General features: G+C 45.9%; 3 protein-coding genes and 1 non-coding gene across 13 annotated transcripts; 2 read left to right on the top strand and 2 right to left on the bottom strand.

The window, feature by feature from the left end:
- The first annotated feature begins 11986 nt into the window (after positions 1–11986).
- Positions 11987–33626, top strand: CIDEA (cell death inducing DFFA like effector a). Of its 6 annotated transcripts, none has more exons than XM_002757026.7 (5): positions 11987–12047; positions 20352–20496; positions 21830–21976; positions 30665–30846; positions 33154–33626. In XM_002757026.7, the coding sequence occupies exons 1-5, from the start codon at positions 12010–12012 to the stop codon at positions 33299–33301; spliced, it is 660 nt and encodes a 219-aa protein (XP_002757072.2). In that variant the 5' UTR covers positions 11987–12009; the 3' UTR covers positions 33302–33626. The 6 variants fall into 6 exon arrangements, with proteins under 6 accessions (XP_002757072.2, XP_035126419.2, XP_035126417.2 ...); XM_035270528.3 differs by having other exon boundaries at positions 11987–12270; XM_035270526.3 differs by having other exon boundaries at positions 11987–12601.
- A 33976-nt stretch (positions 33627–67602) lies between these two features.
- LOC118147031 (U6 spliceosomal RNA) lies at positions 67603–67709 on the bottom strand. The gene has a single exon (XR_004733211.1). It is a non-coding gene; the product is annotated as a U6 spliceosomal RNA (small nuclear RNA).
- Positions 67710–72021: 4312 nt separating this feature from the next.
- TUBB6 (tubulin beta 6 class V) lies at positions 72022–89061 on the top strand. 2 transcript variants are annotated; one of them, XM_002757027.6, is made up of 4 exons: positions 72022–72130; positions 72466–72574; positions 74806–74916; positions 87547–89061. In XM_002757027.6, the coding sequence occupies exons 1-4, from the start codon at positions 72074–72076 to the stop codon at positions 88608–88610; spliced, it is 1341 nt and encodes a 446-aa protein (XP_002757073.1). In that variant the 5' UTR covers positions 72022–72073; the 3' UTR covers positions 88611–89061. The 2 variants fall into 2 exon arrangements, with proteins under 2 accessions (XP_002757073.1, XP_035126413.1); XM_035270522.3 differs by lacking the exon at positions 74806–74916.
- A 2647-nt stretch (positions 89062–91708) lies between these two features.
- On the bottom strand, positions 91709–140230 carry AFG3L2 (AFG3 like matrix AAA peptidase subunit 2). Of its 4 annotated transcripts, XR_013525698.1 has the most exons (18): positions 139972–140230; positions 133459–133558; positions 132730–132807; positions 128578–128687; positions 128286–128438; positions 124676–124750; positions 120563–120687; positions 119650–119923; positions 117325–117462; positions 114303–114456; positions 112655–112762; positions 112434–112559; positions 109062–109172; positions 105416–105531; positions 103998–104076; positions 101835–102035; positions 99356–99550; positions 91709–92530 (listed from the first exon to the last, which is right to left on the bottom strand). XR_013525698.1 is itself a non-coding variant. In XM_002757031.7 (17 exons), exons 1-17 carry the CDS (start codon positions 140083–140085, stop codon positions 92312–92314), a joined length of 2397 nt encoding a protein of 798 aa, XP_002757077.1. In that variant the 5' UTR covers positions 140086–140230; the 3' UTR covers positions 91709–92311. The 4 variants fall into 4 exon arrangements, 3 of the variants coding, with proteins under 3 accessions (XP_002757077.1, XP_008977688.1, XP_017819324.1); XM_002757031.7 differs by lacking the exon at positions 103998–104076; XM_008979440.5 differs by lacking the exons at positions 103998–104076; positions 117325–117462.
- Positions 140231–143734: the final 3504 nt, after the last annotated feature.

The raw sequence follows: 143734 nt of genomic DNA, 5'->3' as shown, positions 1-143734 counted from the left end.
GTGTGATAAAACACGACTAAGAAAATTAATGTTGTTTAGTTTATTCTCAAGGTTATTCAACTGTTATCACTATCTAATCCAAAACATTTTCTTTTTTTTTTTTTTGAGATTGAGTATTTTTGAGTGCAGATCTTCTCACTGTACACCAGTCGCCCAGGCTCACTGCAACCTCTCCCTTCTAGGTTCAAGCAATTCTCCTGCATCAGCCTCCTTAGTAGCTGAAATTAGAGGCATGCGCCATCGTGCCTGGCTAAATTTTGTATTTTCAGTAGAGACGGGGTTTCACCATGTTGGCCAGGCTGGTTGCAAACTTCTGACCTCAAGTAATTCACCCTCCTCGGCCTCCCAAAATGCTAGGATATTACAGGTTTGAGCCATTGCGCCCAGCCTCTAATCCAAAACATTTTCATCACTCTGAAAAGAAATCCCAGAGCCACTAGCAGTCACTCCCCATCTCCCCCTCCTCCCAGCCCCTGGCAACCACAGACCTATTTCTATCTCTATGCATTTGCCTAGTCTGAACGTGTTTGGCTCCTTCCACCAAGCCTGGTGTTTTCAAGCTTGAGTCCTCTTGCAGCACGTATCAGCGGTTCACTCCTTTTTCTGGCTGAATACTATGCCATTGTATGGATATGTTACATTTTGTTTATCTATTCATCAATTGATGGACATTGGGTTATTTTCACTCTTGGCTGTCATGAATTATGCTGTTGAGAGTATTCCTGTAGAGATTTTTGTGTGAAGACATGTTTTCAGTCCTTTTGAGTAGATACTGAGGAGTGGAATTGCTGGGTCATATGGCAACTCTATGTTTAACTTTTTGAGGAGCTGCCAAACTGGTTTTCACAGCAGCTGCACCATTTTACATTCCTGCCAGCACCAGCAGTGTGTGAGGGCTCCAATTTCTCCACATCTGCACCAGTGCTTGCTTTTTTCCATTGTGTTTTTTCAATATATACATACACAACAAGCTGATCGTACAGTTTTTCTTTAGTCTGCTGATGTGGTGAATTATCTTGATGGAATTTTAATGTTGAACCTGTCTTGACCAGCAGTGACCATGAACATGAGTACCTTTCATGTGTTTACTGGTCATTCGTGTATCTTCTTTTGTGAAGTGGCTGTTCAAGTCTCTTATCCACTTCTTATTTGGGTTGTTCATCTTTTTATTGCTAATTTTCAGGAGTTCTCTAAATAGGCCTCTTCAGATATATTTTCTGTAAATATTCCCCCAATGTGTAGCTTAACTATTCAATTTTGTTGGATTGTTATTTGGTAAGCAGAACATTTCAAAATTTGATGAAGTCCAATTTATCAATTGTTCGTTTTACCCATAGTGGTTTTTGGGGTTTTGTTTTTGACAGACTACACTCTGTCTCCCAGGCTTGAGTGCAGTGGCACAATCCCTGCTCACTGCAACCTTAACCTCCCGGGCTCAAGTGATCCTCCTACCTCGGGCTGCCAAGTAGCTAGGATTATTGGCATGCACCACTGCATCCAGCTACCTTTTTATTTTTTGTAGAAACGAGGTCTGTCTCTGTTGCCTAGGCTAGTCTCAAACTTCTGGCTCAAGCAATCTTCCCAGCTCCATCTCCTAGAGTGCTGGGATTACAGGTGTGAGCCACCATGTCCAGCCAGTGTTTTTGCACCACGTCCAAGAAATCTGTGTCCACCCTAGTTGCAAAGACAGTTTCTTCTTTTCTCTAGAAGGCTTCTGGTTCTGGTTCTTCTGTGGGAGCCTATTACGCATCTTGAATTCCTTTTGCATGTGGTGTGAGAGGAGGTTGAGGCCCGTGTTTTTCTACATGAATATCTAGGTGTTCCAGCCCCATGTGTTAAAACCGCTGTCCTTTCTTCATTGGGTCAATGTAGACTCAGTTAGTAGTACTTTTTAAAAAAGAATCCTTCTCAATTATGTCTATATAATTACACAGAAGGAACTGAAGAGCATTCTGAGCTGATATTGAAAGATCACTAATCAATTAATATCCTATATTGGTAATACATGCATGTGGTTTTAATTAAACTTAAAAAGTACAAAATTCAAAAGGTAACAAAAGATCATAGGAAAAATTTCAATTTCCTTTCCATCTCTGTTTCATATCCCCAGTGCCATCCACTAAGGCAAATGCTGTGAGCAGTCTTCTGAGCAACTTCAAAAGCTGGGCTCCATGTAACCCAATATTGAGATTCTGGTTGAGGCCTGAGAATGTAGGGGTGTGTGTGTGTGTGTGTGCGCGCGCACGCGCGCGTGCATGCACGCATGTGCACGCATATTAAAGGTGCAAAGTATGAGGTGGGTATTGCAAACAACTCTGGCTCATTCTTGAGGACTCACCTGAGACATTATAAGCAGTGCCTATGAATTTTTATAAAGCCTTATTGAATTCTCTCTTTCCATCTTATGTAGGTAAAGAGAAACATTATATGACTGAGTTTTAAGTTCACACATACGATGAAGTGATAAGCTTGTTTCTTTTGTTTTTCTTCTTTCTATTTTGTCAATATTTATAGACCAACCCATCAGATTCCATGTCCTGCGGGAGTGTCAGAGGTTGCAAATTTAAGAGGAAAAAGCAGAGGAGTTCAGGAAGACATTTCCTATTTATTTATTTATTTTTGAGACGGAGTTTCGCTCTTGTTACCCAGGCTGGAGTGCAATGGCGGGATCTCGGCTCACCGCAACCTCCGCCTCCTGGATTCAGGCCATTCTCCTGCCTCAGCCTCCTGAGTAGCTGGGATTACAGGCACACGCCACCATGCCCAGCTATTTTTTTTTTTATATTTTTAGTAGAGACGGGGTTTCACCATGTTGACCAGGATGGTCTCGATCTCTTGACCTCGTGATCCACCAGCCTTGGCCTCCCAAAGTAAAAATTATTGTACTAGAACATCAATAGTGAACACAATCAGTGAGTTTTAAAATTTTTTCGCTCCTTTAAACAAGTTTCATCTATGCACGTGATCACTGGGTTTGTATTTTTTTTTTTTACTTAAGCACTTATTATATTTTTTTTTTGAAAGCAAAAAAGAGAAAGAGAAAGGGGGAGAGAGAACAGGAGTCTTGCTCTGTTGCCCAGGCTGGAATGCAATCTAAAAATAGGTATTAAAAACCTCTTTTATACCGATAATTGTACTTATCCATGGAGACAGGAAGGAATACGGGAAGAAAACAACAAAGAAACAGTCAACCAATATTTCATTTAAGTCTGTGAAATGCTATGCAAATGCTGAAGAGTGATTTACTTCCAATTATGTGGTCACTTTCAAAATAGGTGTAATGTGATACTAAAAAAAAATGTATGTTCTGTGGACCTGGGGTAAAGAATTTTATAGATATTCACTGAATTTACTTGTTGCAGGTCTGAGATCAAATCATAGATGTCCCTGTTAATTTTCTATCTCATTGATCCGTTGAATATTAACAATGTGGTGTCAAAGTCTCCCACTATTACTGTGTGGGAGTCCAAGTCACTTTATAAGTCATTAAGAACTAGTCTTATGTATCTGGGTGCTCCTATATTGGGTGCATATATATTTATGATCATTGACTCCTGTTGTTGCATTGATCCTTTTACCATTATGTAATGTCCTTCTTTGTTTCTTTTAGTCTTTGTTACTATTAAAGTCTATTTTGTCAGAGACGAAAGTTACAACTCCTGTTTTTTTTTTTTTTCTCTCCATTTGATTGGTAAGTCTTCCACCAAAGCTTTGTTTTTGTTTTGAGTCTTTGTGTGTCCTTGCTCATGAGATGGATCTGGATACAGTGTACTGATGGGTTTTGACTTTTTATTCAATTTTCCTTTCTGTGTCTTTGATTGGGGCATTTAATCCATTTAAATTTAGGATTAATATTGATATTTGTGAGTTTAATATTGTCATTTAATGCCATCTGGCTATTTTGCCCATTAGTTGATATAGACTTCATTATGGAGATACTCTTTACCTTTTGGTAAGTTTTTGGGATGACTGATACTGGTTGTTCCTTTCTGTGTGTAGCACTTCTTTCAGAGGCTCTTGTAAAGCAGGTCTGGTGGTGATGAACTCTCTGAGTGCTTGCTTGTTCACGAAAAATTTTATTTTTCCTTCCTTTATAAAGCTCAGTTTGGCTGGATATGAGATTCTGGGTTAAAAATTCTTTTCTTTGAGGATATTGAATATTGACCCCCACTCTCTTCTAGTTGATAGGGTTTCTGCTGAGAGATCTGCTGTGAGTCTGATAGGCTTCCCTTTATGGGTAACCTGACCTTTCTCTCTAGCTGCCCTTAGAATTTTCCCCTTTATTTCAACCTTGAATCTAATGATTATGTGTCTTGGGGTTGCTCTACTTGAGGAATATCTTTGTGGTGTTCTCTGTATTACCTGGAGTTGAATATTGTCCTGCCTTACTAGGTTAAGAAAGTTTTCCTGAATAATATCCTGAAGAATATTTTCCAGCTTGGATTTATTCTCTTCATGACATTCAGGTACACCTATCAAATGTAAATTAGGTCTTTTCACATAGTCCCATATTTCTTGGAGACTTAGCTCATTCCTTTTTACTCTTTCTTCTCTAATCTTGTCTTCTCATTTCATTTCATTAAGTTGGTCTTCAACCTCTGATATCCTTTCTTTTGCTTGATCAATTCGACTGTTAAAACCTGTGCATACTTCACGGAGTTCTCGTATTGTATTCTTCAGTTCCATTAATTCACTTATATTCCTCTCTAAATTGTCTATTCTCCTTAGGATTTCGCCAAACCTTTTTTCAAAGTTCTTAGCTTCTTTACATTGGGCTAGAACATGTTCTTTTAACTCACAGAAGTTTCTTATTATCCACCTTCTGAAGCTTAATTCTGTTAAATGGAATGCACTCATTCTCCATCAGGCCTTGTTCCCTTGTTGATGATGAACTGTGATCCCCTGTAGAGGGAGAGGCATTCTGATTTTGGGTATTCTCAGCCTTTTTAGGCTGGTTTCTTCCCATCCTTATAAATTTATCCATCTTTTGTCTTTGTAATTACTGACTTTCTAATTAGGTCTCTAAGTGGACATCCAACTTGTTGATTCCCAGTGCCGGAATTTGAGCAACCCACTGCATTGGCTAAAACAGCGGCATTAAGATTGATGGTGCTTTTCTGCCTGGGAATCTCTGGTCTGGCTTCCTTCTTGAGTCCCTCCTTCAATCAGCTGAATAGGTAACTCTGCCTTCCTGGAGTTCCTAACGTCAACCAAAAGGGGACCCAGTCCCATTTACTCCGCACCAAGAACTGCCACGCTGGCCACAAGAGTCACGCTGGTGACCCATGGGGCTCCTCCGCTGGGAATCTCCCGGTCCATGAGCAACAAAAATTCATCTGAGAGTGTGGTGTCCTCTCGTTCTCTGTGCTTTCACTGGGAGCTACAATCCCAAGCTGCTAGTGATCGACCATCTTGGATCTCTGATCCCTGGGGTTTTGTCATTTCGGGTTGTCTTTAATTATGAGGTGAAAGGTAGTAAATGCCTGTCTCTCAGCCAATTCCAAGTGTCATATAATAATAAGGGAGAGAAGATTCAGGCTACATTAAAATGATTTTTACCAAAGCTTCCCTTTCTCTGAATTTTGGCTATTGAATTCAGGTATGTCACTTAATGAATATGCTGCTAATTCAGAAAGTATCATCACTTGAAACACGTGCTCTAACATAAATCCCCTGAAATGCCAAAATTTCACCCTTTCCAAACAAGTCATTTTTATTCTGGTCCCAGCACGGCAGTCAGAACTCGGCCTGCCCTGCCTAAGACGGCAGGGTCAGCTGGGCACAGTGGCTCATGCCTGTAATCCCAGCACTTTGGGAGGCCAAGGCAGGTGAATCATGAGGTCAGGAGTTCAAGACCAGCCTGGCTAAGATGGCAAAATTCTGTCTACTAAAACTACAAAAATTAGCCAGGCACGGTGGCAGGCACCTGTAATCTCAGCTACTCAGGAGGCTGAGGCAGGAGAATTGCTTGAACCTGGGCAGCAGAGGTTGCAGTGAGCCGAGACTGCACCATTACATTCTAGCCTGGGTGACAGAGTGAGACTCTGTCTCAAAAAAAGAAGGCTGGGCACAGTGGCTCAAGCCTGTAATCCCAGCACTTTGGGAGGCCGAGGCGGGTGGATCACGAGGTCAAGAGATTGAGACCATCCTGGTCAACATGGTGAAACCTCGTCTCTACTAAAAATACAAAAAATTAGCTGGGCATGGTGGTGCACGCCTGTAATCCCAGCTACTCAGGAGGCTGAGGCAGGAGAATTGTTTGAACCCAGGAGGCGGAGATTGCGGTGAGCCGAGATCGCACCATTGCACTCCAGCCTGGGTAACAAGAGCAAAACTCCGTCTGGGGGAGAAAAAAAAAAAAGGGAAGGCAGGGCTGGCCCTACGAGCCACTCCCCATCCTGTGCGCTGAAGTGGGGCCCTGGTGCCAGGTCACTGGACTCTATTGGGGCCTCTCAGACCCTGGTCATGCCAGGGAGGAGGCAGGGCTGAGCAGCCACCGGGTGTTTCTGGTCAGGGTCACCCACCATAGGGTCAAAAGAGAACCATTTCCATGAGCGAAAGGGAGACCCAGAGAGAGCAGAAACTGGAGCTCCAGACTGGAGGGGAAGACAGCAAGTCTCACTCACGAGGAGCGACATGCAAAGCCAGCCAGGTGCAGAGCCACAGTGACCACACAGCTGCCACCAACCTCCTTCCCACTCATTCCGCACAAAAACTGTGGACTGAGAGGACCAAATACACACCAGGGGGTTCCTCAAGGACGTTGCTCACCAGCCATTTCCATTTATTTTCTATTTTTCTGTTCTTTGAAAAGGTAAGTTTCTGAATATATTTTGAAGGAAGGCATAAATGGCAGTTATTACATTACCATTAGTGGGATGCTGATGACATAAAGAGACTGTCCAGCCCCGCTTCACAGTCAGCACGGCGGTGGTTCCACAGAAAAAGGGGCTGCATACATGGGAGGATAAGGAGCAAGGCAGGATCTATTGGGATTTTAAAATACGCAGCTTTGCAGATGCTGCTGCCTCCCAGAGCCCCCTGCCATCTGCCATGGTCAACCCCACCATGTTCTTTGACATTGCCATTGGTGGTGAGTCCTTGGGCTGGTCTCCTTCCAGCTGTTTGCAGACAAGGTTCCAAAGACAGCAGAAAACTTCCGTGCTCTGAACACTGAAGAGACAGAATTTGGGTATGAGGGTTCCTGCTTCCACAGAGCTATTCCAGGGCTTGTTGCCAGGGTGGCGACTTCACATGCCATAATGACACTGGCTGCAAGTCCGTCTGCGGGGAGACATTTGATGACAAGGACTTCATCCTGAATCACCCGGGTCCTGGCGTCTTGTCCATGGCAAATTCTGGACCCAACACAAATGGGTCCCAGTATTTCAGCCAAGACTGAGTGGGTGGCAAGCACATGATCTTTGGCTAGGTGTATGGACAGGGTGGAAGCCACAGAGCCCCTGGGCCCAGGAACAACAAGACCAGCAGCAGATCACCACTGCCGACTGTGGACAGCGCTAAGATTTGACTTGTATTTTCTCTTAACCAGGAGCCTACTCCTTCCTTAGCTCAGGAGTGCTTCCCTCCACTCCGTAGCTCTCAGTGTCCTACCATCTTTGTGCTCTCGCTGCAGTTCTTTGGCTTCTTCCATAGTTCCCTTGTTCCCCTCCACATTTGGCTGGACTGCAGAGTTTATGGCTATGAAATAAAAATGAAATAACTAAACAACTAACTAAATAAATAAAATATACATACCCTAAAATCCAGCAATTCCACTTCTTAGTATTATGCCCAGCGAGGCACCCACAGAGACAGGATGTGCTCGCACATGCTCAGGACGGCTTTGTGGATGCCAAGGACCAACTGGAAACAGTGCGAGGGCAGCAGGAGAGAGATGTTCGCTGTGATGCGCTGTACACGTGCCGGGAACTCCACGCACTGACATCAGCGGGGCAGCCCCGGTGCCCTGGGACGGGAAGAGCTACACACTGTTGGGTGAGAAAGCAAGCTATGAGCATTCCATGGAATATGATAGCACTGTGCAAACCAGCCGCAGTGCAGAACCCCACTTGTGACGTGTGGTTCTCACCCACAAGACAAGGCACGGGAGGATTCAGAGCGAGCTGAGGAGGGGGTGGGAAAGGGGCAGGATGCAGGTGGTTGGTGGTCCAAGCAGATTTTTGCCTTAGCCATAATATTTACATAAAAATCATTAATAATAACACTGTATTTACCGATTACTTATAGAGTTAAAATGTTATTAAAACCTTTCTGGAAGATCAGGACAGTTTTTTGCATGAAGAGCCTGGGGCTGGTGTCTTGGATGTGCTGCTGTTGACACTGGCACACCCCTCACACAAAGCGGAGTCTGCTCTGCCCTCTTGCCCAGTTAGGAAAAGCCTGGAATTAGTGCCAAACACAGGCTTCTTTGGCCACTTTCTTTGGACAGAAAAACAGATGAAAGTCAGGGAAAAGAACATCACCTTTGTTCCTATATTTGGAAGGAAAATAAACATCCAAGCTCGGCAACAGCCACAACCAAAACACATGTCGGGAGTGCCCAGCTTATTAATAGCAGGAAGCTCGGAGGGGTCAGCTGCTGCCTGCAGGGACCACACCTCCCCTCAGAGCAGGCTTCCCAGCCTGGGGCACCTGGGACCCACAGAGTGTGAGCACAATGTCGTGGGTTTTACAAGCCTTTTTGGAGAGAAGGGCCATCACCCTCAGACATTTCAGGGATGTTGAGCAACAAAAGGTTAAGAATCAATGTATGGGGGCCCCAGTAAATATCGTAGGCATGAAATAATACAACAGTGAGTTTTGTTAATTTTTATTTTATTTTTATTTTAGATCCAGAGTCTCAATCTGTTGCCCAGGCTGGAGTGCAGTGATACAATCATAGCACAGTGCAGCCTTAAACACCTGGTCCCAAGTGATCTGCGTGCATGACAGAGATGCAGAGAGATCGATTTCACATTTACGGTTATTCTGTGTGTGGAACTAAGGCTTGGCATTGGAATACCAAGGAGGGATGGTGCCCTGACTTCCTGCATAATCCTTCCCACACCATGGGACTCACCAGCCCTGGGTCGCCACGTGTGAACCCACTAACACCCCATCAGCTGCCCGGATCCTTCTGCCTACAAACACATTCACTTTCCTAATGGCCATACCTGACCTCATTAGTTAACAATGTGAAGAAAGACATCTTAGTTGACTGCAAGGATGCTCCTCGATTTTGTTAAAATTCACCTTAATTTTTTGCTGTAACCCAGCTCATGACCAAGGCATAGTTGCGTAGGTTTGAGACACTAGAACCTGAACCTGAACTGCTAGAAATACAGATGCCCAGGCAGACCTCCTGGTCAGGCCTCAAATCTCACCTTCCACACCTGTTCCTGGGAGATGAAGTTTCTACCCAGGGTCATCTGTCCCTGGGACCACTGCATTCAGATGTGTCCATGTCCCCATTGTCCCTCCATCCAAGAGAAAGCAACACACATGTGCACAAGGAAACGTACAAAAGTGCTCTTGCAGCCTTGTGGATTCTCACTGGGCAAATAGCCGTGGACTGTGGAGTGGATGCATAAATGTCACACAATGGAGTTCTCCTTGGCAGCAAAAATGAGCAAACAAATAGCCTATGTAATAAAATAAATAATTTCACAGGCGCAATGAGGAGCAAACAAAACCAGGCACAAAAGAGAACATCCTGTGTGATTCAGTGTATACAGAGTTCAAGAATATGCAAAATGAACCTGTGGTAACAGAAGGCAAAACAGTAGGATCTCCAGTGCGGCGGTACTGCCTAGAAGGGGCAAGGGGAGCCTAATAGACATTGCAAATATTCTGTCTTGGTCTGAGCAGTTTATAAACATAAAATTCACACAAACATCTGTGCACTTTAGCATATGCACACTCTTCTGCAATACAATTCTTAATTTTTTAAAGCCCATCCTGAACCAATTGGTAGCCCAAGGGCAAGGTGCAGCTCTTGAGCACGGGGCTGGACAGAGAAGGGCAGGAAATGGACCTCATGAAAAATAACCAGGAAGATGCTCAGAAAATGTTTGCTGAGTGAGACAGCAATCATTTACACCTTAGTATAAATAATTATAGAAATTTTTTTCAAACAGGGAGGCTGGAAGCTATATGGAAATAGGAAGACACTTGGCTTTGGCAAATTGCAGAACAAACTGAAAGAAATTACTCGCCTTACTGACCATTCTGCTGCAGATGCCCTGGCTATGTGTTTAATGGTATTTGGATTAGTCGTTTCCCAGGGCTTGATTCCCTTATCAATATCATAATAAGACCTAATATGTATTAGTGCTTGAGGGTTCACAGTGTATTTCAGAAGCATTACTTCACTTGACTCATTGCACCCCACTGAGACTTGATAAGGAGTGCATATCATCAGGGACCACTGGGAATAAAGAAATCGAAGCTCAAAAAAGAAAAGCTACACACAGTGACAGAATTTGGAAGTAACAATGCCAAAGTTGAGGGATGATTGTTTCCTCCCCACCCCTCAAAAAATGCAGAAATTGGATTAGAAATGAGGGTTTCTTTGAGCCCTAAGCACCTATGTTTATAATGCATTCTGGTAGGTGATAATCAGTTTCTGTTTCAGGCACTTGCTCCTGTCTAGGAGTGGGGGTGGAGCCCCTCATTGCCATGAACATCTGTCCTGCTCACACTGCTGGGGCTGATCAGGACAGCCCTTCCCTCACTGGGTTTGAGTCTCACACACCCGGTGAGAGAGAGGGGCCGATGCCCTGTGACAGATTAAGTTCTGAGGCTTGGAGCAGTTATGTGACTTGCCCAAGGCCACCAAGCTAGAGGAGGTAAAGTCAGGTTAGGAACCCAGGTCTCTGCATTCCAGAGAATGGGCTGTGCCGAGCACATGCTGAGGCTCGGGGAGTGGGGAGGCATCCATGCTTCAGAGAAGGAAGTCACCCCACAGATACTGTGGGGAACTGAGGGAAGGCAATGCTGAGGCCCTTCCCTGAGGGTGTGGGTGTCAGGCGGAGGCCACTGGTTCACAGCTGCACAGGCTCTCGTGAGAGAATGTCCTAGCAAGTCTCATTCGCAGAAAGCTAGTTACACCTCTACTGCCAGCGTGAGGAGTCCCACCCCTCCACACAGCCAGAGGCCACCTCTTCAGTCCTGAAATGAGGGGCTCTAGGAACCCCTTGTGACCGCCTGCCTTCCTTGGAGGTCTCAGAAGCCCTAATTGCATCTTCTGATGGCAACAACCGTGAGAGCAGGGTGTGGACGCAAATCCCACAGACCCAGGGGGGTTGGCTCTTTCCTTCCTCACTCTGAGAAGGTCCCTTACTACAGCGAAAAGGCTACTCATGCAGTCCAAAGGTTCCCTTCCCGTCCCGTTCTGTATGCCCTTTTCACTGTCCCCCAATGCTTATGACACGGCCTTGAGAGCAACGCAGCTGGAGGAAGCCCAGGCGCCTCCGAGAACCTGAAGGTCCCGGTGTCCGCGGCAGCTTCCTCATCCCTGCAGGGAACCAGCGGCTCGCCGAGCCTGGCGCTGGCCTCTGGGGGGACTCCAGCGCTGGGGGCAAGTGGCGCTCACACCCGGCTGCTCGCTCGCCCCACCGGTGGCCTGGGTTTAAAATCCACATGCCCGTCTTTCCGTGGCCAAAGCGATGCTGCCGGGATCGGTAATGACCCCAACTGCCCCGACCCCTAGAAGTACAAAACAAACATAGGCTGACAATGACCAAAAGAGACCCGTGGAGTATTTGGGCTTCCAAGGTCCTCGGTACCGCCCAAGACAGCAAAGGACGCGCGGCTACGGGCGGCAAGAGTCAGGGACGACCGCAGGTTCCCAGAGCGCGAAGCCGCTACCCTCGGCGGTGGCGAGCACATGCCAGCGTTCTCCCCTACGCGGGTCAGGCCTTCGCCGGGTTGTCGGGGGCGGGGCTCCGGCGCTTTAAGAGGCGGCGCAGGCAGAGAGGCCTCCAGGCCTGCGAGGGGACCCGCGTCATGGAGGCCGCCCGGGACTACGCAGGAGCCCTCATCAGGCGAGTGCCCCTGCGTCCGCCTGAGCCCCGCGTTCCCCTAAACACAGCATTCCCGTGCGCTTCCAGTTGGCTTGCGCTCCGCGCCCTCAGGTCCCCTGTGCGCCTCTCCTACTGTACCCGGATCCCCTCGTTCCCCTGCTGCCCGCGTTCTCTTGCGCTCCACCACCCCGCGAACACACTCATCCGCCCCACTGGTGCCGGAGCCGTCCAGCCGCGCCCGCAGGTAGAGCCAAAGCCCGTCCCGCGCCTCCTCCCCTTCTTGCAGCTAGGCGCAAATGCCGGGCGTGGCTCTCCGAGGTGCGCGGGCGTCCGCGGAGCAGGTGACAGCGGCGAGTGGCTGCATCTCTGGCCGCTGTTGCAGTCGCGGGCGCAGAAGAGGGTACGGTCCCAGGAACCCCGAGCAACGCCTCCACGGTGGTCGGGGATCCGGCTTCTGGGGATCCTGGAAATCGCAACGGGAGCCGGGCGCGGAGGGGCCCAGGTTTGGTCCCTCCTGGGAGCGTGGGCTCTGGTCTCCGAGGGGAGGCTTGGACCGGGCCGGCGGAGCCCGCCAGGTTGGTGGTGCTGGGAGAAGCGTTTCTCCGGCCGCCGGCTTCCGAGGGCGGAGGCGCTGCCCGAGGGGCTGGAGGGAAGGTAGGGGGACAAGGGGCGACTGGACCCCGCGGAGGCTTCCCTGCGCTGTGGTGGCCTTGCCACCCGTTGGTGACTGAAAGGGCGACCACGGATGTTTTCCTGCTTGGGTTAATCTTCATATCTCAACAGACTCAAGCTAATTTGTTGGTAAACTCCTAAGACGTTGCGTGGCAGCTACTTTAAGGTATAGGTCTAAGATATGTTTCTCTGAACATCAAGTACCTCGAAAAGGATAGAGAAGCCCTTGCGGACTTGAAGGTGCGGGTCCCATTGTGTATGTGATGTGTGGCAGGCAGAGGGACTGCGTGGGTAAAAGGAAGGGGATTCCGGCTACAAAAGGCGATCTGTGAGCTTCTGATCCCTGGTTCTTAAAGGGGAGCTGTTGTATATACTGCAGGTTAGAAGCATCTTTCTCTTTAAAAACAAGCCCACAGTACAAGTCAGGGCAGTGGCACGGAGATACTAAGAAACACCTGCATCGTATATGGTCATTAACACACTCAGGCCTAAAGGTCAGGGCCTTGCTTCTTTCGCGTTCTTCCAACACCATCCATCCCCAGTCCCACTCCCAGGGGGTGAGGACTGTTAGCAGTTTGGAATGAGTCCTTCCAACCACTATTCCAGTGAGTTCACAACACACCCACTGTTCCTCCGGAGCATGGGGGAAGGAGGTATGGGCTGACTCGGCACTAACCAATCCTGGTTGGCCTCTGAGCAGGATTCAGGCTGAGCCTGTCCCTGCCTCTGACTATTACAACAGCTCACCAAAATCCAAAATGCATCTGTGTGAGGTCTCCATGAGGTCAAGTGTGCAGTGAAAGTGACTTGCTTATGAGCTGTTGACAAATGAAACACTGGGAAACCTTGAGTCTCCTAGGACACATTCCTTCTAGCTCAGCTGGTCCCAGGAGTGAATGACGACTTGTTAGGGACAAACTGTTACTGCAGTTCTTTGAAATCTACCCGCTTCCAGGCTGAGCTACTGCCATTGAAGCAATCTGTAATTCTCATCGAAGGGAAAACACTTTTTCTTCTCTGACCTTCTCTAAAACCCTGTCCAGGCGAAAGAGCCAGAGGCCGGGTCCTAACACGTTTGCTAACTGTGCTCTTGTGGGACTTCTGCCTCCTCTCAGGGTTCCTTAATTTAAACCAGATCCAGGATGTCATAAGTGTCTTTATTAGTAAGTAACTACATTGTGCCAAGGAAGGAACTTAATCAATGTGCACAATTTTTAAAAAGCAGGTACTTGTAGGCGATGGTATAACCTTAACCCAGCCTTTGTTAGTCAGCTGGAATCATAAGGGGCCTCAATCTTGAGGAAAGCAGCCTGAGGTCTCAGAGCAAAACTCCAGACATCAAGAAGTGAACAATGCATGTTGACTGTCATAGCCAAATCTGCTCTGCTCATGTGTCCTGCCGGTGATAACATTCCTGCCAAAGGCTGAGGTTATGAAGAAGCTGATAAATGTTATAAACATCGTGTGAAATGGCTGCTTTCACAGCTATCTAGCACATCTTCCCTTTCCTTGAACAAAGAACTCCAGGCTTTGTGCTGCTATTTCAGTACACATTTTACCACCGTCTTCTTAGTGACATTAGTAAGGAATTAAGTATTCTATGAGTGACTCTCTCAGCTTTCTGCTTCTTGAATCTAAACTCTTATTTTAATGGAGTGGCAAAGTGGTCAAAGACCTCATGGTCATGTATGGAATACTTGATAATGTCAAGCCTTTAGATAGCTTGGGAAAAACTGAGCCATGAGCCCGGCAGTCCTTGTCAGGGCGAGTTCATCTAGGGGACAGGTGTGCTCCCACCTGTGTATGTCACATCCAAGGGAGCCCTAGGGGAGCCAGGCAGCAAGAAGCCTTGTCGAGGCAGCACTCACTTCTCTGCCTCCTGCCATGGACCCCACAACCCTCTGACGCTGTCCCTACAGCTCAGGGACTCTTCTCCAGGCCTGCAGAGCACTTTCAGAGCCCTCCCTTCCTTCTTAGCATGGCCGTGCTTGACCTCACCACTTCCCTCCTTGGCGTTCCCTGCTGCTCTTGGCTTAGTGACAGTGCTCAGTTGACTTCTGTCCTACTCCTGTATACTGCTTCTTCCTCCCATGTGGGTGCCTTCTTTTCTTCCTAATGATGAGATGTGGGGTTCCCTCACCCATCACTGCTCCGTGAATATTCCCAGGCACTATCTCACAGAATGTGTACTGCGGCCCCTCACCCACAACACCAAAATATTTCGCTTTGAGGAAGACCTTAATCCTGGGCCCTTTTCCTCTATAAGTGGCACACAAAGAAAGCTTTTTAATTATCTGTAGGGCTCAGTTTGTTTTACTGGAGAAGAGTTCAGGTCTACCGGCGGTCAGTGGCTTCTTGGTGTATTTCACACACTTTCAGAAGTTGGTGGCACTCTACCTCCCTCGAGGAGAAATACAAAGCCTTCCCTTCCCGCTTATTCCTGGGAGGCAACCCTTTCACGGCATTCTATGAAGCCTAACTTTCCCTCTCTGGATTTCTCTGAAACCGCCTATTTCCTTAAACAACCTGTTTCCTCATATTTTCCCCGTGAGTGGGTTATTTCCCTTTCTGTTTCATACGGTTGTCTGTCCCCAGTTTCAAAGGAATTAGGGGCACCTGTTCTCATGTGGGACGTGTTTAAATGCAGGATCCTAAGTGGCCCTGCTTTTAGGCACAGTGCTGATGGCCAGTGATAGAGATGACTGTACTCAGTGGGCTGGAGGGGAGCTGGGCAGAGACAGTGTCTTGTTCATGCAGCTGAAACAGAGGGCGTACTCCTTGGCACCTGTAGAGTCCTGGTCTACATAGGCCTGGCGTGCAGAACATCTCATTTAACCCCTTTCTGTGTTAAATATGAACCGGTCTTCATTTTACATAATTTGACCCAGAAATCACTCACTCTCCTTGACAAGAAGGTAGGGGATACATTTACTGTCCTCAGTGCCCCCAACAGCCTTTCCTCCATTCGTGACCCAGCTCTTGGTTGGGAAATGCTACAGGTGAGAACAATAGGTTTTTTTTCACTGACGATAGCTATCTTGAGGGCAGGTGAAGACAGGGAGAACCAGAAATGGTTGCCAGCCCTTATCTTGTCGGACAGGAAAAGACGGTAGGAACCAGTCACTGGAGCACAGGTGCTTAGGAAGGCGTGAGCATGTTCATCCAATGAGGAGATGCAGTCCCCGGGGCTAACTAGGTCAAAGCTGAGCCTTTGACTACTGGGGCTGGACCTCGCATTAGAAGACATTGACTATGTTCTCCCATTTCTCTGATTTTGGCTTAGCATCTTTAACTCAGTAAATAGACAGCATACTGACAGGCACTGTGTGACAGTAGGAAATAGACCACCAGACCCCATGAGACAGTTCTAGAAGCCTGGTGTACAACTGCCAGGACTTCCTGGTTTTGGATCAAAGAGAGGCTCTTTCTTGCTGCTAAGGCTGGGCCCTTGCCTCCTATAGGAGCCGTGTCTTCTGGCCAGTTGCCACACTGCTGGGTGGAAGCTGGAGCTGGGCTCAGACCCTGGTCTAGCACTTGCTGCCCTGACGATTTGCCTCCTGCTTTCCCCAGGCCTAGGTTTCACTGTCTGTAAGGCAGATCCCAAGGAGCGGTTAGGCAAGGTGCTAGCTCACACATACAAGGGTTTGGCATCCAGGGGCGCACAGACCTTTTTCTCTCCCTCTTTGTGAGGACTTCAGCTAGTTTAAGTTTCAGCTGCTGTGATGAGGTGGAGGCGACGCCATGGTTCTGAATGTGAAATGTAACACAGCCTGTTCTTGCCACCTTCTCCCCCAGCTCACCAGGGCTGAGAGTGTGTGCGAATTCCCTGTGGGATCAGTGCAGGAGTGTTGTTCATAGCATTGTGTAACTGAGAACCCTGCTGTCACTCTTTTAATTGAGGTGACAGTTCAGAAGCTGTGTGCCAGTCCTCGGGCTGTGTTGGTGCACAGCCTGGCTAGGCGAGGCTCTGAATTACTTGGTGGCTCCCTGGCGAAGGAGGGCAGGTCACTCTGACAGGCCCAGAATCCCCACCCAGCACATTTCCCTTGGTCTCGCCACATTAAAACAAATTGTGTAGCAACTTTGTCTAACCAAGAGGGAAAGGCGTTGAGGGCATGAACTCAAAGCACCGCTGTGCTTTCAGCCATAGAGCAGCTCTTCTGCACAGCACTCTGGATAGATGTATGTTTGAAGTTCAGAGAATGGATAACAAAACAATGTACTCCTCCAGCCAAAAAAAAAAAAAGTCTTGGCTTTGGACAGACCTGGGATCAGGTTCCATCTTTTTCCCTTATTAGCTGGGCGACTTTGAGGAGCCACTCTGAGTCTCAGTTTTCTCATCTTTGATGTGGAGCAGTGCTTTCCTTGCAAGGTTGTGAGGGTAATTTGTTAATATTAGTTAATATTGAACTGATGGGCATGGTGATTCACGCCTATAGTCCCAGAACTTTGGGAGGCTGAGGAGGGCAAATCACTTGAAGTCAGGAGTTCAAAACAAACATGGCCAACATGGTGAAAACCTTTTCTCTAAAAAATACAAAAATTAGCCAGGCATGGAAGTGGGTAACTGTAATCCCAGCTACTCGGGAGGCTGAGGCAGTAGAATTGCTTGAACCTAGGAAGCAGAGGCTGTAGTGAGCCAAGATCATGTCACTGCACTCCAGCCTGGGCAACAGAGTGAAATTCTGTCTCCAAAAGCAAAGCAAAAAAAATTGAGTTAATATTAATAAGAGCTGAAATTGCTGACACACTGCCATGGCAAGTGCTCAGATGCGAGCAGTTATGAGACCCTGATGTCAGCCTGGCCAACGATACTCCAGACCACATTCTTGCCAATGACCTCGGTCTGGTTCTAGAACGCCACTTGGTTGGTAAGACGCCTGGAGAAAGCACAAACGCTCTCTCTTATGGAGAGCCTGAAACTGGGATCAAGCTGGCGGCATGAACTCAACCCGGTGATTTTTGAGAGGCAGCTTGTTACTCCACTCTCAGGTTTTTTGTTTTTGTGTTTATGTGTTTTAGAGACAGAGTGTCACTCTTTTGCCCAGGCTGGAGTGCAGTGATGTAATCACAGCTCACTGTGGCCTTGATCTAGGGCTCAAGCAATCCCCTTGCCTCAGCCTCTCAAGTAGCTAGGACTACAGGCATGCCCCACCATGCCTAGCTAATTTTTTAAATTTCTTTTTTGTAGAGATGAGGGTCTCACTATGTTGCCCAGATTGGTATCTAATTCCTGGGCTCAAGTAGTCTTTCCACCTCAGCCTTCCAAAGTGCTGGGATTACAGGTGTGAGCCACTGCATTCAGCCAACTATCAGTTTTTTATATAACAATTTGGTAAGTCATTGAATTTTCACTTGGATTCATTTGTAGAGCTTCAAGTTAGACAATACACTATTTTAAATGTATGTGCCTAGAACTAAGATAGGTATTACAGGAAATATAACAAAGAAGCCTTTATTCACAAGGAAAATAAAGCAGGGATAGATGGCTGTGTGTCAAAGGTGCTAAATTACAGGTGACAGGCATTGGCAAGCCATGCACGTGTTCCCTAGGATTTTGGTGTTCAGTGAGTTAATCCAGAAAAACTGCTCTAAGAGTCTAAAAGCAGTGATGTGTTTACTTTGTGTATTCTTCAAGGTTGTCCTGAAAATACACCCTTGGTTTCATTCTCCTGAATGTCCTTGTACAAGCATTTGTTCAAATAGCCACTATCTGAGCATCTGTAGTTGGTGGGTGCTCTCCCGGTGAGGGGACACTGCAGTGTCCAGTCCTGCTCTGTGGGGAATGGGGATTGAATGAGGTCACACAGACGGCACTATCATGGTGCCTGGCTCTAGGTGAGACCTCGCCCTTGCTGATTTCTGATTACCTTGTTTGCAATCATTTCATTATGAATCTATTTCTAAATGTAAAAAGTTGGCCAGGTGCATGCAGTGGCTCATGCCTGTAATCCTAGCACTTTGGGAGGCCGAGGCTAGTGGATCACTTGAGATCAGGAGTTTGAAACCAGCTTGGCCATCATGGTGAAATGCCATCTCTACTAAAAATACAAAAAATTAGTTGGGCATGGTGATACATGCCTGTAATCCCAGCTACTCAGGAGGCTGAGGCAGGAGAATCGCTTGAACCTGGGAGGCCGAGGTTGCAGTGGACTAAGATCGTGCCACCGCACTCCAACCTGGGTGGCAGAGCAAAACTCCATCTCAAAAAAAGAGCAAACAAAAACAGTCTGCAGTCCTGGGTGAAAACTCTACATGTTGCTCTACTGGCCCACCTTCTGGTGGTAGCAGCAGGGCACCTGTGTCTCCCCCAGGAGTTATTTTTAAATAGCTTCATGCCTTCGTGCTTTTTGGTTTAAAAGCATGCAATCGTGTGTTGAAGGCAGTTTTGCTTTTTTTTTTTTTTTTTCTGTTGGAGTCTCACTCTGTCACCCAGGCTGGAGTACAGTGATGTGACCTTGGCTCACCGCAGCCTTGACTTCTGGGTTCATCTGGGCTCAAGCAATTATCTCACCTCAGCCTCCTGAGTAGATGAGAGTATAGGCACATCACCACACCCAGCTAATTTTTTATTTTTATTTTATTTTTTGTAAAGACAGGGTCTCATATGTTTCCCAGGCTGGTCTCAAACTCCTGGGTTCAAGCTATTTTCCTGCCTCGGCCTTCCAAAGTACTGGAATTATAGTCATGAGCCACCATGTCCAGCACATTTTGCATTTTTTAAATTGCTATCAAAAGCTTCATCTGGGAGGCTGAGGCAAAAGAGAGGACTGCTTGAGCCCAGAAGTTCAAGACCAGCCTGGGCAACAAAGTGAGACCTTGTCTCTACAAAAATACAAACTCAGCCAATCGTGGTGGCTTGCACCTATAGTTCCAGCTACTCAGGAGGCTGAGGCAGGAGGATCATTTGAGCCCAGGAAGTCAAGGCTGCAGTGAGTTGAGATCACACCACTGCACTGGCCTGGGCAACAGAGCAAGACGCTGTACCTAAAAGGGAAAAAAAAAAGTAAATATTTGAATGAATTATTTGATAAATGTGGACTTACTCCAAAGTGTCCCGTGATGTAAGCCCTGAGGGTCTTTTCCTTTTGTGATTCTAGCCACAGTTCTAAGAGTGGTTCTGCTATTATTGGTTCATCCTAAGTTGATTTCAGAAATTTCATTGATTGCTGTAGTGACCAATATCACACTTTTGAATTGATTTCTGGCTTACCCTTATTGTATAAATGTATAGCTATGTGCATGTGTCTGGGTGCACTGAATTTATAACTCTGCGTAACTACTTCATGGCCACTAGAAATCATTCTTTTGGATTTTTAAAATCTTTAAAACCCATCCATATTTGCAGAATATAACTCTTATTTCTTGTTTGACTTGAATTCCCTATCCATTCCTTCTCAAAGAGTTTTGGAAAGGACTTTGGATGTCTTAGTAAAATAGAAATAAAAATGGCTGTGTTTTCTGGCTTGATGTGTTACTTGTTTCTTCTTAATCATATGTGTACACATGTGTATATATAATTTTTAATAATCCCAACCACTGATTTTGTTTCTTTTAGATGCAAATATTAAAAATCCATTATTTCTGTGTACTTTCAAACTTCTTCTGAGAGATTCTTTTAAAAAAGTTTTAACTTTTCACCTCCATTTTCAGGCCCCTGACATTTATGGGTTTGCAGACTAAGCGAGCCCTGCTCACCCCGCTCATGCATCCAGCTCGCCCTTTCCGGGTCTCCAACCATGACAGGAGCAGCCGGCGTGGGGTGATGGCGAGCAGCCTGCAGGAACTCATCAGCAAGGTGCCCGGCAGCCCACACGTCTCCCCCAGTCCACAGGGGCGCCCTGCACTCACACAGGGCCGTGGTCTTGGGCTGTAAGCCAGGGTCAGGACAAAGGTCAAGAGAAGCAGCACCTCACTGGGAGGGAGTGGGGAGAGAAATTGGAAGTGACTGCTGGTGGTTATGGAGTTTCTTTTTTTTTTTCCGTTTTTGAGACAGGATCTTACCATGTTGCCCAGGCTGGCCTCAAACTCCTGGGCTTAAGTGATCCTCCCACTTCAGCCTCCCAACTGCCTGCCAGTTTCTTTCTTGGGTGATGAAAGTGCTGTAAAATTGAGTGTGGTGACAGTGGTCCAACTCTGTGAGCATACCAAAACCCACTGCACTGGACACTTTAAATGAGTGGACCATATGATACGTGATTATATATCAATAAAGCTGTTATGGAAAGAGGAGGAAAAGAATGAAGGATAAACAACAAGTTAAACTCATCAGACCCTCTCTTGGCCTCAGAGATTCTGAGGACAAAGCTTAGGTAAAAATAATCAAGGGGAACATTACATCTCTGTACCATAAAGAATTTAGGTACAGAGACAAAAAACAATAAATAGTCACCAATGGAGAATGTCGCTTTGTTTCTTTGACAAGGAAGGATGCAGGGAAGCAGTTGACTTTGGAAGTCTGGTTTTGGTTATAAAGGCCAAAATCTAGAACAATGTCCTAGACCACCAAATAAGGAAGAATCCCAGCCTCTCAGAGGGGCATAACTCAGACTCAGGCACCCATGGAAGCAAGAAACAAGCATCCAACACGCGATGTCTGAAGCAAGAGAGACGCTCAGCTCTGCACACGGGGCTGCAGCTCTTACAGTAGCATACATGCAGGAGTTTTCTTTTTATTCATCTAAATAAGTAGGTAATCTTAGAAATTATAATTATTTAATGTAACCATTATCTCATGTATCTTAAGAAGACAGATCCATTAAAAATCTTAACCTCCTGATGGCATACAGTGGCAGCATGTACCTGTAGTCCCAGCTACTCAGGAGGCTGTGGCAGGAAGATTGCTTAAGCCCAGGAGTTTGAGGCTGTGATGCACTGTGATTGTGTCTGTGAGTAGCCACTGCACTCCAGCCTGGACCACAGAGTGGGTCCCCATCTTAAAAAGAGAATTCTTAACTTCCCTGTTTCCGAGCAAAGACTGAGTCATAGACACCAATCAAGGTTACCTTTACCATTAAAATTTTATCAAAATCAGCCAACATTTTTGAAAATTAGAGCTTAATAAATGTCATTGGATGGTCACATGGAAATATCTGGCTTCACTCCATTTCTCTGATGCGTTGCACACCTAGACTCTGGATGCCCTACTCATCACCACCGGACTGGTCACTCTGGTGCTGGAGGAAGATGGCACCGTGGTGGACACAGAAGAGTTCTTTCAGACCTTGGGAGACAACACACATTTCATGATCTTGGAAAAAGGACAGAAGTGGATGCCGGTAAGTGAAAACATCATCACCGAAACAGCTATTGGGTAGATTTTTTACTTACAAAAGTACACACCCTACTTGGGTGTAACTTGTCCACTTTTTAAATATGCACTTTGTATTCTCCTAACAACAGGAACCACTGCCCTCAAAGGTATTCTTATAAGAGTTTCTAGGAAACTTAGTCTCTCTTTGAACTTAGGCTATTTGATATAAAGGGAATAATTCCAAGGAACAAGCTTTGGCCAGTGAGTCGCTACAGATCCCAAAAAATGCATGGAATCAACCTGGCAACTCTTCACCAGTTTGGAAGGCTGGAGGAGTAAACACCGTCAAGGAAGGTAGGGAGAGTGTGTGCATGCATGCGCATGTGTGAATACGGAGATTTAGAAAAGTCAAGAGACAGGGTGAAGCCTTCTGTCTGGGAAAACTTAAAAAACTTTCCCATTAGAAAACACCTAAAAATGTAAAGCACGATATTAAAACATCTTTTCACATAATAAACTGATATCCAAGAAAGATAAATCCTCAGTGGTTAAAATTTTGTGAGGCCAGCATCCAAAGAGCAATGCAAACACTGAAGCTGGCAGATCCACAGGCATCTCCTCTGGGGACCCTCAACCTGTGAGTACCCATTCACCTCAGGGACAGATGCTAAGAGGTGAGGAGACAGCCTCCAGCTGACAGAAAGTCGGGGGTGAGATTTGAAGATCTGCCTAAAGCAGGGAATCTTAGAGCTCTCTCCTGGGAATCTGGCCCACAAGCTGCCCTTATGAAGATTTAGGCTCTGCTGACTTCCAAACCCTAAGCTGAGAGTTCGGTTTTCAGAGATCTGGGGGAGTAGCATCAATGGAGGGGTTTGCTTATTGTATTATCTTTGCTCCAGCCCTGTTTCCAGGGTTGATAATGCCCCAGGTAACTAGCAGGAGCAGAGGCAGATCACCTTGGAGTGAATGTCCATCCTGGTCTCAAAGAGTTTTCATTCCTAATGTTTTCACAATGCAAGTTCACAGTCAAAACACAGAAGTAAGGACTCAGGCACCACATTCATGAGAGTAAGCAGAAGCAATAAAATCAGTCATGCCAGGACTGCAGATGTTGGAATCATCAGATGCAGAGTATATAATTAGTGTACTTAAGATGTACATAACTAATATATGATAACAAATGCAAAATTATTATAATGTGGTATATCTTGTGCATACAAAGGTTGGAACAAGCAGACTCTGGCAGCAGATCTCCAGAGACCCAAGTTTGGATTCTCATAGTGTATGTAAAGTAGTTATATTCTCGGCTTAAATAGTTCAGTGTCTGTTTAAAAAAAATATTTTTTAAGAAAAATAAATAAAAGAAAAAGAAAGGCTCACACGTGGCTAAATTTGACTGGCCAAATAAATGAATAAAATGCTCAAAGAAACATTGAAAATAACCAAAAGTAAGAATAGTCAGGAATTCAAGACCAGTCTAGGCAACATAGCAAAACCCCAATTTCTACTAAAAAAAAAATGTTTTAAAGGATTAGCTGGGCATGATGGTACACACTTGAAGTCCTAGCTACTCAGGAGGCTGAGGCAGGAGGATCACTTGAGCCTGGGAGTTGAAGGCTGCAATGAACTATGATCGCACCACTGCACTCCAGCCTGAATGAGAGAGCACTATCCTATCTCCAAAACAATAAAAAATAAGAAAACACCAGCCTGGGCAACATGGCAAATCCCATCTCTATCAAAAAGTACAAAAATTAGCCTGGCATAGTGGTACATGCTTGTAGTCCCAGCTACTTGGGAGGCTGAGATGGGAGAATCCTTGAGCCTGGGAGGTTAAGGCGGAGAGTGATGATTGCACCATTGCACTCCAGCCTCGGTGACAGAGGGAGACCCTGTATCAAAAAGCAAAAATAAATTTAAAAAGAACAAGAGACAATAAGAACTGACTAAGCAGATTTGAAATAAATAGAATTTTTGGAAATGAAAATTGTAACAACTAAAATTAAGTAAATGGAGACTCAGGTTAGACAGAACTGAAGGTAATGATAGAAGATCTGAAAGATGTTTCCTCTGATGTAACACATAGCAACAGGGGTGGGGAACACAGAGGATGTGAGAGAACAGACTGAAATCTAGTATCTCTCTTTTTGGCATTCTCAGGTAGGGAAGGACTTTTTTAAAACAAGACACAATGCACAAGTCATTTTTTAAAAAAGATAGAAATCAATTCATTTAAGAATGTTGTTCATCAAAAGACACTATAAAGGAAGTAAAACAATAAGCCACGAAATGGGGAGAAAGTATTTTCAACATCACCTGATAAAAGATTAGTATTCAGTAAATGTAAATAACTCATATAAATCAATTATGAAAACAACAAATAATCCAATTTTAAAATGAGCTAAAAGAGGTCACACGTGCGGTGGCTCACGCCTGTAATCCCAGGACTTTGGGATGCCGAGGCAGGTGGATCACAAGGTCAAGAGATCGAGAGCATCCTGGTCAACATGGTGAAACCCCGTCTCTACTAAAAATACAAAAAGTTAGCTGGGCATGGTGGCGCGTGCCTGTAATCCCAGCTACTCAGGAGGCTGAGGCAGGAGAATTGCCTGAACCCAGGAGGTGGAGGTTGCAGTGAGCCGAGATCATGCCATTGCACTCCAGCCTGGGTAAAAGAGCGAAACTCCGTCTCAAAAAAAAAAAAGAGGTCACACATGGTGGCTCACATCTGCAATCCCAACTTTGTGGGGCCAAGGTGGGAGGATTGCTTGAGCCCAGGAGTTCAAGACCAGCCTAGGCAACAAAGCAAGACTTTGTCTCTACTAAAAATAAAAAAATTAGCCAGGCATGGTGGTGCACACCTGTAGTCCCAGATACTTGGGAGCTGAAGCAAGAGGACTGCTTGAGCCCAGGAGTTTGAGGTTGCAGTGAGCTATGATCACACCACTGCATTCCAGCCTGGGTGACAGAGCAAGCTTCAAGGAAGAAAAAGGAGGATACAAGAGACAGAGGCAGGCATCTCCAGAATAAACAATGATACCATTTTTACACCATTAGATTTAGTATTGCTAGACTTCTTGATTTTTTTTTTTTTTTTAAAGATATAGGGAGCCAGGCACAGTGGCTCACGCCTATAATCCTAGCATTTTGGAAGGCCGAGGCAGGCTGATCACCTGAAGTCAGGATTTCAAGACCATCCTGGCCAACATGGTGAAACCCTATCTATACTAAAGATAAAAAAATTAGCTGGGCGTGGTGGCATGCGCCTGTGATCCCAGCTACTCAGGAGGCTGAGGCAGGTGAATCACTTGAATCCTGGAGGCAGAGGTTACAGTGAGCCGAGATCATGCCACTGCACTCCAGCCTGGAGACAGAATGAAACTTCATCTCAAAAAAAAAAAAAAATTAATTAATGAGGACCCCAACAGCTTTGTTTGTGTGGGTTATATCAATAGATACGTTTCAGGTTGTGGTTTGTTTTTTTTTTGAGACAGAGTCTCTCTATGTCACCTAGTCTGGAGTGCAGTGGTGTGATCTTGGTTCAAGCAATTCTTGTGCTTTAGCCTCCCAAGTAGCTGGGATCACAGGCGCACACCACCATACCTGGCTAATTTTTGTATTTTTAGTAGAGACAGGGTTTCATCATGTTGGCCAGGCTCGAACACCTGACCTCCAATGATCCACCTGCCCTGGCCTCCCAAAGTGCTGGGATTCTGTAGACATCTGACAGTCAGGAGTTCTCAACTGCAGAGACTTTGTCCCCTGGGGGACACTTATTAACATCTGAAGACATGTTAGGCTGTTATATCTAGTGGGTATAGACCAGAGATACTACCAACACCCTACAATTCACAGGACAACCTGACAGCAAAGATTTATCCAGCCTCAAATGTAAGAAGTGTCGAGGCTGGGAAACTGTAAGCTATAGATAGGTATAGATATTCCCAATAGTCAAAATTGGTTGTTTTTGGTTTTTGGTTTTTGGTTTTTTGAGACTGAATGTCACTCTGTCGCCCAGGCTGGAGTGCAATGGCACAATCTTGGCTCACCGAATCCTCTGCCTCCTGGGTTCAAGTATTCTCCTGACTCAGCTTCCCAAGTAGCTAGAATTACAAGTGCCTGCCACCATGCCTGGCTTTTTTTTTTTTTTTTTTTTTTTTTTGCGTTTTTAGTAGAGACGGGTTTTCACCATGTTGCCCAGGCTGGTCTCGAACTCCTGACCTCAGGTTATCTACATGCCTCGGCCTCCCAAAGTGCTGGGATTATAGGCAGGAGCCACCGTGCCCTGCATTTTTTGTTTTTTGTTGTTATTGTTGTTTGTTTGCTTTTTGTTTTGAGACAGTCTTGCACTGTCACTTAGGCTGGAGTGCAGTGGCATAATCTCAGCTACCTCTACCTCCTGGACTCAAGCAATCCTCCCACCTCAGTCTCCCAAGTAGCTGGGACTATAAGCACATGCCCCACACCTGGCTGATTTTTGTATCTTTTTGTAGAGACAAGGTTTTGCCATGTTGGCCAGGCTGGTTTCAAACTCCTTGTTTCAAGCTCCTGAGCTCTAGCAATCCACCACCTCTGCCTCCCAGAGTGCTGGGATTACAGGCGTGAGCCACCATGCCCAGCCAATATTAAAAATTTAAACTGTTTGGAAGTTACTGAGTATATATTTTTTAAAGAAACTAAAATTCAGAAATTTTAAAATACGTATTAATTCATTAAAAGTAATGACCCAATACAGGTTAACTTGACTCACAGTGACTATTTCCAAAAAAAAAGATTGAGGAAGGACATTTTTTACATTTTTGTAAATTTCTTTAATGTACAGTGGAAACAGCACTTCTTGTGATGATTATTACCTCTCTCTCTCTCTGCTTTTTTTTTTAAGACAGGGTCTTGCTCTGTCACTCAGGCTGGAGGGCAGTGGCATTATCTTGGTTCACTGCTGCCTTGACCTCCTGGGCTCAAGGGATCCTGCCACCTCATCCTCCTGAGTAATTGGGACTACTGGTGCATGCCACCACATCCAGCCAAATTTTTGTATTTTTTTGTGGAGATGGAGTTTCTCCATGTTGCCCAGGCTAATCTTGAACTCCTGGGCTCATGTGATCCACCTGCCTCAGCCTCCCAAAGTGTAGGGATTACAGGAACGAGCCACCGTGCCTGGCCTCATTTTGACCTCCCAGCCCCTTGATAGGGCCTCAGGATTCCTGGGTGTCTCCAGATTACACTTTGGTAACCTCTCCATTACATCATTTATAGATAATTCAAAAATATACAAAATTAACAATATAATGTTTGAGTTACACATGTTCTGAAAATACGGAAAAGTAAGGGGAAAATGCATGGCATAAAAACCTCTTGAGAGGAGGGGAGAGAGCTGTGACTTGGAGGTGCATGGGATTTCTAAGGGATGGCAGTGTGTGGGTTTTCTTTTATGTCCTGTTTGTTACTTCTATGTATATTACATACACACACACACACACACACACACACACACACACACACATAAAACCTCACAATTTTCCTGACTGGAAAAGAAACCACAGACCAATTTAAAAAGCATAATATTTAGAATAAAATGTAATCTTAAAAGCAGGTGGGGACCAGGTGTGTGTAGTGACTCACGCCTGTAATCCCAGTACTTTGGGAGGCCGAGGCTGGTAAATCACAAGGTCAGGAGTTCAAGACCAGCCTGGCCAAGATCGTGAAACCCCGTCTCTACTAAAAATACAAAATTTAGCTGGGCATGGTGGCGCACGCCTGTAATCCTAGCTACTCCAGAGGCTGAGGCAGAGAATTGCTTGAACCCAGGAGGCAGAGGTTGCAGTGAGCCGAGATCATGCCACTGCACTCCAGCCTGGGACAGGAGACTCTGTCTCAAAAACAAAAACAAAAAACGGAGGTGGGGAGATTGTCTGTAGATGAGACAATTAATTGGAGGTGAATTAGATAAATTTTTTAAAGCAAATATTGGGCTACATGGCTTTTTGCTCAAGGAAAGTATAGCAGCAAGAATAATGCCCCACAGACACCCCTGTCTTAAATCTCAGCAGTGGCATATAGGATTAAGTGAAGGCTGTTGGGGTGGGTTGGGGGGTTGTCCTGGATTATCTGAGGGAGGCACAAGTCCTCACAAGGGACCTTATGAGAGGGAGGCAGGAGGTGACAGTGAGGGCCAGAGGCAGAGGAGGAGGAGGGATGTGGGGTACCTACCAAGGCAGGCGCGGAGAAGCTGGGAAAAGGGAGGGCCTGGCCCTGTCCTGCAGCCCCACAGCAGTCCTGCGCCCTGGCTTGATCTCAGACCTGGCATGTGAGAGCATTAGTGTGTGGTTTTGAAACCACTGAGTTTCTGGTCATTTGTTACAGCCGCAGTAGGAGATGGGAAAGGCGACTTTTGTTTTTCTAAAGGAGACACTCGGCTAACAGGAAGGAGTTGGTGGTGGGCGCTGGGAACCCGGCTGCAGGGCAGGGCGGTGGGGGCGGTGCGACGTCACAGGTGTAGATGCCACCGCGGGACACGCGCTCCAGGGGGCTCGCGGCCTCTTCGGCTGCCCAACTATCTTCCCTGGATCTCAGCCACCTGTAGGCCTTTCTGGGCAAAGCCAGTGTAGACTGAGACCAGACAGCCAGAGCAGGAAGCCGCCAGCAGGTGTCTCGCTCCTCGGTGGCAGCGCCCTCAGGAAGAGCGCGGCCCCGCAGCCCCCGCCCGGCGAGGCCACCGGAGGGCATCGTAATTTTAAGACCAAGACCGAAGACTTTAAGGGAGACTAAAATGAAAACTTTCAAAAGTCTGAAAGGGATATGAGGCCAGGAAAAAGTGGCGCGAGATGGAAGGAGAAGCCCTCTCTGATGCCAGGACCCGAGCTTTCCAAACACGTTTCCCAGCTGAGGGCTCGCTAGCGTCCCCAAGAGGCCGCTGAGAGAAAACAGCCTCAGCTTTGATTTTTTTTTTTTTTTTTTTTTTTAACGATTTTTTGGTGGTGGTGGTGGGTTTCTTTGTTTTTGCTTGTTTGTTCTTTTGAGATGGAGCCTCACTCTGTCGCCCAGGCTGGAGTGTAATGGCGCAATCTCGGCTCACTGCAGCCTCCGCCTCCCGGGTTCAAGTGATTCTCCTGACTCAGCCTTCCAAGTAGCTGGGATTACAGGCATGCACCACTATGCCCGGGTAATTTTTGCATTTTGAGTAGAGACGGGGTTTCGCCATGTTGGCCAGGCTGGTCTCAAACTCCTGACCTCAGGTCATCCTCCAGCCTTGGCCTCCCAAAGTGTTGGCATTACAGGCGTGAGCCACCATGCCCAGCCTCTGCTTTGATTTTTAAAGTCAGAAGAGACAGCTACAACTGCTTAGAAAAGGATAATGAAATCAACCTCACCCGAGATTCCACCTCACAAAATCTTTTCTTCTTTTTTCCTTTTTTTTTTTTGAAGGGGATGGAGAGGGTCTCACTCTGTCTTTCAGTCTGGAGGGCAGTGACGCAATCACAGCTCACTGCAGCCTCAACCTCCTGGGGTTCAGGAGGTCCTCCTGCCCCACCCCCCACCCCCCACCGTGCTGAGACTACAGTCACGAGCCACTGCACCTGGCCACAAAAATCTTTCTTGAAAGACAAATTCACGTCAAAGATAAATGCCTTTCATTTGTACCTTGAGGCAGCTTTGCTGTCATATTTTTAAAGTGTCACAGGAGAGAGAGCTTTTAGAAGACAGATTCCCAATCCATACATATCCCACATCTATTCAAAAAAATTCTGTATGATCAGAATTAGAGTCTACAGCTGGAACCTCAAGTGGGTTTGTCTGTATGGTGGGAACAGGGGAATAAAGAAGGCTGGCCACAGCAAGGAGAGTTTGGATAATTTTAGAGGTATTTACGTTTTAGATTCCCATTCATGAGGTCACTGTCATTAGTGGATTTACCATTCACAGCCTCAGCTACTCCCAACCCTGAAGGCTCACAAGACCTAGGAACCCTGTCAATTGTCTAGACCCAAATCCTGAGTGCTGCAAGATTTTTATGTGGCACAAGCCACTCAGGAAGAACAGCTCCTGGCCTTGCATTTGTACTGTGCGGCGACTTTGCTCTCATATTTTTAAAGCATCTTGTAGGGAAAATTCTGTTCCGTTGCTATTTATAAACCTGGGGGTGTGTAAAGGTCTCTGACTTCCTTCTCCAACCCAGGGGGTCTGCTGCATGGCTTTGGGCTTTCCCATGGAGTCAGCTCTTATCCTGGGAGATTCTTAAAACAGGAGTGCTCCAGGAAGGTACCACTGTACCCCTCACATCAGCCATATGATTCTGGTACTTTCTGCCCAGTAGCTGCCCATAGAGTTGAACAAGTGCTGCCTGCTTCTCCATAACCCTAACTGTGTTAGTCATGAGACGAGAGTCTCATGTCACCAGGTTCCCACCACTTGTCAGGGATAACTATCCACTGAGCAAAGGGGTCCTGAAATCTAGGCCCTGACACCACACCAGACTCATCCTGAGTCTGGAACTGAAAGAAAATTAGGGAGAGACGCCTCGTGGCTACTTGGACACAGTCATAGTATGCACAGATGGGTCCTGCTGAAAGCATCTCTTGATAGATTAGCCACAGAGCAGCTCACAGATCTTAAATGGACATATAAGAGAATCTGAAGCTGGCATAAGAGTAGAGTGATGATGTGGGAGGGTTACGAAGCTTCCTGAAGTGTGTCCCTCCTCTCATTGTCTCAGGGTAGCCAGCACATTCCCACTTGCTCACCACCAAAGAGGTCGGGAATAGCGAGAGTCACCTTTGACTTATATAAGCTGAAACCCAAGGACTTCATTGGCTGCCTCAACGTGAAGGCCACGATGTACGAGATGTACTCCGTGTCCTACGACATCCGGTGCACAGGACTCAAGGCCCTGCTGAGGTAACACACTCTGGGGGTCACCTCCAGGGGTCTGGAGACTACAGGAGGTGTGGCATAGGTTGAGGATTCCCACCCTGTTCCTCTGGGCTCCCAGGCCGGCTGCTACTGTTAGGCCACTTGGAGCTATGTTGTCTGAAGCAGGTCAACTCTTAAGTCACAGGCTCATCTCACACAACAGAAAGTCTCCAGCCAAAACAGAATTATTTCTTCCAAAGATGATTAACTATTCATTAGAACAAAAGCTAAATAATAAACATAAAGAGGAACCACATTTATTTTAAGAAATTGAGCACTTAATTCTAGGTGAGGATAACTAAAACCAGAGCCGTGGAAGTCGTGGCTGCGTTTGTATAGAGTGGCCACCTAGACCCGGGCAAATCACATGCTTTTGTGTGTATCTGCTATAGTCCTGATACACAGGTAACTTCAGCCTCACTGGTAAGGTGGCACGGGCATGCGTCTTCTCCACATAATGCCAGGGCACTGTCATCCCAAAGATGAGGGCCGGACTGGTTGCAGAGCATCCCAGGAGAGAACTTTTAGAAGACAGATTCCCAATCCAACCACGCCCCAGACCTATTCAAACAAATTCCATGTGACCAAAAGGAGACTTCCCGGGTGTTCCTGCCCCATAACCAGGTGGCACCCCTGCCACTGAGCCTGGAACTAAGAGACACAGCAGTCCCTGCTCTAAGGAATCAGTTGTGTGACCTTTCACAGATTCCTTAACTTCTCTGAGCCTTGCTTTTACCATCTGTAATGAGAAGGTTGGGCCAGGTGTTGTGGCTCCTGCCTATGATCCCAGCACTTTGGGAGGCCGAGGCAAGCAGATCACTTGAGCCCAGAAGTCCAAGACCACCTTGGCCAACATGGTGAAACCCTATCTCTATTAAATATACATAAATTAGCCAGGCATGGTGGCAGGCACCTGTAGTCCCAGCTACTGGGGAGGCTGAGGCAGGAGAATTGCTTAACCCTGAGAGGCAGAGGTTGCAGTGAGCCAAGATCCACCACCATGAGCCGAGACTGTGCCACTGCACTCCAGCCTGGGCGACAGAGCAAGACTCAGTCTCAAAAATAAATAAATAAATAAATATACAAAAAAATAAATTAAGAAAGTTGCTTCCAAGCACTTTACAACTGCCAGGGCTCTAAATACTGCTCCCAAACTGCTGGGATTACAGGAGTGAGCCATTGCGCCTGGCCTACACTTGGATTTTTAAAGTGAGACAGGAGCGTTGCAACAACCGAAAAAGGTATAATGAAGAAAGCTAACCTCACCCAAAATTCTACCTCAGCAAAATCTTTTTTCTTCTTCTTTTCATCTTTTTTTTTTTTTTTTTTTTTGAGAGACAGTCTCACTCTCTTGCCCAGGCTGGAGTGCAGTGGTGCGATTTTGGCTCACTGCAACCTCTGCCTCCCAAGTTCAAGCAATTCTCGTGCCTCAGCCTCCCAAGTAGCTGGAACGACAGGCATGCACCACCACCACCCCGGCTAATTTTTGTATTTTTTTCTAGAGAAGGGATTTCACCATGTTGCCCAGGATGGTCTTGATCCCTTAACCTCATGATATGGCTGCCTTGGCCTCCCAAAGTGCTAGGATTACAGGCGTGAGCCACCGTGCCTGGCCAGAAAGCGATTTTAAAACTGGAATGAAATCCTTTAGCTTTGGACTAGGTAGAGAACGAGAATGAGAACTTGAGACAAAGTGTTATAAGTCCAATGTAACACTAATGCAGACTCAGCCTGAGGACTGAGAGGCCAGGACAGGGCAAGCTTTTCCCTGCCAAAACGTCGGGAACGAGTTGGAATATCTGGCTGCCCTCAGCCACCTGGGTCACAGGATCATGATGCCAGTTTTTGCTAGAACTTTCCTTCAGCCTAACCTGTCCTTTCACCGGGCCTGACTGATTTCAGTAGCAGGGCCCCTAGAACAGCCTAGCAGCCCAAAGCCCAGGACACAGCATAGCTGTGCTCCACACAGAGCTTGCCAGCCACTCAACAAGCTGGCCACGCTTCAGGTGGCTCATGGGAGCTGTGCTTCTTGGGGTGGTCTTGGGCCAGCAGCTGGAGGTCCCCAGGGAGCTCACAGAAACTTGCTCCCAGCCAGACCCTCTGCTGCAGCAGCTGCATCTGTGCCAACCCCGGGACATGGGTACCCTGAGAGTGCTCAGACAGCCATGCTCTAAATGTGAGCCTGGCCTTCTCGGAATTCCTTTTGGTGGGGGAAGTGAAGTATCCGCATCCTGTCTGTTTCTCGCTGGCCCAAAATCCCAAGCTAACGCGTTCCATCTCCCTCTGTCACAGGAGCCTGCTACGGTTCCTGTCCTACTCCGCCCAGGTAACAGGACAGTTTCTCATCTATGTGGGCACATCCCTGCTCCGGGTGCTGGATGACACAGAAGAGCGGCCATCCCTCAAGTCACACGCCAGGGGCCGGCTCACCTGTGGATAGGGATGCAGGCTGCTGCAAGCTCTTGAGCCAAACTGTGCTTCATTTGGCTTAGTGACAAATGTTGAAGATGCTTTTATGTTCTGAGCCACGTGCACTTGTAGGTCACTGGTCACCCTGCTGAGGAGTGGTGCCCAGGATAGGAAAGGGCTTGGTGGTACATGAAGTGTGGACAGTAAGCCAGGGTGCCCTGGGAGGGAGGCGTGGAGGGCCCCAGGGGCCATGGGAAGTGACCAAGCAGCAGGTGTGCCCAGGAGCAGTGTGCATGTGTCAGAGCCATTTGGTCTGTCATCTCCAGCAATAAATCCATCGCAAGACTGACCTTCAAGATGTGATACTTCCTGTGCCTCCTTTGTCTCTAAGAACAGGAAAAAAAAAAAAAAAAAAAGAACTTTATATAAAAGCAAAACTCAGCCAGGAATGTTCTGCTAGCAGACATAACGGCTCATAAGTCTTTATTAGTGCCACAAAAATAACAAGCTGTGAAATGTTACTGTGTTTTCTTGAAAACCCCCAAAGGGGGCCCTCACACTGAAGTACTCAATTTTGGAGGTCTTCAACGACTTTTTCACTTGTGAAAGTGAGAGGACTTCACTTTTTCAGGTTTTTCTTTTTTTTTTTTTTTTTGAGGCAGGGTCTAGCTGTGTCCCCCAGGCTGGAGTGCAGTGGTGTGATCTTGGCTCACTGCTGCCTCAACCCCCTGAACTCAAGCCATTCTCCCACCTAAGCCTCCGAGTAACTGAGATTACAGGTGCACACCACCATGCCTAGTTTTTTATTTTTGTAGAGATGGGGTCTTGCTATGTTGCTCAGGCTGATCTCAAACTCCTGGACTCAAGCAACCCTCCTGCCTGGACCTCTCAAAGTTCTGAGATTACAGACTGAAGCCACCACACCAGGCCCAGTCTTTTTCTTAAAAAAAAAAAACAAAAAAAAACTGCACCCTCAGCTGCAGATGCTGCCTGCAGCCAGGCAGGTTGCCAAAGTGGAGCTGTGCCTCATGCTGGCTTAGCTGCAAGGACTGTCCTTTTGTCCTTCTGTCCCTCCTGTCTGTGGCTGGGGTCTCTAGCTGTAGGCATAGCTGGCTGAAGGCAATCAGATTACATTGTAAGAATCTGGGATAGGCACAGTGGCTCACACCTGTAATCCTAGCACTTTGGGAGGCCAAGGCGGGTGGATCACCAGAGGTCAGGAGTTCAAGACCATCCTGGCCAACATGGTGAAACCCCGTCTATACTAAAAATACAAAAATTAGCTGGGCATAATGGTGCATGCCTGCAATCCCAGCTACTCAGGAGGCTGAGGCAGGAGAATCACGGCTGAAGCAGGAGAATCACTTGAGGGAGACTCTGTCTCAAAAAAAAAAAAAAAAAATCTGTCTCCCACACACTTGGATCTGCTTTCCTCCAGTAAGGTCCTCAGGCTCCAAAGCAGGAAGCTCTGGGCTGCACCTTGTCCCCTCATCGGATGGCCTGGGTTACACCTCATACTGCGGACACAGCAGCCAGGTGGCTCTGCCAGTGTGGGCCACACGCCCAGTCCTGGAGCCACCCAAAAGGGAAATGGGTACTATTCCTAGAATCAGGGGGAACAGATGCTAGAAGAAAAATGTTTCTTAATTAAGAAATGATGCCTTGGAGGCCTTTTCCTTCCCTAACCACACTCTGGATACAGAAAGACACCACAGGGTGCCCTGGAACCCTAGAGGAAGAAAACCTCTCCCCACCCTCTTCCCGTGCTCCCAGCTGCTGCTTAGCCATTCTGGTCCTGGTGGGTCTTCCCTTCACAGAGTTTGCAGTCCCCTTTGGGAGCCCCTGTGACAAGCGTCTGCCTGAGTTCGGGGCTCTCGCTGTGTCTGAGCCACTTTTAGAGAAGCTGGGCCAGGCCCCACAGCAGGACAGAAAACCGGAAAGGAGTGGAGGTGGCACTCCTAAAGCACAGGCTCTTCATTCACACTGCGAAAAAACAGGCACTTCAGTGTTACCTCTTCTTGCCTTCCAGAATGAGCTGCTGCTGCTGGTACAGCGAGGGTTACAAAGATTGTTCCCTATTGTTCCCATAGGCTGTCTGCTGCTCGATTTCAAAACATTTCCTATATAAGGAGCTCCTGAGGGCTCTGCCCACCTCTGGCCAGCACAAGAGGAGGAGAGGAGGAGGCCTGCAGCCCGGCTTGCAGCCGGGCTGAGGGGCTCACTGCTGCCTCTAGCTGACTCTGAGCTTGCATCACTTCCCAAGGATTCCACCAGCCTGGGCAGTGACTGCCTGGCTTCCAAAAAAGGAATTTTCACTCCGTTGCCTAATCCCGTTGACTCAGCCACTGCCCTCGCTCACTGGGAGGCCCGAGGCCTGCATCCAGATGGTGGGGAACTGAGGGGCCCAACCTGTGTGAAGGAGGAATTGAGGAAGGGGCAGGCCTGGCCTTCTCCCCATGGGAAGGAGGAGGAAATTCAGAAGGACCTCTTGGCATTTGGGAACTTCTGAATAAGCTGCGGCCCGCCTCCTCCCTGTCTCCCGTGCCATGATTGACGGGGTGGCCTGGGACAGAGCAGCCTCTTCGCGGAACCCCCAGGGAGGCTCCGGGCCACGGGGAGGAGGCAGCAAAGGCTGGTTTTATTGAGGCTTCAGGGGGCCCCTGGCCAGGAAACTGGCAGAATTGAACCCCACTGCCTTATAGGAAGAGTCCCAGCAGGCATGGCTCTCTCTTGTCTCTGGTCGGATTAGGCAGCAGGCACTCCAAACGTGACTCTCTCTAAGATGAGAACAAGAAAGTGTTCTAAATCTGGATTTAGCCCGCTAGCTCAGACCAGGATGTGCCCCCATGTGGGAAGGGGTGAGTGGGGGGAGCCACAGCGCTCCAGTGGGTTCTGGGGTCTGGACTCTGGGTTCTGGACACTGTCACTACCTAACCCTTCAGCTGAATCCCCTGGGGTGTCGTGTGTGTCCTGTTCAGGGGCTGAACGTTCATCTGTGTTCATAGCTGAAGAGCTTGAATTTGAAATTATTCACTTCGAGAATCACAATTCAGAAAAAAGGAAATGGTTCCCATGAGCCTAGGTTCCACACTCCTGCAGCCACTGCATGGACCTGGACGTCACTCTCCTATATCCCCTTTTCCAGGCACACCAACACGGGTAGCTCTGCACCTGCCCTGAGCATCCCACACACACGTGTCCTGGCGCATCTCCGCCACATGATCCCTAGTCTAGATTCAAGGAGCACTGTCTGCCAGGAGCAGGGAACAGGGTGCAGGCCCGGGATGAACTGAGGACCTCAGAATGAAATGCTCTAACAGCCAGGACCTCATGACCAGAGACAGACTCTGGTTAAAATCATCCACAGTGACCAGACTTCTCAGCCCAAGCCACTATCCTCCCCCATAAAAATCACAGTCCAATCGACTTGGTCCAGGAACTCCATTCCCAGACAGATTTTCTTGGCCCAGATTTTAAAAATGTAAACATGGCCCCTCTTCTCCAGCTGGCACTTTCAGCACTTGCTCTTCTCCTGCACCCTGAGGGAGGTATCACTGTCCTCCAGGCCATGGGCCCAGCTCAGTGCCATGGTGAAGGCCTCTTCAGGACCAGGATTCAAAAACTGGGACCATTTCCCCAAAGGGAAGTTCTCCTTTCTCCTCAAGTGATGAGGTGGGGCCTGCTCATCAAGCTGTAGGTGGTGGTTGACCTCCACCTAGGAAGGCACTGTCCCCAGACAGTCTCCTGGCTCCCACTCCCTCCAGTGTTATAAATAAATTGTAGGGAAAGAAAACTGTGGGCAGTACCTTCCCTACTGCCACCTCCATGGCGACAGCTGTTCCCTGCTACACTTACCTTTGTTTTTTCAAAGGTGGTTCTGCCTTTGGAACCGCTCTCAGTGAATGATTGTCCACATCTGGCTCACCTTAGTGGGCTCTTACTTCTCTCATGCCCCCGAGGAGGCACAGCCCAGGGATTCCTCTTTGCAGTCCCTCATGACCCAGCCAGGTGGATGCAGGCCCAGGCCCTCTCCAGCCACTGTGGCTGTGGGGCTACCTGCCTGCCCTCCAGCTCTGACAGCTAGCTCCCAAGACCCAGTGGGCTGGGAGGACAGCTCTTTCTTCCCCAAGATTTTATTGTATTGTGGCAAAATCAACATAACATTTTTTTTAATGTAGCTTTCACCTCAGCCTCCTGAGTAATTGACACTACAGGTACACACCACCACACCCAGCTCATCTTTTTTGTTTTTTAGAATTTTTTTTTGTAGGAATAGGGTCTTACTATGTTGCTCCAACTCCTGGGCTCAAGTGCTCCTCCCACCTCAGCCTCCCAAAGGACTGGGATTATGGGCATGAGCTATCACTTTTAAAATCTGATGGTCAGTGCAGAACCTTTTACTCTGAGCCTCTGCCTGGTCCTGCCAGCCTGATTCCTTTTTCCTAATTAGGACTCTGCAGTAGTGTTCATGGTTTTCCTTTTTGTTTTTTAAAAAAGAGCTAGAGTCTCACTCTCTCACACAGGCTAGAGTACAGTGGTGCGATCATAACTCACTGCAGCTTCAACCTCCTGGGCTCAAGTGATCCTCCTGCCTCAGCCTCCCAAAGTGCGGGGGTTACAGGTGTGAGTCACTGTGCTTTTGTACGTTTGAGGTCTAACAACATACCAGTGAAGCAGATGTTGGTATATGGCTCGAAAGTGACCACTCCACTGAGTGGTCTCCCCAACTTCATGCTCCAGGGGCTCATGTGCCGAGGCACTGGGGGACATACTCTGACTACGGGGAGTTGTGTCCCACCTAGGCCCTCCTGAGATGCCCTCTGTTGGAGGCCAGTCTGTGAAGGTCACCGCAGCAACTCCCCCAGCCCAACTGCAAGATGTCTTCAGGCCACCACTGCTGGGAGCCAGGTCCTCCTGGCCACTCCAAGGCCAGGCCAGGGCACCAGGACTTTTGTGATATTGTGATATAATAAAAATATATATATTTGGCCTCTGCCCCTGTTTCTAACATGGATCTCCTAAAATCTTTGTAATCTCCTGAGTGATAGGAATGGCTGACACACAGCTCCTAAATCCTTTGGAATTTCCTGGGTTATAGGAGCATTTTTTTAAAGACAGCATATCGCTCTGTCACCCAGGCTGGAGTGCAGTGGTGTGATTATAGCTCACACTGCAGGTTCCTGGGCTCAAGTGATCCTCCCACCTCAGCCTCCTGAGTAGCTGGGACTGCAGGTGCACATCATCATGCCCAGCCAATCATTATTATTTTTTTTGTAGAGATGAGGTCTCCTTATGTTGTCCAGGCTGATCTCAAATTCCCGGACTCAAGCAATCCACCTGGCCTCTCAAAGGACTGGGATGACAGGCATGAGCCACCACACCTGGCCAGGAGCATCTTTTAGGGAGACACTTGGTGGGCCACTGCATGGCCTCAGGATGGTTCCCCTGACAACCAGCCCTGTGATTACAGGGTCAGGACTTTCAGCCGCGTCCTCCAATCTCTAGGGAGAGGAGAGGGGCTGAAGGTTGAGTCACCAGTGGCCAATGAGGTAATCAATTGTGCCTACATAATGAAGCCTCAAGAAAAATCCCCAAGCTACAGGGCTCAGGGAGCTTCCAGAGAGTGAACACATGGAGGCGCCGAGATCATGGTGCCCAGGGAGGCCATGGAAGCTCCACGCCCAGCCCCACATGCCTTCCCCATGAGTGTTTTCATCTGTATCCATAATAAAAAGGGAAACATACATAAAGTGTTTCCCTGAGTTCTGTGAGTTACCCTAGCAAATTCATCACATCCAAGGTAGGGGTCATGGGAACTGAGATTTGTCACAACTTGGGGCTTGCAATGGGCATGAAAAGTGAGGGCAGCCTTGAGGACTGAGCCCCTCAGCCCATGGTGTTCAATGCTATCTCCAAGTGGACAGAGTCAGAGTTGAATTAAATGAGAGGATACCCAGCTGGTGTCTGTAGAGAGCCAGAGTAGCCCACCCATTTACAGGGCATCTGGTCTCATAACAATCTCTCTCTTGACATCTCACGTTTGAAGCAAGAAATTTCGGCCATTGACCTTTCTCGGTCACAATTACCTGATGATGATTTTATTGCTCACAGTTTTGTTGATGCCATGTCCTCTTGGATAAATCAATTTCATCTCCCTTCCTTTTCATCTCTGTTTGCCATTGCTGTCTGTGTTCTTATATTGCTAATGTGCCTGCCATGTGTCTTCCGTCTTGTGTTCTCCACCCTCCGAGAGATGCAACTGAAGCTGTTTACACTTCATTTGCAAAGTAAAAAAACGGGAGATGTGGTGTTTGCGCCAAGGGCTCGAGATAGCTAGTTGACTTGCCCCAGTTTGGCTGCTGGACCTGTACTGCATTTCCTCACCTCGAGGGCTGTCGAGTGAGACAGGGCCGTGAGCTGACTCACTAAAAGCAACAACAGAATGCAAAGCAAAGGCCTGCAGTTTATGAGGACATTGTGCTGTCTGCTTCCATGTCCCCCTTCAGTCTCTGTGTAAGCAATAAACTTGCTGCAATTGAGATGCCTAAGAGGAGCAGAGACCTCTGCCCATATTTTCCCTGGAGCCAAGCCTTTGTTTTAGCTCCTGGTGAAAAACAGGTTTAACCAGCCACCTTAAGGGCGCCATTGTATCTTTGGAATGTAAAATCTTTGAAATGTAAACTACTACCACTAGCCCCCTTAAACTGCCTTCTGAGCAGGATATCACAAGCCCCTGATAACTATTTTATGGAGTTTCTGTTTCCTTTCTGTCTACCCCTTTTTTTCTTTCTGCTGAGATAAAGTAAATGTAAACAAGAAAAAAGGTATAAAAGCTGTAACCCACAAGAATAAATTTGCTGCGTTTTGGCCATAATCTTCACGCAGCCCTCCAGACTCTACTTTTCTATATTCTTTCTTTTCCGCGCACTCTCTCTCTCAGGTTGAACGAGACATCTACGTTGGCGGTCTCGGGGACTCCCGCAGGTCGGTAGTCCCCCGGCAGACGTGCCGGACCCCGACAGGTGTCTGCTAGAGAACAGCTTGTCTGTGGAGAGAAATCTCCACACAGTTCTGTGATTGGAGTGAAATATTCTGTATTGAGAGTGAGAGTAGAGAGAAAAAGCAGTGTTTTTTCCACTCCCCCCCCACCCCATTCAGCCACTGTGATGTTACTGCTCATGATGGTTAACTTTATGTGTCCACTTAGCCAGGCCGTGGTACCCAGTTTCCGGTGAAACACCAATCCTAATGTTGCTGCAAAACATATTTGTTAAGATGAGACTAACATTTAAATCCATGGACTTTAAGTAAAGCACATTCCCTCCAGGTTGCTCATGTGGGAGTGGCCGCATCCTGTCGATTGAAGGCCTTAAGAGAAGACTGACATCCCCCTAGAGAAATAATTCTACCAGCACGTGGCCTTGCAGGTGGCACTGCGACATCAGCTCTTCCAGGGCTCCAGCCTGCTGGCCGCCCTGCATATTTCAGACTTCTCAGCCCCCACAGTTGTACATAGGTAGACACAGCTCATGTGAATGAGATGTGGGAAGCCAACCAAGGCAGGATCACTTTCAAGCCACACACCAACATCTGCTTCACTGGTATGTAGTTAGACCTCAAACGTACAAAGGCACAGTGACTCACACCTGTAATCCCAGTATTTTGGGAGGCTGAGGCAGGAGGATCACTTGAGCCCAGGAGGTTGAAGCTGCAGTGAGTTGTGACCGCACCACTGTACTCCAGCCTGTGTGAGAGAGTGAGACTCTAGCTCTTTTTTAAAAAACAAAAAGGAAAACCATGAACACTGCAGAGTCCTAATTAGGAAAATGAAGTCAGGCTGGCAGGACCAGGCAAAATTAAAGAGAGAAAGCAGATAAGCTATGGGTCTGCTTTCCTCCATGGTCCAGGTCAGACAAACAAAGAGAGGAAGCAGACACACTGTGGGTCTTTTCTTCAAAATGGCCCAAGACTTGTGGTCCGCCTGAACAGATAATGTACAGAACTCACAAACTTCCTGCTTATCAACAAACACCTCAATTTATCAAACAGCTAGGCTGATAGGAAAATGGAAGTTTGTTATCAACCAGCCCAAGTTCCATTCTACAAACTCCCCAGCCAGCCTTGGTCTCAGGCAAGCAGCTACTCTTCTGCTGGTTCTGCCCTCTGCAACCTTGCAATGCATTTTCCTACTTTCTCTAATACATCTGTCTTTCTTTACCTACAACTGTTTGGTAAATTCGTTTACCCCCTCACCATCAGCCCAGTGAGTCACCGCTCACCCAGCACACAAACAAAATAAAAGCCTAAAAACGTTAACTTACTCCTTTACTTAACAGAAGACTTAGAAATAATGCTTTGACTTATTCCTTTACCTAAATCAAGACTTACTCCAAATGGTATTTTACTTTAGAAAATAATCATCTCTCTCCCCAAAGGCTAAAATGTGCCACGATTGGAGCTGAGTCTCAGCTGTTATGAATGTGCACAGAAGCCCTCCTCCCCAAGCCTTGCCCCCCACCCCATGCTGTTCACTGTCCTTGGCTTGAACACTTAGATGTGGAAGTCCCTGCAACAGGAGCTCATTCAACTTGTGCAGTTTTGTTTGTCTTAGGGTGTATTTTTTTTTTTAAGGCAAAGTCTTGCTTTGTTGCCCAGGTTGGAGTACAGTTGCATGATCACAGCTCACTGCAATCTTGACCTCCCAGGCTCAAGAGATCCTCCCACCTCAGCCTCCCAAAAAGCTGGGACTGGCTCCACTAGGCCCAGCTGGTGGAGGTTCACCAGGCCCGGCTAATTTGTGTGTGTGGGGAGGCGTGTTAGCCAAATATCTGGGTCCCTAAAACTTCTACCCATAGATTATAGTTCTGTCTTGAGTTATTAAAAAAAAAAAAAAATTCCTCGTGTCCAGCTTCCCTACCACAGGGCAGTGCCTTTTGTGCTTGATTCAACATCTTCCCAGAAGGGCCCCACCCCGGAAGGGCCCCACCCCATTTCCTCCATGGGTCAACAGGTAGAGACCTCTCAAGTCCACAAACTGGGCTCTCCAATGCTCTGCCCTGAACCCACCCTAAACCTGCAGGGTATATTTCGTTCATTAGCTTCTTTTATTTCCCAGCAGTCTCTGCCAGTGTGAAGCAGAAATGTTAAATAACTATACGAGCTATCAACAAGACCATGACAAAGGAAAGGAACCCCCTTCAGAGTGGCCACTCCAGGGGGGTTCAGGGAGGCAGCCTGGGTGCAGCTGTTGAACTGGGAATGTTGTGGGCGCCACCTGGGGAGGCTCCCAGGGAGGCAGGGCTGCCCTTGAAGCAACCCCGATGGTCCCCTTGTGACCAGCCTTGGGATCTCTTTGAAAGCCACCTCTAAAACCCTAGGGGGCAGAGAAAAAGACAAACCCACCCAGTCATCCTCCCCCCCAGGACTGGGAGAGACCATACCCACAGGTGCTTCCTCAGGTGTGCTGGGGACTTCAGCCAGGCCTCTGCAGTGCCACTATCTACTTCATCTTGTTCAATTACCACTGGAAAGCCTGAAGTCCCAGCTACTCAGGAGGCTGAGATGGGAGGATCACTTGAGGCCAGGAGTTCAAGACCAGCCTGGGCAACATAGAGACACCCTTGTCTCTAAAATAAATAAATAAAAAGTGTTGTATAATGTAACAAAATATATAAACCTGAAATCACATTAGATTTTTTTACTCTATAAACTTTTTATTTGCTCCCAGATATCTCCTAAGTGGCATGAAGAATTAACTGACGTGCTTGGCAAGCTGGGAGCTGGAGTAAGACTAGCTGGGTCTCAATAGGCAGGCTGCGGAGCCAGAGCTGAAAAGGCAAATTGGCTATTTTCTTTTTTCTTTTCTTTTCTTTTCTTTTGGAGATAGAGTCTCTGTCACCCAGGCTGGAGTGCAGTGGTGCAATCTTGGCTCACTGCAACCTCCACCTCCCAGGTTCAAGTAGCTGGGACTATAGGCATGTGCCACCACACCCACTTAATTGTTTTGGGTTTTTTTTGTATTTTTAGTAGAGACAGGGTTTCACTGTGTTGGCCAGTCTGTTCTTGAACTTCTGACCTCAGGTGATCCATCCGCCTCAGCCTCCCAAAGTGCTGGGATTAGAGATGTGAGCCACCGAATTGTCTATTTTCAAGCTTTGCATATTCACTCTACTTTTTAAAATGGGCCCGGATATGGTGGCATGCACGTGTAGTCTCAGCTACTCGGGAAGCTAAAGTGAGAGGATCACTGGACCCCAGGAGGTGGAGGCCAGCTTGGGCAACATAGCAAAACCCCATCTCTAAATAAAAAGAAAAATAAATGGATGGGGCTGGCATATACAGCAAGCAGAGATGCCTGGGAGGTATACCCTTTAATTTTTCACACTTAGGAGAAAGAGAAGGGTAAGAGTAGTTCAATATAGTATCTGCAAAATATTTGACCCATTTATTTGCCCATTTCTTCCTGAAAAGAGTGAATGAAAACATTTACTATAAATCAGACACTACACACCCTTTTTTCTTTAAGAAACAGGCACAGTTAAGATCTGTTTCAGAAGAAGTTAGGTGATGGATACACGGGCTTTCATTATTCTAGTCTCTGATTTGGGTATGTTTTTAATGTTCCGTAATGAAAAGCGTTATTTATTTATTTATTTATTTTATTTTTGTGCAGAGTCTCACACTATCCCCAGGCTGGAGTGCAGTGACATGATCTTGGCTCACCGCAACCTCCACCTCCCAGGTTCAAGCGATTCTTATTTGTCAGCTCTGCCTCAGCCTTCTGAGTAGCTGGGATTACAGGTGCCTGCTTCCATACCTGGCTAATTTTTGTATTTTTAGTAGAGATGGGGTTTCACCACGATGGCAAGGCTGGTCTCAAACTCCTTACTTCAGGTGATCCGCCCACCTTGGCCTCCCAAAGTGCTGGGATTGCAGGCATTAGCCACCACACCTGGCCTATTAATTAATTTTTAAAAACCCTTCCTCCCTCCCAGGGAACTGTGAACGAAGCCCTTCTTTATATATATATATATATATATATATATATATATATATATATATATATATACACACACAAACACACATACATATATATACATACACACACACACACACACACACATATTAGAGATGGGGGGTCTCACTATGATGTCCAAGGTTGGTCTCAAACTCCTGGCCTCAAATGATCCTCCTAACTCAGCCTCCCAAAGCACTGGATGATAGGCATGAGCCAGGCTGAAGCCCTTCCTTTAACCACAACTCTGGAGACTGCACTGCCACTTGGGCAAACAGGGCTGCCAGGGGTTCCGGAGGGAATGGCCTCCTGACTACGTCCGGCTTCCTCAAGGTGAGCTCAAGACTCCCAGGGCTTCCCTGTTGCAAGCCGTGGAGGCTCTCTTCGGATGCAGGTGGCCACAGAGCGCTCTCGCAGAGTCGATATTGGTAGCGGGTTGAGCTGCACCGACTCAGCCCGAAAAAGCAGCGTCGGGCCACGCACTGTGCTCCCGCCTGCCCTGCGCCCAAACGTTGGCCTGCCCTGGAGGTGGAGAGGGACGCGAGCTCCCCACGCTGCCCCAAGCGATGGTGCTGAGGCGTCCTCCCTCTCCGTGTCCCCACGCCGCATTCCGGCGTCCTCGGAACAGCCGGCACCGGCAGGGCGGGCGTCAGCTGTCCGGGCCGCACCCCTCGCAGGGGAATTCCTCGGCCTGCCGCTGCCTGCCAGGCTGACCCAGGCCCAGGAGCTCAGGTGAAGACAGTGGCTAGCCAGAGCGCGCCGCGCCAGCCGCTCCTCCGAGGCAGGGAGGGGTCGCAGGATGCGGGGGCGCCCGGGGAGAAATACCTCATCCGACTAGGAAAGCGTGGTGACCCCCTGCCTCCCTGGTCAGAACTCCCCTCCCAGGAATGAGCATGGGACAATGTGGTTTCTCCTGTTGAATCGCGATGTGACCGAGTCTGCTGCAGCTGGAGGCTGGTGCGCCCGGCCGGGCAGATCCCCCGCGGAGCTCCGGGGCCACGTTTCTAGTGTACGCAGCTGGGGGCCAAATGTGCGGCGGGGCAGGTCTCTTGGCCTCTCCCAGACTCGGCTCCCTCATCTGTAAGAACGTGAACCGTGTCCGCCCTGGACAGGTCGCGAGAGATGCATGCGTGGGCCAGGCGAGGGACATAGTGCGGATCTGCTGGTTTCTCCCTTGATTCCATGCGTGGTCGTGAAGCGTATTCTTGGGAGTTAGGCACAAGTGTGACTTAGTAAGGAAGGGCGAACGTTGCTGGGATGGGTGGGGAAAAATGTTTTCTGCGTCACGAGGCCAGCTGGAGCGGGGAGTGGCCGCCATAGGATTCCTGCGCGCAGCTGCGACAGCTGGGGCGGGGCGGCTCCGCTCACACTGAGTTCAACTCTCCAAATAGCCGTCGCGCCACTGTCCAGAACAGAGAATAAGAATTTCACGGGACTTTTGTCTGGAAGTTTGCGGTTCACAAGGCGTTTTTACCTACATGATCACGGTAGCTTTCCCAGCAAGGCTGTTAGCTAGAGAGGCTGTCCACCCCGCCCTGGGGCCTGAGAGAGGCCGAGTTCCAAGTTTGTCCAAGGGAAAGACCGGACGGACCCTGCCACCCACCTCCTTGCCACCCACCACCCTTCCTTCCAAGGAGCACTTAGGACTGAGCCTAGGTCTCGCTACAAAGCTCAGTTCCTAACTAGACCGGCAGGGACTGACTAGGAATGGAATCCAGGCAAACACCTGGCCCATCACAATCAAGTGCCCACCATTCTGACTCTATTTTTTAATGCAGTCCTAACTTACAATATGTTAAACTCTGAGAAAGGCCTAGAGAGAGAGCCACTTTGCTAAGGCAGTCATTATTCAATTTTTCCTTATTCCTATCATAATATTCTGGGTCCTCCTCTCAGAAACGGGAAGTCCTGCACAGCAAGTTTCCTGCCATCCTAGTCTCTCCATTCACAATGGTTGGCCAAGGGCATTGGCATAGGAAGTAACATGCTGAGTCTTATGCACAGCATGCAGGAAGTGTCCTCTTTAACCTTCAGGAATGTACATTCTAGTGCCAGAGGTTAGACTTCTGAATGTGGAAGGTGGGATCCTCTGCTGGGGCAGGGCTGGGTGAGTGCAGAGGCTGTGGTGGGTACAGACACGGGGCTTAGCTCTCACAGAGCTGCGTGGTGATGTCTTACCCATTTGGAATCTGGGACCTGAAAAAGAGCACATGGACTCATCCTAGTCTGGAGGTGCCAGCGGTGTAGATTAAGTTGATTTAATTCAATCCACAGGGGTAAAAATAGCTTAACAAAAGAATGAACATTCCATTTGTGCTTTTAACTGAGAAAGTGAAGCACTGCTTTAGATACCTTTGCAGACAGCTGTTCACTATGCAACAGTTCAGCTGGTAGCAGAAAAGGCGTGAAGAAAGATGAGCAGATCCAAAAGATCCAGAGATGGGGAAGGGGCCGGGAGGTCGAGGGTCTTTTCAGAGGTGAAGGGAGTGAAGGGCCGAAGTCCCAGGGATGGATGGACACAAGAGCAGGGTCCAAGCAGGGGACAAAGGTGGACGTCTGGGACCAAGGGTGGAGGTAGCATCTGTGAAGAGAGCAGGAAACAAGAGGTGGGAGCTGCAGGGAGAGATTCCAGTTCCTGGGAGGGCTTGTCTTGAGAACCCAGGCAGGGTCTGAAGCCCAGGAGAACCAAGCTCTGTGACTGGAGCCAAAGGTCAATGTTCTAGGCAGGGTCCACTGCAATTATGGCTTTTCCGTGAATGCTGTCACAAAGCAAAGAGGAAGATAACTAATCAAGAGATGCAAGTTCTGACTTATAAAATCTGTGTCACACAAAGCTGTGTGTGGCCTTCATGCACACATCTGCTGGATTCGCAAGTATGACCCTGGAAACCACTGGCCTGTGAAGCAAGAGAAGACAGAGGTCACCAGGGTGCCCCTAGGAAATCCCGTTTTCCGGAACCTGTGCCAGTTCAGCTGTGCTGCACGAAGTCTGTCCCCTGTCCCCTGCAGGGTCGCATCAGGGCCCCGCTGCCAAGCAGACTGGAACTGCAAGGATGCCCTCACTGTTGACTGTTGAGCCTCCCAGCCCGAGGCAGAAGGTAGGCTGCCATTCCTTCCCAGGTACCTTCCACACTCTGCCCTCTTGCACTCACCAGTCACTTCCCACGTCCATTCCCAGAACTTCCTTCCTCGATATGGACAGGAAGAAAATGTGCCAAACCATGTAATAGTAAGAATGATGGCAGTCACTATTTGTTCCTGGAATAATTTTATAAATTATTATAATAATATTGCTGGGCACAGTGACTCCCAGCTGTAATCCCAGCAATTTGGCTGAGGTAGGAGGATCACTTGAACCCAGGAGTCTGAGATCAATCTGGGCAACAGTGAGACCCTGCCTTTTATTATATTTAAAAATTAAATACAAAAAAGAAAAACAGGCTGGGCACTGTGCCTCACACCTGTAATCTTCGCACTTTACGAGGCCAAGGCAGGTGGATCATCTAAAGTCAAGAATTCAAGACCAGCCTGGCCAACATGACAAAGGCTGGTCTCTACCAAAAATACAAAAATTAGCCGGGTGTGGTGGCCGGTGCCTATAATCCCAGCTTTTCAGGAAGCTGAGGCAAGAGAATCACTTGAACCTGCGAGACAGAGGTTGCAGTGAGCCAAGGTTGTGCCACTGCACTCCAGCCTGGGTGACAAAAGCAAGACTCCATTTCCAAAAAAAATAAAATATACATATATATATTTATATTTATAAGATCACATTATAGATTATATGTTACAATAATTATTATAATTATTTTTGTCTGTCTCAGATGTTACTAAAAATTCATAAGGACTACAATCAGCACCTAGCACAGTGCCTGGGACATAGCAAGTGCTCAATATTTATGGAATAAAAGAGTGAATAAGTCAAGAAATCATCATTAAACACGTAAAATTGTGTCGAACAGAACCAAACAGTGCCATGCCCATGTGATCCTGACCTGCAGCCTCTGGCCGAGAAGGCCCTTGAACTGCCAGGCCCTCCCTGGGAGCAGGTCAGGCAGGGCAGAGCGCACAGGGTGGAGTCACAGGGAAAGATGAGCAAGGTGCTACCCACAGGAAGATGTCTACCCCATCCCCCCTTGGTGTCTGCTAAGCGATACCTGTGGGGATCGCTCCCGTGTGAGGTCCCTAGGAAATGGGCCTCACCATACAGTGAGCTTGAGCCCGGACACAGATCGCTGGTTGGGGGAGTCGAGCTGAGGGAAAGCAGAAACCGAGAGAGGGACTATGTTATTCTAAATAATTAACAGACGTTACTTTATAGATATGAGGACTTGGGAGGCAATGTGTCTACTTTTGGCTCCTTATGGTTTATTGCTTGATTGTGTTCATTTTGGACCCTTGTTACCTTCATTGTAAAATATTAACTTAAGTATTTACACTTGGTAACTTACTTACCGTAACTTACTGGGTGTAACTGTAACTTACCATAGCTTACAGGGCGTAACTGTAACTTACCATAGCTTACAGGGCTTGACTGTAACTTACTTACCTTGACCTACTGGGCGTAACCTACTTACTGGAAGTAACTTACTTACTGGTCGTAATTTAGTGGGCGTAACTTGCTTACTGTAACTTAAGTATGTTGATCTGGTGTAAACAACTTTAACTTCGGAAAAGTATATAATGAAACACATTGCAAAAATAAAATTGCTGCATGAGCATAGCGCATGTAGCCCTCCAGACCTTGCCTTTTCTATCTCCTTTTTTCCAGCACACGCTCTCTTCCAGGTTTGGGACCCTCTCGCTGGACGAGATTCCCGGGCTCGCGTTCAGTTCACAACAGTCTGCCCCCTGTGAACACGGTGGCCTGTCTTCTCCGGGCCTCTTCCGTTTTCTCTGCCTCTGCCTTCTCTTTTCTCCTCCCTAATACAGAATGGAACATTTATTTTGTTTGTTATATAAACTTGGTAAATACTTGTTTGATTGTAAATAAACGGTGATTGAGTATATCTTTATCACAAAAACACCCACACAAAATGACCTTCCAAATCAAATAATCACTTAGATCAATATTTTCCTTAAAGTGACCTTAATATTTAATCACCCAGTGGGCCTCAACAAAGCAGTTTCAGAACTGTCTCCTACAGCTTCAGGACTATCAGTGCAGGTACGTGGTGTGCACGCTGTCAAACATGTGACATGTCTGCTGCATGCAGGACAACAACAGACGAGAGTAACACAAAGCACGCAGCCGTCCAACAGCCCCATGCGGCTGCGGTTACATCCCCCAGGTTCCCGTGTGGCAGAGTCAAAGTTAAGCCACAGCGCTGCAGGATGCACTCATCCAGCCACCCTCTATTAGCAGGAGGGTTCCGTGCTCTGATACCCGCAAGGGCTAGACACTACAGAGTCACAGTGAAGGGGACAGAGAACACTGCAAATGAAACGTCAGGACAGTCCCCATAGGAAGGGTGTGAGCAACATAGCCTGCAGAGCATAGAGCTATATCTGTGTTATCTCTGGTTACTCTTCAGTGTTCTCCAATGTTTGTGAAGCTTGTCTATTACTCTCCTTCCCCCTTTAAAAATTGTGGTTAAAAAAAAAAAAAACAAAATTTGCCATCTTAATCATTTTTACATGTACAGGTCAGTAACATTAAGTATATTCACATTATTGTGCAACAGATCTCCAGAATTTTTTCATCTTACAAGACTCTATTATCATCTATTACTTTTTTTTTTTTTCTGAGACAGTCTTGCTCTGTCACCCAGGCTGGAGTGCAGTGGTACCATCTCAGCTCACTAAAACCTCCTCCCAGGTTCTCGTGCCTCAGCCTCCCAAGAACCTGGGATTACAGGCTCCTGCCACCACGCCTGTCCAATTTTTGTATTTTTAGAAGAGGCAGGGTTTCACTATGTTGGCCAGGCTGGTCTCAAACTCCTGACCCCAGGTGATCTGCCTACCTCAGCCTCCCAAAGTGCTGGGACTACAGGCATGAGCTACCGCACCCAACCTCATCTATTTCTTTATAATGTAAAGGTAATAACAGAGTATTTTCAAACATGTAACCCCCAAGAGTATTTTCAAACAAGTGAACCCCAAAGGTAACAAAAGAGTGTTTTCAAACGTGAGGCCAAGTAAGAGAGTTGTCCTGCTTCTGCTGCTTTCAAAATCCCAGAGCAAGAGTGCCTTTCCTTACCTCCTCTGCCCCACCCTAAATCCCCGGTTGGGAGATTCCAGAGCTGGTTCTTACCTGGCTCCCATTGCCCATCCTGGAGCTTCTCTCCCCTCCTCCTGACTCCTGCTTCAGCCCCCAGCCCCTCCCAGCATGTGTTCAAAACCAGGGGCCAGTCTCGGGGAGTGGAGGTGGAAGGTCCATGAGTGTGTTTGTGTGTGTGGCAAGGGAGCTGTGAAGAAGCCCAGGGGTTTGGGCTCCTCACATGTGGTTTGATTCAACCCCCCAGAGTTGCAGAGGAAGATGATGCTCAGAGGTCACACAGCCAGTTAGGGGTTCATCAGGGACTAACCCGAGGGTTCCATCACCTCACTCAGAGAACTTCCCACTAAAATGCGCTGAAGACAGAAGGGTCGCGCTCCACAGGGAAGAGCACTTGATGACAGCTATGTGTGGGATATGCCCCTTATATTCTGAGTTGCTGTACAACAAGACAACCATCCATCCCCATAGCATGAGACAGCTGTCAGATCACATGTGTTACAAACCAGACTTGCTACTCTCAACTCTCTATGCAAATATTTATTCTTCATCATGTACTTCATGGATACATGCTCACTACCATCTTAGAAGAGATGAAATGGGCCTGTGAGATGCTCGTCAAAGGAGACACAATTTCAGTTATAGGAGGAACAAGTCGGAGAGACCTATTACAACATGGTAACTGTGCTTAGTAACAACATATTGTGTTCCTGAAAACTGCTCAGAGAATAGAGTCTAAGTGTTCTCACCACACACAAAAAAAATAACTACGTGAGGTAATGCATGTGTTAACAGCTCAATGCTGCCCTTCCACAATGCATACCTCTTTCCAAACACGTACACAATAAACGTACACAATTTTTGTCCATTAAAAACAAATAAATGGGACCAACTCAAGATGGCGCTGTGAGAACAACCCAGGATTGAAGCTCTCGGTAAACGCGTGGAGGGTAGGTCAGGGCTGCATTTCCAGACGAATCTTTGTTGCCCACAGAACGAGGAAATTCCCAGGTATAAAAGAGACGTGGGACGCCAGCAAAGCGGTTTTGGCTGGTGCAGCCTGAGGCCGGTGCAGCCGGTGGCTGGCGCTGCAGTGCAGCGGTGCTCCACAGTGCTCCGCACAAAGCGCACTGGTCCGGGTGCCCTGTTGAACCAGCAATCTGAGACTTGAGAGGGCAGATTGGCATATCCATCTGATTGAATGGGACTTGGACAGTGAGCCAGGCCAGGAGATTCCAGGGAAATGGCGTTTGGGCCAGGGCAGTGGGACAAATAAAACGGCAATTCCAAACGCTCCGGGTGGAGAGTTTCACTGCGGGCACAGCTGAACCCAGGACGGTGCAGCTCAGAGGGGGAGGGGTGTTTGCCATTACCGAGGCAAACCACCCCTACTGAGGTACACTCCCATTGCTGATGCAGCCTGCCATTGCCGAGGCAACCTGCCACAATGGAGAGACTCCACCGCAGGGTGTAGCCCGTGGTAGCAGGGCGGAGACCGCAGCAGCAGGGCAGAGCCTGCAGCAACAGGGCAGACCTCACACCAGCAGGGTGGAGCCTCGGCAGGCAAATAGTTACTAGACTGCCTCCTAGCTGGGCAGGACAGCGCAACAGACACATAAAGAAAACCCCAACCCCCTGAGACAGAGCATCTGAGAAAAAAAGGGGTTTTTAAATGAGTTCTGCTACAGCAGAATTAAATGTAGCAGCCTAACAGCCCTGAATGAAAGAGCTCACAGATCAGCACTTGAGCTCCTATAAAGTACAGACTGTCTCCTCAAGCAGCTCCCTGACCCCTCTATATCCAGAAGACTGACATTTGGCAGGCATCATTCTGGGACAAAGATAGCAGAAAAAGAAACTGGTAGCATCCCTCACTGTTCCGCAGCCACTATTGGTGCACCCCAGACAAGCAGGGCCTGGAGTGGACCTCAGCAGTCATACAGTGGAGGGACTAGACTGGTAGAAGGAAAACCAAGTAACAGAAATACTTCATCCTCAACAATCTGGGCGTCCACTCAGAGACCCAATTGAAAAGTCAGAAACTATTCAGACAACAGGTGGATAAATCCACAAAGATGGGAAGAAACCAGTGCAAAAAGGAGGAAAACACCCAAAACCAGAACACCGCGACTCCTACAAAGGACCAAAACTCCTCACCAGCAAGGGAACAAAGCTGGATGGAGAATGACTGTGACAAAATGACGGAATTAGACTTCAGAAGGTGGATAATGAGAAACTTTTGTGAGCTAAAAGAACATGTTTTAAATCAATGCAAAGAAACTAAGAACCTTGAAAAAAGATTTGAGGAAATGATAACAAGAATGGATAACTTAGAGAGGAATATGAATGAATCGAAGGAGCTGAAAAACACAATACGAGAACTTCGCGAAGCATGCACAAGTCTCAACAGCCGAATTGACCAAGCAGAAGAAAGAATATCAGAAGTCAAAGATCAACTCAATGAAATAAAACGAGAAACCAAGATCAGAGAAAAAAGTGCAAAAAGGAATGAACAAAGTCTCCAAGAAATGTGGGACTATGTGAAGAGACCTAACCTATGTTTGATAGGTGTACCAGAATGTGACGAAGAGAATGAATCCAAGCTGGAAAATACTCTTCAGGATATTATCCAGGAAAATTTCCCCTACCTAGCAAGGCAGGCCAACACTCAAATGCAGGAAATACAGAGAACACCACAAAGATATTCCACAAGAAGAGCAACCCCAAGGCACATAATGGTCAGACTCACCAGGGTTGAAATAAAGAAGAAAATACTAAGGGCAGCCAGAGAGAAAGGTCAGGTCACCCACAAAGGGAAGCCCATCAGACTCACAGCAGATCTCTCGGCAGAAACTCTACAAGCCAGAAGAGAGTGGGGGCCAATATTCAACATCCTTAAAGAAAAGAACTTACAACCCAGAATTTCATATCCAGCCAAACTGAGCTTCATAAGTGAAGGAAAAATAAAATCCTTTGCAAACAAGCAAGTACTCAGAGATTTTTGTCACCACCAGGCCTGCTTTACAAGAGCTCCTGGAAGAGGCACTACACATACAAAGGAACAATCAGTACCAGCCATTCCAAAAACATACCAAATGCTAAAGAGCATCAACAAAATGAATAGTCTGCATCAACTAACGGGCAAAACAGCCAGCTAGCATCAAAATGGCAGGATCAAATTCACACATAACAATATTAACCCTAAATTTAAATGGGCTAAATGCACCAATCAAAAGACACAGACTGGCAAACTGGATAACAAACCAAAACCCATCGGTGTGCTGTATCCAGGAAACCCATCTCACATGCAAGGATACACAAAGGCTCAAAATAAAGGAATGGAGGAAGATTTACCAAGCAAATGGAGAGCAAAAAAAAGCTGGAGTTGCAATTCTCATCTCTGATAAAATAGACTTTAAAGCAACAAAGATCAAAAGAGACAAAGAAGGCCATTACATAATGGTAAAAGTATCAATACAACAAGAACAGCTAACGATCCTAAATATATATGGACCCAATACAGGAACACCCAGATACACAAGGCAAGTGCTTAATGACTTACAAAGAGACTTAGACTCCCACACAATAATAGTGGGAGACTTTAACACTCCACTGTCAATAGTAGACAGATCAACCAGACAGAAAATCAACAAGGATATCCAGGGCTTGAACTCAGACCTGGAACAAGCAAACCTGATAGACATTTACAGAACTCTCCACCCCAAATCCACAGAATATACATTCTTCTCAGCACCACATCACACCTACTCTAAAATTGACCACATAATTGGAAGTAAAGCACTCCTCAACAAATGCAAAACAACTGAAATCATAACAAACAGTCTCTCAGACCATAGTGCAATCAAGTTAGAACTCAGAATTCAGAAACCAACCCAGAACCACACAGCTTCATGGAAACTGAACAACTCGCTCTTGAATGTTGACTGGATAAACAATGAAATGAAGGCAGAAATAAAGAAGTTTTTCGAAACCACTGAGAACGAAGACACAACATGCCAGAACCTCTGGGACACATTTAAAGCAGTCTCTAGAGGAAAATATATAGCAATAAGTGCCCATATGAGGAGAATGGAGAGATCCAAAATTAACACCCTATCATCAAAATTGAAAGAGCTAGAGGAGCAAGATCAAAAAAACTCAAAACCTAGCAGAAGACAAGAAATAACTAAGATGAGAGCTGAACTGAAGGAGATAGAGACACGAAAAACCCTTCAAAAAATCAATAAATCCACGAGCTGGTTTTTTTAAAAGATCAACAAAATAGACAGACCACTAGCCAGATTGATAAAAAAGAAAAGAGAGAACAACCAAATAGATGCAATAAAAAATGATAAAGGGGAAATCACCACAGATTCCACAGAAATTCAAACCATCATCCGAGAATATTACAAACAACTCAACGCACATAAACTAGTAAACCTGGAAGAAATGGATAAATTCCTGAACTCCTGTGTCCTCCCAAGCCTAAACCAGGAGGAAGCTGAAACTATGAATAGACCAATAACAAGGTCAGAAGTCGAGGCAGCAATTAAGAGCCTACCACACAAAAAAAGCCCAGGTCCAGACAGGTTCACAGCCGAATTCTACCAGACACACAAGGAGGAGCTGGTACCATTCCTTCTAAAACTATTTCAAACAATCCAAAAAGAGGGAATCCTTCCCAAATCATTTTATGAGACCAACATCATCCTGATACCAAAACCCGGCAGAGACCCAACAAGAAAAGAAAACTTCAGGCCAATATCCATGATGAACATAGATGCAAAAATCTTCAATGAAATATTGGGAAGCCGAATGCAACAGCAAATCAAAAAACTTATTCACCATGATCAAGTAGGATTCATCCCGGGGATGCAAGGCTGGTTCAACATACGCAAGTCTATTAACGTAATTCACCACATAAACAGAACCAAAAACAAAAACCACATGATTATCTCAATTGACGCAGAGAAGGCATTTGACAAAATTCAACAGCCCTTTATGCTAAAAACCCTCAATAAACTCGTTATCTATGGAACGTATCTCAAAGTAATAAAAGCTATTTACAACAAAAACCAACAGCCAATATCATACTGAATGGGCAAAAACTGGAAGCATTCCCTTTGAAATCTGGCACTAGACAAGGATGCCCTCTTTCACCACTCCTATTCAATATAGGACTGGAAGTTCTAGCCAGAGCAATCAGGCAAGAAAAAGAAATAAAGGGTATTCAAATAGGAAAAGTGGAAGCCAAATTGTCTCTATTTGCAGATGACATGATAGTATACCTAGAAGACCCCATCGCCTCAGCCCAAAAACTCCTGAAACTGATAAGCAACTTCAGCAAAGTCTCAGGATATAAAATCAATGTGCAAAAATCACAAGCATTCCTCTACACCAATAACAGACTTAAAGAAAGCCAAATCAAGAACAAACTGCCATTCACAATTGCTACAAAAAGAATAAAATACCTAGGAATACAACTCACAAGGAACGTAAGGGACCTCTTCAAGGAAAACTACAAACCACTGCTCAATGAAATAAGAGAGGACACAAACAGATGGAGAAACATTCCATTGTTCATGGTTAGGAAGAATTAATATTGTGAAAATGGCTATACTGCCCAAAGTAATTTACAGAATCAACGCTATCCCCATCAAGTTACCATTGACTTTCTTCACAGAACTGGAAAAAATCACCATGAACTTCATATGGAACCAAAAGAAAGCCCGCATAGCCAAGTCAATTCTAAGCAAAAAGAACACAGCGGAGGGTATCACACTACCAGATTTCAAACTATACTACAGGGCTACAGTAATCAAAACAGCATGGTACTGGTACCAAAACAGAGATATAGACCGATGGAACAGAACAGAGGCCTCGGAGGCAACACAACATATCTACAACCATACGATCTTTGATAAACCTAACAAAAACAAGCAATGGGGAAAGGATTCCCTGTTTAATAAATGATGTTGGGAAAACTGGCTAGCCATGTGCAGAAAGCAGAAACTGGACCCCTTCCTGACACCTTACACTAAAATTAACTCCAGATGGATTAAAGACTTAAACATAAGACCTGGCACCATAAAAACCCTAGAAGAAAATCTAGGCAAAACCATCCAGGACATAGGAGTAGGCAAGGACTTCATGATCAAAACACCAAAAGCATTGGCAACAAAAGCCAAAATAGACAAATGGGACCTAATGAAACTCCACAGCTTCTGCACAGCAAAAGAAACAGTCACTAGAGTGAATTGGCAACCAACAGAATGGGAAAAAATTTTTGCAGTTTACCCATCTGACAAAGGGCTGATATCCAGAATTTACAAAGAACTCAAACAGATTTACAGGAAAAAAACAAACAAGCCCATTCAAAATTGGGCTAAGGATATGAACAGACACTTTACAAAAGAAGATATATATGAGGCCAACAATCATATGAAAAAATGCTCATCATCACTGGTCATCAGAGAGATGCAAATCAAAACCACATTGAGATACCATCTCACGCCAGTTAGAATGGCGATCATTAAAAAGCTGGTGACAACAGATGCTGGAGAGGATGTGGAGAAAAAGGAACACTTTTACACTGTTGGTGGGAGTGTAAATTAGTTCAACCATTGTGGAAGACAGTGTGGCGATTCCTCAAGGCCTTAGAAATAGAAATTCCATTTGACCCAGCAATCCCATTACTGGGTATATATCCAAAGGACTATAAATCATTCTACATGCACACGAATGTTCATTGCAGCACTGTTTACAGTAGCAAAGACCTGGAACCAACCCAAATGCCCATCAATGATAGACTGGACTGGGAAAATGTAGCACATATACACCATGGAATATTATGCAGCTATCAGAAATGATGAGTTCGTGTTGTTTGTAGGGACATGGATGAATCTGGAGAACATCATTCTCAGCAAACTGACACAAGAACAGAAAATAAAATACCGCATATTCTCACTCATAGGTGGGTGATGAAAAATGAGAACACATGGACACAGGGAGGGGAGTACTAAATACTGGGGTCTATTGGGGGGAAAAGGGGAGGGCCAGCGGGGGGGAAGCTGGGGAGGGATAGCCTGGGGAAAAATGCCAAATGTGGGTGAAGGGGAGAAAGGAAGCAAAACACACTGCCATGTGTGTACCTATGCAACTGTCTTGCATGTTCTGCACATGTACCCCAAAACCTAAAATGCAATAAAAAAATTTTTTTAATAAATAAATAAATGTTTTGTAAAGGAGGAAGTCAAATACATTCCTTGATATCAAGACTTTTAAAAATAGAATTAGTGAGTAAAATATAAATTAATAGAGTAGATAAAATAGACAAAATGCGGCAAGCAGGCTGTAACCTTGTAGATGGGAGTTGTATCAACTGTTTTTTTTTTTTTTTGGTTTTGTTTTTTTGAGACAGAGTCTAGCTCCATCACACCTGGCTAACTAGCTAAATATATTTTTAGTAGAGATGGGGTTTCACCGTGTTGACCAGGCTGGTTTCAAACTCCTGCCTGGGTCTCCCCAAGTGCTGGGATTAAGGCAACTGGTTTTGTTTAAGTTAGCACGGGTATGATTAGTCACAGGATGTGAGAGCTGGAGGGAATTTAAAGATCATCCGGTCTTACTCACTGGCCAATGAGGAAACTGGTTTTGTCTAAACTGAGAACTTTCAGGATGCAGAGAAAGAGGCGCTGTGAGCTTTATAATTCATCTTCTACATGGAACGAAACCCTTCAAATGGGACTTCCTCTATCGCTCTAGGGATTTAGCAGTTCCATAAAAACATACTTATTTTCTAATCAGACATCCCAAACCTGTCTAGACTTGCTCTCTTGTCTAGAAAAAGTATATAAACATGTTCTTTATTTTGTTTCCAACCCTACACAAAACCAGCCTGAGAGAGAGGTGCAGAGGAATGCCCCATCCCCAGACCACCACCACCATCCAAATGCACCCAAACACGGAACCCCGGGTGGATTTCAGTACTCGTCCTCCCTAGAGACTTCCATAGACTGGTCACCCCCACAGTAGTCAGCCGTCCACTGCCTCCCTACCTAGCACAGGAGACTCTTGGTCATGCTGGTGAGGTGGAATCAGACCCGTAGGGGCTAATTGTCTGATCAGCATACAATTATGGGGGCACCTCAGAGGCCTAGAAATACAGAGATTCGGGTCTCCCCTCCCCTTCATATTTTGGTGATGACAGAGCAAAGAGACTGCCAGTGATTGAAGACGCCCCACCCATGGAAGCCCTTCCCAGACACCATCCTTCCTTCCGGCCACTAGGTCCCTCCACTGCCTGGTACCATGTACTTGTCTGTCCCTTCTCTGTCCACGGTGAAGGGAGAAAGCCCAGCACTGCCCTCTTGGTGGCAGCTTGTTATCTGCAGAACTTGGAGACTTGGTACCAGGATGACTCTGTCCACCACTGGTTGGGCTGAATCATTCACTCTTCATCCCTCTGCCTCCGATATTTTATTTTAAAAGTTCTCAAACATATAGGAAAATTGAAAAAAGAATACAATAATAAAACAAACACCTGAACCGTTCTCCTGAATTCACCTATAATTAATTTTTCTCCACATGTGCTTTCTCTCTGTCAGTGTGAACACATGTGCACACACACCCTGTTGTGAAGCATTTAAAAGTGAATTGCATGATCATGGCACTTCAGTGTGGCGCTCCTACCTAATCTCAATGTCATCATCACACTTAAAAAATAACAGCAAACGGCCATGTACGGTGGCTCATGCCTCTGATCCCAGCACTTTGGGAGGCCGAGGCAGGCAGAGCACCTGAGATCAGGAGGTCGAGACCAGTCTGACCAACATGGAGAAATTTCGTCTCTACTGAAAATACAAAATTAGCAGAGTGTGGTGGCACATGCCTGTGATCCCAGTTACTCAGGAGGCTGAGGCAGGAGAATTGCTTGAACCTGGGAGGCGGAGGAGGTTGCGGTGAGCCGAGATTTCCATTGCACTCCAGCTTGGGCAACAAGATCGAAACTCCATCTCAAAAAAAATATTAATAACAATTATCACTAACGTAATTATTATTAATTATATTATGTAATTATTATATAATTATTATTATTGTTATTGTTAGTAACATCAATTATCCACAATTGTCCTCAAAATGCCTGTTGGAGATTTAGAAAAACAAAAACAACAAAAGGAATCAATCAGCATTTTCTAGCACAAAAAGTGGCTGAGAAGCCATAATGTCCATGCTGGGGTCAGGCCACTGACCTTGAGGGTTTGGTTGAGAGCTGCCTGTGTGTGATCACTGATAAGGCAGAACTCATGCCCCAAACCCATCTACAGGCCCCAGCCACCTCTTACTCATCATCACAAGAAAGAGGCCCTTGGAGACAACTCCTCTGAAGCCATCCTGTAATTCAGCCCGGGCAGGTCTTTGTTCACCTCAGGTCTTTGTGAAATTGAGGCTCCTGCTTCTGAAAGCAAAACCACAGGTGATTGCTATCCTTTGAAATTCTGAGCCTGGAAGGACTTAACTCATTTTTAAAATAGGAATAACTGAAAATCGAATGAGCCTGCACGCCTATAAGGACATGGTCCTGGGTGGTCCCTGCCATACGAGGCACTGTTGCCCCAGATCATACCCCCTAAGGCAGTGGCCAAGCTTCACAGACAGATGCTTCCTGCCCTGGCTGGGAGTGCCCAGGGCAGCTGGGAGGGAGTGGTTCCTGGGGACCTGGAAGGCACGGAAGTGGCCAGGGCTAGCACAGGCGAGGCCCTCTAGGTGAAACATACCTTCCTTTCCTCTCCCTCAAAATCCACACTCATTGACCAATCACCCTTTTCTGAATTCTTCAAACTGCTGGTCACCTGTCAGTTGATCTTAAATCAATGTAAGAGGCAACCTGTCTTCAAAAAAGTTCATGGAAAATGTGTATTATGAAAAAGCCTGCATGGATTTCAAATTGTTTTTGCACCAAAATAAACTCACATGAACTTGTTATAACATGTCTGAATAAGATTGAGTTCGAGGCACTAAGAAAGATAAGACATCAGCTTGACAGGCATTTCTATCAGAGCAACATGAATTTTGCAAAAATTGAAACAAGAACAAATACCAAATTTACAGCAAAGCTTGAGTGGAAGAATGGTGAGATCTCTGTTGCATTATGAAAAGTTTATGGGGGCCAGGCGCAGTGGTCATGCCTGTAATCCCAGCACTTTGGGAGGCCAAAGTGAGCAGATTACTTGAGGCCAGGAGTTCGAGATCAGCCTGGCCAACATGGTGAAACCCCATCTCTACTAAAAATACAAAAATTAGCTGGATGTGGTGGCACAAACCTGTAATACACCTGTAATGAAAGCTACTTGGGAGGCTGAGGCATGAGAATCACTTATTTGAACCCAGGAGGCGGAGGCTGGAGTGAGCCGAGATTGCACCATTGCACTCCAGCCTGGGTGAGAGAGCAGGTCTCTACCAAAAGAAAAAAAGTTACAGGGACTATGCCCCAAAGAAATCAGCAGCTTATAAATGGATAACTTAGCTGGGTGCAGTGGCTTACACTTGTAATCCCAGCGTTTTGGGAGGCCAAGGTGGGAGGATCACTTGAGGACAGGAGTTTGAGACGAGCCTGGACAACACAGTGAGATCCTATCTCTATCAAAAATTAACAAAAAAAAAATTATCCAGGCATGGTGACGTGCACCTATAGTCTCAGTTGCTCAGAAGATGACAAGAAAATCTCTGAGCCCAGCAGTTTGAGGTCGAAGTGAGCTGTGATCACACCACTGTATTCCAGCCCGAGTGACAGAGCAAGAACGTATCTGAAAAAAAAAAAAAAGAAGAAACAGAAAACCAAATAAATAATTTGTTTCAAGAATGAACAAGATGATGCTGAAAATGAAGCTTTCAGTGGCAGATCACCCACATCTTTTTTTTTTTTTTTTTTTAGACAGTGTCTTGCTCTGTCACCCAGGCTGGAGTGTAGTGGCATGATCTCAGCTCACTGCAACCTCTGCCTCCCAGGTTCAAGCAATTCTCATGTCTAGCCTCCGGAGTAGCTGGGATTACATGTGCATGCCACCATGCCCGGCTAATTTTTGTATTTTTAGTAGAGATAGGGTTTCATTCACCGTGTTGGCCAAGCTGGTCTCAAACTCCTGACCTCGTGATTTGCCTGCCTCAGCCTCGCAAAGTGCTGGGACTACAGGCATGAGGCACTGCATCCCGCCATCCACATCCATTTTGAGGAAAAAAAAATTCATCCCAGCATGTTGAGAGGCCGAAGCAGGAGATCACATGAGGTCAGGAGCTCGAGACCAGCCTGGCCAACATGGTGAAACCCCATCTCTATTAAACATAGAAAAATTAGTGGGTGTGGTGATGCATGCCTGTAGTTCCAGCTACTTGGAAGCTGAGGCAGAAGAACCACTTTAACCCGGGAGCTGGAGGTTGCCATTAGCCGAGATTGCACCATTGTACTCCAGTCTGGGCAACAAAAGCAAAACTCCATCTCAAAAAAAAGGAAGGAAGGAAGGAAGGAAGGAAGGAAGGAAGGAAGGAAGGAAGGAAGGAAGGAAGGAAAATTAGCCAAACTGTTGGCAGAAAAATGCCCAGGAAGCTTCACCAGAGAGTCCTGCGTTACTACAATATCCCTGCTCATTCTTCTCATCAAAGAAGGGCAATTTTGTGAGAGTTTCAATACAAAATCATGAGACATCCACATATCAGTTCTGGTTGGCTCCTTCTAACACCTTTCTGTTTCCTTATCTTAGAAAAAAATCTGCAAAGGGCACCCATTTTTTTTAGTTAATAATGTAAAATTACTGCATTGGCATGGTTACGTACTCAGGACCCCGGGCGCTTCACAGATGGACTGCATGGCATAGCGTCATTGACAAAAATGTCTTGAACTTGATGTCATTTATATTGAGAAATAAAGCTTATATTTTCTTTTTATCTTTTAATTCCATTTTCCATGAACTTTTAAAATTCCTCTCATATACTAGAAATGGATGAGGTTTTTGGTATGTAGATGACCCGTGAGTAAAGCTGTTGGAAGTCAGTTTGGGAAATTGTAACAGCATTTAAAAACTAAGGCTAGAAAAAAACTATCAGAGTACATAGCACATACTAACTGTAAATTTATTTTGTGAGGCTTGTTGTATTCCGGTGTGTGTAATGTGTACATGTGTACGGAATCACAAATATATTTGAAATTACAGGTCAAGTAAAAAAAAGTAAAAGGCACTAATTTAGGCTGGGTTTCTTAGCAGAGGCTGTCTTTTGTTTTAGATTCTGTTCTCCTCTTTTCCCCAAATCTTCCAAGTCCTCCCATACAGGCCAGCTTTCCTGGGTCTTCCAACCCCAGCCCCATTGAGTTGGAGAAACCTTTTACCTCATTGTCAGAGCAAGCTGAACCTAAATATGTTATCAGAGAAAAGGACACCCTTCTCCAACAGTGCCCTTAGCCCAGAGAAATCTGTCATTAATGACAGAGGTCAACATGCCATTGTTCTCAGGGACAGGAAGATCATTTAGAGCCAGGAACTCATCCAGAGGTATCCAAGGGCTAGCAAGCATCCCTGTGCCCACAGGTGAGGCTGGCCCTGCCCAGAGCCCCATGCTCAGCCCTGTGCTAGAAGGTTTTGTGTGCCTTAGGTATGTCCCATCCAGACAGACTGGAGAGATGCCAGACTGGGGGAGCTCATTGGAGGTTTGTAATAGATGTTAAAATATATTTCTGTCACTTGTGCCTCACTTCTCAACTTCCCTACTAACAGTCATAATCAACATGACTGCAACTCAGAGTCGTTATCCCAACCCTCCCCAAATGAGAAGGCTCTGTCATGGCCTTCCCTGTCATTCCCCACTCTTGCAGCACAGCTAGCCCTCTGTACCTGTGGGTTCCACATCTGTGGATTCAACTGACCATGGATCAGAAATACCTAGAAAAGAAATTACATCACTACCGAACACATATGGACTTCTTTTCTTGTCATTATTCCCCAAACAATACAGCATAACTATTTACATAGGATTTACATTGTGTTAGGTATTATAAATAATCTGGAGATTATTTAAAGTATATAGCAGGTTATAAGCAAATGCTAAGCCCTTTTATATAAGGGACTTGAGCATTCTTGGATTTTGACGTCCAAGGAAGATCCTGGAACCAATCCCCCAAGGATACCGAGGGCCAACTGTATTGTCCTAACACCTCTGTGCTCTCCATCTTCCACGTGGTGCCATCATCCTCTTCCCAAAATCTCTTCTTCCATGTATTTTATAGTTTCTATCTTGGCTGCAATTCCCCATCTGTTCACATATGGTGTCCATCTTTTCCACTAGATCTCAATGTTTGTCGTAGCTGTTTAAAGTTCTGTTGGATAGTTCCAACATCTGGGCCATGCCTGGGGTTGGTTCTGCTGATTGCTCTGTCTCCTAACAATACGCTGGGTTTTCTCTCGCCTTTTCCTATAACTTTTGTAGAGAAAAACAGTAGAGACTGGGATGAATGATATTGAGGCCTGGAAATGGCGTGCCTCTTGTCTTGTACAGACATCACATCGGTGTGAGAGTTGGAGTTCGTCTGGCCAGTGGTGAGCTGGGCTTGGGTTTTAGGGTGGTGGTTGTTCCCCTTAGGGGCAAAGACCCCTCCAGAGGTGACCACTGTGACCCTGTGCTTTATTTATGTTGATCTGGGTAGTTGGATGGTTGCTTTTCTTTAAAAGTTTTATTGAGCTCACCTACCATACAACTGACCCATTTAAAGCAGGCAATGATTTTTTTTTTTTTTAGTTGGAATCTTGTTCTGTCGCCAGCTGGAGTGCAGTAGCACCGTCTCAGCTCACTGCAACCTCTGCCTCCTGGGTTCAAGCAATTCCCCTGCCTCCCGAGTAGCTGGGACTACAGGTGCACTCCACCACGTCCAGCTAATTTTTTGTATTTTAGTAGAGATGGGTTTCACTATGTTGGCTAGGATGGTCTTGATCTCCTGACCTTGTGATCCACCTGCCTTGGCCTCCCAAAGTGCTGGGAATATAGGCATGAGCCACCGTGCCCAGCCGCATTCAGTGGTTTTTAATATAGTCATAGATTTGTACACCCATCACCAAAATCAATTTGAAAATATTTTCATCACCAAGAAACCTCACCTGCCACTCTCCCGACCCTACCCAGGCCCTGACAGCCCCTCCTCTACTTCCTCCTTGCTTTCTGTCCTGCTCCTTCGTAGAAATGGACTCATTCATACAGCATGCGGCCCCCTGCGCCTGGCATCCTTCACTCAGCACTCTGCTGCCCAGCCTCATCCTGTCTAGCACGTGTCAGTGCTTCGTTCCTCCTTATCACAGCACAGCACTGGGTGTCTGTGGGATGTGGGGGTTCTCCCTGCTCCTGCTCCATCCTCAGCATTCCTGTCCCTGTTTGGCTGGCCCCAGAGGAGACCTCCCTCCAAACTCTGGCTTGGTATTTGGTGTTTACCTTCTGGTGGGGGCTGGGGAGATGCCAGATTCTCCTGGTCCAGTCCCACTCTGGGTCAGGCCCGCTGAGCCTGGGCCTGAGGCTTTCTCAGTGCCCCGGGGTCCCCCTCTAGGCCATCACACGCCACCTAGCAGAGTGCTGGGGAAGGCAGCCTGTGGTTCCCAGTGGCAAGCCAGGCAAGCAGGGGAGTGGCCCAGCCCTGCACCGCTGGGGAGCTCAGAGGGAGGAGCACAGTGGCACTTGCACACCTGCACCAGGAGGGTGCACTCTGATTCTCACTCCACCCCAATTTCTCACCAAAGCCCAATGGAAGCCCCATGTTTCTGGGGCTTCCAGGACCTCTGAACTGTGGGGTGAGCACACGAACGTTGCTCGTGGAGCCTGTTAGCCTTTGGGCCACTATCCTTCCCACTTTAGGAGCCAGCTCACCCCTGCTGTGCTTTGCCAGAAGTGGAACAGGTCACATCTCCTCTCTCCTGGAAAGTCCCTGTCCCTCCTCGGAAGTTGGTTGGAACTCTCTACCCACCAGGCCTGTGCCCACTGCTGTCACCCTATCTGTGGCACTCAGGGACAGCTATTTGGGGCAGGGTCTAGCTGTTTGTGTCTCTAGAGCCAAGAACAATGCATGGTATGCAATTGACACTTAATATATGTGTACTGCATGAAAGAGAACTGATAAATTTGTGATTCTTAAACAGGATTGCATATCAAGATTTCTGGGGAGTGAACCCCCAGCACATCATTTCCATCCCCTACATCTCCACCCCATCTCACTTGGAAGTACTGTCAGTCTTTGATTCAAGCCAGGGGTCCCTGGTTCAGGCTCCCTCAGCACAGGTACCCCACAGAGTGAACCGCCTGCAAGGCCAAGGAGATTTCTCTCTGTGTTGTAAGCCCCCCTCTGAGCTAGCGAACCTGCAGAGAGTAAATTGTGACAACACTTCACTGAAGGCACCAGATAGCAGGAGAGTTTAACCCCAGCCTAACTCAGAATTGATGCCTGCTCGCCTGGCTTGCCACTGAGAGCCACAGGCTGTTCTCCCCCACGAGGCAGTGGGGAGTAGCAAGTGTGTTCTAGTCCTTGAAGTCCACATGGCAATCCCTGGGCCCAGAGACAGGGCAACACCAGGGCTCCCCAACCTTCCCAGCCTCCCCAGCACCCTCTGGGCTCCACCCTGGAGCTCTCTGGGCCCTGGGCCTAGCCTGCACCCACTGCAGGGGACGTGGGCCCCACTGGCCTCCCTGCAGCAGGCCTCACCCCCAGCATGTGTGCCCCGGGCAGCTCAGGGAGGGTAACCAGTTGGACATATACAGCCAGGTTCAAACAGGGCCCCATGGTGCAAACGGGAGTTGCTAAAGATAAGAGGATCAGGTTGAGGGCTCTCCAATGTGGTCCAAATCAGCAGAGAATTCTGAGTGACCCATCAGGAAGTTTTCAGTTCAAACCTGGCCTACCAGAGTGACATAAAAGTACATGTTTGTCAAAGGATGAAAATAAAACATATAGTAATATTCCATAACTCTAAATGCAGTCATGTGCCACATAGGCCCCCATCTGCACATTCACCCTGGGCCCTACAGATGTAGGGAGGGCCCGCGGTCCACAGCTGGCCTCCAGCAAGGACCAGCTTGCCTGATTCAGGCACCACCCTCAGCATTGGGTGCTCTGAGATCCCAAGATACAGATGAGGGTCTCGAGGTGCACCAAGCCAGTCATATGGACCACTGGCTGGTCAGTGAGCACATGACTCTAGAGTGAGGCCCACTCTGGCAGTCTGATCTGAGAGCCTGAGAGGGCAACTCCAGGGCACCCCAGGCTTCCCAGCCTCCCCGTGGCACCCTCCCACTTTGCAGCTTCTTAGAGCCCCTTGTACTATACTGGGTTATCCCTGTCCCAGGCACTCCCTGGAACTCTCTGGAATATGAGGTTCCTCTCATATCCATTTGGCGTATGACCATGGTTCTCTGGCTGACCAGTTTTTAAAAAATACTCTGTGAAATATTATTTTTCCTTTTTAAAAAAAAAATTTAGGCCAGACACAGTGGCTCACGCCTGGAATCCCAGCACTCTGGGAGGCTGAGACAGGCGGGTAACCTAAGGTCAGGGGTTCAAGACCAGCCTGGCCAACATGGTGAAACCCTGCCTCTACTAAAAATACAAAAATTGTGGGCCGGGCATGGTGGCTCAAGCCTGTAATCCCAGCACTTTGGGAGGCCAAGGCGGGTGGATCACGTGGTCAAGAGATCGAGACCATCCTGGTCAACATGATGAAACCCCGTCTCTACTAAAAATACAAAAAATCAGCTGGGCATGGTGGCGCGTGCCTGTAATCCCAGTTACTCAGGAGGCTGAGGCAGGAGAATTGCCTGAACCCAGGAGGCGGAGGTTGTGGTGAGCCGAGATCGCGCCATTGCACTCCAGCCTGGGTAACAAGAGCAAATCTCCGTCTCAAACAACAACAAAAATACAAAAATTAGCCAGGCATGGTGGTGTACCTGCCTGTAATCCCAGCTATTCGGGAGGCTGAGGCAAGAGAATTGCTTGAACCCAGGAGGTGAAGGTTTCAGTGAGCCAAGATTGCACCATTGCACTCCAGTCTGAGCAACAGAGTGAAAATGTGTCTCAAAAGAAAATTTTTTTTATATGAAATGCTTCATGAATTCGCATGTCACCCTCCCCGCAGGGCCATGCTAATCTTCTCCGTATCATTCCAATTCTAGTATACATGCTGCCAAAGCAAGCATGAAATATTATTTTTCGAAAGAATTAGAACCCAAGAAAATACATTTAACTCGACTGCACTAACACATTCTGGTGTTTGGCAGGTCCGCAGGCCACCCTTTATAAACACTGACTCCCCCATTTGTAACCAAGACCGCTCAGACCACCATGGGTCAGGGAAGGTTACATTCATCCACCCATCTACACTGGCCCCAGTCTCCACTCGCCAGATCAAGAGCACTGTGGCTGCCCTTTCCAGGAGAACCTGCAGAGAGTAAATTGTGACAACACTTCACTGAAGGCACCAGATAGCAGGAGAGTTTAACTCCAGCCTAACTCAGAATTGATGCCTGCTCGCCTGGCTTGCCACTGAGAGCCACAGGCTGCTCTCCCCTGCGAAGCAGTGGGGAGTAGCAAGTGTGTTCTAGTCCTTGAAGTCCATATGGCAATCCCTGGGCCCAGAGACAGGGCAACACCAGGGCTCCCCAGCCTTCCCAGCCTCCCCAGCACCCTCCCACTCTCCACTTCCTGTCCCGGCCTCTGCCTCTCCCTGCATAGTTGGCAGGTGGAATGTCCGCTTCTTTCTGAAGAAACTCCATCCTCTATCCACCAAAAGGAACATCACATAAAAATACCAAGATCTGATGTCATTCATTTTTCCAAATTTAGGGGTTTAGTTGAAAGTAACACCACCCTAGTTAAAGGCATCAGCCTAGTTCAAGAGCCCGATCGGCTCCCTGGGTCCCCTTCCCCAGAGACTTCTCAGCATTTGGAGAGGATGAGACCCTCCTGTCTTCTTCCTCGGTGCAGCCCAGAAAAGGGCGGGAGAGGAAACACCCATCACCCATCTCCCGTGTTCCAAGTGTGTGTAAGCACCAGCACTCAAACCTGGGCAGTGAGCCTAGAATCCTCACTACACAAGCATGAAACAGAAGCAGGTGTTCTGAGAAGCAGCACTGTGATCAAAGGCACAGATGAGACAGCAAGTCGAAGAGGAAAGTGGGCCGACAGGAGTGCCTGGGTAACTCGGCTCGCTCTGAGCACCAAGGTAATGAACGCCATCACTGCCTTCGACCCAGAGGAGGGACCCTGTCCTTGGCCTACCCCCTGCCTACCCCTGTAGAGAGTACGGGGGCCACTGGCATGTGCCCACAGCTCCTAGATGGCACTCAGCCCTCAGACCCCAGGAATCCCTGTCCAGACCTCCCCAAACCTCTTTCTAGGGCCCCTTCCTCCCGCAGGATGGCGTGGGATGGCTGTGGGTGGAGGAGGACTGATGTCCCCACAGGCATGTACAGGAGACCCGTCCCTGTGTGGGACAGAATGGGAGGTGGGCCGAAAGGCAGCTGTTGAAAGTGAGGACTGCAGACTGAGACCAGCCCCTACTGCCATGCCCTGATGCCAATCAACGAGGAGTCCAAGAATTCTACCAATTTCTTTTTCTTTTTCTTTTTAAGACAGGGTCTCACTCTGTCACCCCAGCTGGAGTGCAGTGGCAACGATCATAGCTCACCGCAACCTCCGCCTCCCTGGATCAAGCAATCAATCCTCCCACCTCAGCCTCTGGAGGAGTTGGGATTACAGGCATGTACCGCCACGCCTGGCTAATTGTTTAATTTTTTGTAGAGACAGGGAGCTCATTATACTGCCCAGGCTGGTCTCCAAGTACTGGGCTCAAGCAATCCTCCGTCAGCTTCTCAAAGTGTTGGGATTATAGACATGAACCACTGTGCCCAGCCTAGCCCGAGGATGTTAAACTGGAACCTGGCTTTCCAGATACCACAGGACATTTTTTAAGAGAATGTGTCCTCTACACCTTTTTAAAGTTTGGTTTGTGGCTTGTGTGCATTTGGACACACCACATCACAAACAGCCTCACCCAAGGGGAGTGAGGGCCACGGAATGGGAGGACAGGAGGCCCAGGAATGCCCCAGGCAAGGCTGACAGGGTCAGGGCTTCAGCTGCTGGCTCCCAGCAGGGGGTGACCACACACACCAGGGAAGTCAGGGCTGGGGTTCAAAGAGAGGCCAAGGCTGCTGAGAGACTAGGAACCATTTTGGGAAAGAAACATGAAGTCAGGTTTTGCACAACAGAACTGTCCCCACCAGCCAGGGAGGTCTTGGTTCATTCTTCAGGGAATCTCTTGTGTCCTGCGGGGCCCGCCTCTGATGGGAAGGAAGGGAGACAAGCTTTGCAGGGGAAGGTTTCCTCCCAGTCTCCTCACTCCTCCAACACAGCGTTTCTCCAGACAAAGTCCATTCCACTGGCACCAATCCCCACAGACAGCGCAGAGCAAGCAGGAGCCCAGAAATCAGCAGGTCAGCTTCTCCCTTGTCAAATCCAAGTGACAACGGACTTCCTGAAGCCACGCTGACACCTGCTTGCTGGCTCAATCAGACCCTCGGACTTAAATTCCAGACCAAAGACTAGCACTGAAAGGGTGGCTATTTCAGCAAGGACCAAAACTTCTAAACTAGACACTTTCTTTTAAACCACTTGATAGCTGCATTTATTTTTTTTTCTTTTTCTTCTCGCCATCCCCCTACCCCCAGATGGAGTCTCAATCTGTCACCCAGGCTGGAGTGCAGTGGCGCCATCTCGGCGCACTGCAACCTCCACCTCCCGGATTCAAGCAATTCTCCTGCCTCAGCCTCCTGAGTAGCTGGGATTACAGGCACCCGCCAGCACACCTGGCTAATTTGTGTATTTTTAGTAGAGATGGAGTTTCACCATGTTGGACAGGCTGGTCTCGAACTCCTGACCTCGTGATCCGCCTGCCTCAGCCTCCCAAAGTGCTGGGATTACAGGCGTGAGCCACAGCGCGCCGCCGATGGCTGATTTCTTACAGAGACCAAAGCTGGAGAAAGGGCTCTTTCAGGGACGCACAGGCCCTCCGCTCTCGGGCTCCCCACACTAGATGGGTTAAGCTAGCATTCGTTGGAGTCAGTAATTAAGCAATGGAGGCAAACAGCCTAAATAGAGGTGTTTGAGGACTCAGGAGAAGGTGGCTGGGTAATTTCAGGCTCAAAGTTTGAAAGGGGATCTCGGGGGCTGGGCTGTGGCCCTCTCATCATAGCCACACGCCTGTGTAGAGAGGTGTGGGGACCCACAAGGAGGCAGAGGAGCAGCACTGGGGTGAAGAGAGCAGTGGGAAGGCGGGGACCCAAGGGTTAAAAAAAAAAAAAATCCTACATTTGGAAACATTTGCAAAACTCCAGAAGAAAAACTTTTAAAAGTTCTCCAGTCCCAAACACAAACATGCACACACACAATTAGGATTTTCCCACAGTTTTCATCTATCTGAAAAGAAACTGCCAGTGCCAATTACAGAACATCGTCTCTTCCTCCCGTGGGGCGTTTCCACGGGCCTGGGAGGGGACGCAGAGGCTACCCCGAAGGTCCCAGCCTGAAGCGTTCACGCGAGGAAACTCCCGTAAAAGCCCTGATGCACGCACATTGTGACTGCACAGGCCACAAAATCCCGCACTTTGGAGTCTGAAAGGCTGTCGGTGGTCCCCTAGGACAACTTCTTCCGTTAACAGAAGAGTCCGCTGAAGCGCAGAGCTAACAGAAAACAGCCGGAATTAAAATCCAAGTCACCCGGCCCGGCATCGGCGGTCATTCCCTTCCACCACACAAAACTGGCCAGGAAGAGGGACTTTTGCGCGCCCTCCCAGACCGAAGCGCATTTCTTCGCTAATGCGCGAGAGGGAGGCTGCGTAGACCCGGCGCAGGGGGTGTTCATTTTCGGATCCAGCCCTGTACGTAGTCACTTCAGCTAAGCCCCGTTTCAAAGAGGTGGGGGTAGTCAGAGCGGAAGGGCCCCTGTCTCTCCGGAGACGGAAACAGCAGGATCGGGAGGCCCTAAGTATTTGTGCCCAGGGTGCGGCTGGAGGACAGAGGTCAGAGACCCCGAAAAGTTCCACCGCCGCGCCCCACGGCCGTCTCCCCACTGGGCTGGACACAGCACGCGCGGCTACAGGGCTCCCGGGAGCCGCGCTGAGACCCCGCGGGCCACGTCGGCTCCGCCGCCCGGACGCCCTGGCCCGACTCGCGTCTCCCTGGGGCAGGGCACCGCGAGGGGCAGCAAAACGGTGGTGGGGGCAGGCTTCGGGGTCCTTTCCCTCCTCCCCGTCCGCCTGGGGCTCGTCCTTTTCCGCCCGGTTCCAGGCAAGGGTCTCCCGACTGGCGCGCCCGCGAGTCCTCACTCGGCTGCTGCTGGCCGGGCAGCGGCGTCGAGCGGGGGCGGTGGGGCGGGGCTCGCGGCCATTGGCGGGCGGCGGGACGGGGGCGGGGGCGTGGAGGGTTGGTCCCGGGGCGCCGGGGGCCGGCCGCAGTCGTTGCCTTCATCCACAGAGCCAGTGTTCAGCGCAGAGCCGCGCTAGCGATGAGGGAGATCGTGCACATCCAGGCGGGCCAGTGCGGGAACCAGATCGGCACCAAGGTGGGCCGGGCGCGGCGCTGGGTTTCCCCGCGGTTGGGCGGCTGGCGGGCCCCGGGTCTCCTGGTGAGACCCCCTGGCGGGGCGCGCACCCGCTCCGCCGACCCGGGTCCTCCGAGCCGGATGCGGACCCGCGCGGGCCGCAGTCAGGGAGCGCCCAGGGCGTGGCTGGCCAGGGACCCTGTACCCCTCGCTTCCCACCCCCACCCCAGCTGGGAGCGGCCGCCGGCTAAGGCGCGCCTGGAATTCGGCCGCCCGGGAGCCCGGGGTGGGCGCGGGTGGGGACACCCCGGGCTCTGAGTTCTGAGCGTCTGTTTCCCCGCCTTGCCCTGCCCAAGTTTTGGGAAGTGATCAGTGATGAGCACGGCATCGACCCTGCCGGAGGCTACGTGGGAGACTCGGCGCTGCAACTGGAGAGAATCAACGTCTACTACAATGAGTCATCGTGTGAGTAGCGCTGCCGCCGCGCCCTGCCCGGCCCGGATCCGCGTGGACGCTCGGGCGCCGCTTCAGGAAAAGTAATCCCGGGATGTAGCAGGATGCCCGGCCACTCCCTTCGCTCCTCCGGGGCGGGAAATCCGCTGTCAGTTTATTCAAACAGCTGGATTCGGCCTATCCCGAGATCTGAGCGCTTGAAAGGGACCACCCGTTAGTGTTCTGAAATCAACGCAGCAGTTCCTGCCCAGCCAGCCTTCTCTGTCTAGCCGGGCGCGGTGGCTCACGCTGTAATCCCAGAGCTTTGGGAGGCCGGGACGGGAGGATCATTTGGGCTCAGGAGTTCGAGATCAGCCTGGGCAGCATAGGAAACGCCCCCTCACCGCCACCTCTACAACAATTTTTAAATTAGCCGGGCGTGATGGTGCGCACCTGTAGTCCCAGTTACTGAGAGCTTGAGCCCAAAAGGTTGAAGCTGCAGTGAGTTGTGATCGTGCCACTGCACCCCAGCCTAGGTGACAGAGCAAGACCCTGTTATAATAAATCAGAGCGTTTTTTTTTTTTAGAAAAACAAAGCCTTTTTTTTCCAGTTTAAAATGTATTTCTTATTGGGGATTCTTGGCTAAAAATTTGAAAAATGCTGTCCTAAGTGACTTTTGTGGTCCCTTGCAGACCTCCCAGGAAGTTGAAACTGCAGGCAGTTCTGAGCAGCTAGTGGAGTTTGGTAAAATTTCCAGGCTGCGGTTTTTATCCAAGTTTAGAAATAATATCATTCCTGTCCTGAATATCTACATACATGTATTGGAACTATACTTATACATTAATTCAATAATTTTTATTATAAAAGCAGTGCATGTCCTTCACAAAACAACAAAAAACAAAGACATAGAACACCCAGAAAGTGACAGGTGCTACCCTTGCTCACACATGCGATATCTCCCGGGAGATATGCTTTTGGTTTATTGGAGTCTCCGCTTTGGAGACAGTTTCTGCTTGTCCACACAAGAGCTGGGAAGTGCAGTTTTATTCATTTAAGCAATAATGACATCAAGTAATGGAAGATGAAATTTCTAGAGGACATTAAGGACAATTCCAGTATATACTGCACTTCCTGGTAACCAGTCGGCCCAGCTTGGATGCATTCATTTTCTTTTTTCTTTTTTTTTGTATTTTTAGTAGAGACAGGGTTTTGCTATGTTGGCCAGGCTGGTCTTGAACTCCTGGCCTCAGGTGATCCACCTGCCTCAGCCTCCCAAAGTGCTGGGATTATAGGCATGAGCCACTGCACCCAGCCTGGTACATCCATTTTCAATCTGGTTATGTGCACTGCAGGACAGGAGTTGACGAGTAGGTCCTATCTGGAATCATATTAACCTTGTCCTCACTGGCAACAAGTTCTAGCCCAATTGGCATGAAAATGACACACAAGAACACTCTGACTCAAAATGAGAATGACTCTGGGGAAACAGAGCCAGTGGAGTGCTCCCAGTAGCAAGGTGCTCAGATTGCACATGGGCACAGGTATGCCTATGCATGAGGAAGGTGCCACAAAGCAGAGAATTTCATCCAAACCTGGCAATTTGCTGTAATCAATAGTGTATTTCCATGGTGCTAAAATCATAAAACTTCCTGACAGGAAAGAGTTGTCAGGGCGAGCTGGAAAATACAGTAGGCAGGAAGTTAGGGGACTCGATTTCTCATCTTGCTTCTTCCTGGAACTTCCTCTGCCAGATCATGCCTGGGCTGGTTCTTCATTCCAGTGTTAAGGTTCTGGGATTTTTTTTTTTTTTTTAAGAGACAGGGTCTCACTCTGTAGCCCCAGGCTGGAGTACAGTTGCACAGCCATGGCTCACTGCAGTCTTGACCTCCTGGGTTCAGGTGATCCTCCCACCTCAGTTTCCAGAGTAGCTGGGACTAGAGGTGCACACCACCACAGTTAGCTAATTTTTTTTTTTTTTTTTTTTTTTTTTTTTTCAGAAATAGGGCTTTGCTCTATTGCCCAGACTGATCTTGAACTCCTGGGCTCAAGCAATCTGCCCACCTGGCTTCCCAAAAGGCCGAGATTACAGGTTTGAGCCAGTGTGCCCAGCCAGTTCTGTGATTCTAAGAAAGTTCCTGTACCCTCTCTGAAAAGACCCTGGTTGACCCATCCCAAGCAGCTAACTCATGGAACTTGAAAGGGGAAAATCCATTATTTTAGAAACCTGAAAGTAACTCTTGTGGGTGGCTCTTTTCTCCTCTAGCTCAGAAATATGTGCCCAGGGCCGCCCTGGTGGACTTAGAGCCAGGCACCATGGACAGCGTGCGCTCTGGGCCTTTCGGGCAGCTTTTCCGGCCTGACAACTTCATCTTTGGTATGTTCCATCTTTCTCACTTTCTTCTTTTTAAAAAAAAATCAGTTTATATGCCAGGTTTAAAGCATCATGTGTCATACAAAAACTGTGAATGGAAATCAACAGTCCCCAACCCCACCCCTCCCACTTCCAGCTGGGTTCATCACAAGGAACAGTTTTTTTAAAATCTTGACTTTTTTGGTAGGAAGCGACCTCTGTATCTCTAAATGAAATTCTTCTACTGATAGTTCTTGATTAAAAAGCAAAAACCATAAAAAGCAAAAACCAAGAAACAATTTTAGACATCAGTTTTTTTCTCCCCATCATTATAAAGTTATTTTGCCTTTTGTTTTTGGTTCCTATATTGGTTTTATCAGAATTAAGTGAATCCTTTTTTCCTTGCTTCTTCCACCTAAAAAATGATGGTAAAACCTATCTTTCTGAAGACTTCTAAAGAAAATTATATAAAATTAAATGAAGTGGTACATTAGTATTACCAAGTAGAACCTACAAGATAGGTGGCAGATTTGGAAGTTTCCTACGTGACTGTTTTAATGCTGGAGACCACATATCTATTTACATTATTGCAAAAAAAAAAAAAAAACCTCACCCAATCAAACCTATTTCCAATACCTGGGAAAGACAGTGTTTTCCAAGAAAATGTCAGAATTTGAAGGCTGATTCTAGCTTAAAGGCACTACAATGTAGGAATCAAATACATCATGAAAAATCTACATTCCAACCCCTTTCTCAAAAGGCCCCAACCAGGAAGAGATAGTTTAATTGAGGGTAACAGACTATCCCATTACCTAAACCATTCCAGAGAAAAAATGATGGAAAACTTCTAACATTTCCAATGAGGCTAGGTAGCTTCTACTAGAACATACAAGTGAAAGCTGTATATCAAACTCACTTAAAAATATAAATGCAAAAATCCAAAATAAAATATTTAGAATATCAAATGCAGTTGTGTTTTTAAAAAATATTAATAGCACATTGTGACCAAGTAAGACTGAGAGGCAGATAGTGTAATGGTTAGGAGTCTGGCTGTGCTGCCACACTCCCTGGGTTTAAATCTTGACCCTTCCACTCACTAGGTGGCCTTAGACTTATTTAACTTATTTGTGACTTAATTTCCTCATTGTGAGTGGGACTGTCTACCTCTTAGTGAGATATAAGGATTAAATAAATACTTAGAATGTCTAGTACAGAATAAGTGTTTGATAAATATTAGCAACATCCCAGGAATGCAAGGATGGTTCAACATTAAGAAGCCTACTAATAAAGACAACATGTTAATAGATGCCCCAAAAAGTGTTTTTATTTTCTGACTCCCAGCAGGAAACAATTTTTCTTCTTTTTGACAGAGTCTCACTCTGTCTCCAGGCTGGAGTGCAGTGGTGCAATCTTGGCTCACTGCAACTTCTGCCTTTAGCATTCAAGTGATTCTCCTGCCTCAGCCTCCCAAGTAGCTAGGTCTACAGGTGTGTGCCACTACACCTGGCTGTTTTTTGAATTTTTAATAGAGATGGGGTTTCACCATGTTGGCCAGGATGGTCTCAGTCTCTTGACCTCATGATCCACCCTACTCAGCCTCCCAAAGTACTAGGATTACAGGCGTGAGCCACTACGCCAGGCCAGGAAACAATTTTTTTTAAAAAGATAAAGTTTTGGATGTGTTCCTGATTTGCAGAAGACAAAAAATTTCTTTGTAAGTTGGAAGTAGAAAGAAACTTCCTTTATTTACAACTTATCTCCCAGAAACCCATGGCAACATTATACTGCCTGGTGAAACATTAGAAGTGTTCCCAGCAGAATTAGGTGTAAGAAACAAATGTCCATTTTCTCTATAATTATTCCATGTTCTGAAGGCTTTAGCCAGTGCATAAAAGCCAGAGAAAGAAAAGATGCAAATCATGTAAAGGAAAAGACAAAATTGTTATTTGTAGATGAAATTATTCTCTCGGAGTTTCCAGATAGGCTGTCAGCTGAAAAATAACTAGAACTTACCAGACTTCAGTAAGGCAGCCAGATACAAGATAAAAATATTTAGAAATTCATAGTTTCGCTATCGGGTGGCCAGTCCTTCTGATTAGCCTGGAACTGGGAGGAGGTGTTCCCCAGGACACGAGACTTTGCGTGCTAAAACTGTCAGGGTCCCAGGCAAACTGGAACAGAAGAATCACCTTAAAAGCAATAATCAGTTATAAGATAAATTGGGGACCACATCCTATTCACAATTGTAATAAAAGCTAGAAATACCTGGGGACAAAATTTCCTGGTGACTAGAGGTGAGAGGCAATTAAAACAAAAATTTTTTTTTCCCACCAGATTGGCCAGTATTTTAGAAGCTGCTAAGAGCTAGTGTTGGTGAAAGTGTTTGGGAAAATAACAGCTCTTCAGAGAACTACTTTTAATAGATTGAGCAAATCAATAATTTCCATCCAAGAGTTCCAGTTCAAGGAATCTGTTCTGCAGAAGTGCTCACACATAGAGGTTGCAGATTGGCCTCCAGAAGAGCTGAATCCATTTGCACGCCCACATTGGGTGTCTGAGAGCCCCTCTTGCCCTTATCACCACCACATGGTGTGTCATCCTTCAATTTGGAGGGACTGCTCTATGAGCACTGTAGTGGACCTGACTTGGATAACATTAATACTCTGTATTGTGAGGAAGGAAAAAGGATGACCCCATTTTATACAGATAAGCACTGAGTAACTCACTTACTCAGTAGGTATAGACTCAGCAGCCAGTTTCTTTCTGGACCACATTCCCAGGTCACAGAATTAACATAGCCAGGAAGACAGAGCACCACACCGGGAGAGGGAAACTGAGCAGCTGACCCTACCTCTGCCCGTTGGTGGCATCAGTTCCCTTCTCTGAGTGTCTTCACTTTACAGTCTGAAATGAAGGACCCCCAAGCTTCTTGGTGTCATAGACCTATGTAAGAATCTGCAGGAAGACATGGCCCTATCACCCTACCTCCTTGTAGAATTCTGCCCAGTCGTTTCCCCTTGAGGTTCAGTGGATTTTTGGTAAGAATCTGAGTGGACTGCTAAGATATCTTGAGTCAGAATTACAGTTGCCTGAGTCTGCCATAGTCTCAGCAAGCTTTACCAGACACAATTCATGTATTTCCAATTCAGGTATTGCCTCTTCTTAGATAGGCAATGTGTGCACATGGTGCGCAGCTGGAAAAGGCCACACAGTGAAAGCCTGCCTCCCTCACCGCCTGCCTCCCCCTGCGGGAGTGCTTCCTGAGATATGGAAACATTTCAAGCATATCTGTGAATTTTATAGATAAAGAAGATCTTAAAGTTTTACTTAAGTAAAATATATACCTTCTTCAAAGAAGGATGTGAAACAGCAGTGAAAGACAGGCATAAACGTAGCAGTTTAAACAGAGTCAACTGTGAGCTCAGCTGTGGCTGAGAATTAATTTTAGCTCTGAGTTTCTAGCAACTCAATCCAAAAAGGAAGCACAGCAGGTGACAGAGCTGACATTGTCTCATAAAGGGGAATATATCTTTTTAACGTACTTAAAAGGGAGATCTCCCTGCCATCCTGAATGACTTGTATTTATTTATTTCTGATTTTTACTTTGCTTTGCTTTTATTTTTCAGCAAAAACTAATATAACCACATTCTTACAGAGTTTAAAGCTAGAGTTAAAAAAAAAATTCCATACGCTCTTCATGTTGGTATAATCATTGTTAGCACTGAGGTATTTTTTTCACCTTTGTTTCTTTCTATTTACTGACTTTCATTAGTTGTAATCATGGTATCATTTATATCTTTTTCCATTGAACATTATATTATAAAACATATTTCATATTACTGTTTAGTTTCTAAAATACATAATTTTTAATAGCGCCATAATGTGCAATTAATTCTTTATGTAACTTTATAATGGGCAGTAATCAGGAAGCTGTTTCTTTCCAACTTTTTGCTCTTTTTTTTTTGAGACAGAGTTTTGCTCTGTCACCCAGGCTGGAGTGCAATGGTGCGATCTCGGCTCACCGCACCCTCCGCCTCCTGGGTTCCAGCAATTCTCCTGCCTCAGCCTCCTGAGTAACTGGGATTTCAGGAATGTGCCACCACTTCCGGCTAATTTTGTATTTTTAGTAGAAACAGGGTTTCTCCATGTCAGTCAGGCTGGTCTCAAACTCCCAACTTCAGGTGATCCGTGCGCCTTGGCCTCCCAAAGTGCTGGGATTACAGGCATGAGCCACCACACCTGGCCAACTTTTGCTCATAAAAGGAATATTGAGGCCAGGTGCAGTGACTCATGCCTGTAATCTCAGCACTTTGGGAGGACAAGGCGGGCAGATCATGAGGTCAAGAGATTGAGACCATCCTGGCCAACATGGTGAAAACCCATCTCTACTAAAAATACAGAAATTAGCTGGGCATGTGCATGCCTGAAGTCCCAGCTACTCAGGAGGCTGAGGCAGGAGAAGTGCTTGAACCCGGGAGGTGGAAGTTGCAGTGAGCCGAGATTGCGCCATTGCACTCCAGCCTGGCAATAGAGCGAGACTCCGTCTCAAAAAAAAAAAAGGAATATTGAGCATCTTCTTAAATTTGTATGTTCCTGACTGATTTCAGAATAGATTCTCTAAAAGCAAAATTACTGGGTCTAAGAGTGAGGAGATATAAGCCCTTTTTACACACTTCCAATTGGATTAATGTCACCAGCAGTGTCTGAGAGCACAGTTTTGCTGCACTTTTGCCTGAAATTAAACTTTTCAAAGAAATGCAGCAACTGAATGCTTATTTTGTGAGAGACTCAGGGCTTTATAAAAAAATGTAAGAACTGCTCTGAATTTGGCCTTCTACGCTGACATAAATTGTCATTGTGAAAAAGAGAAACCTGCACACCAGGACTCACACATAGAAAAACTGGAAGACAGGACATTAAAATGCATCTCAGTGCATGCTGCACTGTTCCCAGGGGAAGGGTGGCTGGCCGAAACTCACACCACACCCATTACTGCTTTTTGAGAGAAAATAGGAAAAAAAAAGTATCCAATTCTACATGGTTTAGTATGTTCACACTCAGACTTGTTACACAGGGCTTCTTGTACCAGTGGTCGGTTTTATTTCTTAAATGGGTGGTAGGTGTGTAGAGATTCATGTTGTTATTTTTCATATGCTTTTGCATGCCTTAACTCTGTCAAAAGATGTCAGTTGTCTAAAAGGTGTGGTCATGGAAAAGGCAGCTTTCATGGAGAAGGTTTACAGCAGGTCATGGCTGTCTGGCCCAAGCCCAGTCTGCCCCAGTCTTGGCAGCAACTGAGGGAGCCATCCAGTCTGGATGGGCACCTTGAGGTGGCCTTACCCACCAGCTGTTAGCACAGTGCAGTTGGGACCTGGCCAGGTCTTAGAGTCAAAGCCATGAACTGACCTTTATGAAATGAGTGCATCACAAACTATGAAGTGGTGAGAAGCTAGTTTCTCATAGCTGCCGCTTCAGCAATTGTGCGGGTTGTCTTTAGTTTATTTGAATCGAACATTTGGGAGAGTGTAAGTTCTGTCTAGGTGTTGATAAATGGGATCACAAAGATTAAAACAAATTATGACAGACCTATGGTGCTCATTTAGTCATCTAATTGTCCCTGTAAGCCTTCAAAAATGTTAGAAATGACCTCTGGTACTTAAAAGCTTTCCCAAAATTGCTTCTTATATCTTTGCTTCGTCTGACATGCAACCCTATTTTTGATTCAGAATGTTTTAAGTTTTCAACAAGTTGTTCTAACATGATATGCCTTTAATTGGAATTTTAACAAGTTGACACTATTTTTAGTTAACAATTGTGAATTGTTTAAATGAATATGCTTGTTTTGTTAACATAACATATTTGTTAGGCTGGGCACGGTGGCTCACGCCTGTAATCCCAGCACTTTGGGAGGCCAAGGCAGGCGGATCACAAGGTCAGAAGTTCGAGACCAGCCTAACCAACATGGCAAAACCCCGTCTGTACTAAAAATACAAAAAATTAGCTGGACATGGTGGCATTCGCCTATAATCCCAGCTACTCAAGAGGCTGAGGCAGGAGAATAGCTTGAACCTGGGAGGCGGAGGTTGCAGTGAGCCATGATAGTGCCACTGCACTCAAGCCTGGGCGACAGTGAGACTCCGTCTCAAAAAATACATATTATAATAATAATATATTTGTTATGGAAAACAGAGAAGTATCCAGAATGTATGAACATTCTATATTGTTTAACTAAATAGTTTGTAAGTTGTTCTCAGGAAAAAGAGGCAGGATTGTCTGTGAGAACTGGAGATGATCCATGCTCGCTGGCTTTATACAATATTGTTTCAGTTAGAGTTGGTAAATTACAATAAACCAGTGTCATTCCATTTTCAAATAGAGTTTGAAATGATTTAGGAAACAGAAACTTACATTAGTAGTGTGTTCTTTTAAAAGCAAAAGTTACCTGTAATCCCAGCACTTTGGGATGCCCAAATGGGCAGATCACCTGAGATCAGGAGTTTGAGACCAGCCTGGCCAACATAGTGAAATCCTGTCTCTACTAAAAACAGAAAACATAGCTGGGGATGATGGCAGGCACCTGTAATCCTCAGCCTCTTGAGTAGCTGGGATTACAGGCACATGCCCCCATGGCCAGCTAATTTTTGTATTTTTAGTAGAGACAGGGTTTCACCATGTTGGCCAGGCTGGTCTCAAACTCCTGACCCGGTGGATCCGCCTGCCTCAGCCTCCCAAAGTACTGGGATTACAGGCGTGAGTCACTGTGCCCAGCTCAACCAATGTATTATTTCAATAAAATAAGCATATTCATTTAAACAATTCCCAATCCTTAACTAAAAAGCATCAACTTGTTAAAATTCCAATTAAATCCCAGCTCAGGAGGCTGAGGCAGGAGAATTGCTGGAACCCAAAAGGCGGAGTTGCAGTGAGCCAAGAATGAGCTGACGTACTCCAGCCTGGGTGACAGAGCAAGTCCCTGTCAAAAAAAAAAAAAAAAAAAAAAGAAGAAAAGAAAGCTTCCCAGTTGGGTGCAGTGGCTGAGGCAAGTGGATCACTTGAGCCCAGGCGTTTGAGGCCAGCCTGGCAACATAGTGAGACCCCCACTCTGTACAAAAAAATTTTTTTTTATTTAGCTAGGCGTGGTGATATGCACCTGGGGTCCCAGCTATTCAGGAGGCTGAAGTGGGAGGATAGCTTGAGCTGGGAGGTTGAGGCTGCAGTGAGCTGTGTTTGCACCACTGCACTCCAGCCTGGGCAACAGTGCAAGACCCTGTCTCAAAAAAAAAATAAAAACTTTTCCTTAATGAATTGCTGGTTGTATAGCAGGAGTTCCTATTTGATTGTTGGAAAGTTTTGTGGGAAAAGAATGAAGCACCAGAAAGTTCAACATTCTTCCAGTCTCTTTCTACATTTCTAACTTTTTCTTCCAGATTCAGGGCTAGAAGAGGGGGCAAGGAATGCACAGACCCTTGACACTTACTCCATCACCCAGTGTGAGCTCAAAACCAGAGGGGGAACTCTGAGAAAACCCTGGGGACCTGTTGCAGCCCCACTGGCAAAGCTTAGAGTTGGCAGCCTCCTTGCTAACTGTCTGGCGTCACTGACTAACATCACACCGTATCAGTACAGAAGACGTTCAGCTCATGACTCCCAAATATTTAACTGGAACATCTGTTGCTATGAGACAGTGGCAAAATATTTTTCACTACTCACCAGCTTCCTACTTTCTTCAAGAGCACAGAAAACTTCATGGCTAATCATACCGTAAATACTGAGGAAGCTGGGTAAATGGTGTGAGCTGCAGAGGCAAAGTTTAGCATCTCCATCTACTCACAGCTAGCTCAAGTCTGATTGATTGGGGTTCTGTGTTTGCCAAAAACCACCTACAATTTTCAGTTGTTGGTTTCTGATATTTTAATGAATTAGGTCCTCGGCTATTTTGACAGTTGCCCTGGGTCTTTCCTTTGTAAAATGTGACAGTTCTAGCCCCGAGTGTGGCCCAGCCCCGAGCCTCTTCCTCCCAATGCCTGCATTATAGTCTTGCCAAGTGCTGCCTGCTGGGCTGGGTGGGGAAGGTCTGGGGAGAAGTTGGTGGGGGCTTAGGAAGAACGGTGACCATTTTCTCATCTGCTAAGAGAAGGCAGTCACCTAGGTTTCACTGTGCAACACAGCTGGGCAGGAAGAAAGAGAATCCTTGTTCATAAGAGAACAGTCACATTCTAGATGCTGTCTAGGGCTGTGAACAACATGAGGAGACGGCCACCTGAGAGGGCTGAAGTGGCCAGGCCACGGATGTGCTGCCAGCACACAGCAGGCATCTGCCTAGCTGTCCCCTCTGCAGAGCCACAGGGCCTGTCGTGCCAGTGGCATTGGGCCTTGGACTGCCAAGGGGCAAAGACAACAGAGGAGAAAGACTGAGCTGACTTCTCAGTGGGGCTGAAACGGATTTCTGGGGTGGCTGGTGCTGCAGACCAGTGCAAAGGCCCGCTGTAGTCAGTTTCAGCTGGCCAGTTCTGCTCGCTGGAAACTTCAGTATTTCATATTCAAATGTATGGTTTTGTTTGTTTGAGATGGCGTATCAACCTGTCACCCAGGCTGGAGTGCAGTGGTGTGATCATAGCTCACTGCAGCCTCAAACTCCTGGGCTTAAGCAATCCTCCCACTTCACCCTCCTGTGCTAGGATTACAGGTGTGAGCTACCATAGCTGGCCTTAAAGAAAAACAAACAAAAAGAGTGTTTAATGTTTTCATGTCAAAGTTAAAGCAAACTGTTTATACACGCTTTTTTCAAACAGTACACATAGATTGTGTATACAGTGCAGAAAGGGAAAGCCCTCACCCCTTCTACTGACAGTCTCTGAGGAGGTTTTATTCCATAGGGAAATAACTGAGTATGTAGAGAGTTGGGCTGTGTCCTGCTTTTTTTTTTTTTTGAGACAGAGTTTCGCTCTTGTTGCCCAGGCTGGAGTACAATGGCATGATCTCAGCTCACTGCAACCTCTGCTTCCCAGGTTCTAGCAGTTCTCCTGCCTCAGCCTCCCGAGTAAATGGGATTGCAGGCATCTGCCATCATGCCCACCTAATTTTTTGTATTTTCAGTAGAGACGGGGTTTCCTCATGTTGGCCAAGCTGGTCTCGAATTCCTGACCTCAAGTAATCTACTCGCCTCAGCCTCCAAAAGTGCTGGGATTACAGGCGTGAGCCACTATGCCTGCCCTGCGGACTTTTTTCTGTGTCCACATGCACTTGGGTGAGCACACCCAGAGCTGATTTTGTTTGGGGAACATGGGATCCTGCCATACACCATTTTCAGCCTTTTGAAAAGTTCATTAATATATCTCAGACATCTTCCATAACAATCACAGTGCCAACCATTGTATGTGCCATCATTTAGTAATTTTCCATTTATTGACAACATTTTAAAATTTGTCATTAAAGAAGAGCTGGGCTCAGGGGGTCACACCTGCAATCCCAGTACTTTGGGAGGCCAGGACAGGATGATCACTTGAGTTCAAAAGTTTAAGACAAGCACGGGCAACATAAGGAGACCCTCTCTACACACAAAAAAATGTTTTTTTAATTGTCCCAGCTACTCAGAAGGTTGAGGCAGGAGGATCCCTTGAGCCCAGGAGTTGGGAGCTGCAGTAGCTATAATGGCACCACTGCACTCCAGCCTGGGTAACAGTGGAAGACCCCATCTCTAAAATAATGATAATAATAAATTCCTCTTTTATACTTTAATCTCTTATCATAAAATACATGTTTTAGTTAAAATGTCATAAGCAATATATAAAGCTGGAACTGAACTCCCTTAGAATCCCATCCTCAAAGACAACCTGTGCTTTCTTAAATTGTAAATGTTTTAGTAATGTAATGTTTTATTCATTTTGCTAGCTAGCTAGGTAAAATATTTCCATGCTACAGGACTTCAAAGGAACAAAAGGGTATACAGTGAAAAGTTGATCTCCTTCTTACCCCAAACTAATGTTAAAATTCTTATATGTCCTTTCAGTTATGTTCAGGCAGACACATATATTCACACACACACAATGTAGCAAACTGTATCCACTATTCAGTACCTTAGTGTCCCTCCCTGGCTCCCCAGCAACATATTTTGAAAATCTACATTTCACAACTATGGTCACTTCATTCTTGTTAATGGTTGATGGGGTTTTGCCATGTTGCCTAGGCTTGAAAATACTTTTTGATAATAGCTCACTATTTGATTTTTGGCATGTAATTCTGAAGATGATCAAAGAACTGAATGACGCTGTAGAACGTAATTCATTCCCATTTACCTATATCTGTGGACAAGATTTCTCATCTAAGTAAAAATTAAGAGGAATAGAATTGATGCCAAGCTTTGGCCCATTCTGGCAGTATTTAATATTCACCCTTGGATAAATGAACTAATAGGAAAAAATATATATAGATAACATTAGTTAACACTTTGTAATCACAGAAAATTAAAAAGAATCAACATTTAACTGATTGGAATTATTTCTTTTTTTTTGAGACAGTTTCTCTTGTCCCCCAGGCTGCAATGGCACGATCTTGGCTCACTGCAAACTCCACCTTCCGTTTTCAAGTGATTCTTCTGCCTCAGCCTCCCAAGTAGCTGGGATTATAGGCACCTGCCACCACACCTGGCTCATTTTTATATTTTTAGCAGACATGGGATTTCACCATATTGGCCAGGCTGGTCTCGAACTCCTGACCTTGTGATCTGCCCGCCTTGGCCACCCAAAGTGCTGGGATTACAGGGGTGAGCCACCCAGCCTTCTGATTTTTAAATATATTCTATCAATACATTTAACAGAATGATTTGAGTTGGTGATTATACTGTTCTCAGAAATTAAAGTTATATTATTTGCAACTATTTGATTGATGAAAAAATAAATGTGAACTTTAAAATGAATGAGAAGTATCTAGCATCTAGTTTTTTCAGATGTTCATTAGCCAGGTGTAGTGGTACATTCCTGTAGTCCCTGCTACTCAAGAGGCTGAAGGGGGAGAATCACTAGTTCAAGGCTGCAGTGAGCTAGGACGGTGACAGTGTATGCTAGCCTGGGTGACAGAGCGAGACTTTGTCTCTAAATACATAAATACAAATGTTCACAGCAGTGTGTGAAAGCCATTGCATTGTGTGAAACTTGCAGTGCCCAGAAAAGCAAAAATGAAAATTATTTCCTTCCACTCCTCCTTAAGTGCATCTGTTCATAGGTACACACAGACCTGTATATTTTTACAGCTGGGAAAAAAATGCTTTTGCTAGTGAAATATTCAATTTTAAAATGAGATAAAATGAAAAACAGGATTTTAAATTTTAGAGCCAATCTTTCAGATTTAAATTTTTTCTAGGTAAAGTAAGGTATACAGAAGCTTGTCTGGCAAAAATGCACCATTATGCAGAAAACAGACTAGGTCTTCAGAAATGCACCATTATACAGAAAACAGACTAGGTCCTTAATTTTAGTTTATTTTTTGAGATGGAGTCTTGCTCTGTTGCCCAGGCTGGAGTGCAGTGGCATAATCTTGGCTCACTGTAACCTCTGCGTCTAAGGTTCAAGTGATTCTCCTGCCTCAGCCTTCCATGTAGCTGGGATTACAAGTGTGTGCCACCACACCCAGCTAATTTTTGTATTTCTAGTAGAGACGGGGTTTCATCGTGTTGCTCAGGCTGGTCTCGAACTCCTGACCTTGTGATCTGCCTGCCTCAGCCTCCCAAAGTGCTGGGAATACAGGTGTGAGCCACCACGCCCAGCCACTAGGTCTCTTTTTAGTTACTTGAAATCTGGATAGAATACAGAAATCTTTCACGCATATTAAGCTCCTTTTCTCAACTTGCCTGGAAACAATTTGAGGGCAGGAATTAATTCCTGTGCTTACTATTCAGTTATAGGTACAGAATAAATAGTTCTGCAAACATTTTGCAACAGCAGTTCTGGACGATGAATGAGGGGCTCCACTAACATGAAAAAGTGTCAGTTTTGCAAAGAAAATACTTATACATAGTGCAAAATTCAGAAAGCCCAAAGGAGAGCAGTTTGTTTTTGTTTTTTTGAGATGGAGTCTCACTCTTGTTGCTCAGGAGTTCAATGGTGAAATCTTGGCTCACTGCAACCTCTGCCTCCCAGGTTCAAGCAATTCTCCTGCCTTAGCCTCCCAAGTAGCTGGGACTACAAGCACCTGCCACCACGCCCAGCTAATTTTTGTATTTTCAGTAGAGATGGGGTTTCCCCATGTTGCCCAGGCTGGTCTCTAACTCCTGACCTCAGGTAATCTACTGCCTCCGCCTTCCCAAGTGTTGTAATTACAGGCATGAGCCACCGAACCTGGCCTGTAAGTTTTTTAATGCATACCTTTTGTTCCCTTTGAATTCTACCATGTGCAAGAATTACCTATCTAACGTAGAACAACAGGCCAAAATGCATATACATCTTTAAATTGATTAGTAGCTACTTTGACTTGCCTAAAAACGTGCCAGTGCATTTGCTCAGCAGTGCGTTGGTGGGTGCCTGTTTCCCCGGCTCCTCCCTTTGGCTAACAGTATATCATGGAGTCTTCAGGCTCTCCTTGTCGGTGACCATTTAACAAGGATGGTGATGGCACAGCCTCTTCCTGTTTAAGCGGCAGGGGACTCTTGTTCTGTTGCAGGCCAGACGGGCGCAGGGAACAACTGGGCGAAGGGGCACTACACGGAGGGCGCGGAGCTGGTGGACGCGGTGCTGGATGTGGTGCGGAAAGAGTGCGAGCACTGCGACTGCCTGCAGGGCTTCCAGCTCACGCACTCGCTGGGCGGCGGCACGGGCTCGGGCATGGGCACGCTGCTCATCAGCAAGATTCGCGAGGAGTTCCCAGACCGCATCATGAACACCTTCAGCGTCATGCCCTCGCCCAAGGTGTCGGACACGGTGGTGGAGCCCTACAATGCCACGCTGTCGGTGCACCAGCTGGTGGAGAATACCGATGAGACCTACTGCATCGATAACGAGGCGCTCTATGACATCTGCTTCCGCACCCTCAAGCTGACCACGCCCACCTACGGGGACCTCAACCATCTAGTGTCAGCCACCATGAGCGGGGTCACCACCTCGCTGCGCTTCCCAGGCCAGCTCAACGCCGACCTGCGCAAGCTGGCAGTGAACATGGTGCCCTTCCCACGCCTGCACTTCTTCATGCCCGGCTTCGCGCCACTTACCAGCCGCGGCAGCCAGCAGTACCGGGCCCTGACCGTGCCCGAGCTCACCCAGCAGATGTTCGACGCCAGGAACATGATGGCCGCCTGCGACCCCCGCCATGGCCGCTACCTGACCGTGGCCACCGTGTTCCGCGGCCCCATGTCCATGAAGGAGGTGGACGAGCAGATGCTGGCCATCCAGAGTAAGAACAGCAGCTACTTCGTGGAGTGGATCCCCAACAACGTGAAGGTGGCCGTGTGCGACATCCCGCCTCGCGGCCTGAAGATGGCCTCAACGTTCATCGGCAACAGCACAGCTATCCAGGAGCTGTTCAAGCGCATCTCCGAGCAATTCTCAGCCATGTTCCGGCGCAAGGCCTTCCTGCACTGGTTCACGGGCGAGGGCATGGACGAGATGGAGTTCACCGAGGCCGAGAGCAACATGAACGACCTGGTGTCCGAGTACCAGCAGTACCAGGATGCCACCATCAACGATGGGGAGGAAGCTTTTGAGGATGAAGAAGAGGAGATGGATGGATAGGTGGAATAGAGGAGCCGCCCCAGCTCAGATCCTACAATAGGCAAGTTCCTTCTTGAACCCTGGTGCCTTCTACCCCATGACCCTGAATGGTGCACTAGCCTAGGTGTGTTGGTGTTGGTCCCTCACAAATGCAGCCAAGTCACGTAATCAGTCATCTGGAACAAAGACAATACTTTAAAACAGCAGAGAATTGTGGGTTCTACCCAGTCAGAAGATAACACTATGGAGATTTTCTACTAGAGGATTTGAAAGAGAACTGAGGGGCCACAAAATAAACTTTCACCTTTCATTAAGTGTTCAAGTGTGTCTGAGAATTAGCAGGGGAGTTAGAAACAGTCATTTTCATCCTTTGCAATGAAGCCTGAAGGTGTGCTGTGTTGCCTTATATCAATATGCAGTATGAGACTTTGAAATAATTGATTCATAATAAAATACTAAATGTGTGTCTTCATCTCTCTAGCCATGTGCATACATAAGTTACTCTGTATGATTACAATGGCTGCTCGGGTCACTGGTCTTCCTGGGGTGAACTCCTCCCCTCTCCAGTTCACTAAAACAACAAAGCAAAGAGATCTTCTTTAAATGGAGGCTTTAAGGGGGCAGCCAAAACTGCATAGCTGCAAAGCAATGCAGCACAAACAAAAGCCCCTCTTCCTATTCGCAGCCACCTTTTAGACTCCCATAGATAGAATCTTGCATTTTCCCAAGTCAGGTCCTGGGCTAGAGTTCCCTAACCTAGCCAAAGGAGCCACAGGAAAGGCCTTTGGGCCTCCAGACAAAGCCAGGGGTGCTGGGGCACCAGCAGCCAGCCCTGTGTAGAAGGGATGGACCATTTTCTGCTGTGACCCATCACACTTGATGGCTTCTACCACTGGCCATGTCTTTGGAGTTTCCAAAGACAAACTCCACGGGGCACAGGCAGTAGCCTTGTTAGTGCCTGGTACAGACCCCACTGTTCACAGCATTTCAGCTTTACTTCTTCCTGCCCTCTTGAAGCTGTGAACATGGGACTTGCTCCAGCCACAAGAATGAGCATAGCATGTCATCAGTTGGAAGCATCATGTGCCCTCCTGCTCTGCCTCCCATGTAGGCAAGCCCCCAATCCCTCCTATCCACCTATCTGGGTCCCTGGTGACCATCCTGGGCAGAGCCCGCTGTGACCTGTGTTGGACAGGCAATGAGAGACACACAAAGCTGTGTCATTTGGGGACACTGAGGGTCAGAGTTCCCCACAGCACAACCACAATGACCTCAGTCTGTGATCCCAGGCCTTATGTTCACTAGCTGTATTTATTTTGTGTTAAGCCCCAGCCTTGGGCAGAGGGAAGGTTCATCACTAAACACAGCAGCATGGCTTGAGGTGATCACAGATCTTTTTGCATAAATCTGAACTGAGACCACAGTAAAAATGAATCTTACCAGCTCACCACCCACATCTGTCCTAGAAACATGCTCCGTGTGACCGTGGAGAGGAAAAGATCTATGCGTGAGCAGGCCCCACATGGCAGTGGCATAGGTAGCCACTGTTCCTCCTAGCACAGACGGCCACTTGCACAGGCTGAGCAGCAGCTCTAGGCCACATTGGTGGCCATCCAGGGCCTGGAGCTTAAGGTGGCTCACTTCACCACAAACAGGTGATGTAGGTACTGTCTTTGTCACCTTTTTTTTTTTGAGATGGAGTCTCACTGTGTCACCCAGGCTCACTGCAACCTCCACCTCCTGGGTTCAAGCAATTCTGCCTCAGCCTCCAGAGTAGCTGGAATTACAGGCGCCCACCATCATGCCTGGCTAATTTTTGTATTTTTAGTAAAGACGGTTTCACCATCTTGGCCAGGCTGGTCTCAAACTCCTGACTTCAGGTGATCCACCCACCTTGGCCTCCCAAAGTGCTGGGATTACAGGCATGAGCCACTGCACCTGGCCTCTTACTGTCTTTGTCACTTACTGTATCAAGCCTGACTCACAGTGGGCCACACTCTTATCCCCCAGGAGGCCTCACAGCCAAGGCCTGTGAGAGGGCAGCCCACGCTGGCTCCATGCCTTGCAGTGGTGGGGTAAGGGGTAAGAGCATCTCCTAATCGTCTACTGCCTGTGTGGTAAAAAGCATACCCGACACCCTCATGACTGTGTGAGCCTCAGCCTGGAAACAATGCTTCACTCGGCACCTCCTGAAAATGCCCTACGAGAAAAGGAGGTGGTCAGTGTAACATGCCGGCAGGCCACTGAGGCTGGCAAGTGCAGAGGTCAAGATGGGGGTGGCCATTCTCCTGACATGCTAAGCCTGTTGAGTCCAAACAGCTGCTTCCATGGCCTGCCAGAGGACAGGTGGGCACCTCAGGCTGGGAAGTGGCCATAAATGGAGCATGTGTGACCTGGGGCCATAGCAGGGATGCCACTAGATTGTGTTAATTCTAAAGTCACTGTTCCCACATCAACACCACACAAGGCAAGCTGGAGTAATGTTAAGAAACTACTGAAAATGTAAATAGTTAAAAATGCCAGTGTCTCCTCCATGTCCAAATAACATCTGATTGAAGACAGCAGATCTTCCCATGCCATCTTTTTCTAGGAATTTTGATGCAGGTTTGCAACACTGCAGACTCACTTTTCTGGAAGCACATACACCAATGACTCCCTTCTAGTAGAGAATAGGAGCAGCTTACCATTCAGACCACTCTTGAGATGTCCCCAGAGATCCAGGGCCCAGGGGATTCCAGCTCAGTTCCACTATCCCTTGTCTCAAATCCAGGTGACAGCTCAGGTAAGCCTGTCAGGCTACAGTTACACGTTAACTTCTAGACCCAGGGGGTGTGGTCAACATCTGGACATGCCTGGCCTCTTGAAGACCTGCACTGGGTGGTTATCAGGGACTCAGGCTCAGGACCCATGTACTTTATATTCACAGCTCAGTGCATCTTTATAAGACATACAACTCTAGAAGGTTCCAGTCTCCTGTGGGAGCTGATGAGAACCAGCAAGATTGAGATTTTGAAGGATTCCCCTCTAAAAAGCAAGAACATTTAATTGCTTGTCATTATGTTTTCTAAAAGTATCCAGAGCATAAATAGGGACCCATTGTGTGTTCAGGAAAAAAAGTACAGTGTTGACATTTTATTTTTGATGTAAAGAAGCCATATTTACATAATACATTCATATTTTTAAATATGTTACAACTCTCTGTAGAAAACCATCCCATTAAGACAGCAACAAGTGATCTGGATTCAATCTTTAAAATAGTAAATCAAATTAAAATGTTCTTATCAGGACTCCAGTTTAATTTCACAGCCTATGTGCACAGGGGAACTGAGGAGAAACAGGAATGAACAGTGGGCAACAAAGAAAGCATCCCTTCCCACATGCCAAGAGTCCAATGCAACGATCCCTGCCACAGGGTCTGCTGGCCCCACTTGGTGCCACAGGGTCCAGCCTGGCTGCTCTGGGCTCAATCTTCCCAGCCCATCTGGGAGCCCAACGAGGCTGTGGGACAGTATGCATCTCCCTCAAGGCCTCTGGAAAGTCACCTGCCACCCATTGTGACCTCCGAGGCTGAAAGGACTACGGACTCCTCTCCCCATCATTTCAGCTGGGCCAGTGGCTGGCTAAAATCAGCGCAGTATTCCCATTCTTCTGAAAGCCAGAGCTGAAATAATGCACCAGCTGAAACCACAGTGGACAGACTGAGATGGCCTCCATCTGGGCGTCTAGTTGGCAACTTTCTCACCCGGGGGCTCCTCTTTCTCCTTTTCCCGCTCCTTGTTCCAGTCCTTAAGGCCTTCTGGAAGCGAGGTGTCCTCATCCAAGCTGCCAGTGCCTTCCACAAATTCTTCATAGGTAGATTTTTCTGCAAATGGTCTGGGGCCCAAAAGTTCAACCATATCATTCTTATCTAATACTTCTTTTTCTAACAACAGAAGAGCAACCTGAAAAATGAACAATGTCCATTAAATACAGTTACTCAGCAAAATCTATTCAGAAATATTAATTTTTTATTTACAGGTGACCCCATTCCAAAAAAGGATTTAAGACCAATGAAAAAGATGTTTCATACATAAGGTTGCATAGTTTTCGAGTAAGATGTGCAAAATATCAAAGCAACCAATGTCCATCTGTAAAGGACACATTTCCATAATAGACACATTTCCATCTATCTGCACAATGAATGTTGACTATCTGTAATAAAGGAGGAAGCTGTATGTTCTATATACATCTCAGAGATACACCACATCAATTAAAAAGATGTTCAGTGTGCACAGCATCTTATGTTTGCTTTTCTGAGGTGGTAGGATGTATTTTTTTATGTGCGTTAAAGCAGAATAGGCAAGAGCCATTAGCCTAGGGCTTTTTCTGCACCCAGAACCCATCCATACAAAAGGAAACTGGAGCTTAACCTAGAGGCATTCCTTGTAACTAATTTCAAATTAAGCTTCCACCAATCATAAACAGCCAACCAGCCAACTGGTGGCAGAAATTGGGACCATGCATTGGACTACACAAATAAGGCAAATGCCCAGCAGCAGCCAATCAAGCAGTCATGCACCGCTAACAACCTTTCAATGACCGGCCACATGTAGACAACGGTGGTCCCGTAAGATAATAATGCCTTATTTTTACTGTACCTTTTCTATGTTTAGATGTGTTTAGATACCACTGTGTTACAGTGGCCTGAAGCATTCAGTAGAGTCACATGCAAAAAGGTTTGCAGCCTAGGAGCAATGGGCCATACCACACAGCCTAGGTGTGCGGCAGGTGTAGTGTACTCTGATACCTCCATGATGACAAACTCAACCAACAGCCAATTCCTCAGACCCTATGCCAATCGTTAAGCAACAGGTGACTGCAGTTTCTTTACTTTGCTTCTATGCTCAGTCTAGGAAAGCTTGCTGCTCATGCTATCGGAGCAGAGCTCTGAACTTCTGATTCTGAGGGCTGCCCAATTCCTAAACTGTTCTTTATGCAAGTAAATTTATTTGTTAAATTTATTTTGTCTAAAGTTTCTTTTAAATAGTACATAAAAAATATCTGGCCAGGCGCTCATGCCTGTAATCCCAGCACTTTGGGGTGGCGAATCACCTTAGGCCAGAAGTTCAAGGCCAGCTTGGCCAACATGATGAAACCACATCTCCACTAAAAATATAAAAATTAGCTGGGTGTGGTGGCACTTGCCTGTAATCCCAGCTACTTGGGCAGCTGAGGCAGAACTGCTTGAACCCGAGAGGCAGAGGTTGCAGTGAGCCAAGATCGAGGCACTGCACTCCAATCAGCCTGGGTGACAGAGGGAGACTGTCCCACACACACCCAAAAATTCACATACACACACACACGGGCAGAGACACACAATGAAGCCAGGAAGGTTAAAATAGTTTACTTTTAAGTTCTATTCATTTGTTACAGCTGGACCATAAATTTGACAGTACAGGTTTTAACAAGCTATAGAAAAAGGGACCCCTGCCGGATTACACACATGGAGGTGTGATGGTATCTTAAGAGGAAGGAACAGTGTTAATGTTAGATCATCTGCCTAATGTGAGGACAATTAAGCAATTTAAATTATAAGTTAAACTCATAAAATGGACTTACTTCTTTTTTTTGAGACAGAGTCTCGCTCTGCTACCCAGGCTGGATGGAGTGCAGTGGTACAATCTTGGCTCACTGCAACCTCAACCTCTTGGGTTCAAGCAATTCTCCTGCCTCAGCCTTCCAAGTAGCTGAAATTACAGGTGTCCACCACCACATCTGTCTAATTCTTTCTATTTTTAGTAGAGATGGGGTTTCACCATGTTGGCCACGCTGTTCTCAAACTCCTGACCTCAGATGATCCCCCTGCCTCAGCCCCACAAAGTGCTGGGATTACAGGCATGAGCCATGCACCTGGTCAGACTTATTTCTTGAGATTACTCCTTATATGAAATTTAATCTATCTATAGTTTACAATAAATATTATGTTTTTGAAGACTTATTTCTTGAGATTACTCCTCATATGAAATTTAATCTATCTATAGTTTACAATAAATATTATGTTTTTGAAGATATAAAATTATTAAACAATTTTCTGGTCTTTTATTATAAAATGCCTCAGATAGGTACAAAAGTGGAAAGAATGGATAATCTCCATGTAACGACTATCAACAATGATCAATTTAGAAACATTGTTGTTTCAACTCTCTAAATTATTATTATTATTTTTTTTTGAGACGGAGTTTTGCTCTTTTTGCCCAGGCTGGAGTGCAATGGCGCGATCTAGGCTCACTGCAACCTCCGTCTCCTGGGTTCAGGCAATTCTCCTGCCTCAGCCTCCTGAGTAGCTGGGATTACAGGCACGCGCCACCATGCCCAGCTAATTTTTTGTATTTTTAGTAGAGATGGGGTTTCACCATGTTGACCAGGATGGTCTCGATCTCTTGACCTCGTGATCCACCCGCCTCGGCCTCCCAAAGTGCTGGGATTACAGGCTTGAGCCACCATGCCCGGCCCTCTAAATTATTTTTAAGAAAACACCAGACGTCTTATCATCTTATCCATATACATATTTTTGTCTATATTGCTAAAAGATTAGGATTTTTAGAAAACCAGAATACTATAATGCTCTGATTTTTAAAATATATTGTCTACATACATGTGAGGGAAAAAAAGCTTTAGGATTCCTTCTTAGACCATCTTTATTTCTCAATTTGTGCATGCCTGCGCACACACACACACACCCCCCATAGTTGTGGGTGATCACTTAAATTTCAATAACCTATTTTATTTAATCCAAAATATCAAAAATGTATGTGTGTGTGTGTGTGTGTGTGTGTGTGTGTGTGTATATATTCCCCCACCCAAACAGGGTCTCGCTCTGTAATGCAGTGGTATGATCACAGCTCACTACAGCCTCAACTTCCTGGGCTCAGGTGGCCCTCCCACATTAGCCTCCAAGTAGCTGAGACTACAGGTGCCTGCCACACCACCACACCTGGCCAATTTTTAATATTTTTAGTAGAAATGGGGTTTCACCATGTTGCCCAGGCAAAGTCTCAAATTCCTGGGCTCAAGTGATCTGCCCACCTCAGCCTGCCGAAGTGCTGGGATTATAGACATGTGCCACAGGGCGTGGCCAAAATATTATCATTTCAACACGTGATGATGTGAAACATGATTGAGGTGTTTTACATTCTTTTCTTCATGCTGAATCTTCAGTAACCAGCATGCACTTGACATACAGCAGGACTCGATTCACAGTGGCCACCAAGTGCTGAGCAGCTCTCTGCAGCTGCCTCGCAGGGCCACACAGGCTCAGGGAGAGGGGAACAGTCAGAGCTCTGACCCAGGTGCAGACAGGGCACCTGGGTCAGACCCTGGCTCTGCCACTTATCCAACTGTATGACCCTAAGCAAAGCTACCTGATCTCTCTCTGTAACAACTTCTTCACCAGAAACTGATGTAAGAGGTCACTAAGTTAGCCACCTCATGAGGTCACAGGGCTTTCAGAAAGGAAACCTTAGGCAGTGCATGGTACACAGGTGTTGGGTGAATGCTGGCTGGTTACCCCTATTATCCTAGACACTGTGTCCAATCCTCGTTCCTCAGGTGCACACTCCATGCCCTCACAGAGTCTGGAAGGCAGTGGTTTCAGGACCACAGACCCCAGCCCCTCTCCTCTCCTTATCCTCCCTATCTTCTGGCTGCCTCTGCAGTATTCTGCAAATGGCTCATTTTCTCTGATGGACCAGAAAGTACTGCAAAACTGTCTAGTATTTCAAGAGCCTCACCGTGATAACCCAATTCTCCTTTCAATACACACGCTTGGTTGTGCAGAGGGCAGACAATGGGACTATGGACAGGTGGGATAACTGGGAAGACACTCGCAACACTGCAGACCTCAGTGTCTCACAGAGGGCTCATCTGGACTGGGCTCTTCTGCCTTCCTGTCTTTCACAGCTCAACACCCGGCTATCTGACAGCCCTGACATCCCTGACCCCCATTCATATTCTTAGTGCAAATGTGCCTTGCTCAAATCTTCTTCGGTGTCGAGACCAAACCCTTTATCACTCCCTTTCTTCCCCCTGCCCAGGGATGCCTTGGAGTCATTCTCGGACTTTCTTCTCTTTTGTTCTCTATGAAGTCATGATTTTCCAGCTTTGCCTTTGCTTTTTTATTTCCATGGCTACCACTTCCTGTTCCAATCCAGCTAGCATGCTGCTACCACACTCTCCTGAAATTACCTTTTCATCATTTCTGCTCGATTCCTTAAAGACTCCTTTAAGAACTACTATAAAATAAGGAGGCCGGGTTAGACCATTTTTAAGATACTTCTACTTCCAAAGCCGTGTGCCTCAACTCTCTACCTAGCTCTGGAGTGCCTGGGGCTTGTGAAAGCAAAATAAAACTTGGGGATCCTAAAGTCATTATGCCAAGGGGAAAAGTTAAGCTTGGAAATTGAGTTGCACAAAATCCACCTTCCTTTTGTTCCTAAAGAGATGGTTGCAAAGACAGAAACCTTTAACTTCCCAGGTGGTCTCCCTCACTCATTGCTCACAAGGAAATTCCTCCTGGGCCCTAAAACCTTTACCCTGAAACAGAGTTCTGCTGGATCTCACCCTGACAATGTGAACAGCTCATCTTACAGCAACAAACAAAGACAATGCCAGAAACCATCCCACCACTGACCTGAGACAAATGCATATCTGACTTCTTCCTCCACTCTATGTTTACTTTATCACATGTAAAACGCAGACTTACTGAACAAGAGACACATGCTAAACTGATGTCTCTCTACCCCTCCTTTCACGTCACATGATTTAGTGAGTGAAAATCAAAGCCTCACAAGAATGTGACCATTCACCTCACCACCTATCCTCCCCTGTCTTCCCTTCCTTTTTCCCTTCCAGCCACTCTTTTCCCTTTAAATATTCAAACCCTCAAAGCTCTCTCTGGAAAAAGCAGAGGCCACAGATCCCACTGTAACTGGTGTTTCTTTTTCCCTGGGTACATCCTAAATCTTAACAAAACAAACCTCTAAGCTGACAGATCTGTCTATGCCACTCTTGGGTCTGCAGGATCCACCACCAGCAACTGCAGCAGGCTCAGGGGTGCCGCCGGCTCCACGCCACACTCCTCCTTCCCCTTCCTTCTGTGACATGTTCATCTTTCTGAGTACCTCGGCCCAAACTCCTGCAAAGCCTTCCTGGACCACTCTGCCCACGCTGGCCTTTCCTCCCGCAGAGGCCTGCTGCATGCAGTGTTTTGGGGATGCTGGCTTGCACTCATTTCACTGAACATTTTTGTGAACTGACAGCATGGATTCTTCTGAATCACCTAACATAGGGCATATTTACAGTTGGCTTCTTTGAAGACTTGCTGATTGAACAGCATAATCATAGTGAAACTGACTTTGCAAAATTATAACAGCAAGAGCAATTTGGCATGGCTGACTCCATCTTTCTCCTCACAGGCTATCCTCACTAGTTCCTGGGTGTGGGACAAGCTAACTTCGGGAAGAATTTACTTTATAGTTTAAATTATAACAGCACTTCCCAAAAACTAAATTGGCCCTGTAAAACTAATGAAAGGCTACCATGTTAGGAGGATGAGAGAAGCCTGAATTCTACTAAGATGTAAGCATGGTTAAATAATTACTAGCCATCATTCTGGAGTCAAATTTGCAACTTCCCCAATTATTCATGCAGATAACATCTCTACTATAGAACTTAGGTTTGGCATTTTGAGACAGCTTTTCAGCTTTTTCCATTTCTGACAACCAGTGGCTCCACCTGGACCCACCAACTGGTCCTGCGGCCTTACACAGGAACGGACGGCACAGGAAGACAGCTCCCATGCCTTAGGATTTCACCAGCACCCCAACCAACCAGCATTCCCCATCCACCAAACTATCTTTGAAAAACCCTCCTCTCGGAGGAGACTGATTTGAGTAATAATAAAACTCCAGCCTGCCATTCAGCCAGCTCTGCATGAATTAAGCTCTTTCTCTACTGCAATTTCTGTCTTAAGAAACTGGCTCTACCTGGGCAGCAGGCAAAATGAATCATTAGGCAGTTACATGAGAATATGCTTTTGTGTCAATCCCTTATAAAAGGCTTTTTCATTGTGTTTTTCTCATTATAGAATATATATTCAAAGATGTTTTGAAATTCTAATTTTATTCACATGGACTCTGGAAAATTAAGAGGTTACCAAATGCAAGAAATCCACTCAGTTCTGAAAGGGTCCCTTCCTTTTGTAGGTGCTATCAAATGAGGTACAACAATGACAAACACAAAGTATGCTTTTTGGTGGAAGTTCATGAGCAAGCCACAGGTAACTTTCACGCATCAATTTCCTACTTATTAGTCTGGCTGCTTCTTTTACTTGCCCTTTCATCTTTCACTAGTATTTATTTCAGAGGTGAAAAATAATGGTAAATTCCAATCAGGCAATCATGCTTCTCATTAGCAGTACTATGAACTATCTGGTGAGGAAGAGTTCTGCTTTAATTGTTTATTTTGTAGTTGTTCACATACTTCATTAATCATTCAGTTACATTCCTAAGAGCCACAGGAGCCAGGACAGTGTCCACTTCTGCTCACCATCACATTGCAAGCCCCCATGAAGACAGAGCAGACAATAAAACATCAGAATGAATAAACTCATGGGTGAGTCAGAGGGAGAGAATTCTGCAGTCTACATACCAGTCAAAACAGTCCATCTATCACTTCAATCTTTTTTTTTTGCAAAACTGTAGAGAATTATTCCCACAACTAGCACCTACCTTCTCCACATCAGCTTTCTTTTCTGTGAGAAGAGCTACTGTTCTTTTATAAGCATCATTAATAAGTATTCGTACTTCGTCATCTATCAATCTTGCGGTGGCTTCACTGTAAGGTTTCTCCAATACCATGTCCCCCTGACGTGGGAGGTCAAAAGAGATTTGCCCAACCTTTTCACTCATGCCAAACTGAACAATCTGAAAAATACATGATTAGTGGTGGTTATATATGATTGCTCTTTAACCAGACAACATCTACATAGCAGCCTGGTGCCAGCTAAAGTGCACAAGGGTGCTCTGTGTAACCAGCAGCAGCAACACAGTGCTTTAAACTCTCAACTAGAAAAACAGAGCTAGAAGCCCAGGCATAACACCTACAAAAAGTAAGGATGCATCCTACAAAGTAAGGATGCAAATCCCAACAACTGTATGATATTACTATCTGATCTGGTTTCTTCCTTTCTTTTTGTGACGGAGTTTCACTATTGTTACCCAGACTGGAGTGCAATGGCATGATCTCGGCTCACCGCAACCTCCGCCTTCTGGGTTCAAGCAATTCTCCTGCCTCAGCCTCCCGAGTAGCTGAGACTACAGGTGCATACCACCATGCCCAGCTAATTTTTGTATTTTTAGTAGAGACGGGGTTTCACCTTGTTGACCAGAATGGTCTCGATCTCTTAACCTCGTGATCCACCCGCCTCAGCCTCCCAAAGTGCTGGGATTATAGGCGTGAGCCACCACGCCTAGCCTCTTTTTTTTTTTTTTTAGACAGTCTTGCTCTGTCACCCAGGCTGCAGTGCAGTGGCACAATCTTGGCTCACTGCAACCTCCACGTCCCAGGTTCAAGCAATTCTCGTGCCTCAGCCTCCCAAGTAGCTGGGATTACAGGCACCCACCATCACACCTGACTAAGTTTTGTATTTTAATTAGAGACAGGTTTTCATCATGTTGGCCAGGCTGGTCTTGAACTCCTGACCTCAGGTGATCTGCACGCCTCAGCCTCCCAAAGTGCTGGGATTACAGGTGTGACCCACCCCGCCTAGCTACAACCTGGTTTCTTTTTTTGTTTTGAGACAGGGTCTTGTTCTGTTGCCCAGGCTGGAGTGCAGTGTGTGACCACAGATCACAGAAGCATTGACTTCCTGGGCTCAAATTATCCTCCCACCTCAGCTTCCCAAAGTGCTGGGATTACAGGTGTGAGCCACCATGCCTGGCCTGATATTACTACCCGTACAAGGGCAAGTAGAGAAGAAGCAAGAAGCACCTGATAGACCTGAAGAAACAAGAACCCCCCAGCTGCCAACAGGTTCTTTCCCAGAACGAGTGGTGTGCCACTCACACTGAGGAACACATGAGACTGGAAGGGCACCTGCACTTCCCTGTTCACTGAGTCCATGGGACCCACAGGACAGTCTGAAGATGCTGATCCAGTCTGGACCCATGAGCCCCTAAAACTAACCAGCACCACAAAGGAGGAAGCTTCTGCAAGTAAGACACAAACTGACTAGAAAAAAAGAAAAGGCCTAGATATGGGTGGAGATCAAAACCAGCCAGGGTTGCCTAGAAGGTAGGAAACCACATTCTCACCACTTCATAAACAGTCAGAAAAGCTCCTAGACCTCCTCCCAACTAAGAGAGCAGCAAAACAAATTTCATGTAAAAATAGGCAATAGGAAAATCCCTTAGAAAGTTATAAGAAAAAATAAGCTAAATAGTGTCTCCAGAGATAAGAAAAGTGGGATAACAAGACATGTCAATATTACAGAGGAAATCCATCTTATTAAGTTCAAAATAGGCTAAAAGTAGATCTTTCATATCATATGATATAGGACATGATATATATGATATGATATATGATATGATATGATATGATATGATATGACATATGATATGAAAGATCTACTTTAATCAGATCTAGAAAAGCTTCAATGAGGTGCTGGAAAAAAATACATATTAAACCCAACACACCCGGCCTGAAATAAACTTTAAATACTGTAATCTTACAAAGGTTTCTCGGCCCAGTGCACTGGCTCACGCCTGTAATCCCAGCACTTTGGGAGGTGGAGGTGGATGGATCACCTGAAGTCAGGAATTTGAGAACAGCCTGGCCAACATAGAGAAACCTGTCTCTACTAAAAATAGAAAAACTAGCCAGGTGTCAGGTGTGGTGGCACATGCCTGTAATCCCAGCTACTCAGGAGGCTGAGGCACAAGAATTGCTTGAACCCATGAGGCAGAGGTTGCAGTAAGCCAAGATTGAGCCACTGCACTCCAGATTGGGCAAAAGAGGGAGACTGTCTCAAAAAAAAAAAGTTTCTCTTTCTAAGTTTTAATTGCTTTAAAATGGACTTAAGAGATAAACCTGGCCTAAAAAGCCTAAAACAGTCAAGCAACACAGAATTGTTTCAGAGCCATTCATGGAATGTCAATTTCTCATGCAAATACGAACAAATGAGGAGAAAATGCACTCTCATATACTCACTTGGGCATATGCACTCTGAGTTACTTTTTTCAAGTCATCTTGAGCACCAGTTGTAATTCTTCCAAAGAAGATTTCTTCTGAGACTCGACCACCTAAAGTCATACACATCCTATCCAAGAGCTGCTCTTTGGTATAGAGGTATTGTTCTTTTGGTAAATACTGAGCATAACCTAGTCCTTTGCCACGTGGGATGATGGATACCTGGTAGGTAGAAAACACAAAGTGTTGAAGATCCTACTACAGATGGAGACTTGATCAAAACATCTGTGTATAAACAGAAAAACTCATCGACTAAAAATAAACACAACAGCCACACAGTCCATCAGCCTTGGTGGGATGCAATCTAGTAGTAGTGACTGCTTGGGAGAAATATTTTCTCTCAGGATAATTTCACCTTAGAGTTCTACGGGGCATTTTTTTTTTTTTAATTTTTAGTGGAAACAGGGTCTCACTTTACTGCCTGGGATGGTCTTAAACTCCTGGCTTCAAGCAATTCCCTCACCTTGGCCTCCCAAAGTGCTAGGATTACAGGCATGTGCCACCATGCCCAGCCAATTTTTTGTTGTAAAATTCAATTGAATGTATTCCATCTTGACATTCCGACAGTTCCGAGGCTGTGCAGGATTCATTCAACTCTGCTGTCAGACATGGCCACACCCTCCTTCAGAGGAAGTAGGGGACAGCAGGCCAAGTTGCTCAGCTGCCTTTGCTTTCCAGTCCTCTTTTGCAATTAAGTAAATTCCTTTGATTTTTTAAAAAATTCACTTTGAGAGATGACATATATGGTAAAATGCACCCATTTGAAGTGTAGAATTTAATGAGTTTTGACAAACATAACCTCAAGCCACAATGAAGATAAAGAATATTCTTTAGAATATTCTTTATATTGGTAGAGTCTTTCCCTCCACACCCAACCCCAGGCAACCACAGACATGCTTTCTGTCCCTACGGATTAATTTAGCTTCTAGAATTTACATGTAAGTGAAATCGTATGGCACATACTTCACTGTTTGGTCTCTTTCTCAGTTTTTGAGATCCATCGATACTGCTGCGTGTATTAATAGTCATTCATTTTTACTGCTGTGTGGCATTCCACTGCTACAAATATACCAAAAACCCATTTCATTCTTGATGGACATCACGGTAATTTTCAGTTTATTAAAATTACAAATAAAGTAGTAACAGTTTTTGCATAGACACAGATTTTCATTTCTCTTGGGCAAATAAGAGTCGAATTGTTTGTCACATGGAAGTGTTTGTCTACCTTTTTAAGAAACTGCCAAACTGTTTTCCAAAACAATTATATCATTTTATATTCCTTTTTTTTTTTTTTGGCAGAGTCTCATTCTGTCCCCCAGGCTGGAGTGCAGTGACACAATCTCTGCTCACTGCAGCCTCCACCTCTTGGGTTCAAGTGATCCTCCCAGGTTCCAGCGATTCTCCTGCTAGGACTATAGGCATGTACCACTATGTCTGGCTAATTTTTGTATTTGTAGTAGAGACGGGTTTCACCATTTTGGCCAGGCTGGTCTCAAACTCCTGATCTCAAGTGATCCGCCAGCTGGGATTCCAGACATGAGCCACCACACTGGCTCCATTTTACATTCCTATCAGCAAAGTGTGAGCATTTCAACTGCTCCGTATCTTTATTAACAACGAAAACAGTCTCTTTTTCATTTTAAACATTCCAACAAGTATGTTCAGGTAGCTAATTATGGTTGAATCTGCATGTCTCTGATGACTAATGAATACCCTGTGTGTGCTTAATGCCCACTCATATATCTTCTGTAAAATATATGTTTAAATCTCTTACCCATTGTTTACTAGGTTGCTTGTTTTCTTACTACTGAGTTCTAAGAGTTCTTTATATGTTCCAGATACAAGTCCTTTGCCCTATACATGTACTGCAAGTATTTTTAGAGGGTGTAGCTTGCCTTTTTATTTTCTTAACTGTCTTTCATTCAAAGAGAGTCTTAAATGTTGATCAGATCCCATTTATCAACTTTTTCTTTTATGGTTCATGCTTTTTGTGTCCCAAGAAATTTTGCAAACTCAAGGCCACAAAGATGTTTACTTGTGTTTCCACCTAGAAGTTTTATAGTTTTAGTTTCATGATCTATTTCAAATTAATTTTTTGCATATGATACAAAGGTTAATGTTCACCTTTTTTCCTGTGAATTCTCTGTTGCCAGAACCACCTGTAGACAAGGCAATTCCTCCCCCTTGAATTATCCTGGTACCTCTGTTGAAAATCAATTAACCAAAAGTGTGTGAGTCGCTTTCCAGGCTCCATTCCACCCCACTGGCCTGTGTGCCAGTCCTCTTATTAGCACCACACTCTCATCACTGTAGCTGCACAGTTTTAACACTGGGCTGAGTGACTTCAACTGTTTTGGCTACTCTTACTCATCTGTATTTCCATATCGATTTTAGATTCAGCTTCTCAATTTCTACAAAAAAATTCACTATAATTACAAGAGATTGCCCTGAAATTATCAATTAGTTTGGGGAGAACTGACATAACACTCCATGAGCAAAGTCTACCTCTATTTTTATTTAGGTCTTGTTATTTAAATATGCATGTCCTACAAATATTTTTTTTAATTTACTCCTCCATATTTCAAGTTTTTAGATGCTATTTAAATTGCTAATGAAGATGAATTTTTAAAATTTCATTTTCCAATTGTTTACTGCTAATACACAGAAATACAATTGGTCTTTGTATACTGACCTTGAATTCTTCAACCTTGCTAACTTTACTTATTAGTTCTAGTGGCTTCTCGGTGGATTCCTTATGATGTTTTATGAAGACACTCTAATGCTGTCTTCTCTATGAGGGATCCCCACACCCCTGGCCTGCCTCAATTCCCAGCAGCCCTGATACCCATCGCAAGGCAGGGAAGCAGCTGCTTTATATCATCTGTGCTGCAGCAGTTCGGGAAATGCCCAGTTGAAAAGCAGAAAAATTTTTAAATCTCACTTGGTTCCCCCTGTCTTTTGGGGTAGATTTCTCTTTGGTCTCTGCTTACCCTTTTGCCAGACTCTCTGGGATTGCCACTGTGCATGTGTAGTTTAGTGGGCGACCTGGGATTTGGGCAGTTCCTACTCAGATTCGGGCCTCACTTCTTTGCAGTTTTCTTGCTTCGGGGATTTTTCCCGTTAAATTTCCAGTATTCTTCAATTCCCAGATTATCTCCTCTACCACCTCAGAATAATAAAGCCTATGTCTCACACCACTGTAGTGTGGAGATTACAGAAAATCCTTAGGCAAGAAGGCCACAAACTCCAGTTCAAATCCACTGCAGCTGCTGCTTTATAGAAGCAAACTCTCCTCCAGCTTTGGCCTGCTTTTGGACACTTTGCAGTCCCTTTAAATAATTTTCTGTCCAAATTTATAATTTATCTATGGAAAGGTTTATGTAACAATTTCATTCAACCATGATTACCAGAAGTTTTAGCTAAAACCTTCTAAATATCTTATTTCCCTCTCCTTTGTGGGAGTGTAGCTTGCTTCTTGAGTGACTGCAGCAAGCAGCTGCTCACGCGTGCACTGGCTGCCTAGTGCAGCCACCCTGCTTCACCTTTAAAAGCGGGTCTGCATGCTCCAGATACCAGCCGGCAACCGCATGGCCTGCTTCATGGTATGCCACAGTCTTCTTCTCCTCGGGCTGCAGAACCTGTGTTTTCTTCTCTAAGCCTAGCAAAATAACAACAAAAAATCCCAAGCCACTATTTTAGTGACACTGACATTAAAAGACAGTTATACAGCACTATACATCGCCTTACCTAAAATGGAGTTTGGAGACTGAGTTGCCTATCACAATCCAAAAATTCCCAATCAAGGCCAGGTACAGTGGCTCATGCCTGTAATCCCAGTACTTTGGGAGGCCAAGGTGGGTGGATCACTTGAGGTGAGGAGTTCGAGATCAGCCTGGCTAAAATGGTGAAACCCCATCTCTACTAAAAATACAAAATTAGCTGGGAGTGGTGGTGCTCACCTGTAATCCCAGCTACTTGGGAGGCTGAGGCAGGAGAATCACTTGAACCCAGGAGGCGGAGGTTGCTGTGAGTTGAGATCACACCACTGTACTCCAGCCTGGGAGACAGAATGAGACTCCGTCTCAAAAAAAATAAGTAAATAAAAATAAATTTTAAAAAAATTTTTTATTAATAAAATTTCCAATCAAGGTCAGAATAAAATCAAAAGATCAAGTTCAAAATACACAAAACTACAGCAAAAAGGGACTCACTTCCCCCATCCCCAGGCCTGCTTTCACCTTCTCTCTCTCTTTTAAGCCACATATCCAATGTTTTAGGAAACAAACAGAAATGTAAAATAAAATTCAGCACTGAGGTCATTTGAAACACGTAAAACTTATAGAAACCCAAACTCCGGAAAGGTCCTCACTGCTCAGTCTAGGTATTCAGAATTATCAAATACTGGACACACAAAGATCCCTGACATAAGACACTAACTGTTGTCTGCTCTGCTGGAAGGCAGAGGAGAGTCTGCGAATGCAGGGAGCCAGTTCAAGATCTGGAGCTACCTACGTGGAGCCAGCCAGGCTGATGCTGCTGCACTCTCACCTAACCAGCCGGCCCTATGGCTCAGAGCAAGCCACAGAAGTGGCAGAGCAGATCCAGAGGCCAAACCCTGGAGACACAAGGTCCACAAGACCCGTGCTGGAGCCCATGTACACCACAGAGCTAACCAAACTCCAGTCTGAGCATGATTCTTCTCTGGCCTGGATCAAGGCAGGCTCTGCCCCTCACTCCATACCTTTGTGCTGTAAAAACTGATGGCACTGTTTGTACTAAAACAAATCATCACACAGTGGCAAAAGTAGTTTTGCTGTGTTTATGGTAATTCACCTGAGAGAATTTCTCAGCTGACAGAGTATTAAGGAGACTGGAAGACAAAAACAAAAGCTGTGCTCCCAATGACACAAGCCAAGACAAGCATATGCCACAGGGCAGGAAGTTACAAAACAGAAGTTAAGTCTGTCTGCAGATGAGCACTTCTGACTTATCTTTTCCCACAGTTCGCGTAATTTTCTCAATGCCTATCTCACTACAAAACACTGCCAGTGGGGCCAGCTGCTGCCTCAGAGCAAAACCTATGGCTGGACGGCTGCCTGGTCCGCCCCGCCCTCTCTGATTACTTCTCTTTAACCTAAAACAGGCACAAATACACAGTTTTCACCTGTCTCTACAGTTGATTATATTTTGCTTCATTCCATTCACAACTCTATCATCTGAGGGTTTTTCTTTTCAATAACAAATTTAGAGAATAAGAGGTCTAGTGACTCATTTATCCAAGAATTCATTGTTTACTGAGCACCTAGCCCTGGCGAACCACATGGCTCTACCAGCCTCTATGTCTTCACTGGAAGCCCCACTCATCTGGCTTTGTACCCTCTACTCAGCTGAACTGTCAAAAGTCACCATAACAGCCTCACTGCCAAATCCAAAGTTCCTCCACCTCCCCTACATCCCAGTGCAGCCTTGCCCTGCTGCCGGCGCCTTATCTCCTGTCCCCTCCAGGCTGTGGGCCCTGTTATTGGCACCTCTTCCTCCCTTGTCCACTGATGCACCTTCAGTGCCTGTGGTGTACCATGCGTGCTAGTGACCTTTCTCTCCTCTTACCAAATGTGGGCAATGAGTAACATTTCCTCTGCAACTCCCTTTCTCCCAGGAAGGCGGCTCCAAGTGTCCCACCCACCCTCAAGTGTCCCTACACCGCTCCAAGTGTCCTTACACCGCTCCAAGTGTCCTCACTCCACCTGGTACAGCCTGGGATCACCACGGCCCGTTCCTGAGTCACACAGGTATACCCTACCCCAGCTCACACGCAGGATAGCTCATTCTCTGCCATGCCAGTTGCCTCTGTGAGTGCCCCATGCTCCCGCTGTCTCTTGCTCTGTCCTTGTTTTTTTTTGCTGGCTGTCACCTGTGCTCCCCCTGCTAAGCTGCAGGCTCACAGTGATGACTGCAAGGTTCTCTGCCTCCAGATGCTTCCCTCCTCTTCAAAGCCAGATTCATTCTCCTGAAATACCACTGGTCATTATGTTACTCAATGGCTTGGGAAAAAACCCACTTTAGGCAGCAAGCAGTGACTCACACCTGTAATACCAGCACTTTGAGAGGCCAAGACAGGCAGATCATCTGAGGCTGGGAGTTTGAGGCCAGCCTGGCCAACATGATGAAACCCCATCTCTACTAAAAATACAAAAATCAGCCAGGTGTGGTGGTGCACACCTGTAATCCCAGCCACTCGGAAGGCTGTTCACTTGAACCCTGAAGGCAGGACATTGCAGTGAGCCAAGATTGTGCCACTACACCCCAGCCTAGGCGACAGAATGAGACTCTGTCTCAAAAAACAAAACACAAAACAAAACAAAAAAAACCACCTTAATTCAATACTGGCCACAGGACAAAATTTTAAAAGCTTTTGAGCTTAACTTTCAAGGCTTTCCAAAATCTAGATTTAAATAACTTTTTGCAACATTACCTTACTTTCTCCCAGGACCCTGTATCTGACGAGTTTACTTTCCCTCCCTAATTAAACACAGGGTGTCACCCAACTGCCTCAAGTCCACTTTGCCAGGCCATTTCTACACCACACCCAAGTTTTCTCCTGAGCCTTGGGCACACTCCTCCTCCTCTGTGTAACTCTGACTGGCACAGGGCTTGAATGTCCAAGTACTTGAATTGCTACTTGTCTTTGGGAATTATATCAGAAGCCCTATGGAATGCAAAGAAAATGTGGTGTGTGCTCCCACTGTGCTGGCTGAGGAAGCACTTCTAGCTCCACACCTGTTACAGCTAATTTACACCCATCACCTGTAACCAGCACAGAGCACCTCTAACTCATGTGATGAAACTTTTGTAAACAGAAAGGTTGTGAGTTTTTTTTAACAAACTTGACTGGTATAATTCATGGGTAGACACCTCGCTGCTGGCTGCCTGTACAAGCAAAGTATTCATGAGCTGCCAATCTCAAACTCACCCAGCACCAGTGACCTCCATGCAGAGCACAAGGGGCAGGGGATGTTGGGGGGAAGGAGGAGACGGAGGGGAGGGGCCATGACACCAGGAGAGCACGTATGGTGAGCCCCAGGGCTGGACGGATACACTTTCTTTGTTTCTAGTCCTTGCCCAGAGAAATCCCTGGCCTCAAATTCATTTTATCAGCCTTTCTATCTGAGTTACATTCTGTTTCCTTACCACCAATCACTCGCTCAATTGCCTGTTCAAAGTGTTTCTGATTTATGGAATCTGAAAGGTGCCGCGCAGCAATCAACGCAGCTTCATTACAGACATTGGCGACATCAGCACCTACAAAATGAACACAGAACAGCTTACCCACTGAAATATGCCAAATATGGACAGCCAAATCTATAATTTTTAAATCAGCAGTACAATAAATAAAGGTTTTGTGTAAATATAATTCAGTTTGGCTCATGATAACCCTAAGTTATTCTACCATTTAATGTGACCCTGGTATAATTCTGGCCCTCTGAACTAAGATGAAAGTATTAGTAGTCAATAATTAGACAACCATTTACCTTAACAGACAATATGGCTCACGTAACAGAAAACTAAGACAGCATTTAAAAATGCTCATTTAAATAACTTAGTTCTACCACCTGTGTTGGGAAAATGGCTTGCATGGATATCAGGTGAAGTACTGATGTATATGAGAAACCTAATTTTTATAATCACCTAGTACATTCAGTGAAAAAACTAAATTTAAATATAGCTAAAACTTGTCAAATATTTTTTAGATCCATATCTTTAAATATTCAGCTAAGTATATGGCAACACAAATAAGCTATAGCACACCGTATGTGTTCAATAAATAAATATTAACACATTATAAATTTCAGGCTGGGCATGGTGGCTCACGCCTGTAATCCCAGCACATTAGGAGACCAAGGCAGGTGGATCATGAGGTCAGGAGTTCAAGACCAGCCTGGCCAAGCTGGTGAAACCCCATCTCTACTAAAAATACAAAAATTAGCTGGGCATGGTGGCAGGTGCCTATAATCTCAGCTACCTAGGAGGCTGAGGCAGAGAATTGCTTGAATCCGGGAGGCGGAGGTTGCAGAGAGCCGAGATCGTGCCATTGCACTCCAGCCTGGGTGACAGAGCGAGACTCCATCTCAAAAAAAAAAAAATTATAAATTTTGAAGTCCAAAGACAAGTAAAAAGTAGGACCCCTGGAACATTTAAGATGACCATCTTCTGATCACACTATTGTATACAATCTTTTCATACTTCTTAAACTGTTCATTTCTGTTTTTTTCTTTTTGAGACGGAGTTTTGCTGTTGTTACCCAGACTGGAGTGCAATGGCACGATCTCGGCTCACCGCGGCCTCCACCTTCTGGGTTCAAGCAATTCTCCTGCCTCAGCCTCCCGAGTAGCTGGGACTACAGGCGTGCACCACCATGCCCAGCTAATTTTTGTATTTTTAGTAGAGACAGGGTTTCACCTCGTTGACCAGGATGGTCTCGATCTCTTGACCTCGTGATTCACCCGCCTCAGCCTCCCAGAGTGCTAGGATTATAGGCATGAGCCACCGCGCCCCGCCAAACTGTTCTTTATTTCATTTTGAATTTTAGATGAGGAGAAATAGTGAATGGGGAAAGGTATTTTAAATTAAATTATTGGAATAAGCACATGAAAAGACGCTCAACAAACATCACTACTCATTAGAGAAATGCAAATCAAAACAAAGTGAGATGCCAAATCACACCTGCTAAAATGGCTATAATAAAAAAGACAGTGTGAGTGCTGGCAAGAATGTGAAGAAAGTGGGACCCTCACATTTTACTGCTGGGACTATAAAATGGTGCAAGTAATTACAACAGCCTGGCAGTTCCTCAAAAAGTTAAACACTTACCATATGACTCAGCAATTCCACTCCTAGGCATATACCAAGAGAAACACTATGACCACAAAAAATCTGAGCACCAACATTCATGGCAGCATTATTTGTAATAGCCAAAAAGTGGAAACAGCCCAAATGGCCATAAACTGATGGGGAGATCAACAAGATGTGGAATAGCCAAACAATGGCACATTTACTTGGCCATGAAAAGGAATGATGTTCTGATGCCTGCCACAATTTGAATCTATCCTGTTCCTTATGTTAAGTGAACATAAGCCAAGCACAAAAGACCACATGTTTTTATTTTATTTTATTTTGAGACGGAGTTTTGCTCTTGTCATTCAGGATGGAGTGCAATGGTGCGATCCCGGCTCACTGCAACCTCTGCCTCTCAGGTTCAAGCGTTTCTCCTGCCTCAGCCTCCCCAGTAGTTAGGATTATAAGCGCCAGCCTACCATGCCCAGCTAATTTTTGTATCTTTAGTAGAGATGGAGTTATGCCATGTTGGCCAGGCTTGTCTTGAACTCCTGACCTCAAGTGATCCACCCGCCTCAGGCTCCTAAAATGCTGGGATTACAGATGTGAGCCACCATGTCCGGCCAAAACATGTTTTTATATAAAATGTCCAGAATAAAGAAATCTAGAGAGACAGAAAGTTTGTTTTGAGACGGAGTCTCGTTCTCTCACCCAGGCTAGAGTACAGCAGGGTGATTTCAGCTCACTGCAACCTCCGCCTAGAGCGTTCAAGCGATTCTCCTGTCTCAGTCTCCTGAGTAGCTGGGGTTATCGCATGCACCGCCATGCCCAGTTAATTTTTGTATTTTTAGTAGAGATAGGGTTTCACCATGTTGGCCAGACTGGTCTCCTGTCCTCAGCCTCAGGCTCAACCTCCCAAAGTGCTGGGATTACAGGTATCAGCTACCACGCCCAGTCCAAAATGTTTTAAAATTATAGTGATGGTTGTACAACTCTGTAAATATACTAGAAACCATTGAATTATACACTTTATCCAGGTGATTTTTAGTTAATTTTATTTCAACAGAGCTTTTTAAAAAAATGCTTAGGAATAATTCCTACAATATTTAAAGAAAAAAATATGTTGTCAGGAATTTGTCACAAAATACTCCAGAGGAAGCAGAAAAAGGTGAGGGTATAAATAAAAGTAAGGTTGGATGTGAATTAGTAATTGTTCCTGAAACTAGGTGATGGGTACACATAGGTTCATTACACCATTTCCTCAAAATCTGTATATGTTAGAAATTTCCCATAATAACAAAGTAAAAATAGTCGGGCACAGTGGCTCATGCCTATAATCCCAACCCTTCGGGAGGCTGAGGCAGGAGGATCACTTACAGCCAGGAGTTTCCGACCGACCAGGCTGGGGAACACAATCAGACCCTGTCTCCACGATATCAAAAACCCAGCTGGGTATGGTGGTATATGCTTGTAGTCTCAGCTATTCGGGAGCCGCAGGCAGGATCACTCAAGCCCAGAAGGTCAAGGCTACAGTGAGCTATGACTGCACCACTCAGTCCAGCCTGGCAATAAAGGGAGACCCTGTCTCAAAAAAAAGGTAAAAATGAGAATATATGCTTAGGAAGCCCACAGTGAAGAAGTGAAAAAGTAACAAAGTAAACTGGTACCTGGTAACTGTTACTGATTTTTAATGTACTTCTCAAGAGGGTCCTGTTATTTTCTACTCACCTGAAAACCCGGGAGTTAAAGATGCCAGTTTTCTCGCCAATTTCTCCTTCTCCAGGCTACTGTCCAGTTTTAATGGTCGGAGGTGAACTTTGAAAATAGAAGCTCTTCCTTTTATGTCTGGTGGTCCTTTAGAAATCATTTTTAAGGAAAAGAAAATCATATTGAAACAGTCACACCTACACTCATGAGCACTGGACCTGCCCCAGCGAACATCATCTCACCAATAAAGATCTGTCTGTCGAAGCGCCCCGGCCTAAGCAGCGCAGGGTCCAGGATATCTGGTCGATTAGTGCCGGCCAAAATGACGACATTTGTTGTTGTATTAAAACCTGAGAAAATAACACAAGTGCAATCACTATTAAATAACAAGAGGCAGAAAGCAACAGTGCAACATCAGGAACATATGAGCATTGCAAATTCACAGCTACACTGAAAACATTTTCTATTCATTATCCAGTGTTTTTTAAATTGCAAACTTTGTTTTTACTATTCAGCTTGTCCTTAAAGAAAATAATCACATATCAGACTTAAAGTTGTAAATGTTCTAAAAACAAATAACCAAGTATTTAAATTTATTTAACCAGAAATTTAAAAGATGACGCCAATTTTTAAAATGTCTTAATCAGATTAAATATGCAAGGGATGTGTCTGACACCCTGGACCACAGACAACTAACTGCCTATCTGGAGTTGGTTCACAACTCCACACTCAAGCAACTCAATTCTCAATGTAAATCCCCTGGTCCCAGATCCTTCACCCTTAAGGACTCTGGCATGGCAGGAGCTCCTGGGTGAATTTCCCTCAAATGTGGTGCTCCAATGTGAACCCAACATGGGCTGGCCAGCACAGGACGGAGGAGGATCTCTACCTTCTTATTCTGACTCTATGCCTGGCTTTGATGACTACTGACACTGTGCTTCCCCTTTCTGTACAAAAAACCAAGCATCACATATCTTCCAGCAGGAAGAACACACTACATCCTGAAAACTGGCAAAGAAAAGCTGGCTAGCATGGAGAGACTGCTATTCTCTTAATAAAAAAGTATTCAAAATTTGCTAAATTCACACTTGGTTAGGATTAGATTTTCCTTATGCTTCAGAGATGGTGATGATTTTGAGAATGAGATAGTAATTCTTTTGTGACTCATTTAACTAAGTCTTCTCTTATTCAAACACCAGACACAAACAACATCTTAACACCAACATTAAGTTGTTACACCAACATTAAGTTATGCAGGAGGCCAGGAAATAATATTTTGCTATTATTTGTATTGGTATAAAAGAGCCTTTTAGAAGAGCTGTTTGTTTTAGGGAATGCTTTTTTTGTTTGTGATACTCAATATTGGAATAAGGACTCTCATTTGGGGGAAATGAAAGGCCTAAGAAAGTGTAGCTTGAACTTAGGAGGCCAAGGCAGGAGGATGGCTTGAACTCAGGGGTCGGAGGATGCAGTAAGCTGAGACTGCACCACTGCATCCAGCCTGGCTGAGAAAGCCAGACCCTGTCTCAAAAAAAAAAAAAAGTGCAGCTGGGCTGGGCGTGGTGGCTCACACCTGTAATCCCAGCACTTTGGGAGGCCGAGGCGGGCAGATCATGAGGTCAAGAGATCAAGACCATCCTGGACAACATAGTAAAACCCCACCTCTACTAAAATATAAAAAATTAGATGAGTGTGGCAGCGCGCATCTGTAATCCCAGCTACTCAGGAGGCTGAGGCAGAAGAATTGCTTGAACCCAGGAGGCGGAGGTTGCAGTGAGCCGAGATAGTGCCACTGCACTCCACCCTGGCACCTGGTGACAGAGCGAGACTCGGTCTCAAAAAAAAAAAAAAAAGTGCAGCTGAAGATACAAAAGCCTTGATCCCACTCACCGTCCATCTCCACCAGCAGCTGATTGAGTGTGTTCTCCTGTTCACTCTGCCCTCCGAAGTTGCCTCTTCCTCTCTTTCTTCCCACCGCATCAATTTCATCAATGAAGAGGATGCAAGGGGCATTCTTCCGAGCAAGGGCAAATAAGTCTCGGACCTTGGTGAAAACAGAAACAGAGAGTCACTTGACCAGAGAATATTTATCCTCTGAATAAGAAATGAAATAAATTGGCCAGGCGTGGTGGCTCACGCCTGTAATCCCAGCACTTTGGGAGGCCGAGGCAGGTACAGATCACCTAAGGTCGGGAGTGTGAGAATAATAGCCTGACCAACATGGATAAACTCTATCTGAAGCAGGAGAATCGCTTGAACCTGGAAGGCAAAGGTTGCAGTGAGCCTAGATCACACCATTGCACTCCAGCCTGGGCAACAAGCAAAACTCTGTCTCAAAAAAGAGAAATGAAATAAATCTCCAGCTTTCTGTCCTATGTGCAATCTTTTTGTGATACACACTGTAAGGTACATTTTTTAAAAAGAGTTACAAGTAGGAAAGCAGTAGCAAACCTCACTATCAGTCACCTGCCCCTTCAAGGAGCCTCAGAGACAACTCCCCACCTGCCCACTCCAACCCATACCCCCACTTCACTCGCCAGAAGTCCAGGTCTTCCTGCCTGAATTTCTGGATATTCATTCCTACACTGCTCCGAACACATCCACTAAAATAACTTGTATCCTCCTTCTCCAGCCTTCCCTTTAAACTCCAGATCTGTGATCTACAGACCCACACCTTCAAAGTTTGCCCATCCCATTCCAGCATGAACAGGAACTCAGCTGTCCCAGCAAGCCTCAAGCAGGAGTCTGCATCTTCCCCTACAGGTTGGCTGGGGCTGAGGTCCATCTCACACCCCACTGCTGCTGCCAAAATAACTGCTGGAAACGCCCCTGCTTGCTGAGGCTTAGGCCTTGTGGCAGGCACTCCACCACACTGCCATGGGCCCCCCCCTGCCTGAATGCCACCAGGCACTATATTCTCAGTGATTTCCATCCATGTGGTGCTCGTCTCTCAGTTGCCTGACCAGCTCTTCGTTCACCTTTGGTTCACTCTGACAAGGCCAGCACTGCCAAGGTTCCTCTAAACCACCAGCTTCAAGTAATCTACTCTCTGACCACCCCCTGCTATCGTCGGGCCCCATAGACATACTCAGACATCTCATGCCAAGTCTTTACCACTTCTCAGCTCTCCAACCCACCAGTCCCATGCTTCCTCACCACCACCCATAGCTCCTCTCCTGTCTTCATAGAATGTCCCCCATCCACATTAGATCCCATGGCTAATCATAAATGCCCAACTTTCCCTCATTCCTTATTTTTCTAAGACTTATCTGAACAACAACAGCAAAGTATGAAATAGATCTGAAAGTGAGGCTGGACAAGGTGGCTCACACCTGTAATCCCAGCACTTTGGGAGGCCAAGGCAGGTGCATCACCTGAGGTCAGGAGTTCAAGACCAGCCTGGCCAACATGGTGAAACCCCACCTCTACTAAAAATACAAAAATTAGCTGGGCCTGGTGGCAGGCACCTGTAATCCCAGCTACTAGGGAGGCTGAGACAGGAGAATCGCTTGAATCCAGGAGGCAGAGGTGGCAGCAAGCTGAGATCACATCACTGCAGTCCAGCAGGACTCTGTCTCAAAGGAAAAAAAAAAGAACCTCTTACAATTCAACAACCCAATTAAAAACTGGGCAAAGGATCTGAATAAGCATCTCTCCAAGGAAGATATACAAATACACAAATGGCCAATAAGCACATACAAGATGCTCAACATCACTTGTGATCATGGAAATGTAAATCAAAACCATGAGATACTACATCATACTCACTAAGGTGGCCATTATCAAAAAAACAGACAATAACTAGTGTTGGTAAGGACAGGAAAACAACAGAACCCCTTACACAATGCTGGCAGGGATGTAAAATGGGCAGGTAATTTGGAAAACAGTCTGGTGGTTCCTTAAAAAGTTAAAAGTAGAGCTACCATTTGAAAACATTATGCTAACTGAAAGAAATCAGGCATAAAAAAACACATATTGTGTAATTTCATTTACACAGAATGTCTGGGACTAGGAAACTGTTGGGTAGTTTGCTTAGGACTCCTGACTTATGTAATTCTTTTACTCTTTACAAGTAAAATTGGTTTTTGAGCTCAAATAATTAATAATCGCAACTACTGACTTCTACTTCCATGTATAAATTAGTACATTTTTAGCATGGTTGAATGTGGGAGCAAGAGGGATGTGACCATTAAAGAATATGAGATTTCTTCTTGATGTAATGGAAATGCTGTAAAAATGACTGTGGTGATGGTTGCACAAATCTGTGAATTATTAAAAGCTACTGAACTGTATACTTTACAGGGATCAATTGTTTGGTATGTAGATTATATCTCAATAAATGTCACCCCAAAAAAAGAAGTCCACAAATTAAAGCAAATTCTTTTTTTTGTGAGATAGCATCTCAGTCTGTCACCCAAGCTGGAATGCAGTGGTGTGATCTTGGTTCACTGCAACCTCTGCTGCCCAGGTTCAGGAGATTCTCCCACCTCAATCTCCGAAACAGCTGCAATTATAGGCACATGACCATGCCTGGCTAATTTTTGTATTTTTAACAGAGATTGGGTTTTACCATGTTGGCCAGGCTGATCTTAAACTCCTGACTTCAAGCGTTCCACCCACCTCAGCGTCCCAAAGTGCTGGGATTACAGGCATGAGCCTCGGCACCTGGCCGTCAATTCTTGAAATTGGTCTAATATGGGTAGCAGAGTGCAGTCCTAGCTGGTGCGAGGGAAGGTGGAGCGGAAGTCACAGGCTTTGCTGGAGGATTAGACCGGAGAGGAGCTCAGGCCAGAGACTGTTGAGAGGTTACTCTAGCACTCCAGGGGGGAGCGCCATCTCCAGCAAGTCCTCCCATCTGCGAGGAACTTGTGGGTGTAAGGAAGCTGTACCATCAGAACAGAATGAGACTCACTCTAGCTGGGCCCACACCAACAAACATCTCCAAAAACTCGGATCCACTAACGGTGATGAAGGGGACATTGGCTTCTCCAGCTGTTGCCTTAGCTAGCAGTGTCTTCCCAGTGCCTGGAGGACCAGTGAGAATGGCACCCTTCAGATATAAAAAAAGAAATTACATTTAATGAGAATTTCAGAAAAGTAAATTGTGTATCCACAAATAATTCCAAGGTATAACTCTGTCTCTAAATCTTATTGATATATATTAAACATTACTCGAACATATGAGCTATGGCAGAACATTTTGATATTAGAATAAAAAAAGATTATAAAAATAATTGTTTCAAAAAATTTGGTAAGAATGTGAATTTAAAATATTTTCTTTTTTTCCTAGTTCTGTTTTTCAGAACTAGTCTAACAGTATGTAAAGGGTGACTTAGTCTAGGAATGTACTAATAAATCCACTAAGGTTTATTTAAAGAATTTAAGAAGACGCAAACACCACACTCCTGATTTATATAATTCTTTTACTCTTTACAAGTAAAATTGGTTTTTGAGCTCAAATAATTAATAAACCCAATTACTGACTTCTACTTTCATGTACAAATCAATACATTTTTACCATGGTGGAACATGCAATTAAAACCTAATTGTGAATTTGTTTTTATTTCTATTAACTACCCACAAACAGTATCCTCTCTTATTTATAAATTGACATACTACCATGCTACCATATCCAAACACTGTGTGTGAAGAGGTGGATAATATGGTCAAATAATATTTTTTATAGGCTTTGCAATAAAACATTAAGATATTTTTTAAATTTTGCTTATTTTCTTCTTTAAAAGTTTCACAAATGAAGTAGAAATCTAATGACCAAAGAAGCACTTAACTACAAAGAAAGAATGTGTTTGCTCAAACAACATGCAACTTTTTTTTTAAGACCAAGTTTTGCTCGTTGCCCAGGATGGAGCGCAATGGTGTGATCTCAGCTCACTGCAACCTCCACCTCCCAGGTTCAAGAGATTCTCCTGTCGCAGCCTCCTGAGTACCTGGGATTACAGGTACGCACCACCATGCCCGGCTAATTTTTTTGTATTTTTAGTAGAGACAGGGTTTCACCATGTTGGCCATGCTGGTCTCGAACTCCTGACCTCAGATGATCCACCCACCTCAGCCTCCCAAAGTGCTAGGATTACAGGCATAAGCCACCACGCCCAGCCCTGCACGACTGTTATATTACATTGTAGAGACACCTAAGTGTGATGCAAATAGGGACTAAGTAACAGTTAAGTTATAAATTCATAAAATATGACTGTTTATCCATAGAAGCAGGACATAAAAATCAAGGAAATAATGATTCTCTTTCCAAAGGAATCCTTTAAAGTAAACTTTATTAATGGACCAAAGGATTCCTTTAAAGTAAACTTTATTAATGGACTTTAAAAAGAATTATACCTTTTTATTCATTTACTGAATAGCTGATCCATTTAACAAATATGAAATTACTGTTCCATTGAAGCCCTATAGGGCAAAGCCCATCACTAGCACAGTGGGCACGAGTTTATTTGCTGGAAGGGGGAAGGTGATAGTGAGTGCTGTCTCCTACCAGCTGGATCCTGTGCCGTGAACTTCAGTGCTAGCACATGTGTCCTGTCCACAGACATCCCTTGAAGGGACACTGCGTGACAGCAGAGTTTGACATGCTCAGAGAGCTACAGCAAGCCTACGATTGCTGAGAGATGGGGCATCTAAATCAGACTGGAGGGAGAGGGAAGGCAAATCAAGGAAGTCTTCAAGAGGAGGTAACTCAGACATTTTCAGGAATACACACACTATATACAAGAAAACACATTCACATAAAACAACTGACCCAAAACAAGCCAAGTTGGGCAGAGGCTAGCCTAGTAAGTTGAGAAAGAGAAAAGACAGAAAAACAGCTATCTGGGCCAGGCACAGTGGTTCAAGCCTGTAATCCCAGCACTTTGGGAGGCCGAGGCGGGTGAATCACGAGGTCAAGAGATCGAGACCATCCTGTCAACATGGTGAAACCCCGTCTCTACTAAAAATACAAAAAATTAGCTGGGCATGGTGGCGCGTGCCTGTAATCCCAGCTACTCAGGAGGCTGAGGCAGAAGAATTGCCTGAACCCAGGAGGCAGAGGTTGCGGTGAGCCGAGATCGCGCCATTGCACTCCAGCCTGGGTAACAAGAGCAAAACTCCGCCTCAAAAAAAAAAAAAAAAAACAGCTATCTATCATAAGTAATTAAACTTCATAAAATTATAACTTCAGAGATCAAGAAACACTTCAAAAAGTTAATCTTATAAAAGCTCATTTTACCTTTGGGATTTTTGCTCCTAGGTCTTGATACTGCTTTGGGTTTTTCAAGAAATTCACAAATTCCATGATCTCTAGCTTGGCCTCCTCACAGCCAGCCACATCTTTGAACTTCACATCAATCTCATCCTTTAAGACCTTCGCAGTGGTTTCTCCGACACTGAAGAGTCCACCCATCCCTCGGCCTGTACGGCCAATGCCAGCAGGCCCTCTTCTGATGGTGTAGAGCAAGAAGGCAATGATGAGCACTGTGGGCAACATGCTCAGCAGAAAAGAGCTGGGGACACAGGTGTAACACAGGTTAGGACTGGCTGCTCACATCCAGGTTTCGCATGTGGTACAAGGTATCAATATAATATACAGCTACATCAAGGTACACCTTCTGCACTTAATGCAAATAAGGGTAACTAGCAAGTGTTCTTCAAAGGCAACAGAATTCCCAAATGAGCTCCATGGCAACCAACTCTTAGAATAAATGGAGCATCTGCCCAGAATTAAGTGGGGTTACTAACATGGCCTCATTAAAGACAACCCTCAAAGAAGTTCTGACAAGAGAAAATTACCTAAAAATCCTGGAAAACTCTGTGACATGTAAACACAAATGACAGTTCACAGATGGGAATGCCAGTCTTTGATACAAAGGGGTTCTTTATGCTAAAATCCTACCGAAGGTCAATGCATTGAATGTTAATACCCCAAACCACTGCTTAATCAAGATAAGGATAAATGTGTAGAAAATGAAGTCCTGTGCGAAACTAGTGAGTTAACAGTTTTTTTAAAAAAATCTGGCCACACTGAGAAAGGCCTGTGTGAGAATGTAGTGTGTGTAGCCCTGCACCCAGGGACAGAATACAGTGAACCACAGGCAGCACAGTAAACAGTCTCCAAAATATTATCTTTTAAGACTACCCCTTACCCATCACTTTCAGCAATGTAGACAACAGGCACCCGATTTTCTCCTTCTATGCCCAATTCCTGCTGTAAAGTTTCCAGATTCCGTTCAAAGGTGTCCACACTGCCAATATTAAACCAAATGTATTGCTATAAAAACAAAAAAGCAAATATCCTAAGAATGAAGTGAAACCAAAAGGTTCAACTCACTAAAGCGTTCAACTTTTTAAGAATTTTTCAGAAATACTGAAATGTATAAATTAAAGAAAAACAATTAAAAAAGACTGGCTTTAATAATGTGATTAAATGTTACTCATTGAGAAGACCTGGCAACTCTCGGCAAATAAGCATTTCTTTAGCAGCAATATCTCAGTGGTTCTAAAATTATAAACTGAAAAAACATAATGAAAAATCTATTTGAAAATGTAATTCTTTCTAAAATAAATATGCATTCTTGGCCAGGCACAGTGACTCACACCTGTAATCCCAGCACTTTTTATTTTAAAAATAAAAAATATTTTTATTTTTAAAGAAGCGAGAAATTCTTCTCAGCAATGTTAGCTTTGTCAAACTGAAAAGTATAGAAATCTTAAGTGTGGCAGCCAGGGGTCCATGGTGGGGATAGATTTTTTAAAAATTCATTTCTAAAAAAAAATAAATAAATAAAATAAAATAAATATGCATTCTTGGCCAGACACAGTGGCTCACACCTGGAATCCCAGCACTTTGGGAGGCCGAGGCAGGCAGATCACCTGAGGTCGGGAATTCGAGACAAGCCTGACCAACATGAAGAAACCGTGTCTCTACTAAAAATACAAAATTAGCCAGGCGTGGTGGCGCACGCTTGCAATCCCAGCTACTCAGAAGGCTGAGGCAGGAGAATCGCTTGAACCCAGGAGGCGGAGGTTGCAGTAAGCTGAAGTTGCACAATGGCACTCCAGCCTGGGCAACAAGAGCAAAACTCCTTCAATCAATTAATTAATCAATCAACCAACCAACCAACCAGCCAATAAATAAGCATTCTTTTCCTCTTCTTCCATTTCCTAGGTATTTTAGCTCCCTATTCCCAAATTGAAAACTACTGTGAAACAGCGATAAGAGCTAATGTTTACTGGGTGTGTACTAAGTGCCAGGCATTGTTCTGAACCCTTTAGCTGCGTTAGTTCATTCAATCCTGAGGCCCATCCTAAGAAGCAGGTACCATTACTGGGGTGATGTTCATCTGAATACCGCACCACCACTGTACAACTGGTACAGATGTGCCCTGCTATCTATGCCAGGCACTCCCTCTTTATTCCCTAGAGCTGTGGAGCTTCAGTGGGCCCAGCAGAGGGTGCCAGGTCAAGGCTATTCTACCAACCAGCACATAATTATTTCTTATTGTACTTGTGTCCATTGACTATGAGCCCTGACTCTTCCTGTTTCCGTTCTACAGATGAGAAAACTTGCTCATGGTCACACATGAAATAAGAGGCTAGGATGTAAACCCAGAGAGTCTGGCTCCTGAACCACTGTCCTAACCACAATGTCACATTGCCTTTGCACAACCACACTGATGATAATAGCTCATATGTATGGAGTTTACTAGCTACAAGACTCCATTTCAAGCACTGTGCATATATTAGCTCCATTTTATTGCACAAAAAAACTTCGTTTCTCCTTTACCTTGCGATAATCTTTTTTTTTTTTTTTTTTTTTTTTTTTTTTTTAGTATTTTTAAAATCAAAACAGTAAGTCTGTAATATAAAACTCACTAGAGAGGTTGGGCACAGTGGCCAGTAATCCCAGCACTTTGGGAAGCCCAGGTTCTAGACCACCTGAGGTCAGGAGTCCAAGACCAGCCTGCCAACATGATCTCAAACTGTTTCTACTAAAAATACAAAAAATTAGCTAGGCATGGTGGCACATGCCCATAGGCCCAGTTACTTGAGAGGCTTGAACCCAGGAGGCAGAGGTTGCAGTGAGCCAAGATTGTGCCACTGCACTCCAGCCTGAGTGACACAGCGAGACTCCATTTCCAAACAAAAAACAAAACAATAAAACCCTCATAACAGAGCAACATGTCATCCCATATTCTTCCCACCAGTGTTACTGAGTGAGGAACATTACTCTGGTATTCCTCTCCACATATCTAAAAATAAAAGATGAAGAGTAAGTTTTATATAACAATATAATAGTATTTGGTAAATTGTTCACTGACAAAAATATAAAATTCACATGGTTACAAATGCCCAAAACCTGATTAACCACACAGGATGGAACATTCCCTAACTCAGCCCCTGCTATTATCTAGGCAATAGGCCAAATGCCTGGCTCCCATCACAGCGGTGTGAACCCAAGACCAGCAGCATGGTCCCACCCAGGAGCATGTTAGAAATGCAGATTCTCAGAACACAATTTAGATAGGAACCTTTGTGGAGGTGGAGTCCCAGGACTCAAGTTTTAATAACTTTCCAGATAATTCTCACGTACACTAAAATTTGAAAACCACCACTGACTGACCCTATCTCATTTAAGCATTAAGCCCTTCTTTACTGTCATAGAGAAGGTAAGCCATCTACAAGTCAAGAGTAGAACTGATGTGAGGCTAAAACCTGTGTGTGTGGAACACTGCACATGATTAATACTGCTGCTCCATTCACAGCAAGACACTGAAAATCTTATCTGTTTCTGAAAGCTCAAAACGAGAAGTCTCCAGTAGGCAGGTAATATACATTCTTTATAAAAATTCAGGATATGCACATATGGAAAGCAAAGGCATCCATAACCCCAATACTCAAACACAAACAACATCAGCATTTCAGGCCTGTCCCTCAAAACTGTACAATGTCATTTTTACACTCTTGAAATACAGTTTTGAAAAGAAGTCAATATAAACCTTAACTATAATATAAAAGAGAAATACAAAGAAAGCACTTTATATACAATGGTATAAATTTCAACACATAAATGCTTGTGCATGTCAACACTAGAAAACAAGTTCCTGGCAATGTCAAAATCGCCCCTAGGGACACACTCCCTCCAGGGACAACTGCTCAGCACGGAAACAGACAAGGAAGGAGGATTCTGTGTTAATCCAGTGCCTGGCATGGGCCGCTGGGTTCGTTCTCATTTTTTGCTACGTATAGACAATGTGTGAGAGGACATCGTTAGAGAGACATCTCACACACATCCCTACTCTCTCCCCAGGATTCCCTCCTAGAAGCAGAGGGATGGGTGTGTGCTTGCTTCACACACCGCTGAATACACATTGCCTACTGGCCTCATGAGGGAGTGCCAACTTAATTCCCAGCACTAAAGTCTGAGAGTAAATGCATGGTTATTAATAGGCATTGTATCATTAGGTAGATAGAATGGGGGGAAATCAAAACCATTAAAATACCTTTAGTAAACGTGACTGCAACACCAGAGCCCTGTGACTTTACAGATACTCTGATATTTGCTGACATGCTATTAGACAGATATGGTCACCATCACGTCTAGTTGTCCTTAAATGTTGCCCTGTCGAGGTGGGATGGCTAGAAAATGGTTAAACACAATTATCCTCGGGGAGCCTGGCAGGTCCTGGGAGCCTCAGCTTCATCTCTCCCCCTCCCCTCCAGAATTCCCTCAATGCATTCAGCTCGCTCTAGGGTCTCTGGAAGTATAGTCCAGACTGGTCAGAGAGGAAATACATATTATTTTTAAAATAGAAAATCAAATGGAAATTAAAATAATAGAGTATATCAAAAGGGTTGAGAGATGGTGGGAATGTTTTTAAACTAATTTGACAAAGCCTGTCTCAAAACATAGGCAACTGAGATTTTAATTTCTCTTCCTAATCAAACACCTGCTTCTCAGTCTTGAAAAGTCATAGACTGTTCTGGAATGCTGAAAACTGGGATTTCACTGTCTCCTAAAAGTAGTCAAAATAATTATCAGAAACAAAACAAAACACTGACCCAATCCCTCTGTCACTAATCCATAAACAACATGCCTGTTCCCACTGATGTTAGTGAAATCACCCCTGCCACATTGCCCAGTTCTGATATATCTGGTGCATATAACTTTTACAATGTGAGGCAGGTTTTTTCCTTTCAGCTTTAAATTTGAAAAGTTAATTTACAACCAATTCATATCAATTAATAAAATGATTTACCCCATCAACAGGAGTTTTTCCTGGTATAAAGTTCACTCGAACAAAACGCTTGTTGACGACTTCCAGTCTGTCTACCTAGAATTTTAAAAACAAATTCAAACATAAATTCAGAAAAAATACTTGAGATAGTCTTTTAAGCTCATTTAAAATACATATGATGTTTCAGCCATACAAGGAAAGAATAAAGAATCAGGTAAGGATGCCCCCACGTTTCTACCTCTAACTGCGGAAGCTCCCAGGCACGGCCCCTCCCAAAGGGGGCCATGTTCTCACTTAGGGGCTGTGCTGCCCAAACCACATCCTTACACATGTAGGTAACCCTACATGACATACAAATTCCCTTCTGCCTGTTTTTAAACTTTAAAAATGGTCTTGTTGGTGGGCCTGGTGGCTCACACCTATAATCCCAGCCCTTGGGAGGCCGAGGCAGGCAGATCACAAGGTCAAGAGATAGAGACCAACCTGGCCAACATGGTAAGACCCCAACTCTACTAAAAATACAAAAATTAGCTGGGTGTGGTGGCATGTACCTGTAATCTCAGCTACTCAGGAGGCTGAGGCAGGAGAATGGCTTGAACCTGGGAGTCGGAGGTTGCAGTGAGCCGAGATTACACCACTGCACTCCAGCCTGGCGACAGAGCAAGACTTCATCTCAAAATAGTCTTGTTTTATATATAAGTATCCTTCTACCACTTTCTTTTTCCCTCCAACATTGCGTATGTGAAGTCTACACAAGCTGACACTTCCATGCTGCAGGGTATGCCATGCTATGACGACATCCAAGTTACTGATCTATTCTTCTATTAATAGACAGCTAAGCTTTTACATATTTCTCACAAACAATGCTGTTATAAACATTCCCATACCTACCTTCATGGGTACATCTTAAAAAAATTTCTCCAGGATACATACCTATAGACACACTAAGGCTGGGTTGCAGGGTATATGGATCTTCAGCTTTACTAGATATTGCCAAATTGCTCTCCAAAATGGCTCCCAAATTAACACTGTCATGAGCAAAATATTACTATTGCTCTATAGCACACAGACTATTGCTCTACAGAACCTACCAACATTAGGTAGTATAAGACTTTTTAATTTTTGTCACTCTATAAATATAAAACAGTTTAAGCTTGTTTAATTGAATCTCTTAATTATACAGGATTCTTTTTTTATTTTTATTTTTTAAGACAGGATCTCATTCTGTTACCCAGGCTGGAGTGCAGTGGTCTAATCATCGCTCACTGCAGCCTCAACCTCTCTGGGCCTAAGAGATCCTCCTACCTCTGCCTCCTTGAAACTACTGGTACAAGCCACCAAAAGTGGCCAATTTTTTTGTATTTCTTTGTAGAGATGAGGTCTTCCTGTGTTGCCCAGGCTGGTCTTGAACTCCTACATTCAAGTGATCCTCCCACCTCAGCCTCCCAAAGTGCAGGAATCACAGGCATGAGCCACCATGGCTGGTCTATGTAGGATTCTTAGTAACACTGTTAAACACCACATCCCAAGGACTATAACTGATTTAGGAGCACAAGCCCTCTGGGATGTGCTTACTTCCCACCGCTTGCTTCGTCAGCAAGTCTTGGAGGCAAGAATGACAAACAGAAAGCAAGGGAGCCCCAGAGCAATCCCAGAGGGGCTGGAATCAGGGAGCAACTGTTCTTAAAGGCAGTCTCTGTCAGAGAGGAATGACTGGCAGTGCTCTGCCCCACAGACCCCTGCAGGGAGACAGCAGACTGATGCCAAAGAGCCAGAGGGTCAGGAGGAGCTAGAGTTATGGAGAAGCCGCCTCGAGGACCTGCCATCCCATTCAGAAGGACAGTTGCAGCCCAGTCCCCACACGATAAGCACTGCTTCTGAGCAGCTTCTGAGTGGGAGTCCCTACTACATCTGAGAGTTGCACATATAAGATCCTCACTTTCAGGTGGGTGCCGTTGCTCACGCCTGTAATCCCAACACTTTGGGAGGCCAAGACGGGAGGATCACGAGGTCAGGAGTACGAGACCAGCCCGACCAATGTGGTAAAGCCCTGTCTCTACAAAAAATACAAAAATTAGCCAGGGGTGGTGGTGCACACCTGTAATCCTGGCTACTCAGGAGGCTGAGACAGGAGAATTGCTTTAACCCTGAAGGCGGAGGTTGCAGTGAGCAGAGAACGCATCACTGCATTCCAGCCTGGGCAACAGAGAGACACTCCGTCTCAAAAAAAAAAAGGCCAGGCACGGTGGTTCACGTCTGCAATCCCAACACTTTGGGAGGCCATGGCAGGCGGATCACAAGGTCAGGAGATCCAGTACAGCCTGGCTAACATGGTGAAACCCTGTCTCTATTAAAAAGACAAAAAACTAGCCAGGTGTGGTGGCACGTGCTTATAGTCCCAGCTACTCAGGAAGCTGAGACAGGAGAATCACTTGAACCCAGGAGGTGGAGGCTGCAGTTAGCCGAGATCGCACCACTGCACTCCAACCTGGCAACAGAGTGAGACCTCATCTCAAAAAAAAAAAAAAAAAAATTCTCACTTTCATGAGACAAACACATTTCAAAATTCTGACTAGATAAGAAGACTCTGGGAAGATAATGGCATAAGGAAGCACCAGGAACCCATCTCCCTACCCACAGAACAAAGGTACAGGGAGGATCTGTCTGATGTAAATATTTTTGGAAATCGAGTCCACTGAAGGTTTGCAACTTCCAAGGGAAACATAAACTGAAGTTAACCTGTCAACTTCAGCTCTCAGCACAGTAGCAGCTCCCCATCTGAGTAGATAACCATTTCTTACTCCTTACCTTTCTGTAAACCTTTAGAACTCATAATTCTTTACACTACCTCAGTATTAATACTGCCTTACTTTATCCATTTCACAGATGAAAACCCAAGTATTAAGAAGTTAAGGAGTTTCCCAAGGCTACACAGCAGGCCTAATCCTTGTACTGCATCAATTCTAAGACACACATTTTTCATATTTTAACATCAGAAATGGAGATCCATTTTACAACTCGATGGCATGTCATAATTTCATCAGCATCTTATTAGATTTGTCTTAGTAACCATGTGTCTTACAATCAATAGCATCTTAAAGATGTTGAAACATGGCCTTACTTATTTCCCACTGGTTGTGGCGAATACAGTTCCACATGGGCAAGCCCAGACAGAGCAAGTGCAGGGACCATGTGCCCACCTGGCCATCCCTTAGAGCCCCATCTGCTCTAACTTGACACTCTCTCATTAGCTACCAAATCCACCGGTGACTAAACACAGTAAAGACCCACAAAGAGCCCAGAGAGGCTGGCACAGACAGCACAGAGAAGAGGCAGCTGAGGGCACATGAGAAAAGGGCACAGAGGACTGCCAGGACCAAAGTCAGAAGCAGTGGTTCCAAAACCTGGTTCTAGGAGGTAGTGAAATAAAAGGATTTGGGGGTAAATGTGGGGATACCACGTAGAAACATGAGTTCCCTGGTTGCAGTAGTTCTCAGCATTAGAAAAATCCGAGTGAAAGTAACGACTTTACAACGGACAAGCCAGGTTAATCTGCTGTCACTTCTTTGGTCTAAATCTGCTGGATTTCACCTTTGAACCACAACAGCCACCAATCCCATCAAATACTTACTACTCCTTTTGAAAGATAGTTATTGACAAAGTCCTTCCAAGTGATTTCTCTCCCGGATCTCTTGAACAGGAAGTAAAACATGACTCCACCCCAGAAAAGAGCAGTCCAGAGGAAGTACATCCTGAAATCCTTGTCGTCCCATGGAAAGTCACCCTGGGCAGAGAGCGAGACAGGTTCTGTGAAGAATGAAAATTCCACAATATGATCTATCCCTCCAACACTAATAATGCCTCCCAATCTTCTCTGGACCACCACTGTAACCTCAAAATTCACACACTATATAAGATCAAACCTTCTGGAACCTAGACCACCAGTGAGTATCATCTTTCTTGCCACTTCGTTTTCCTCCACCACCTCCTCCTCCTCCTCCAGAAGAGCGTGCGGTAGCAGCTGGCTTTGATTCTGTTAATAAACAAAGAGCACACACTGGAACACACACTGAAGCACAGCAAGGTTTCAGCTCTCTCAGCAATGTCTTCATCTATACCGTTTAATCAAAAGCCTTACTGCAGAATACACTGTGTTGGCTGATCAGTTACTAAGTAAAGCACTATGAGGAGGAAGACAAATACAAAGCTTACCAATCAGGGAGGCTCCCAAGGGCTATACTTGTATCATCTCATGAAATATGCACAATAACCCAAGAAATTATAGGACTGTTATACCCATTCACAGAGGGAGAAAGTATAGCTTAAGTAACTTGTTGGATAAAGTGTGGCAGTGTTAGGGGACAGTGAATAAGCGACAGAGTTGGGATGCAAATTCCTCAGTCCCCACTCAAAGTTTAAAAGTATGTACTATGGAACCACTAGCAAAGATCTTTGAAGGAGTTTTGGTAGCCAAAGTTGTAGGCATTTTTGGAGCATATTTTTTGTTTAACAAGATGCACAGAAGCCAAGATTTTAGGCAAACAATGAGCAAGAAATTTCCCTTCGTCTTGAAAGTTTATTACAAATCCACTGAGATGTCTGGAATGTGTGGAATCAGAGAGCTAGATGAAAAAAATGGTCGGAGAGCAAAAATTAAGATCCAGTCATCACATTCAGTGTCCCATCTAAGCTGTGTGAGACCTTTGGGAGAAGAAGAAAAGATGAGTGTACTATCCCACTGTAGACTGTTGGCGGTCCCACAGAACATGCTGCTGAGTCACAGGAACTTCCAGCCTGCCTTGGCCTGCAGTTTCCCACCCACTATACAAATTCACTGCTTCTTGTTTGTTGCTTTTCTTCTTATATTTATTGTCAAAGATTAATGTTTCATAAAGAAATGACCAAGGAATGAAAAGAAAAAAAAAAAAGTATGTGCTAGCCAGGCATGGTGGCTCATGCCTGTAATACCAGAATTTTGCAGGGGCCAAAGCAGGAGAATCCCTTGAGCCCAGGAGTTCAAGACTAGACTGGACAACAAAGCAAAACCCTGCCTCTACAAAAAAAAAAAATTCAAAATTAGCCAGGTACAATATGATCTATGGTCTGTGAGACACAAATCTCACAGCATGCACCTGTGGTCCCAGCCACATACGAGGCTGAGGCAGGAGGATCACTTGAGCCCTAGAATTTGAGCCTACAGTGAGCTGTGATTGTGCAAAGCAGGAGAATCCCTTGAGCCCAGGAGTTCAAGACTAGACTGGACAACAAAGCAAAACCCTGCCTCTACAAAAAAAAAAAAAATTCAAAATTAGCCAGGTACAATATGATCTACGGTCTGTGAGACACAAATCTCACAGCATGCACCTGTGGTCCCAGCCACATACGAGGCTGAGGCAGGAGGATCACTTGAGCCCTAGAATTTGAGCCTACAGTGAGCTGTGATTGTACCACTGCACTTCAATCTGGGCAACAGGAAGACCCTATCTCAAAAACAACAGCAACAACAAAACAAAACAAAAGTAAGTACTCCCTTTCCTACTTCCCCCAAAGTATACATTGTTTACAGTTTCTTCTGCAGCAAAGCCCACGGTTTTGACAAAAAGCTAAAATTACATACCCACATAAAACTAGTTGCAGGAATCTGAAATGAGTCAGATGATGAACTGTGTCCCCCAAAATCCTTATGGGAAAGTCCTAGTCCTCAGAACCTCAGGACAAGGACTTATCTGGAAAAAGGTTTTTCACAGAGATAATCACATTGAGACAAGGTCATCAGTGATCCCTAATCCAATGTAACTACTGGTCGTATAGTAAGAGAAAGTTGGACACGGACAGGCACAGAGGGAAGATGATATGAAGACACCGGACAGACAACCATCTAAAAACCTGGAAGAGACCTTACCCTCCTAGCCCTCAGAAGGAACAAAATCTGATGTCACCCTGAGCTTGGATTTCTAGCCTCCAGAACCACAACATTAAATATTTCTGTTGATTAAGCCACCCAGTGTGTGATACTTTGTGACAGCAGCCCTAGCAAACTGATACAGTCAATGATGCCAACATCTTCCTTTCTTTTGCCACTTCTCCATCTCTCAAAGACCAACAAATACACTTTTTTTTTTTTGAGACAGAGTCTCACTCTGTCACCAGGCTGGAGTGCAATGGCACAATCTCAGCTCACTGCAGCCTGTGCCTCCCGGGTTCAAGTGGTTCTTATGCCTCAGCCTTCCGAGTAGCTGGGATTACAGGCACATGCCACCACGCCCAGCCAATTTTTGTATTTTCAGTAGAGATGGGGTTTCACCATGTTGCCCAGGCTGGTCTTAGACTCCTGACCTCAGGTGATGCACCCACTTCAGCCTCCCAAAATGCTGGGATTACAGGCATGAGCCACTGTACCCAGCCCAAATACACTTCTGATGTCTTCAGTGACCATGAAGCAACCCCTCTAGTGTAACAGCCTCCTGGTCATCCTCAGTGGCTATGTGACATGTGGCTTCATGACACATTCACTCCTCTGTGCTGCACATGAGGAGCTCCTACACCTGTGTCTTAAGTGGAGTCTGAGACAGGCATGATGTGCAAAAGCCTCAGCACCCGAAGTGAGGCCCAGGACTGGGAAACAAGCAGTAAGCGCACCACTAAAGCTGTGCAAAACTCCGCACCACTCAGGGAGAAAGGAATGCCCACACAAAAGGCACCCAACAGTTCCTATGGGTTATCATTACTTGGCCCCCACACCAAGACTCAAAGACTTCCTAGCAGGCACTGGGAGAACTGTAGGGACTACTCCAATCTAGAACCCCGGGGCTATCACCAGCCCACACCAGCGCTTCTCCTATCCTGTGTCCCCTGGCTGTCACTCCTTGGCATTCTTTGGGGATGTATTTATCTCTCCAACCAGATGACAAGAACATTTAAAAACAAGGACTGAGGACAGGTGCAGCTGTCATGCCTGTAATCCCAGCACTTTGAGGCGAGTGGATCACATGAGATCAGGAGTTCAAGACCAGCCTGGCCAACATATTGAAACCCCATCTCTACTAAAATTATAAAAGTTAGCTAGGCGTGGTAGCACATGCCTGTAATCCTAGCTACTCGGGAGGCTGAGGCAGGAAAATCACTTGAACCCAGGAGGCAGAGGTTGCAGTAAGGCAAGATTGCACCACTGCACTCCAGCCTGTGCAACAGAGCGAGACTCCTTCTCATAAAAAAAAAGAACTGAATTATAGTTTTCCTTATATTTCCCTAAAATGCTAGGATGCCAGTTGAATACCAACATATGCAACACATGGTGCTAAATGCTACCACCCTCATGAAATGGGCACAGGAGGCTTGGAGCTCACTTGGTCGGTCCCCCAGGTACCCAGCTCTAAGAAAGTCTCTCTGAATCCCTAAGGTGAGGTAATGCTCTGAAGAGCAATTTTTAAAACACTGCCCTAAACACAGTATGTATCAAATTGCATGTATTAGATTTCTAAGACTTTTCTCCCTGCTTTAAATTATGTGCCAGAATATACCAAATATTCTTAGTTTGACTAGTCAGTATCTCTAAAGTGGCCTTAAATTACCTCAGTTTGCAAAATGAAAAGAAAATATCAACAGAAAATTAAGATTAAATGAAACATAAGGTCTGTAGAATTTTATATGTACTTGCAACCTACAGCTTCACAACGGACTTACTGTGACTTTCTTTCTTTTTATTTATTTATTTTTGAGACAGGGTCTCTCTGCTGCCCAGGCTGCAGTGCAGGGGTGCCATCACAGCTCATTGCCAGGCTCAGGTGATTCTCCCACCTCAGCCTCCCAAGTAGCTGGGACTACAAGTATATACCACCATGCCTAACTAATTTTTTGTATTTTTAGTAGGGATGGGGTTTTCACCACATTGCCCAGGCTGGTCTTGACCTCCTGGACTCAAGCAATCCACCTGCCTTGGCCTCCCAAGGTGCTGGGATTACAGGAGTGAGACACCATTCCCAGCCTGATAACACTTTTCTTTGTTCAGTGGAAACGATCACCATCATATATGAAGGGAAAACACAAAATTCAAATATAATCTTGTCAAAAGGTACCTTTTTTTTCTCCCATAACTTCTTTAGGTTCACTAGCTTTTTTTCCATCTTTTCCATTAGGAAAGTATTTTTCAAATCCTGTTAGAAAAGGAAAAAAAAATACGTATCTTCAAACTAAAATTCATCAGGTTTTGGGTTCATTTTGTTTTCAAAGCAGCTGATGCATCATTAAAAAGCACAAGTTGGCCAGGCGTGGTGGCTCATGCCTGTAATCCCAGCTCTTTGGGAGGCCAAGAAGGGCGGATCACCTGAGGTCAGGAGTTCAAGACAAGCCTGCCCAACATGGCGAAACCCTGTCTCTACTAAAAATACAAAAAATTAGCTGGACGTGGTGGCAGGCGCCTGTAATCCCAGCTACTTGGGAGGCTGAGGCAGGAGAATACTTGAACCCAGGAGGCGGAGGTTGCAGTGAGCCGAGATCACACTACTGCACTCCAGCCTGGGCAACAAGAGCAAAACTCCATCTCAAAAAAACAAACAAAAAAAGCACAAGCCAAAAGCAGAACATTTCTTGTGTACAGCACATCAAAGTCTAAATAAGAGTTCACAACCCGAAGTGTTAAAGGAAAAAGTCTCCTTTTTGAATACCAAATGTGTTACATTTGAAGATGACATTATCTTCAACGCTGTAATCAGAGAGAAGGTAGGAGGCAGAGAGGAATTGGTTACAGAAAGAGAGAAGACCCAACCTAAGAATGTAGAACACTACGGCCACACCTAAGCATTTACCTTTTGGCGGTCGAGAACAGAATCTTTGATAAGCAGCAATTACATCTGTCAAAAGAGAATTTCTGCTGTCCCTTGCTTGAGTTGTAACATATCGATAAAGCTGAAACATCGCATAAAAATAAAAGAATGGTTATATCAAGATAAAAAATTTAAAAGAACTTCATTTCCTGGTCATAAAGTAGGTGAAAGATCTCTCTCTTCCACAGGTGGCTACAAAGTAACACAGAATGACTCTCTCATTGGGGACTAAGGTTACCTAACACTAGGCCACTATTTCAGCAAAAGAACCAGGGCACATATATTATTTTCCAGAAAACAAGAATATTTCAAAATCAGACATAATATAAAATTACAGTCCAGTTATAATTATGTGACAATACATTCACTTTGATGATGTTTGTTTAATTTGTAGCACTCAAAAGAGAAACCCTGGCCAGGCACAGTGCCTTTCGCCTGTAATCCCAGCACTTTGGGAGGCTTAGGCAGGTGGATCACAAGGTCAGGAGATCAAGACCATCCCAGCCAACACAGTGAAACCTGGTATCTACTGAAAATACAAAAATTAGCTGGGTGTGGTGGTGCATGCCTGTAGTCCCAGCTACTTGAGAGGCTGAGGCAGGAGAATCAATTGAACCAGGGAGTCGCAGGTTGCAGTGAGCTGAGATCGCAACAGTGCACTCCAGCTTGGCAATAGAGCAAAACTCCAACTCAAAAAAAAAAAAAAAAAAAAAAGGATAAAAGGACAAACCCTGACATGGTAAAGTGTGCATGTGTGCTTCATGCTGACTCATTTGCAGGATCCATTATACTACAAGGTATTTGCCTGAAGTTACAGACCAGTGCTGCCTTTAAACATAACACTAAGTGTATCTTAGTTCAATGATATAAGTCAGGGCCCATCATCACTGATAATCCTTATGCCAGCAACATTTTCTAAAGATATCTGATATATTGTCATGCTGGTGAAAATCATATTAATAGAAAGTCCCACTACAGATACATTTCTGCTTTATATAACATATGTTGCTAAAAAGTTGTTTGTAAATACAGTCTAGGTAAATCAAAGCATAATGTAAACAAACTGAAGAGGCTCTCTATTAAACTCTTAGTTGCACAATTAAAAGCAGTCGATGTCAAGAGGCTTTGAGGAGATATATTCCTATCAGGCGGTGAAATGTTTAAGTAATCGTACCCTTTTGCAAAGTGAAAATTTTCACCACAAGGGGAGAGGAAGGTAAGTGGCTTTTAAATAGAGATGGGAATGTGTTTTGTTTGTTTTTGAGACAGGGTCTCACTCTGTCACCCAGGTTGGAGTGCGGAGGCACAATCTCAGCTTATTGCAACCTCCACTCCTGGAGCCCAAGTGACTCCCCCACCTCAGTCTTCAGAGGAGCTGGGACTAGGGACATACACCACCATGCCTGGCTAATTTGTGTATTCAGATGGGAATGTTCAAAGTGAAGTGTATACAGATTGACATCCATCATCGTTTGCCTCCTTTATGGTTAAAACATCACAAAACTGGCCAGGTGAGGTGGTTCACACTTGCCATCCCAGCACTTTGGGAGGCTGAGGCAGGAGGATCACCTGAGGTCGGGAGTTTGAGACTAGCCTGGGCAATACAGCCAGACCAGTTTCTATTTTAAAAAAATAATAAAACTATAATTATAAAAATTACAAAACCAAATAAAACCACCTCATACCCACTATAATAAAAAAGACAGACAAGTGTGGGTGAGGATGTGGAAAAACTGGAGCCTTGTACACTGTGCTGGTAAGAATGTAAAATGGTGTAGGCACGTTGGAAAACAGATTGACAGATCCTCAAAATGGTCAACGTATAGTTACCATATGACCCTGCAATGCCACCCCAACCAAGGAAGCTGAAAACACATATCCACACAAAAATACGCACACAAACGTTCAGCACCTGATGAACAGATAAAATGTAGTATACCCATACAAGATAATACCAGTCACCCAAACAAAGGAATGAAGTACTGACACACGGATGAACCATGAAAACACTGTATTAATTGAAAGAAGCCAGACACAAAAGGTCACATATTATGATTCCATTTATATGAAATATCTAGAATAGGCAAATCCATAGAGAGATACATTAGTGGTTGCCTAGGGCAGAGGGAATGGTTATAGAGAAATGGAGAGTGATTGCTAATAGTCACAGGGCTTCTTTTTGGAGTGCTGAAAATGTTCTGGAATTAGGACAGTGATGATGGCTGCACAACCTTGTAAATATGTTAAAAACCAATGAACTGCACACTTAAGATGAAGAATGGTTTGTGAATAAAAATGTCAATAAAAAAAAAGAATGAGATGATTTAACTTCAAATAAATATACAATTCTACACAGCAAAAAAACAGGACAGGAACACCAACACTGTTTTCATCTCAGTGCAATACTGGCTTGGGAGACTTTGGAGCTTATGTTTTGTTACACTCTCCCCAACCACCAGAATACTTGGCCTATGAAATAACCACTGGTAACAGGTAAGAAGGCAACATAAAAGAGTTTTTTCCAATGCCAAATCCATTAAGGGTGTAGATTAAAATGAAATGTTATTCAAGTTAGACAAGTCAACAGATCCAGGCCAAGTCAACAAATCCAGGTGCTGTCAAGCACTGGGGTGTCCAAAGGGGAATCAGAGCCAGTTCCAAACCCCTAAGAAGCACAGAAACAAAGCGGAGAAAGTCATGGGACAAATCAGTTACACTATGGCATAACAATATCACAAAACAAAAGCTCTAAGTACAGGGAACGGGAGTGGCGCAGAAGTAATATGAAGAAGTAATATCACCACATCTTAGTCCTTTCTGTTCTGCTAGAACAGAGTACCTGGAGCTGGGTAATTTACAAAGGTTTATGTAGCTCACAGTTCTGCAAGCAGGGAAGTAGGAGAAACAGGGTGCTGGGCTTACAGTGAGGATCACATGCTAGGTCAAAACATGGCAGGAGAAGGTGTTACATCAAAATATGGTGAGAGAAGGTCAATGGCAAAGGAGTCACATGCCATGAGGAAGTTCTACTTCATAACCACCTACAGTCCCTGACACTAAGCCAGTCTCCCCACAGCTCACAGAACTCACGTACTACCTTTAGAATAGCACCAAGACACTCTTGAGGGCTCCGCCCCCATGGCCCAAACACCTCCCACTGGGCCCCACCTCTCAACACCCCCACCCCTACCGCAGGATCAGGAACAAATTTCAACATGAGTTTTGGTGAGGCCAAACTCAAACCATATTCAAACCATATTACCATATAAAGCAAGTCTTTATATCACCATGAAGTTTAGTATAGAACTGGGCACTGTATGCACTCCATAAATATTGACTGAGAAGCCCTTTTCAGGCTCTATTTACAAACTGTGTTGACATGGAATATCCGTAGCAATAACTGTGACTGAATTTAACACTGGGGTTGTATTCTATAAAGAAATCATCAATGAAACTTTTTTTCCTCTGCATATCTAATCCAAGCTCTGCGTGTCTGTCACTCAAGGACTAATGTGAGAGACTAATTCACAAAATTTAAGTTGAGAGCACCTCATTTTGGAGCATTAGCCTTTATGTTTAACAAGAGCACTTTTCAGTTGCTTTATCATCGATCTTATTTCTCTGGGCACACCAGAGAACTGATCTCTCAATACATCAGAATCTCTTCCCCAGGAACCTCACCATGAATGCAGTACTTCTGTCTCTGTCAGTAGCAAGAACATAAAAGGAAAACCTGTCCTATCAGACTTGCTCACAGACAGCACAGTAATGCCCAAGTGTCACCAGGCAGATCTTCAGAGAGTACCAGAAAGTATATATCAGTCCCCCCCAACCCCATCAATCAGCTATAGCTGTGAGCACAGAGGACTTTCTTATATATCTGAATGAGATTCACAGGGACATAGTGTCACTCAAAAGGAAGACCTTTGGGTAACACTTCTGACATAAAACTGCAAGTTCACAATGCAGATCCCTACCTGGAACTGCATGTCTGAGTCCAATATTCACTAGTGGCAAAAGAAAAGGGGTCAGGCTGGGTGGGATGACTCACTCCTGTAATCCCAGCACTATGGGAGGATGAGGTGGGTGGAACACTTAAGGCCAGGAGTTCCAGACCAGCCTGGCCAACATGGTGAAACCCTGTCTCCACTAAAAATACAAAATTTAGCCAGGCATAGGGGCGGGTGCCTATAATCCAAGTGACTCGGGAGGCTGAGGCAGCAGAATCGCTTGAACCCAGGAGGCAGAGGTCGCAGGAGCAGAGATGGCACCACTGCACTCCAGTCTGGGTGCCAGAGCAAGACACTGTCTCAAAAAAAAAAAAAAAAAAAAAAGAAAAGGAATCAAAGCTTCACAAAACAGGGAAACAGATACAATGCAGGAAGATGAAAAAGGAGAGGCAGCCTGGTATGATCACAGGGAAGAAATTGATCTAAAACTGACAAGAGAGCCTCAAAGAGTAAAAGTCATATATTGCAGGCACTATTATTCTCCCTCCCCCACCCATTTTTTTAAGAGACAGGGTCTGACTGTCACCTACGCTGGAGTGCAACAGTGAAATCACAGCTCACTGGAATCTCAAGCGACCTGCCTTGGCCTCCCAAGTTGCTGGGACTACAGATGTGAGCCACGGAGCTGAGATAATTTAAGAAAAAAATAATAATAAAGATAGAAGCCAGGAGCTGTGCCTCAGGTCTGTAATCCCAACACTTTGAGAGGAGGAAGTAGGAGGATCACCTCGGTCCAGGAGTTCGAGACCAGCCTGGTCAAGATGGTGAACCCCATCTCTCCAGAAATTTTCTTTTTTTTTGAGACAGAGTTTAACTCTTGTTGCCCAGCTGGAGTACAATGGTGCAATCTCAGCTCACCATAACCTCCACCTCCCAGGTTCAAGCAATTCTCCTGACTCAGCCTCCTGAGTAGCTGGGATACAGGCATGCACCACCAGGGACTAATTTTGTATTTTTAGTAGAGACGAGGTTTCTCCATGTTGGTCAGGCTGGTCTCCCGACCTCAGGTGATCCACCCACCTCTGCCTCCCAAAGTGCTTGGACTACGGGCTTAAGACACGGCGCCCCGCCCAGAAATTTTTGAAAAAAACCACAGTGGCTGGGAGCAGTGGCTCACCCCTGTGGTTCCAGCACTTTGGGAAAACAAGGCAGGCTGATCACCTGAGGTCGGGAGTTCATGACCAACACAGAGAAACCCCGTCTCTATTAAAGATACAAAAAAATTGCCGGGCGTGGTGGTGCAGACCTGTAATCCCAGCTACTTAGGAGGCTGAGGCAGGAGAATCATTTGAACCCGGGAGGTGGAAGTTGCCATGAGCTGAAATTGTAGCACTGCACTCCAGCCTGGGCAACATGAGCAAAATCCATCTCAAAAACAAAATCAACCTCGGTGCTGTAGTCCCAGATAAGCAGGAGGCTGAGGCAGGAGGATTGCTTGAGTTTGAGGCTGCAGTAAGCCATGTTTGAACCACTGCACTCCAGCCTGGGCGATGAAGCAAAACCCGTCTCTTAAACAAATAAATATTAAAAAACAAACTGTAGAGATGAGGGTCTGCTATGCTGCCCAAGCTGGTTTCCAACTCCTGGACTCAAGCGATTCTCCCGCCTCTGCCTCCCTAAGTGCTGTGATCACAGGCTTGAGCCCCTGCCCAGGCCTACCACCCCTAACAGTGAAGATGCTTAGCTGACTTCCTCAGGGGCGCTAGGCTAGCAGGCCAAGCCAGGTTCCTGTGGCCGACCCGGGGACCTCAACCACCACCCGTACACCAGTGCAAGGCTGAGGAACCGTGTCACCAAAACAGTGAGCGACTAATCAACACGTGAACCTTTCCTTGAGACAGATCAAGGCCACGGTTCTGTTAACACACTATTATGTCAGAAACACATTAGGTCCCGTGTGTCTCTAGAGGGATGGCTACCAACAAAGAGCCTCCTGCTGGGAGCAGGCCCTGATATGCAACGAACACAGAGTCCCTGCTCTGAAAAGGTGACATTCTTAATAATAATATACTGCCAGTCCTGGAATGCCAGCAGTGGCCCCATTCAACAGACGGAAAGGAAACACGGAGGCTCAGAGAGGTTAGGCAGCCCGACTCCAAAACCTGTCCTTTAGACAACATCGTCCTCGTGCTGCTGACTCAAAATCGCAGACGCCTTCGTTCTGTGCTCCCGGGCCACGAAAGCGGGGACAAGGACGGCTACCAAGTCGACATGTCCTTCTAGGCTTCAGCCGCCCGGGTGAAGCTCAAAGACCCGGCTCCACCGGAGCGGCGCGTTTTCTACACTCGAATCCCACAGACAGGGTAGGGCGCGAACCGGCGCTCCCGGGGCCCGTGGAGAGACAGCGCGGAGCGCCGGGGCCCTCGACAAGGACGGCCCGCGTGCGGCGGGAGGGCGGGGGCCGGTGACCTTGACGCCCTCTCTCCCGGGCCGGAAGCGGGCCTGAGGCCGGATGGAGGGCGCTGGGCGCCCAGGCAGGACTCACCGTCCGGAGGCACGGCCGCTCGCCCGGGCCCACGCGGCCAGGCACAAGGAGCAGCGGAAGGCCGCGGGGCCAGCAGCTGCCCCGGCCCCACAGCCGCAAGCAGCGCTGCGCCATGGCCGCTGGCGTGGCCTGCTTGGCCCCGGGAGCTGCGCAGGCGCGGGCGGGTGGCGACTGGCGGCCTCGGGAAGCGGGCTTGGCTCGAGGAAGGGCCACCAGGCAGCACCGCAGACCCGCGGCTCACGGCGGAGCCCACGCTCCCGACGCGGCGTCCCTTCCGCCAGCCCAGTGCCAGCGCGGTGACGTCGGCGTGTCCTCTCCCAGGCCCGCCTCAACCTCCGCGGGGGCTGGAGGCGGGGCAGAACGGGAGGAGCGTGGGGGGTGTGACTGGAGGCGGGGCCGACGGAGCAGCGTGGTGGGGCGTGACTGAAGGCGGGGCCGAGGGAGGACAGTGCCGGGCAAGCGGGAGCTGGAGGAGGGGCGATAGCGAAGCGGGGGCGGAGCCAGGGAGAACTGCGGAGGACCGGCGGGAGCTGGAGGAGGGGCCGAGGGAGAAGCGGGAGCCGGGCCGAGGAAAGACGGTGGAGGGCGAGCAGGAGCTGGAGGCGGGGCCTATTGCGTAGCGTGAGGGGCGTGGCTGGAGGCGGGACCGAGGAAGGACCTTGGAGGGTCAGCGGGAGCTGGAGGCGGGGCCGATAGTGAAGCGGGGGCAGGGCCGAGGAAGGACAGTGGAGCGCGAGCAGGAGCTGGAGGCGGGGCCGACGGAGGAGTTTCTTTGTGGTGGCTGGAGGCGGGGACGAAACGGAGACGCTTGAATGTGAACTTGGGCTGCAGGGCCTGGGCAGCCGGGTGGGTCGGCCAGGAGGAGCTAGGGGGAAGTAGCGGAGGCCTCAGTGGTAGCAGATGGAAAGACCCTCCAAGCGCCAGCTCTATCATCCGCGTGGTGCTAGGCTCCGCAGACGCCAAAGCACACGTAACTGACCGCTGGGAGGGCGGTGCGAAGACTCACAAGCAGCAGGGAGTGTTGGGGCTTTGCCTGTTCGCTCTAGGAACCCTGTCTGGGAACTGGTTCTCGGAGGGCAGGTCGAGTATTCGAAGTAGTGGAAACTGCACATTGTTTCCTGTACCGTGTCAGCGGAGTAGAAAAGGAGAGGACTTTGAACGGAGGTAGGGGATTTGGGGTTTTTTCTGAGACGGGCTGTCACTCTGTCGCCCACGCTAGTGACACTAGACCTCAGGCAAAGTACAGCAATCCTTGAGAGACAGGATGCAAACCAGATGAGTCCTATGATTACCCCAATAAAACACTAAGAAAGAAAACCAGATACACCATCATACTATGCTCACACAAAAGAAAATTGAGTAGACAGATTTTAGGGCAAGGATATTCCAACAAAATTAATTTCAGGGAAAACACTATCACTAAGGATGAAGAGGATCAGGTTTCTTTTCTAGAGACAGCATCTCTCTGTCACTTAAACTGGAATGCCAAGTTGCAACCATAGCTCACTGCAGCCTCCAACTCCTGGGTTCAAGGGATCCTCCTGCCTCAGCCTCCCAGGTACCTTGGACCTCAGGCACTCGCCACCACCCTCGACTTTTTTTTGTTTTTTTTTTTTTTGTAGAGATGGAGTCTCACTTTGTTGCCCAGGCTAGTCTCAAACTCCTGACTTTAGCAATCCTTCTGACTCAGCCTCCCAAAGTGCTGGGATTACAGATGTGAGCCACCCACACCTGGCCAAGAAGGATTTTTAAAATTACCATTATTAAAGGGTCAATTCACCAACAGGATATAACAACCGTAAACATATTTGTTCCCATTAACAGAAGCTTAAAATACATGGAGCAAAGACTGACAGAACCACAACTTCCAATTATATTTGGAGATTTCAAATCCTTTTTTTGATAATTGACAAACAATTAGGAAAATAGTATATAGAAGACTTAAATACAATCAACCAACTAAATCGAATAGACATTCACGGAAAACTCATAACAAGAATACACATTATTTTCAAGTTTTCATGAAGCATTTATCAAAATAAACCATATTGTAGGCTATAAAAATGTTGAAAGAAATCATATAAAACATATTTTCTAACCACAATGAAATTAAATTAGAAATCAATATCAGAAATAGGCTGAGGTGAGAGGATCACTTGAGCCCAAGAGTTCCAGACAAGCCTGGGCAACATAGAAAGACCTCATCTCCAAAAAAGAAAAGAAAAAAAACTAGGCAAAGGAAATGAAGAAAAACCAAAGAAGAGAAAGTAGATAGAGCAAAAATCGATAAAAGTAAAATGTAAAAGAGAGAGAGAGAAATGAATGAAATCAAAGGGTGTTTCTTTGAGAAGATCAATACTCAGACCAATCAGGAAAAAAGAAAATGACACAAATTGGCCTGGTGCAGTGGCTCATGCCTGGAATCCTAGCACTTTGGGAGGCCAAGACAGGCACATCACCTGCAGTCAGGAGTTCCAGCCTGCCCCAAATGGTGAAACCCATCCCTACTAAAAATACAAAATTAGCGGTGCGTGGTGGTGCATGCCTGTAATTCCAGTTACTCTGGAGGCTGAGGCAGGAGAATCACTTGAACCCAGGAGGTACAATTGCAGTGAGCCAAGATCGTGCCGCTGCACTCCAGCCTGGGCAAAAAGAGTGAAACTCCACTCAAAATAAAAAAACAAACCCCCATCTCTACTAAAAGATACAAAAATTAGCTTGGGATGGTGGCAAGCACCTGTAGTCCCAGCTACTTGGGAGGCTGAGGCAGGAGAATAACTTGAACCCAGGAGTCAGAGGTTGCAGTGAGCCAAGATCGTGCCACTGCACTCCTGTCTGGAGTGTGAAATTCCTACTCAAAAAATAATAATAAATAAAGACACAAATTACCAATACCAAGAATGAGAAAGTTGACATGACTTCAGATTCTACATGTATTAAAATAAAAATAGAATATGATATGCCAATGAATTTGACCAATGAACTGCGCAAATTCCTTGTGAAATGCAATTTACCAAAGCTCACTTTTAAGGTAACCCAAAACGTCCTACGTGTATTAAAAAAATTGAATTTGTAGTTAAAAACCTTTCCATGAAGGAGACTCCAGGCCTGGATGGCTTAACTAAGTAATTCTACCAAGCATTTAAGGAAGAAATAATACCAGTTCTAAAGAAATTCTTCCAGAAACTTAATGTGGGGAAATACTTCTTAATTCTTTCTATGAGACCATTACCCTGATATTAAAACCAGACAAAAACATTACTGAAAAAAAAAAACCTACAAAACAAAACACTATACAGGCCTATATCTCCCGTGAGTATAGTTGCAAAAATTCTCAACAAAATATTGGCAAATCAAACAATGTATAAAAAGAGCTCTACACCACAACCAGTGGGATTTATCCCAGATATGAAAGTCTTGTTCAACATCAGAAAATCAATGAATGTAATCCATCACATCAATAGACTAAAGAAGAAAAATCACATGATCATATCAACAGATGCAACAAAAAAAAAGCATTTGACAAACTCCAACACCCGTGCACGATTAAAATTCTCAGTAAACTAAGGAATAGAGGGGAACTTACTCAACTGGATAAAGAATTTTTACCCCAGCACTTTGGGAGGCCTAAGTGAATGAATCACTTGAGGTCAAAAATATAATACCTGCCTGGCCAACATGGTGAAACCTCATCTCTACTAAAAATACAAAAAAAAAAAAAAAAAAAAAAAAAAATTAGCTAGGTGTGGTGGCGCGTTCCTGT

The sequence above is a fragment of the Callithrix jacchus genome, chromosome 13 (assembly GCF_049354715.1).
Source record: "Callithrix jacchus isolate 240 chromosome 13, calJac240_pri, whole genome shotgun sequence".
Classification (NCBI taxonomy): domain Eukaryota; kingdom Metazoa; phylum Chordata; class Mammalia; order Primates; family Cebidae; genus Callithrix; species Callithrix jacchus.
Note: the sequence above shows the minus strand (reverse complement) of the source record. Positions and strands in the feature narration are given on the sequence as shown.

Excerpts from the sequence above, each read along its gene's own strand:
- AFG3L2 (XM_002757031.7), bottom strand. The coding sequence starts at position 140,085 with ATGGCGCAGCGCTGCTTGCGGCTGTGGGGCCGGGGCAGCTGCTGGCCC. Across the intron at positions 117,463-119,649 it reads TAGGAGCAAAAATCCCAAAG|GGTGCCATTCTCACTGGTCC; the intron begins GTAAAATGAGCT and ends TTATATCTGAAG. Across the intron at positions 105,532-109,061 it reads AATTGAGCGAGTGATTGGTG|GCTTAGAGAAGAAAACACAG; the intron begins GTAAGGAAACAG and ends TTATTTTGCTAG.
- CIDEA (XM_035270524.3), top strand. The coding sequence starts at position 12,323 with ATGCCGGGCGTGGCTCTCCGAGGTGCGCGGGCGTCCGCGGAGCAGGTG. Across the intron at positions 20,497-21,829 it reads TGCAGGAACTCATCAGCAAG|ACTCTGGATGCCCTACTCAT; the intron begins GTGCCCGGCAGC and ends TTGCACACCTAG. Across the intron at positions 21,977-30,664 it reads AAGGACAGAAGTGGATGCCG|GGTAGCCAGCACATTCCCAC; the intron begins GTAAGTGAAAAC and ends TCATTGTCTCAG.
- TUBB6 (XM_002757027.6), top strand. The coding sequence starts at position 72,074 with ATGAGGGAGATCGTGCACATCCAGGCGGGCCAGTGCGGGAACCAGATC. Across the intron at positions 72,131-72,465 it reads GGAACCAGATCGGCACCAAG|TTTTGGGAAGTGATCAGTGA; the intron begins GTGGGCCGGGCG and ends GCCCTGCCCAAG. Across the intron at positions 72,575-74,805 it reads CTACTACAATGAGTCATCGT|CTCAGAAATATGTGCCCAGG; the intron begins GTGAGTAGCGCT and ends TTTCTCCTCTAG.